Source organism: Sorghum bicolor, chromosome 4 (genome assembly GCF_000003195.3).
Source record: "Sorghum bicolor cultivar BTx623 chromosome 4, Sorghum_bicolor_NCBIv3, whole genome shotgun sequence".
Lineage (NCBI taxonomy): Eukaryota > Viridiplantae > Streptophyta > Magnoliopsida > Poales > Poaceae > Sorghum > Sorghum bicolor.
This window is the reverse complement of record NC_012873.2, coordinates 67804648-67941882: the sequence shown is the minus strand read 5'-3', so window position 1 is coordinate 67941882 and position 137235 is coordinate 67804648. Positions and strand designations below refer to the sequence as shown.

General features: G+C 44.0%; 19 protein-coding genes, 3 long non-coding RNA genes and 1 other non-coding gene across 41 annotated transcripts; 10 read left to right on the top strand and 13 right to left on the bottom strand.

Annotated features, from left to right (window-relative positions):
• Positions 3279-8906, top strand: LOC8059704 (acyl-CoA-binding domain-containing protein 4). Of its 4 annotated transcripts, none has more exons than XM_002454760.2 (14): positions 3280-3626; positions 4138-4215; positions 4293-4412; positions 4537-4615; positions 4862-4923; positions 5022-5161; positions 5254-5380; positions 5845-5959; positions 6050-6138; positions 6723-6806; positions 7007-7336; positions 7414-7473; positions 7584-7762; positions 8454-8906. In XM_002454760.2, coding segments are annotated over exons 1-14 (1572 nt in total). In that variant the 5' UTR covers positions 3280-3518; the 3' UTR covers positions 8455-8906. The 4 variants fall into 4 exon arrangements, with proteins under 4 accessions (XP_021315639.1, XP_002454805.1, XP_021315637.1 ...); XM_021459962.1 differs by having other exon boundaries at positions 3281-3626; positions 5251-5380; XM_021459964.1 differs by having other exon boundaries at positions 3279-3626; positions 7584-8892.
• Positions 8297-10413, bottom strand: LOC8059703 (4-coumarate--CoA ligase-like 3). The gene is made up of 3 exons (XM_002453022.2): positions 9274-10413; positions 9069-9120; positions 8297-8620 (listed from the first exon to the last, which is right to left on the bottom strand). The coding sequence occupies exons 1-3, from the start codon at positions 10332-10334 to the stop codon at positions 8498-8500; spliced, it is 1236 nt and encodes a 411-aa protein (XP_002453067.1). The 5' UTR covers positions 10335-10413; the 3' UTR covers positions 8297-8497.
• On the bottom strand, positions 10826-13446 carry LOC8055333 (probable pectinesterase/pectinesterase inhibitor 17). Its single transcript, XM_002453021.2, has 2 exons — positions 12947-13446; positions 10826-12235 (listed from the first exon to the last, which is right to left on the bottom strand). Exons 1-2 carry the CDS (start codon positions 13332-13334, stop codon positions 11481-11483), a joined length of 1143 nt encoding a protein of 380 aa, XP_002453066.1. The 5' UTR covers positions 13335-13446; the 3' UTR covers positions 10826-11480.
• LOC8059702 (pectinesterase QRT1) lies at positions 23537-25283 on the top strand. Its single transcript, XM_002454758.2, has 2 exons — positions 23537-24705; positions 24819-25283. Exons 1-2 carry the CDS (start codon positions 23615-23617, stop codon positions 24970-24972), a joined length of 1245 nt encoding a protein of 414 aa, XP_002454803.1. The 5' UTR covers positions 23537-23614; the 3' UTR covers positions 24973-25283.
• On the bottom strand, positions 28034-32629 carry LOC8055331 (NAC domain-containing protein 78). 3 transcript variants are annotated; one of them, XM_021459279.1, is made up of 6 exons: positions 31863-32628; positions 30061-30315; positions 29636-29912; positions 29241-29551; positions 28940-29060; positions 28049-28773 (listed from the first exon to the last, which is right to left on the bottom strand). In XM_021459279.1, exons 1-6 carry the CDS (start codon positions 32346-32348, stop codon positions 28349-28351), a joined length of 1875 nt encoding a protein of 624 aa, XP_021314954.1. In that variant the 5' UTR covers positions 32349-32628; the 3' UTR covers positions 28049-28348. The 3 variants fall into 3 exon arrangements, with proteins under 3 accessions (XP_021314953.1, XP_002453065.1, XP_021314954.1); XM_021459278.1 differs by having other exon boundaries at positions 28034-28761; positions 29241-29912; positions 31863-32629; XM_002453020.2 differs by having other exon boundaries at positions 28034-28773; positions 29241-29912; positions 31863-32627.
• On the top strand, positions 43621-45068 carry LOC110434863. The gene is made up of 2 exons (XM_021459628.1): positions 43621-43741; positions 44494-45068. The coding sequence occupies exons 1-2, from the start codon at positions 43621-43623 to the stop codon at positions 45066-45068; spliced, it is 696 nt and encodes a 231-aa protein (XP_021315303.1).
• LOC8059700 (protein BTR1) lies at positions 48733-54201 on the bottom strand. The gene is made up of 8 exons (XM_002453019.2): positions 53958-54201; positions 51547-51785; positions 51378-51478; positions 50897-51090; positions 50512-50633; positions 49674-49799; positions 49290-49351; positions 48733-49216 (listed from the first exon to the last, which is right to left on the bottom strand). The coding sequence occupies exons 1-8, from the start codon at positions 54055-54057 to the stop codon at positions 49129-49131; spliced, it is 1032 nt and encodes a 343-aa protein (XP_002453064.1). The 5' UTR covers positions 54058-54201; the 3' UTR covers positions 48733-49128.
• On the bottom strand, positions 56497-59581 carry LOC110434951 (ubiquitin carboxyl-terminal hydrolase 2-like). Of its 2 annotated transcripts, XM_021460031.1 has the most exons (7): positions 59405-59551; positions 59221-59236; positions 59068-59129; positions 58529-58575; positions 57808-57854; positions 57622-57724; positions 56497-57536 (listed from the first exon to the last, which is right to left on the bottom strand). In XM_021460031.1, exons 3-7 carry the CDS (start codon positions 59096-59098, stop codon positions 56778-56780), a joined length of 987 nt encoding a protein of 328 aa, XP_021315706.1. In that variant the 5' UTR covers positions 59099-59129; positions 59221-59236; positions 59405-59551; the 3' UTR covers positions 56497-56777. The 2 variants fall into 2 exon arrangements, with proteins under 2 accessions (XP_021315706.1, XP_021315705.1); XM_021460030.1 differs by lacking the exon at positions 59221-59236 and having other exon boundaries at positions 59405-59581.
• LOC8059699 (putative transporter arsB) lies at positions 61246-63847 on the bottom strand. Its single transcript, XM_002453018.2, has 2 exons — positions 62009-63847; positions 61246-61927 (listed from the first exon to the last, which is right to left on the bottom strand). The coding sequence occupies exons 1-2, from the start codon at positions 63222-63224 to the stop codon at positions 61659-61661; spliced, it is 1485 nt and encodes a 494-aa protein (XP_002453063.1). The 5' UTR covers positions 63225-63847; the 3' UTR covers positions 61246-61658.
• Positions 67415-68292, bottom strand: LOC110434449. The gene is made up of 3 exons (XR_002451953.1): positions 68130-68292; positions 67834-67983; positions 67415-67504 (listed from the first exon to the last, which is right to left on the bottom strand). It is a non-coding gene; the product is annotated as an uncharacterized LOC110434449 (long non-coding RNA).
• On the bottom strand, positions 71883-76087 carry LOC8059698 (sine oculis-binding protein homolog). Its single transcript, XM_002453017.2, has 4 exons — positions 75927-76087; positions 75616-75690; positions 75273-75483; positions 71883-73444 (listed from the first exon to the last, which is right to left on the bottom strand). Exons 3-4 carry the CDS (start codon positions 75381-75383, stop codon positions 72266-72268), a joined length of 1290 nt encoding a protein of 429 aa, XP_002453062.1. The 5' UTR covers positions 75384-75483; positions 75616-75690; positions 75927-76087; the 3' UTR covers positions 71883-72265.
• LOC8059697 (ATG8-interacting protein 1) lies at positions 81448-84549 on the bottom strand. Of its 3 annotated transcripts, none has more exons than XR_002452594.1 (4): positions 84388-84549; positions 82645-83465; positions 81993-82156; positions 81448-81908 (listed from the first exon to the last, which is right to left on the bottom strand). XR_002452594.1 is itself a non-coding variant. In XM_002453016.2 (3 exons), exons 2-3 carry the CDS (start codon positions 83458-83460, stop codon positions 81807-81809), a joined length of 918 nt encoding a protein of 305 aa, XP_002453061.1. In that variant the 5' UTR covers positions 83461-83465; positions 84388-84544; the 3' UTR covers positions 81448-81806. The 3 variants fall into 3 exon arrangements, 1 of the variants encoding a protein (XP_002453061.1); XR_002452595.1 differs by having other exon boundaries at positions 81993-82101; XM_002453016.2 differs by lacking the exon at positions 81993-82156 and having other exon boundaries at positions 84388-84544.
• Positions 85962-88960, bottom strand: LOC8059696 (probable mediator of RNA polymerase II transcription subunit 36b). Its single transcript, XM_002453015.2, has 7 exons — positions 88849-88960; positions 88461-88768; positions 87807-87902; positions 87627-87704; positions 87378-87554; positions 86445-86513; positions 85962-86342 (listed from the first exon to the last, which is right to left on the bottom strand). The coding sequence occupies exons 1-7, from the start codon at positions 88865-88867 to the stop codon at positions 86166-86168; spliced, it is 924 nt and encodes a 307-aa protein (XP_002453060.1). The 5' UTR covers positions 88868-88960; the 3' UTR covers positions 85962-86165.
• On the top strand, positions 89111-89194 carry TRNAL-CAA. Its single transcript has one exon. It is a non-coding gene; the product is annotated as a tRNA-Leu (tRNA).
• Positions 91537-94150, bottom strand: LOC8059695 (protein DETOXIFICATION 35). Its single transcript, XM_021460265.1, has 5 exons — positions 92858-94150; positions 92696-92752; positions 92223-92580; positions 92048-92134; positions 91537-91970 (listed from the first exon to the last, which is right to left on the bottom strand). The coding sequence occupies exons 1-5, from the start codon at positions 93940-93942 to the stop codon at positions 91881-91883; spliced, it is 1677 nt and encodes a 558-aa protein (XP_021315940.1). The 5' UTR covers positions 93943-94150; the 3' UTR covers positions 91537-91880.
• LOC110434998 lies at positions 95552-101563 on the top strand. Of its 6 annotated transcripts, none has more exons than XR_002452638.1 (5): positions 95552-95930; positions 96589-96669; positions 97202-97325; positions 98737-98812; positions 100296-101563. It is a non-coding gene; the product is annotated as an uncharacterized LOC110434998 (long non-coding RNA). The 6 variants fall into 6 exon arrangements; XR_002452637.1 differs by having other exon boundaries at positions 96520-96669; XR_002452636.1 differs by having other exon boundaries at positions 96175-96669.
• On the top strand, positions 103414-104416 carry LOC110434395. The gene is made up of 2 exons (XR_002451891.1): positions 103414-103599; positions 103997-104416. It is a non-coding gene; the product is annotated as an uncharacterized LOC110434395 (long non-coding RNA).
• LOC110435019 (protein DETOXIFICATION 35-like) lies at positions 105357-107783 on the top strand. The gene is made up of 3 exons (XM_021460286.1): positions 105357-106409; positions 106507-107008; positions 107102-107783. The coding sequence occupies exons 1-3, from the start codon at positions 105463-105465 to the stop codon at positions 107222-107224; spliced, it is 1572 nt and encodes a 523-aa protein (XP_021315961.1). The 5' UTR covers positions 105357-105462; the 3' UTR covers positions 107225-107783.
• On the bottom strand, positions 107859-108639 carry LOC8055329 (CASP-like protein 1U2). The gene is made up of 2 exons (XM_002453013.2): positions 108416-108639; positions 107859-108237 (listed from the first exon to the last, which is right to left on the bottom strand). Exons 1-2 carry the CDS (start codon positions 108637-108639, stop codon positions 107859-107861), a joined length of 603 nt encoding a protein of 200 aa, XP_002453058.2.
• LOC8055328 (probable E3 ubiquitin-protein ligase RHB1A) lies at positions 114858-118351 on the top strand. Of its 3 annotated transcripts, none has more exons than XM_021458251.1 (6): positions 114858-115076; positions 115937-116097; positions 116516-116690; positions 116761-116907; positions 117518-117627; positions 117784-118351. In XM_021458251.1, the coding sequence occupies exons 2-6, from the start codon at positions 116032-116034 to the stop codon at positions 117811-117813; spliced, it is 528 nt and encodes a 175-aa protein (XP_021313926.1). In that variant the 5' UTR covers positions 114858-115076; positions 115937-116031; the 3' UTR covers positions 117814-118351. The 3 variants fall into 3 exon arrangements, with proteins under 3 accessions (XP_021313926.1, XP_021313925.1, XP_002454800.1); XM_021458250.1 differs by having other exon boundaries at positions 114860-115076; positions 115957-116097; XM_002454755.2 differs by having other exon boundaries at positions 114873-115076; positions 115957-116097; positions 116773-116907.
• LOC8055327 (calmodulin-binding receptor-like cytoplasmic kinase 2) lies at positions 118827-121438 on the top strand. The gene is made up of 4 exons (XM_002454754.2): positions 118827-119883; positions 119968-120203; positions 120302-120470; positions 120557-121438. The coding sequence occupies exons 1-4, from the start codon at positions 119580-119582 to the stop codon at positions 121243-121245; spliced, it is 1398 nt and encodes a 465-aa protein (XP_002454799.1). The 5' UTR covers positions 118827-119579; the 3' UTR covers positions 121246-121438.
• On the top strand, positions 123545-124126 carry LOC8055326 (transcriptional regulator SUPERMAN). Its single transcript, XM_002454753.1, has one exon. It carries the CDS (start codon positions 123545-123547, stop codon positions 124124-124126), a length of 582 nt encoding a protein of 193 aa, XP_002454798.1.
• Positions 127196-131038, bottom strand: LOC8155512 (ethylene receptor 3). 4 transcript variants are annotated; one of them, XM_021459676.1, is made up of 5 exons: positions 130783-131034; positions 130521-130682; positions 130251-130386; positions 128306-130149; positions 127196-128195 (listed from the first exon to the last, which is right to left on the bottom strand). In XM_021459676.1, exons 4-5 carry the CDS (start codon positions 130109-130111, stop codon positions 127671-127673), a joined length of 2331 nt encoding a protein of 776 aa, XP_021315351.1. In that variant the 5' UTR covers positions 130112-130149; positions 130251-130386; positions 130521-130682; positions 130783-131034; the 3' UTR covers positions 127196-127670. The 4 variants fall into 4 exon arrangements, with proteins under 4 accessions (XP_021315351.1, XP_021315349.1, XP_021315350.1 ...); XM_021459674.1 differs by having other exon boundaries at positions 128306-130682; positions 130783-131038; XM_021459675.1 differs by having other exon boundaries at positions 128306-130682; positions 130863-131034.

The following is a 137235-nucleotide window of genomic DNA, read 5'->3' as shown; positions in this document are numbered from 1 at the left end:
GAGAGAGGTAATAAGTGTTTCATAGGTGTAGAGAGAATTTTATAGAAATAAAAAATTTTATACTATTTTTAAAATATAGATATATTGAAAACTAGATCATGAAACCTCCATTAAGGATGGCTTAATATTGAAGATTAAAGAGTCATGGTGCCTTTCCTACCTCTACCTCTTGTCCTTTTTTCCTCCATCTAGCTTCCTTTCCCCCGTGTCGACATACACGATGCACCTCTATCTAGCCACCACCACCACCACCACAAAAACTTTCTCAGCCCGTTCATCAACTTAAAAGAAATATGTGTGTACTTAGGACAGGAGGGGGCGGCCGGGGGGCATGCTGCCGCTGACCAGCATCAGGAAACACACGATGCTCAGCTCACATCTAGAACAGGAATATCCCATGAGCAGGTGTGGATATGCTTTCACTTGACATTAATTAACAAACACATCGGTAAGAGTTGCAACTAATATATGTTTCTTAGACAAATATAAATACCACGCACCATATCCCTGCATGACATGAACACACTGCGCCCACGGTCTGGTCTTAATAGTGCAAGCACACTACTAATGCTTAGTACTGACTGCGTATATAGAGGTGAAGGCAGAATGTACGTGATTCTTAATGCTCGCAGCATTTGACCTAATCACTAAGAAATGCAGGTGCACAGATTATTGAAACTTGGCTGCCAGGACACAAACATCGGAGTTGTAGGAGAGATTTAAGCCAAAACTAACCTTATCTATGACTATGATGTACAACGACGATTCTATGTCAGTGATGATGAAACGCCGTGCTATATAAGGTATTATAGCGACAGGGGCCTATAGTCTAGTGATTACAAGATCTATAGATATTATATCATCTTATTCTCATGGTTTACTGCTTCATCCGATTTGGCAAGAGGAGCCGGAGCTTTGAGAGGCCTCCAAATTATCCATGGTTTAGAACTAGTTATACTCTCTCCGTTCCAAAAAGAGTGTCGTTTTAGAATTTCAGACATCTTGTTTGATTATTCGTTTTATTCAATTTGTTTACATAAATATTATATATTTTGTTAAGACTTATTTTATCATTAGAGATACTTTACTAATGATTTTTTTATTTTATAATTTACAAAAAAATGAATAAAATGAACGGTTAAACATGATTTCTAAAAATAAAAATCGACACTCTTTTTAGGACGGAGGGAATACATATGCCATTTAGATTTTTCTAAGGTTTTTTAATAAAAGGCATAAAGTTTTATTAGCAGCACCAGCCTGCAAGTGAAGTACAATGGTCCCAAGTTACAGAGTGCAATGCCTCTCTAGTAGGGCAGGACGAATCATGGGAAACATATATTGGAGCATGAGATCTCCATTTGATTTTGTGATACAGTAGTAGATTTGAATGCCTGATGGCTAGCGAATGAGCTGTTGAGTCTTCTGTCGATTTTTTCCACCTTCTAATTCATTGATGTCACTGCATTGAGGAATTTTCGTGTGAGCGGCTTGATATCCCATTGGGGAGAATCAGAATGATTTGGTCCATTGTAAAGTGAGCCATTAGTTTGTTGTCTGTCAAGAAGAAGATGTCATGGAATTGCATCCTTGATGATATGATCCCTGCAAGAGAAAGAGTCGCGGCCTTAGCCATAAGGACTAAGTTGGCCATAGTTGTCGCCTTGATGTGGATCATAACTTTCTCCTAGAACCTAGGATGAAAACACTGATTCCACTTTTTCTCATTTGTTGGCCTTCGCGATCTGCTGTTAAACATTCATAACCTCAACAGTAATATCTCTAGTAAATATATTATCACTCTCTCTGTTCCGAATTGTAAGCTATATATTTAATTTCTTTTAAATAAATAGTTTTTACTATATCTCTGAATATACAATATGTATGTAAATACATAGTAAAAACTATACATCTTGAAAAAAAAGACAAAACAACTTACCATTTGAAACAAAGGAAGTATCTTAAACGATACGTTATGAGAGTATGTTTCTATAAATGAGTATTTCGTGTCAATATAAAATTGTTCATTACTCCCTCGGTTCCAGAAATAATACAATTCTAATACATTGTCATGTTTTAATATGTCAAATTTGATTAATTATATATATAAATATAAAGTTATGACATAAAACAAGTATCATTGGATTTGTCTTAGATACATTTTCATAATAACTTATTTAGTGTCAAAAATATAAATTTAGTCAAACTTTGTACAAAGGAACCAAAACTGCATTCAAAATTGTATTTTTTCCAGGATAGAGGTAGTATATCAATTATTAATAAAGTTAAAAGGAGCTTTAATTTAAGAAAAATCTGCACAGATTTGAGGGAGTAACCATATATAGGGGCATTCATACTATCTTTATTTTTGATGATTAATAAAAATCTTTTTCTTTCTCTCTTTATTGATTACTAGCAAACGTGTCTGTACATTATAATGGAACTAATACATCATTTCATATTATCATTGGAAGCAAGTTGTTCTTACGTAACTCATATAAGCATATGTCGTGAGTCGAATTAAGTATGAAACATGAAGAAACATAATACAATCCTCACTTTTCAAGAAGTTATTTTTTTTAAAAAAAATTGACCAAAGCTATATGAAAATTTACTAGCATTTGTAATACTAAATAAATTTTATTAGATTAGCTATAAAATGTATTTTTATAGTAAAGATATAAGCATTGTAAATGTGATCAAATTTATGAAAGTCTGACTCATCCTAAATATAGAATCGTATTTTTGTTTTGTAATGAAGGAAGTATATAGGTTCATATAGATTACCGAGTACAATGTATGTACCTGTAGTCAATCGTGTAATAGTTTTTTTTGCATGATTTGTTTGAGTCATCCCGAAGCTAGTGCCAACAAAAACGGTGAAGGTTAGTTTTTTTTAGAAGGTGCAGGTCAAGTTTGTGTACTAATAAATATGCCAATTACCATCAGAAGAAGATGTTCATCTCTTTGGACTCCGTTTGTTTGTTTGTTTGTTTGTTTGTTTTGTAAGCCGTATTTTTTTTCTATCAACCAACAATATATTTTTCTTATAAAAAAATCAATAAATAGTACTAACTTTTAACCATAACTTTTCAGATTAGCGAATATGTTTTGATTATAAGTGCCTATTTGGTACAACTTCGTAGGACGTCGAAGCTATCAATCAATCATGGGCTCCCTGCCGAACCTGGCGCCAGAGCCGAATACGTTTTCACAGGGTGGGTTTACGTGTCTGCCCTGACGAAGCGTAATGAAGTGTCTCGCCGTTCCGTTCCGTCGCCCCTACTGGCCAACGGAACGGACGTGACACGCACGCACGCACGCGCGCGGCGACTCCGAGCCCTCTTCCACTACCTCCCCTCACCTCAGATCCAAGTCCGTTTCTCCTAGCCCAGCCAAGGAATCAGTCTCAGTGAATCCCCGCACCCGGATCAGTCTCGCCCAGATTCATCCACCCATCCATCCATCCATCCATCCATCGATCCCAGGTGGGTTGGGGGTGGGGCGTCGGTGGGGGAATGGGAGAGGGGATCAACGGTGACGCCGGCCTCGCCGCGGCGCCGTACCACCAATGGGTGCTGCTGAGCCCCGCCGGGGGCTCGCCGCGCCCGCCCGCGCGCTATAAGGTACGGCACGAGCGGTTCCGGCCTCTCTGCTGCTGCTGCTTCTGTTGTTAAACCTACTACTGTATCATTCGATCGATTTCCTCGTCACCATTACCGTTGCTGTCTGTCGGCGATCTCGCTGTGATTCCGTGGCCAGCAGTACGAGGAACCTTCCTAGTGTACAGCCGTCATCATCATCACCTTCATATTCATTACTGGGTAGAAATTCGATCCGTGTGCAAACAGATGGCCCGCCTGCCGCAGAATGCAGCAGGAACCGCGCCCTAGCTCTGCCTTTTTGTGTCTGTCCCGTTTATGTCTAGCGGCTAGTTTTCGCCTAGCTCACGAGGGTCGAGGGACATTGACCCATCAAGCAGTGATTTCCATGCCATGTGTCTATACTGCGCTAGGACGGGACGGCAGGGTGAATGACGGAACGATTTAGATGTGCTGGCCATGGTGTGTTGTCCGTTGATTGAACCCTCTGCTTCGGTTACCGCCTTCACTCCTCAAGTGTGCTGATATGTGACAGCATGCTGCGCAAGTGGTCCAAGACAAGCTGTACGTGGTCGGAGGGAGTCGCAACGGCCGATCTCTATCAGATGTCCAGGTTTGCCACGCCACTAAATCTCGTCCTTCACGGTTTTCCATTACCTATATTTGAACAAACTTGGACACGTTTGGCAGGTTTTTGATTTTAGGACATCCACGTGGTCAGCGTTAAACCCTACTAGAGACTCAAACCAGCTGAATCATGAAAACAATGCCGCAGGTGGATCATTCCCAGCATTAGCAGGCCACAGTTTGGTAAGCATACAATCCTTCCTTTTTAATGGATTTTTTTCCTACTGTTTTGTAGCCCCATAGCCCCATTCACTCATTCGATCCAAACAGCTGTTATGATCTATGTTGTCCGTTGTTTTTTGCTCAGGTCAAGTGGAAAAACTATCTTGTGGTTGTAGCTGGAAACACGAGGTCATCATCATCATCATCATCAAATAAGGTTTCAGGTATTTCTTCATAAAACCATTACATTTTTTGTAACACACTAAACTTAGAGCAGAAAAATGTGAGATAATAGATTTCCTTTGACGCACATATAGTTCTCAGTACACAAGTAATTCAGTTGTTTGTGCTTCGTTGATGTACCCCTTTTCCCAAAACATCGCCTGTTGCTTGTTAATTTTATTGGAGTGATTTCAGTTCTACAAGAACCAAACTGATTGTAATTGATAGTGCTGAATTTCTGGATGCAGTTTGGCTTATTGATGTGCAAGCCAATAGCTGGTCTGCTGTTGATACTTATGGAAAAGTTCCAGTAAGAATCCTTTCTTTTGCACTTAAAAACAAACTGATTTGTAAGTGAACTTGGGACCTTGCTGAGTTCTATTGGTTTTTTTCTTTACTTTGCATTAGACAGCTCGAGGTGGCCAATCTGTATCCCTACTTGGTTCTCGATTACTAATGTTTGGTGGAGAGGATAACAAGAGAAGGCTACTGAATGATCTTCATATACTTGACTTGGAGACAATGATGTGGGAAGAAATCAAATCGGAGTAAGAATTATGTACAGCTTATACTGAAAATATCCTTGTGTAATTCCAAGCTCTTACTGAGATTATTGTTTTGCTTTCCTATTGTGAAGTAGGAAAGGTGGTCCGGCTCCTAGGTACGATCATTCAGCTGCTGTTTACACTGACCAGTATCTTCTGATCTTTGGTGGCTCTTCTCACTCTACATGCTTCAATGATCTTTACCTACTTGATTTGCAAACTGTAAGTACTGAATGCTGTTTACGAGTTAGGTTACACAAGTTCATTTGTGTTCTTATATACTTTGGAACTTCGAATAAGTTTACAAAAACAAGCATCTGTGGCAATTCATCTTTGAATCTTGTTCTTTGATTGCTTATGAGTTCTTTCAAATCATTTTACACATACTAGTAGTTTTTGGTTTTAGTAGGACTTCCAAATTCAAAAACTTTACGAAGTTAATATTAATTACAATCCATTGATATGGTAGGACTCCATTTCACTATGTCTAAAAGAAGCTGCTGTATGCCATAAGGTATTAAGGTGACATGCAGACATGCTAAGCAAATTACACCGTACTTTTACAAGATGGATCAAGTCTATGTTCTCTCTCTATGAAGTTTAACATTAAATTTGAAGACTCTAATGAACATAGGAATGAATAATATACTTTCAATACTCGCTTAAGTAATTTCTTGTGCTAACAGCTGGAGTGGTCTCAACCTGATGCCCAAGGAGCACATATAACTCCTAGAAGTGGTCATGCTGGTGCTATGATTGATGAAAACTGGTACATTGTTGGTGGTGGAGATAATGCAAATGGTAATGTACACAGGATGTGCAATTAGTGTTTATATTATTTTTGGTATAATTACTTATGATCTAGTATCTATGTAAATGCACATGTTGCAGGTTCCACTGATACAGTTGTAATGAATGCTTCCAAGTTTGTGTGGTCAGTGGTCACCAGCGTCTCAGCTAGAGATCCTCTAGCTTGTGAGGTAAGAAATATTTGGTGCAATTGTGTTTCCTAGTTCTGGAATTAGCTAAACTCACCTTAAAGTAAGGTAGTCTTGTAGCAGCATTCCATCTGCAATTTCATGTCTCAAGTTCATGGATGTAAAAATGAAATAGACTCACATTGACAACTTTTTCTTTTGCCTTCTGTACACTACTTATTTACTAAATATCATATTATCATGATTATTCACATCTAACTCTTGTTTTCCTTTTTTTTCCAACAATTGTCTAGATTTGGTAACAATACTTTTGTGGATAGATATTAGGGATGGCTTAATTCTTTACAATCAGGTTTAACTTTTACTCTTGCAAACACCATTACAAAATGCCATGCAATCTTTGTGGTACTTTCATTTGCAATTCTTTTTGTTTCAACATTAGCCTAAATAAATGACAGTGTGCTGTTTATTTTTGGGGGCAGCAATCAAATATGCCATTAAGAAACACATTCATGTTCCTTAGATCTTGGGCTTTGCAAAATGTGGTGATGTAAGACTAAATTGTGACTTACCAACACACTTTTAATACTATCTTTTGACTTCTGCTTGTTTGATACTTTATACAGGGTCTCACCCTTTGCTCAACCACAGTTGATGGTGAAAAGGTTCTAATTGCCTTTGGCGGTTACAATGGGAAATACAGCAACGAGGTGCTCAGTTTAAGCGAATGATATCTAGTCATACTATTTTTTTTAATGATTCATATGTTGAATGTCAGATATTAGACTCATTTTCCGGGATTGTCTTCGTATATGTTAGTGGCTTCAGTGCCTGTGTTTCTTTGAGTTATCTATTCTTGATGTTAAAAGACATGCTTAACTATCTGACAAAAATGAGCACTTTGCTGCAGATCTTTGTTTTGAAACCCAAGGCAAGAAATTTAGTTCAACCTCGTCTTCTTCAATCACCAGCCGCCGCCGCCGCCGCCGCTTCTGTGACAGCTGCCTATGCTGTAATTACTGGTACAGATGAGAAAACCAGAGATATTGTTGCTACAGATGATTTTGACATCAAGAGAGCTCAACCTGCAAGTAATTCCAAAAAGTTCGTTGCTGAAATTGATGTACTTAATGGAGAGAATGGTAAACTAGCATCCAGACTGGCAGAAGTTCGTGATGAAAACTCAAAACTGAAGGATAAACTAGACATGGCAAACTTGTCATATGGTGAATTAGCAAAGGTAAAGCTTTCTTTATGTTCTGCAATATGGAATTCTTGATTTTTTGTTGACAATCTCTGCCTTTTCCCCTTTCAAAGGAGCTTAAATCAGTACAAGATCAACTAGCAGCAGAGGGTTCAAGATGCCAGAAGCTTGAGGTGCTAAACTTAAACATACAATTGATTCGCTGATCCTGAAAATACCTATTTTCTGGTTTCCTTCTTATGCTTCTGATCACTTGTCTTTTTTCATGAATCTCTCAACTTAGTCGCAAATTGCTACTGCACGGAAGAGACTGGAATCTGCTGGTTCATTGGAGAATGAACTAGACGTACTGCATCAACAAATATCTCAGGTGGAGCAAACCATTGCAACTACTCAGAGACGAAAATCTGGGGGTGTTTGGAAGTGGGTGGCAGGTAGTGCAGAGGTCTCTGACGATGAATAGTAAGTCCTCTCTGCAGCATGCTTGGATGGAACAATATTTGATGTACTCAGGGGTTTCAGCTACAGCTGTAGCTTTATGGTTTCCATTCCACACGACCTTTTTGGTCAGAAACTTGTTCAAATAGAGTTCTAAGTTCTAACTCCTGAATTATCTAGTGCACACTTCATTAAGTGTTGTTGCTAAGTTGTAATCTGTTTCCAATTGTAAGTTGTTTTAGTTTTGTCCTAAGTTAAATATGTCTAATGTTGGCCAAGTTTATAGTATTAACATCTACAATATCAAAAAAAAAAAATGCAAGGCTGATGTGGACATTAAATCATAATTATCTTGGATTTTTCACATTTATTTTTACTTTACAGAAGACAATAATAGAAACCTTGCAGATGGAATAGCCTTTTTGACCAAAGATTTATGGCACACTCAATCATGTTTGCCGGGAACTTTAGGGGAGACGTATGTGATTTCCTATCTCTAGAACTCCATCTGAAGGTCTTCTGAATTTTAGATTATTATATGATCGAGCTTCGTAAATATGGGGCTAAACTCTGCATCTCTTTTCCCCATCCACATCATAAACTCATGGACTGCTTCCATACAATTTGATAGTAGAAATTATCAGCTTCTTCTGTATAACTCAACATTTGATACTAGATTTTGACTGATTGTAACTTTTGAATCATGCTTCATCAGGTTGACAAGCAGCTTCCGAACAGGAATTGAAAGCGGAGGATCTGCTACAGTTTTGAGGCAGCTTGTCTGTTCCCAGTCTCCGGGTGCTTCCTCAGGATCTTGCTCATGGTTGATCTTGAAAAGATGCCCCCTGAAATAATCTTGTTTATCTTCTTAGGTGGTGGCACCTGGTGCAAAAATTTTCCTAGGTAGTCTTAGACAATAATTCAACAGTAAGAGCATAGCATCATACAAGTATACCAAAGATTGAGATTGTATCACATTGGATTATTAGCCGGCTAGCACTTTGGTTTTGTCGTCTGATACCCCCTTTTCGGTAGGCGGTTATTACAAGAGTACTCATACTATAAATTATATAAGCAATGTAAGGTGTTCATTGGAATTGAAGAAATATAAGTACATTGTTTGTTTATACTGTACTCGGATGCTACTATATATAGACCGTTGTTGTCACTGTCCTTTTGCATTGCTCTTCCCGTCTGCACCAAAAGAGAGATTGTCCTGCTCGTGTTGTACACATTTCTATTCTATGTTCATTCATGGATTATATATATGGCTTGTTACATTTATCCAAAAAAAAAAATGTATATTCTTGTTTTGGAGAGAATATTTTACCAAGGAGGCGTCGTTTGTCGCGGACATTGGGTCTGCTGGCAGGCTGTTGTGTCTGAAGGAAAACCGGAATAATGTTTAGTACTTGAGCTAAGCTGATGACATATTCTCTATAATATATGTTTATGAAGTATTTGATTTGATGTCAAAACTCAGAGAGACAGTGATCACCTCAATAACAATAATAGTAAAAAAAAAAAATCCTTACTGTATCACCGCAGCGCCTGTAGGTGGCGTGATCACTTCAGGTGGCAGCGACAGCAGCTCCGTTTGGTTCTCCGGCGTGCCGGACAGCAGCTGCGTCAGCTGGACCCACGGCAGCCTCCGGCGGAACTCCTCCCGTGCCCCTGGCGTCAACGGTGTGGGCGCCACGATCACCCTCCTCAGCGAGGACAGCTGTCCATCGAGCGGCACGGGAGCGGCGAGAGCTGCCTCCGCCTCGTCAGGCGTCGCCACGAAGTCCGTGGCCGCGTGCGCGGCCACCGCCTCTCTCGCCGCCCTCGCATCGGACTGCGAAGCCGAAGACGGCGGAGGCAGGAGCACCGTGGTGACTCCCGCAGCGGGGAGCCCGAGGGCGAGCAGCGGCAGGCCGTGGGCGCTGTACATGGGAAGGGACGCCAGGCACACCCGGCGGCCGCCGTCCGCGACGAGGTCTATGGCAGCGACGAGGTCGGCGTGTGTCATGGCGACGGCGGCCGTGGTCGCGGACGGGTAGGCCAGGAACGCCACATCGGAGTCGTCGGACACGGCCACCATCTCAGCAGCAGGGTCCACAGGGTCACCGCCGTCGATGAGCTCCTCGGCAGAGAGCGCCGCGGGATCCTCCGGCGAGCGCGACGTGAGGAGCAGCGGCGGCAGGCCCATGGCGTTGGGGGAGAGCTTCGCGGCCACCTCGGGCGCGGCGACGACCATGACCGCGCCCGAGTCGCGTGCGGCGGCACCCACCTCGGCGGGCGTGGCGTCTGGGTCGGCGGCCGCCACGACGGCGCCGGCAGCGAGTACGCCGAGGAGTACCTGCGGGAGGAGGAGCGAGTTGTGCGAGAGGACCAGGACAACGTCGCCACGGCGGAGGCCGAGGCCGAGGCGTAGCGCGGAGGCGAGGGACAGCGCGGCCCGGCGGAGGGCGGAGAAAGAGAGGCTCGTGCCTGCGGTGGCGTCGACGAAGGCGGCAGCGTCGGCGGCCGCTGTGCCAGGGTGGGGCAGGCGGGACAGCACGAAGGCTGCCGCGTCGTCGCCGGCCACGGGGAGGAGGAGCTCTCGCTCTTCCATGCGCGCGCACGATGGCTGCTGCCGCGTCGTCGGCGCTAGCTGGTAGGGAATTCTAAATTTAAAGCAAGGAAGAAAGGGGCGTGGTGGTGGAAGTCCGCGCTTGTTTTTGTACGTCACGGACAGCGCGGCGACTATGCCAATGCAAGCCAAGCCACGATTCTATTCTATTCTATTGAGAACCCGGCTCCACAAGCTTTATTAATTACCCTGGAGCATCCGAAAAAAAAAATTAAATGCTTAAGTCTGTGGAGCAATCTTCCAGATTTTGTACCACGTACGTGTACGGGGACTGCTAGAGGCTAGCTGGTGAGATTATCTATCTGTCTATCTATCTAAGTAGTAGATCAGAGAAGGCTGCTGCATGCCACAAAATGAAAATGTTGTGAATACATACAGTACGTCGTCGTTGACAGCATGCAAACATATATATATATATATTACTAGTACAATACCAAACATACATGCCGCATATTACATTAAGCGCGCGCGCGCGCACGCACAAATGTACAACACTTTGGCGAAAAAAAGAGAGGAAAATATATGTACAACAATAATACAAATACCATGGTATATATATCTTTGTAGGCGTAGGTACGGATTCAATTATTTGTGATTACTAGCAGCGGCAAGGCAAGGCCCAACCCAAGGCAGGGTAAGGGCACGCGGGGCCGCAGGTGATGGTACAGAAGCAATTCAAGCTGACGACGTACGGATCAGATATCATCCTGCGGTGCGGGCGGGAGATGGACGCAGGAGAGAGAGAGAGAGGAAGCTAGTACAGTGAAGCAGGCAATGGATGGGATGGGTACGTGGATCGATGGATCTGTATAGCTAGGAGGAGTAGATGGTATGGCATATGTCAAACTGCTGCTCGCTCGCTCGTAGATGGATGGCATGGCAAGCAAATTAAAAGCCAATGACAATGGATGGAGAGAATGCATGCATGCAGCATGAGATCTCGAGAGGGACTCGATGTAGCCGGCGGGACAGCAGCAGCAGCAGTGCAGCGCGCCCACACACACACACACACGTACAGATGGAGACGACTTGACGGACGACCGCGCGCGCAGCTGGAGATGAGCGAGGCTGCCGCGCGCGAGAGACCCAGAGACCGATCGAGACTGATGCTTGCTGCGGATGGGCAGGCTAGACGACGATCCCGCGGGGGATCTCGTGGTCGTATGGGATCTGCTGGGGAATCCATTCCTTGCCCGCGACGAAGTTGTCGATGCAGTACTTTGTCACCTGGGCCGCGTCGTGGATGACCTGTACGCCAGTCCAGTTGACGCGTCTGGCCGTGTCCGCTCCAGCACCAGTGTTGTTAAATTCCAAATATTTGACACTCTCCGTCGTCTCCTTGATGACGTGGTTCTTGTCCCACGCCACCCATCCATCGGTGTGGACGATGGCGCCCAGCTCCGACTGCATGAAAACCACATGTGAAAAGTTCCGGTGTGGCCGGCCAAGGTAGGTTTCGACGCCAGTGAGGTTCTGGAACCCGATGGGTTCACCGCTGACTGGATCCCGAATCGGGTTCGGGTCCGCTTCCACCGTGCATCGGTGGAACACGAACCCCGAGTCTTGGTACGTCTTATTGTTGCAGCCTTGGGCAGTTATTACATTATGCTTGCCGCTGAGGGGCTCCCGCACCCGGATGCGGCAGCGCTGGAACACCGCTCTCGCGTTCCCAAACACGAAATCTACGGTACCGTAGATATCCGTGTCCAGGTATACCTGCGCGCCGTTTTCTGCGTACAGTGTATCCTCATACCCTTCAATGCTGCAACCATATACCACCGATCTATGGGAGTTGGACCTCAGCGCCACAGCTTGCTTTCCATCGGGCCCGGCGCTGTTGAGGATTGTAAGATTCTGGGCGACGAAGCCGTGCCCCAGAGCATCTGCATGCATGCAACAGTGCACGTAGCAGAGTATTAATATTAGTTAGTTAGTTAGTTAATAGTCGCTAATTATTACTATATATTGTTGTCCTTGTTATATATTGCATGGTACGTATATATATGGCATATGAGCAGCAGCAGCAGTAGCTAGCAGAGCGCGCAGCATGAGGCCCCGGACGCGTGTGTGTAGATTATCTCCTGCTACTGAGTAGATTATATACACTCACTGAATAGATTAATTGTATACATGATTTTAAATTTGGTGTTGTTTTATGGCTTATATATACTCTCACTGAATAGAAAACCATTGCCAGCACTATTGAAATACTAGTGTTTGGGGAATATTGTCAATTACATGTGGCAGTAGTTATCCACACTGTTTATCAACTACTGAGTAATATGTTTGTGGTTCGATCAGGTCACGTGTTTTTTTATGTATAACATGCACATAGCAACTTCTGTATTTAATTTCGTTCTTTACGTTGTTCTCATACAAAACAGCAGTACAGCACTGCTGCATCAACAATAATGCATGATCTCTTTCTCCTTGTTGCACGAAATGCGCGCAGCAATAATGAGGCCTCGGACGACTACCATATATATATATATACCGGCCGGAAGAGGACGAACTGCATATATATACGTACGGAATATATATATATATATATATATATATTCAACACAACATATCGAACAGGACAGAACACTTACTGACTGTGGCCGTCATGTACATCTCCGTCCCCGTCCTGTTGCTGAGATTGCCGGAGATGATAGTCTTGCCTCTGCCCTCGCCGAGCAGGACGACGTTCCGTCGGGTGATGTGCACCTGCTCCTTGTACTCGCCGGCTGTGATGAGGATGACAAGCCGCGGCACGTGCCCCTTCTTCGCTCCCGTCGTCACACGGAGCGCCGCAGCTTCGTCCTTGAGAGCCTCTCCGATGGTGCCGTGGCAGTGCGCGTCCGCAACACCCCGGCAATCACCCGGCCGTTTCCTTGCCACCACTGCGTGTGGAGCCGGCGGCCAGGTCTCAGCAGCAGAAACCACCGCCATGGCAACTAAGGCCAACGCCGCCAGCGACCATCTGCCGCCAGCAGCCATGCGTGCGCTAGCTAGCTAGCTAACCGACCAACCGATCGATCGAGGCGTGTGATCACTCAGCTCACTGTCACTACTAGCTAATCGATCTCGCCACTCAGCTCTCTCTCGCTTACTTGACCACTCAACAACAACCAGCACGCCCCGCCAGCAGCAGTGTCGATCGGATATATATATATATATATAGGGACTGGCCCGGGCCAGGGTCACACCGTACCTCTCCTCCTCTCCTTTCTATGACACCAACAATGCAATGAGCTTTTCTAGCTAATCCATCGATCTCGCCACTCCACTGCTTAATTATTGGTACACTAGATGCAATTTCGTTCAAGGCATGCATCATGCGACATAATTAAATCACTATTACAATAGTTATTATGTAAACGCTGATCGAAATTAAAAAGAATATACCTCGTGATTGACCAACGTACATACAAGATCGCGATTCGTACAATATAGATGGAGACCATCCTCTGATCCTCCCTGTCCCCTACTTCTAAAGCTACTGCTACGTACGTAGTACTACACACTACTAGCTAGCTAGTCGAGATCGATCGACATCCATGCATGCAGCATGTACTAGAGCACAAGACGATTATTCCTCCTTTAATTGTTATATGTACGTCTACATACCATGAAGCTATGTATAATATGGTAAAGCGTGTGCTGTAGTAGTGTGACCAGTGTGGGATCGGAGACCGATCGAAGCGGGTTTTTTTTTTATTTGGTCACGGTTAATCATGGCTTAACCAAGGCGGTTCTTACTCGGTTAATTTATTTACCGTGGCGGCCACTCGGCAACTGATCCGGTTGCGGCGGCGGTAGCGGATCTAGCCGTTGTGGGGGTGGATCGGGTCGCGGTGGTGGTGGACTGAGACGCGGCTATAGTAGATCGGATCGTGGTGGCGGCGGATCAAGGCGCGCGGGGCAGGGCCTTCTCCCCCGACTGCGGTGGCGAGCAGGGCAGAGCTTGCCACTACTACATATTTTTTACGGAGGCAGGAAAAAATCCTTTATCGAGGCAGTTTTTGTAACCATCTCGGATCAAAGGTCACGGTTAATCGTGGCCTTAACCGTCTCGGTTAATGAATTAAAAAAACAAAAAAAAAAACAGAGCCCACCGGCGTGCCCATTTCTGAGCCCACCGCCACCCCCTGCGCGCTCCCCGACGCTAGATATGGAGCCACTCCACCGCTCACATTGGATCCGCGCTCGGAGAAAAGGCTGGCCCACCAGCGAGCTTGCCGGATGTGCAACCCCCAAGGGCGGATCCACGAGCCCTTTGACTGGAGGGGCGCCGTCGTGGAAGGAGGTGGTGGAAGGCATGGTGGAGGAGGGCGCCATCGCGGAGGGGCGAGGCTAGGCCTCTGATCTGTCGGGCCACCGTGCTCGCGTGGCCGCGCTAGCAGGTGCGTGATCTATGTCATTCTAGCCTGTCGGGCACGCCCGCGTCGCTTTCAAGGAGCCACTGAAGCGTCAACTAGGGGGAAGGTGGAGAGGGCGCTGCGTCGGACCAGAGGAAGGAGCGGAGGGGGCGCTACCGGGCCAATGGGAGGAGGGGAGGGGGTGTTGCTGGTAGGGAAGGGGCGACAGGATTGGAGGGGAGAGGATTGGGAGGGGCAACGAGATAGGAGTGAGAGATGGGTTAGAGAAGGAAACCCTAGCTCCATATTTATATGATGACTGCTATCGGGTTGAGATGGGCTGCCTATTGGGCCACTATTTTAGGAGATGGGCTGCCTCGGTTAATGGATTTACCGAGACGGTTACGTTATAATGCCCGCTTTGGTTAATAGGTATTAACCGAGGCAGTTATATTACATTATTGTCTGTCTCAGATAATAGAAAATAACCGACTCGGTTAATCCGAGGTATTAATCGAGGTGGCAGTATGTAAATGCTGCCCGAATCGGAAGAAAAAACGAAAACATCTCGCAAAAGATTTTTTTTTTAGTTGCTGAACACACACCTTTTTATTTGTCTCGATTAAAAATATTACGGATCAAGATATGTATGTCTGTTTGGATGCTCGCGGCCCGGCCCGGCCCGGCCCGGCCCAGCCCGTATATACTTCCATCCCTCGATCGCTCAAACCGACCTCGCTCGCGCTGACACGACACAAAGCACATACATGCATTATTGGGTGTATATATTACTGTGCGCCAAAATTAAAAAGTAAAAAAAGCAGTACTAGTACGAGCTAGCTAGCTCGCTGGAGAAGCTATAGGCTAGCTATATATAGGCTAGGCCGGCCGGGGGTAGGTCACTAGGTCGGCACGGCATGCATGAGATGGATGAGCCAAACTAAGCAGGCAGCTAGCTAGCTAGCATATATCTTCCCTGTTTGCATCATGCATGTTCGTTCATGCATTATGCATGTATGATTGCGCCCTCGATCAGCTCGATCGATCGTCATCGGCCGGCCGGAGAGATTGTTGATGGATCGATCGCTCGGGCGATTTGATGCAAGACACGCAGGCAATCGATCTAAGGCCGGCAGAGATGCATGGGCGCTGCTGGCTGCTGACGTACGTACAGCCGGATCGGTTCGCATGCAACTTGAGAGTTCATATCAGTGACTTGTGGGCCAATAGTTCAACCAAGAGTCTCGAGTATATGCGGTTGTTTATTAAACAACTTGATCACGTCACTCCCTTTTTCTTCCTCCGTTAGATAAAACAATCATCAAACAAAAGAGATACTTGTTATTTGGTAACTTGGCGTGTCCACAACCAGAATATGCATGACAAATGCTTCTAGAACATTCTTTTAGTCGTGCCGACAGTGTGCATTTCATCAAGATTCTCATCATGCATGAATATTTGCATAGTTATTAGGCCAATAATTATTCATGACCAACCTCCACTCCATAGGTCGATCTAGAGATCATTGAATGCACAAACTTAATTAGCACCATATAATTCCTAATAAGTCATGGCATATTCTTATTCATTATATGGCTCCAAATATTAGAGCCACATATATATATAAAACAAAATTGCACAGGTCACTTCACGTCGGCAACCCATGTTACTTGGCGTAGGAAATATTATATACCAAAAATTTATCATACACCTTCGTCACCATCCAGACGCCAACCGGCGTTCCTCTTATATCGACTCACGCCACAGTGCGGACAACTCTCTAACTTCTCATACTGCAAGCCTCGATGAAGGATACAATGGTTAGGGCAGGCGTCAAACTTCCTAAGTTTCATTGCCACTGGTCGGATCAACTTCTCCGGCCGATAGGTATTGGCGAGAACCTTGTTATCATCTAGGTAGGTGTCAGCAATGACACTCATGGGGTCATTGAAGCTAGTGTCAGACCAGCTATGTCGAGCCTTCAACATCAACATCTATAGGTCAAAACGTAGCACCGTCCAATGCTTCGGACAACCCTTGTAGAGAGGGTCAATTGCAGCCTACTTTATCTCTCTGAAATTCTCCAGCCACCTTGAGTTACAAAACAGAACGTCATCTTTGTCAAGGCACTTAGCTATTTCCGCCATAAGCTCTGCACCCTCAGGGTCCTTCATAGCAGCATCCTCATCACCATCCCCACCACCATCATCGTTAGTAGCCATATCTTGGAGTAAGTCCTCCATCATGATAATGATATAATCACGAACATTGTCATCGCTGGCTCCTGGTGCGGCCGATGAGGAGACAGGTTATCGTCCTACATGCTCTGCGGTCGATGATGTCAAGTTGCCTCCGGATGCATCTACATCTTTTTCTTCATGATAAGTCCAAACCATGTAATCTTTAACAAAACCATACCTCATAAAGTGAAAGTGCACCTCACTGTCTTTGTGGGCTTTCATGTTCTTACAACAAGAACACAAACATATGGTTGTCGTCAGATCGAGACTCTAACGATGAGATTTTGCGGTTGGAACAAACTTCCTCACATGAACCAGGTACTGCGGTTCCATTCGCTTCATCCGGTACATCCATTCAGACCTATCCATATCTACAAACCTTATTGCCCAACAAAAAAAGTATTACAAACAAGATAGTAGATCTAGAGCTAAAAACCGCTATTTTCTCTCTCCTCCACTAGATCTAGAGAGCCTAAATGATGAAGAAGATAAAGGAATAAGGTTTAGAGACTGTGTTTCAACCTTCTGCGGTGTCTTCCTTGAACAAATCAAGAGCAAAACTTCTCCCCCTAGAATTTGCTCAATTTTTAGGGTTTTGGATCTCAAAACCCTAAAATTTTTATAGCCACAGGAACAATGGAGACAGACAATGCAAACTCGACTGCCTCCATTAATCACACATTAACGAAGGTGGTTACTATAATGAGATCGCCACCATTAATGCTTTAATGGACGTGGTCAGCCTAAGGCAACCACCTCTATTAATATGCATTAACGAAGGCGACCCCGTTAAATCGACCATCTCCATTAATTATTAATTGAGACGGCCGCCTGCAACGACAATAGACGCATGCATGCATTCCCTACTCGACCGATAATATACCAACGTCTTGTAACACGTCGGCGCATGAGCTTGCGAAGATAGGTATGGTGTGTGACACGGGTCAGTAGATATTATGGCTGGATGATATATATTCCATACATTGTAAATCTCATGGTAACTCGATCACGATTTATGCTGAGTTCTCAATTAAGGCCTTGTTTAGTTTCAAAAAATTTTGGGAAATCGATAATGTAGCACTTTTGTTTGTATTGGCAAATATTATCTAATCATGGACTAACTAGGGCTATACCTGGGCATGCAGCCCGAGCCCGTGAGCACGGCCCGAAGCCCGTCATTTTGGCCCGGCCCTAGCCCGGCCCGGCCCGAAGGTCATTGGGCTCGGGCTGGCACGGCACGTTGCTGCAGGCCGTGCTTGGGCTGCACTTCAGGCCCGCGGGCCGGCCCGGCCCGGCCCGCCAAATAACAACATTGTATAAAATAACTCATTTTGATATCTAAATCTATTTTCTACATGTCATATGTATTTGAATGTGTTCTTTATACTGATGAAGTGATGAATTGATGAATGTGTTTGAAATATGCTTTTAAATCTGTGTTTATTGATATGTTATTGTTCAACGGGCTATGGGCCGGCCCGGCCTGACGGGCCCGCCCGGTACGCAAAAAGGCCCGCGGGCCCGTGCCTGGGCCGGAGGTCAGGCCCGCAGGCCGGTAAGGCACGGCCCGCAGGGCACGACGGGCCCCCTCGGCCCGTTAGGCAACGTGCCGGGCCGGCCCGGTGTCGTGCCGGGCCGGGCCGGGCCGGCCCGTTGCCCAGGTATGACTAGGGCCAAAAAATTCATCTCGCAAATTACAGATAAACTGTTATTTTTTTATCTATATTTAATACTGCATGCATGTGCCGCGTGTAAGATTCGATGTGTAGAAAATCTGAAAAATTTGCAAAAAAAAAATTGAGAACTAAACAAGACCTAATGCAAGGCCCTGAGCCATTGTAAGTTTTAAAAAAAAAGATCGCTGACGGGATCGATAACCCTTGAACTCCAAGCTCCAGCTAGGGATCAGACGGGGAAAGTCACGTACGGTAACCCTGAACTCTCAGCACATATGCACATATGAGCAGCAACCAGATGGTGCGGACTCCAACTCCTAGCAAGACCAAGTTGACTAGTACAAGAATCAGAGATAATTTCAAAAGTTCATTGCTATATGTTTTGACAGGTCAGAATGGTAAATAAACAAATAGTGTCGAACGACTACTATGATTAGCTCGGGGGGCAGCTTTCATTGATCGGGGGCAATGTGTATCTATGGATGCACTATCGGTGTGCAAAGTTTCAAAGTTTTTGAAAACTCCTAATTATGATTAGCTCGGGGGCTGCTTTCATTGACCTTTGAAATATATTTGTGAAAGTGAAGGAGTGTCACAAAGGAACACGATTCCCAAAGGACATGCCCTTTGAAAATAAAACTAACTTTTTAATCCTATCTAATAACTTTTTACTTTCACCTCAAAATATAGTTTAATAAAAGTATAGTTTGACTAGATTTTATAAATATTTTATAGTAAAAAATAATGGTCAATTATCTTTTGAGACCCTGTCGTTGTTCAAAATGACGTCCTTTATGAAATCAGAGAGATTATCTATCTCATTATGTGCCAAACTAGTCGGAGTATCATATAATATAATACTAGGTGATTTTTCCGCCCACATCGCCGCATGAATGTTAAAGCGATTTCGATCGAGTTAGAGTTAGAAGAGAATAGGCCGTAAAACTAATCACACTAATAACTATGTATAAACTAAGTATGAATACAAACAAAATCCTTCAATTTTAATTATATTATATTATATTATATTATATTATATTATATTATATTATATTATATTATATTATATTATATTATATTATATTATATTATATTATATTATATTATATTATATTATATTATATTATATTATATTATATTATATTATATTATATTATATTATATTATATTATATTATATTATATTATATTATATTATATTATATTATATTATATTATATTATATTATATTATATTATATTATATTATATTATACCTGATGTAGAACGACGCCATGGGCTGGGGAGCAACTCCATGAATGAGGAGGGCCGCTGGGATCGGAGGGGCTCAGCCTCCTGCCTGTGCCCGGAGCCGGAGGAGAGAGAAAGAGACAATTTCAATTTCAAAATGAATGTGGAGAGAGGGAGGAGAAGGGCAGGAGGGGACTCGTGATTTGGTTTGGTGTGGGGTTGAACCGTTGGATGGACCTAGTCTGGTGGAATCAGGTAGGAACAATTTGGGCTAGAGCTTTCGTTAATTATTGGAAGCCCTATGCTCTTAATAACATAACTATATATATTGCGGTGTAGAATAATATTCTACACCTAGAGTGTAGAATATATATATATATATATATATATATATATATATATATATATATATATATATAACTACTCTGATCGAGCCACGGTGAGAAGAGAAGTCTTATTGGATCACAACGTATACGTCGCTACCCGTTAGGAGTATATAAGTATAGATCGCCATATTTAATTAATTATTAATTTATTTATTTTACGATCATCATCAACTGATCCGAAATTACCGGCTTGCACCACTTTATATTTTCCTCGGTCACCGAAAGGAATCTGGAATTTTGCGGAAGCTTTGCCTCGCAGGTTTCCCGTCTGCCACCACCGCCGCCGTTTACCTCGGGTGGCCGCGCTGTGCTGGAGCACCGGCGATCTGCTGCACATCTCAGCAAACGACCATGCGCATCTTGCAGCCGTGCTCGCCGCCGACATTCCAGTGCTCCTACCCGTCGCCGACGTGCTCGCGTGGTTCGCCTCCAGATCTGCACCTCGCCGCCATGTCGACAGGGTTGCTAGAGCTCACGCTGTCGCCGGCCATCGACCATGACGAAGGCGACGCGTTTGGCTCCCCATCCCCGCACAAGGACTCTGGGCTGCGGCCACTTCCTCTCCGACGACGCATTGGACTCCATCCAGAAGGCTGTGGATCCCGTGACATTTTTGTCCTTTCAGCAGGTGCTTGGCTCGACCCGTACGGCACCTCACGATACGACGCTCTAACCAGTGGGCACGGCAATCTCCGAGGGCGGTCTATACCTTGCCGCGGCGTCATTTCATCGGCAGCAGCATCAACTATACCCGGTCAAAATGGAGGATCCAGTTGATGCGACGTCTGGTGGCATCCACACAGTACACTCCTCTTGCCATCGGTGGCGCACACAGCATTCTCCTTGTCTTTCAACCATGTATGTAGATATACTCAGGAAATCATGTATGTAGATATACTTAGGAAAATACGCATGCAGTATATCCGCAACTCTGCATACGCCTCTTGCCACTATGTACCAGTTGATACTTCACAGATTAGAGTATCATTTCATACTACCTATGATTAAAATAATGGTTTTTCTAATGTTTAAGTATATACTTATACTATGTAAATCTTGACGTATGTATGCATACTTTATTTTAAAAATTATGTATAAATACTCTCTCAAAAGTATATACAAATACTTTATTTTTAAAAGTATGTATACATACTATATTCCAAAATATGTATGTATACCTATAATCTAATGTACCTTTTGTTTTCTCCGTGCGGCATTCAAATCAAATGTGCCATGCATCCAGCCGTGAATCTAGTTGGAAGTCAACGAAGCCGTCCAACGAAGGCGTCTTCCTATTGGATTTTTAACGTACCCGCTAAGTGGACGGAGTAGTTACTTGTATATATATATATATATATATATATATATATATATATATATATATATATTTGTGAAAGTGAAGGAGTGTCACAAAGGAACACAATTCCCAAAGGACATGCCCTTTGAAAATAAAACTAACTTTTTAATCCTATCTAATAACTTGTACTTTCACCTCAAAATATAGTTTAATAAAAGTATAGTTTGAATAGATTTTATAAATATTTTATAGTAAAAAATAATGGTCAATTATTCTTTTGAGGCCCTGTCGTTGTCCAAAATGACGTCCTTTATGAAATCAGAGAGATTATCTATCTCATTATGTGCCAAACTAGTCGGAGTATCATATAATATAATACTAGGTGATTTTCCCGCCCACATCGCCGCATGAATGTTAAAGCGATTTCGATCGAGTTAGAGTTAGAAGAGAATAGGCCGTAAAACTAATCACACTAATAACTATGTATGAACTTAAGTATGAATACAAACAAAATTCTTCAATTTTAATTATATTATATTATATTATATTATATTATATTATATTACATTACATTATATTATATTATATTATATTATATTATATTATATTATATTATATTATATTATATTATATTATATTATATTATATTATATTATATTATATTATATTATATTATATTATATTATATTATATTATATTATATTATATTATATTATATTATATTATATTATATTATATTATATTATATTATATTATATTATATTATATTATATTATATTATATTATATTATATTATATTATATTATATTATATTATATTATATTATATTATATTATATTATATTATATTATATTATATTATATTATTGAGAGTGTTAATTATTTTGTAGATTCAGTATGTTATGGGATTAATAATGAATTATATATCCTATTGTAAATCGAAACAAAATTTTATTTACTTCTCATATCTCTCTTCCTCTAACATCTAGAAATGGAAAGTGCTATGTATAATTAATACTTTTTATGTGCTTTGAAATATCATCGTCTACACTGATCGGTGTATATCTACCTATCAATCTATCTATTGGTCCCAAGTGACTGGGCATGAGATTTTTCGCGCGCCGGTGCCTAGTCACAAGGCATGAAAATTTTTTTGTGTGAAAGACATGCGCTTCATGGCTGCAAGGATCAAGCCCAGGACCTAACCACTCCACTCATATCACACTTTGTTGTATAACTCTTCGAGATCCGCAACTTTTAATTTAGTCATTTCTCCACTTGAGATTATTTGAAAAAAAAATCAAATTTCAAATGTGAGTAATTTGAACGTAGATTTTTCATGCATAGATGATTTTAAATGAAAAAGTAGTCAATAGCGACGAAGTTGCAGAGCTTTTCGAAATCTGCAACTTTTGTTTTATTCGTTCCTCCATCCGAGATTGTTTGAAGATTTCAAATTTCAAATAAGAGAAATTGAAACACATCTTTGCATGAATAAATGATTTATAAAGAAAAAGTTCGTCAAGTACAAAGTTTGCATAATTTCTGTTGTTGTTTTTTTATTATTTGAGATGATCGAGATCGTCTTTTGAAAGGTGGACAAGTACCGATCGCTGGCCTGAAGAAGGCAGATCCGACAAAACCTCAGGTGCCTGGTCGTCGCTTGGGACAAGGCGGCCGGGCTCAGTGCCCGGCCGCGGCCGGCCCAGGCAGCAGAGCATGCATGCATTGTCCGAAATTAGCTAGGTTATATATAGCCACTAATAATGCCTAACAGTAGTGATCGTACGTTGGATGATCTATTCCGATCCGTTGGCAATGCGACACAAGTGGCGGAACACTAGCTAGCTAATTAATAGCAATGCTCTTGATCGATCGATGGACCATCTATCGATGTCAGCCACACACACACACCACTCTCGCTCGATCCATTAACTATCTATCTAGCCTAGCTACTAGCTATATATATATATATATATATATATATACTATATAATTAAGGATGGAGCGCAGGAGGGACGAAGGTGAGGAGTGAAGAAACCAAAGCCAAATTAAGCCATAGAATATTGTTGATAGAGAATATATACATCATCATGGTGCAACTACTAGTATTACCATCGTCGTCCTTGATCCTCCTCCTGGTGCTGCTGATGATGGCGCCGTCGTCATCATGCGCGCAGGAGCAGGAGCAGGAGCAGCAGCAGCTGAAGCAGCAGATGCAGGAGCATCAGCAGCAGCATACCATGTTGCAGGGGTGGATAAAGGAGCAGGTTGCCAAAGATGCAGCAGCGGGGTGCACGTGCGGCAAGAAGGACGCTGCACTCTCCGCAGCCGAGGCTAACAGGGTGGTCCTCCACGTCGAACCCGCCGACGATAGTAGTACCTCAGATCCTGCTATCTACCTCAACAGCATCGGCGAGGCCATCGCCAAGATCCCCGACGGCAACACCAAACGGTACATCATCAGTATCCAGCCCGGCGCCGTGTACCGTGAGAAGTTGTTCCTGGGAAAGAACAAGCCGTTCGTCACCTTGGCCTCCACCAGTCCCGAGGCCCCTGCCATCATCGCCTGGAACGACACCGCCGCCACCCTCGGCAAGGACGGCAAGCCCCTGGGAGCTGAAGGAAGCAGCAGCGTGACCATCGAGTCGGACTTCTTCATTGCCAGCGGCATCTTGTTCAGGAACGACGCGCCGGAGCCGGAGCTGAAGAGGGATAATCAAGGGAAGATCGGCGAGGTGACTAGCGCAACCATGGCGCCAGCGCTGCGAGTGGCAGGATCCAAGGCCACCTTCTACAAATGCACCGTCGACGGCGGGCATGGCGCCCTGTATGACCATAAGGGACTGCACTACTATAAATCGTGCACAATCAACGGCACCTTCGACTTCATCTTCGGCAATGCAAGGTCCTTTTACGAGGACTGCAACATTGTCTCCAAATCCGCCACTGATTACCTCGGGGACCTGCCGGTGGCAAAGCCGCCCTTGACCTTGTCGCCTGCGGCGGCCGACGGCGGTTTCTCTTTCAAGACATGCACCATCACAGGGCAAAGTTTTATCTTCCTAGGAAGGGCGGGCTGGCCTGTCGTCTACTCCTACACCAACATAGGATACGACCTTTTTCCTCTAATCGTCTCTGGCTCTGACGATAGCCAAGCAGGGGCTAAATTTCAGTTCAACCGGTACCATTACTGACCTCAGATCATATACATATTATTGTGTTTATTATTTATTCAATACTTATATGCACTCCACTTATTATATATATTGTTTAATTTGTTGCGTGTGCATGTAGGGAGTTTGCCCCGTTCCTCTTTATATCATACAAGAACTACGGTGTTCCGAGTGGTGCGGTGGGGATAAACAAAACCGATGTCGCACCCTTTCTTGGAACCCAATTTGTCTCCGGAGACAATTGGATCCTGTCCATACCACCTGCAACAGAGTAGCAGCACGCGGCGGCGGCAAGGACTGACTAGGGATCGGATGGAGCACATATGTTTATATGCATGATATATATATGATGGCCACCATCATCATCCTATGACACAACCCGCGGAAGTTGTTGTTTGTTTTACTTCTTTTGTACGGCTTGCATTTCATCAGGCACCAACAAATAAGACTTTTTGCTCCGATCATCACCGATGTGATCGATTAATTAATAACCGGTCTCCTCAAACAATTATTTGATTCCTTAGAAACATTCCTTTTTTGTATTGTTTACCCAAAATAAGTATACCTAGTGTGTGTGATTACTTTTACAGCCTATTCCCTTCTAACTTAACTGAAATCACTTTTATGTTCCTGCGGCGATGCGACCGGAGAAATCACCTAGTATCGTATTATATGATACTCCGACAAGGTGGGCACAGGTTGTGATAGGCCTAGTTGGGTATAGACTTCGGTAATTAGATAGATATATCGTTGAACATAATGATGTTTAAAAACTATCTTCTTCTTTTTGAAAATTAAACGTGGGGGAGAGTTTCCCCACCTTTTCCATTTCGAATGCACCTACCCATTAACGGGGGTAGCAGTGGAGTACAAGTTACAAGTGCGGATGTAGTTACACCGGCCAAGAAGGTCGTTTCAAAGCACAGGCGGGAGTTGTTTGCGCCATACAATTAGATCGTTACAGACTTTAGCTAGGACAGAATGGTTACAGAATCGCTCGCTACGAAACACATGGCCGTTGCGGTCATCCCAAATCCTCCAAAAGATTGCTAGGTAGACGAAGGGCCACAATGAAGCATCGAGGTTGGTCGGCGTGTTTGCATACCAGCTTTCGTTATCTGAAAGGGCTTCTACATGAATCATGTGTATCCTTGACCAAACCGAACGGCTGCGCACACACCCGAAGAAGACATGATGCATGTCTTCTGCAGCCTGCGAGCATCTCTCACAACGTTCGCTGTCAACAACGTGCTTGGCGTGGAGGTTGGTCTTTGTGCTTAGCCGGTCTTTGAAGTATAGCCAGGCGAAGACTTTCACCTTGTTGGGCAGCCTTGTCCCCCAGATCCGCCTGCCATGTATGTCTGTAGAGTCCCCAGAATCATCGAGCGTGGTGTATGCATGTCTGGTCATGTATGGGCGCCCCGTTAGTTTGACTACTCGCACATCATCTCCTTCTCCAAGGTTGACATTCTGCAGTGAAGAAAGAAGGCTACGCAGCTGCTGTCTCGCAGCGTCAGTAAGTCGAAGGCACAAATGTAAATCAAAACCACTACTGAAGACATGCTGCACCGAAATATTAGGCACGGTGGTGTGGGTGAACAAGGCATGGTGGGAGGAGAAGAGGGGGGCATCGGGCAACCAGTGATCAAACCAGAAGGAGGTGGCTGCACCATTGTTAATTCTGACCAAAGTAATAGAGCGGTAGGTGTTGAGTTTGTCGTTGATAATTGTCCGAAGAAAGCTGGTGGCGCCATTGATCAGGGTATGGAAGGAGGCAGTGTGGTGAAGAATCCACTCTCTCCAGCTAATTGGTTTCCCAGAGAAAAGTTTGGCAAAGATATGTACAATTGTGTGTATTCGTGTGTATTCGAGAAGGGAAAAAAAGTTGATTCTAGTATTTGGTCATCTCCCTAGAGTCCAGACTAGGGAGCACGTCCATGATCACTTCATTATTCCCCCTTGGGGCACCACTCTTCCTCATATATATCTGACCTCTGTAATCGAGGTTGTAGCTATTGAAAACAAAATCTCATAAATACAGTATTGTGTTAAGCCTATATAGCTAGCCTATATGTATCTCTCTGCACAGATTCGGGTGACTGTCCCAACTCAAGCAGCCAGAAGATTAATCCCTAGATCAGGCTTCTCCAAATAAGTGTTTCGATGCACAAGAAGAAAGAAAAAACTTTTCCATGGAGACTCATTTCACATGCATTAGCAATACGTGGGCTTCAAGATAATCCCCCCACATTGACAATCACTACAAACTTTCAAGGTACTCCCATGCAAGCTTTGTGGTAAGAATGAGAAGGACCTTTTCTTTGATTCTGACTTCGCTAGTCTACAACATTCGTTGTCCTTTCTCTAACCTAAGGTTGTTTAGAACTGTTCTACTTCACATTTTTCAGCTCCGCTTCATGTTTTTTTTACCAAATGATTTCAGCTCCACGCACTCAGTTAGAGGGGGAAAAAATAGAGTTTTGTGAGCACTAAAGAGGTACTCTATAAACTCTAGTTTTTTGTGAAGCTACTCCATAATGGAGTTTGTGAAGCAGAGTTTGTAAAGCAGTCTCAAACACCCCCTAACTCTTGTTTGAATGAGCTATTAAAGTTCACACAAATTTGTGATATATTTACAAAGATTAAAGGGTAAATTTACGGTTGGACATGCTAAGTGATGGCTCTTTGCTGACGGACACCTATTTTCGAGCGATTTCTAAAAAACACTCCAATTATAGAAAAATTGGTTGGTGGACATCGTACCTAAGAAAATATTTTTATAAACTAGATATGAAATCATATAAGTGCTCCAAAATTATACCATAAAATCTTCTAGACTCTACATGATAAGAGCCACACAGTAAAATATTATTTTGCACTGAAATGACTATTTTGCCTCTCCTCATAAATAAACAAAGTTAACAATGGTTAATTTGTTTATATATTTTAGGACACTAAAAATCTTGGAAAAAAACATAGATTGCGTACAATACTAAATCATGACTATGCTAAAAATATCAGCTCCAAATAATAAAGTTTCATATATCAATTAAGCTTAACAAGAGTCCGCCAGCAACGAGCCATCACTTGGCATATCCAACAGCAAATTTTGCCAAGATTAAAAGTTCTAATAACAAAAATTGGACCATCATGAAGCGGTTGCCCTGAGATTTTTGTTTGATTTAGCAGTAATTGTCTTATAACTTACTCTGTAAACTACGTAGTTCACAATGTACTAAGATTATGATAATCTGATTATCTGAACCAGGGCATACACACGGCCTGACAGTAATAATCCTATTTTCAGTGTTCCCTTACCTGCAGACCAGGGTATTATTACACCAGAAAAAATAGCTTTTCTTCCACACGACAGAACATAAACATACTGCAGTTAAGTTTTGGTTACAATAATAAGGGCAGAGCCCCAAGTTCACAGTGCACTACTTTGCCTGATGAGGACATGGTCCCGGCATGGCCACCATCACCAGTTCAAAAGTTTATTGCTATATGTTTTGACAGGTCAGAATGGTAAATAAACAAATAGTGTCGAACGACTACTATCCCCTCATCACTGAGGGGATGACCCACGTATAAAATCAAAATAAACAGCCCTCAGAGTCAGACCGGACCAGAGGCGCCATCACCTTCAACTCACCTGCTGTAGATACACGACCCTACTTTGTAGCTCAACAGGAGAATCATGGCCGACATAAAGAAAAGGTAAAAGCCACTTCGCATCACCATGGGAACAGTGCTAATCCGAGTAGCATCCTCAAGACCAACAGGAAGCTTGGATGACACGTCGCTCTCCACGGCGAAAGACACAAGCAAACTCAAGTCTCCATTCTTCTGCAAGGGCCACCGATCGGAGCCACTGCTGAAAGTGAGGCCATCAAGTTGGATGATGCCAGCAGTAACACGAATTGAGCTTGAGCTGACAGCCGAGAGCATCCCAACAGATTTCCCTGTCGATGGCGGGAATTCTGAGGCCATTGCAGGTGGAGCTGGGATAGAGCCCAACATGCTGGCAAGGCGCTTTCCATAAGTTTTATCAGCAGTGTCATCTGTTGGCACACCTGCAGAGAAGGCAGTTACAAACTTACAGTCGAATTGTAGGTATGAATTTATTTGCAGACAAACTCAAGTCTAAGCACCACAACATTCAAAATGAAGCTCTACAATACAAGTATACAACGCTAAGTATTAGTACATAAAGAAATAAAAGGAATATAACTAATGTACCTGGAAATTCAGTATCTGCATACAGATCCTCATGGGAACCAGATGAGGATGCACCGTACTGAGCATTTGCTTCCGGAACCTCTGAGATCCCATCGAATGTAAACTTGTCTTTGTTATCACTCTGTAAATAAGTAAACAATGTGCGTGTATCACCAGAAAGACAAGAAAGAAGACATGCTTAGTGATCACAAATTAGCTCTTTAGCATACAGAACTAGCGGTCACCAATTATTTCTTTAGCCTATAATAGTCAGAGAACTAGGAAGGTATATATATATATATATAGCAGTTCCAAGGCACACCTTTTGGGCAAAGTTCAACGGCATGTCTGCAAGTTGATAATTCGAACCCTGAGCAGAGCCCAAAATGTCATACTTGAAATCATTCTCTGTGGCGTCAAAGTAAGCCATCACATCATCTCCATCAAAGAGTGATTCATTTCCAAGTGGCTCATTGAGGAGGTCATTCAGATATACGAAGTCATCATTTCCATCCACCAAGTTATAATCAGATGGAGCATCATAAAATACCATACTGTCATCCACTTGGCGAGGTGCTGGAAAGCCATCAGCTTGCTGCTGCCCAGAATATGCAACCCCATTGGTATCATTCCCTGTGTCAAAGAACTCATCAGCAAGAGGGCCATTGACATAGTTCTGATTACTATATGCTCTCAAAGGCCAGCTTGTGTGATCACCATCTGCTGGACCACTCCCATTCATAGTGTTATCCTGGCCTACATAGCCATTATCTTTCCTGGGGTATGCTGATAACAAGTCATCAACATTGATGCTATCATCAGTTGCATTCTGCCCTTCAAGTCTACCTATATTCTCCACACTAATATTCGACAAAGGTTCCTGCAAAACCTCTTCCAGAGAAATAGCACCATCAGCACAGCTTCCATCACTTGTCTCTTTAGAATCCTGACCTTGTTGAGGAGCCATCTCTGGTGGATTGAGCATTTCATGGACCTGAATTCAAGGGAAATGATAACAGAAGTTAATAACAACACGTTTAACTTGAGCTGCAAGGTGACACTCCAATTTGATTGCATGCCAGGAAATATGATATCATTTAGTTTCCATAGGGAGAGTATAATATGAGCAAATAAACATTTACCAAAGGCAGATGAGATGGTTCTACTCGAGCAGGTCTGTTTGTTTCACAATACGCATTCTCATCGTCCTCATTTGACTCCTCATCTACAGCACATGTGATTGCAGCCATTTGAGCAGATGCGCCACTGGTAGGACCATTCTCAATAGCATCATCATCCTCTTCCCATTCCTCTTCCATGTATGGTGCACCATACTGCGCACCGTTCTGTGGTCCAGATCCATGCTTCTGGAAGATTCTACACACCACATGCAGATCCTACAGGCTCAGCAGAAAACGAACATCAGGATTTAAGCAGAACATGGGGCAAGCCACAAAAGCACGTTCTCATAAGCAGCATACATAATATGAAAAGGAACACATAGCCAACTAGAAGCATTATTCTTAGTGCATTCCTTTTTTTCATCAAGACTTTTAGATCAAATCACACACAATTTCAGGAATTGAACTCTGGTATGGGAACTTGCAGCGACAAATAACTACTTACTCAGATCCCTTGGGACACAATTTCGTTTCATACTTTAACAGGGGGGAGAGAGAGAGAGACGAGACAAGATTTCTTGATCAAGAGCTAGTCTCATACACACATTCCAAGACCATGTGCAGTTGACATGTGGGCCTATCCATATTATGAGCTATTGCTAAAAGTTAACACCATTGGAGACGTTGTCTTAGAGACAGTAACTAGCTCATACTGTTGAGGGTGCCCTTGTACAAGTCCTGGCATGGCCCGGTCTAGCAACATTTATAAGAACCCGTTGCTTTAAATGAAAGAAGGCCTAGAAAGAATTATAGTAATCATGAAAGTTATTTGCATGAGCAATCTATTAACATGAATCATATGAAGTCAATCTATAGGTTTTTATAGAAATTGATGGTAATAAATGTTGAGAAATTTGAGTTAGGACAAACTCAGACAAACATGTATTTGGATTCAAAAGGTAGTCCAGTACACTGTCCTAACTTTGTTTGATAGAGCCATCCAATGACACAAAAACAAGGGCTATGCATACTGTTTTGTCGTATCATAATCATGCAGCATGATGAGAATACACAATGTGCTGTTGCATATTTTAGGTTACAGAACTTATTTATACAAAAGACAAAATCAATCATCTATCTAGTAGTAACCCCTTTTGGTTTGCATGCTGGCATGCAACAAATGACAATGTGAAGTGGCAAACTCGCCTTCCATGAATGACTAGGTCAGATTCACAAAAGGATAGTCGCACAACAACAGGGTTGCTAACGATATCATGTTGATGTAGAAGTAAATTAGCACCAGCACAGGAGGAAGAGAGTGATTGCACCTTTTCAGGTTGCAGCAATTTATTTATTTATTTATTTACAAAAGAATAGAAACATGTACCAAGCCAAGCCCTTTTTGGTTTTTGCATGGCATCCTACCATAAATAAATTGTGAGAATACAAAACCATAAGGAGAGCTGCTGCCCTTAAGCGGCTGAGGATCGATCTATTGTATTGCAGATGGCCAAAAGAAAAATACTGTGCTGATTGATCCGCGTGCAAATAGATTGGGCAGTCAGCCGAGCGTGTGAATTGGGGCAGAGAGCACATCATCATCCTCCAGAGGTGGGAGGTGGTGTGCTTGGGGATGGGATCATAAGTAGTACATACATACATACATACATACATACATACATACATACATACATACATACATACATACATACATACATACATACATACATACATACATACACACTCTAATTTAGATTAGATACAGGCTCTAATTGATATTGATTGAGGATGATGATTGATTTGTGAAGCAAGGAGAAAACAACCTGAGGCCCGTCTGCGTCGAGGAGGCGGTACTCGTGCATGACCCAGTTGGTCCTCTCGCCCTTAGGCGCCCTCCCGGCGTGGAAGACGAGCGTCTTCTTCATCCCAACGGGCTTGCCGCGGTGGTGCACCTCGCGGTCCTTGCCCGTGGTCTTCCAGTACCCCCTCGGCGTGGCGCGGTTGGTCCTGTTGCCGGGGCCGCCCCGGCCCCCGGCGCCGGCGCCGGCGACCTTGCGGTCGAGGCGGGCGAAGAAGTACCACTGGGCGTCGCGGCTGCGGATGCGGGAGAGGGAGGGCAGGTCCCAGGGCTCGAGGCGGTAGAGATCGACCTCGGCGATGGCGTCGACGCGGAGGCGGCGGCCGAGGACGCGGCGGCGGAGGTAGTAGGAGACGAGCTCCTCGTCGGTGGGGTGGAAGCGGAAGCCCGGGGCGAGGGGCACCTCGGCCGCCGCCGGCGGGGAGGAGGAGTCGAGCGGTGATAGGCTCATCGTAGTCTCTATCGATCGATCTGGTAGGGTAGGGTAAGGTTGGGCTGGGCTAGGATCTCGGGGAATTTCGCATAATTCCTCGGGCGGATTTGGGTTCGATCGGGGGTGAGGGTTGCTAGGGTTTGGGAGTGGGGAGGCGGCGAACACGATGAGGAGGTGGGGGGAGCCGGAGCCGTGGCCGTGCAAGTGGTTTCGGAATCGGAATTGGTTGGTATGCTCTTTGGGAAGGAGGAGGGAAGGAGCGGAACCGCGTGCGTGCGTGGACTACTCCACGAGGGCCTTTTGCTTTCCTGTGCATCTTCTAGAAGAATATATGAGTGTGTGTGTATATAGGGTGTGTGGCTTGATTTATTTTTTATACAAGTCTGGCTTGATTCATTTCCTATACAAGTCTGGTTAGTAAAATTAAACTAAGCTAGCTAAAGTTTGTCTCCTAGCAAACCAAGATCTGTTTGTTTGGTTGCATGCGTTGTTGAGCCTGGCTAAGTTGAATCATGTTTGGTTGATTGGGTTACTTTGTATATAATTACCTCTTCTTTAAGCTGGAGACTGAGACTTTTCCTCGAGTAGGTGATGGACATGCTCGTCCGCTCACCTTTGTGCACACCTTACTACTCTCCTCGGCCATCGAGCTCCTCCTCATGGTCGCGACGTCAGGGGAGCACATCATCGCGCTACCTCAGGAGCTCGATGCCATCGGCGTGCTCGGCGTCGTGTCGCCACTCCTCGCGGTGCTCACTAGGATGGACGCTGAGATTCGTCATTGAGAGGACTGTCACATCGCAATCCCCCCGTCAGGAGGTGCGTCTACGCGCGTCGAGGAAATAGGGCCGCACGATGTCAAAAAATAGGGTTGCGTGTCTCCTAGGAGCTCCGCCCACCATTGAGGAAGCATAGTCGTATGCCGCCTAGAATCTCCCCCACTGTTGAGAAAGCAGAGCCGCGCACCTCCTAGGAGCTCCCTGCCATCAAGGAAGCAGCGCTAGGAGGAAGGAAGAAGGCAGAGCAGACGTGGAGGTAAGCGGATGCGGCGAGCGGAGGAGCTGTGAGAGGACCGAGTGCGGGGGTGATGAGACGCCACGACATGCTCGCACGGAGCCGGCCAAAGCCTTGCTCTAGAAGAAACACCAACTAGGTGTTTTTACTTGGGCCTGGCTCTGGTTGTACGGCAGATCAGATGGAGCCTGGTTACAGGAACTGGCTAGACAACCAAACAGCTCAAATCTAACCCATCTAAGCAAAAAACTAGGTTTGGAGGCCAACCAAACACAACCATATATTACTTCGACCACACTCAAAAGTTTGGTACACCCATAAAAAATGTCGATATTTCTTAGTACAGAGATCTGCTAATAAATTATAATCTGTAGTTATTGCTATTGCATTTAAAATATAAATACACTATATGTTATCTTATAATCTAAAGCAAAGTGAGTATTATTATATACTCCATCCATCCACGAAAGAATTAACTCCTAGAGTTATTCTAAGTTAAATTTTTTAAACTTTAACCAAATTTTTTAAAAATAATGCTAAGATTTATCATAAAATATATTTGGCAAAAATTGCTATAGGACATCAAAAGTGACCTCTCTTTGCCAGTGGACATGCAAAATTTGGCGATTTATTGATGGACACTATGGTTCTTTACAAATTTACCGGTGGACACCGGACCGAATAAAAATATTTATTTCTGAATTTGGTGGAGAGAGAAGGATGATGAAATGTCATTAAGGTCTTGTTTAGTTCAAAAAAATTTGCAAAATTTTTCAGATTTCTCGTCACATCAAATCTTGTGACACATGCATAGAATATTAAATATAGATAAAAAAATAACTAATTACATAATTTAATTGTAATTTGTGAGACAAACTTTTTAAGATTAATTAGTCTATAATTATATAATATTTTATCAAATACAAACAAAAGTGCTACCGTAGTTATTTTGACAAATTTTTTAAATTAAACAAGGCCCGATACCCCTGTCTCTTTCTCTCTTTTTTTCTTCTTCTCTTTCTTCCCCACGTCGCCCATGCCTCAGCCGCTGCCACCACAAGCTGAGCCCCGGCGACCTTGCCTGCTCCTCTGCCCCGCCCTTGCCAATGGCTTTGCTGGTGCACGCAGGCGCGTGGCGGGGACGAGCGCGAGTGGTGTCACGCCGCAGCGGGTGGAGGACGACGTGTGGCCATGGCGGCGCGTGGACGTGCGGGCGGAGGTTAGGTGTGGGTGGCATGCATATTGGCGCAGCGGGTGGAGGGCGAGGATGGCAACGTGCTGGACGCCTGTTTTAAATAGCGGACTAAGGCCTTGTTTAGTTCACTCTTAAATTCAAAAAAATTTTAAAATTCTCTGTCACATCGAATCTTACGGCATATGCATAAAACATTAAGTATAGATGAAAACAAAAACTAAACACACAGTTTGACTGTAAATCACGAGACGAATCTTTTGACCCTAGTTAGTCTATGATTGGACAATATTTATCACAAACAAACGAAAGTGCTACAGTAGCCAAATCCAAAAAAATTTCACATCTAAACAAGGCCTAAGCCTTTTAGCGGCAGCCTCTCCAAAAAGCTAAGAAAGGCAATAGCACGCTAATAACGGGTTAAGTCATTTAGGCCTTGTTTAGTTTCCAAAAAATTTCAAGATTCTCTGTCACATCGAATCTTGTAGCGCATGCATGGAGTACTAAATTTAGACGAAAACAAAAACTAATTATACAGTTTGCCTGTAAATCGCGAGATGAATCTTTTGACCTTAATTAGTCTATGATTGGACAATATTTGTCACGAACAAACGAAAGTGCTATAGTACCCAAAAGGCAAAAATTTTGCCAACTAAACAAGGCCTTAGAGGCCGAGCAAAAAATATGTCAAATATTATGTAATTTTACACATAATAAAGATAAAAACATTATGAATACCAATAGAGATAGATAGGTCAAAGTCTTACTAACACATTACATCAAAGTTTGTAGTTTATACATGTTACATCATAATAACATATATCACATAGGGACATATCCCTGTTATTTGGGCCGATGGAAATGAAGCCCAAGGCTAAATAGCGACGCTAAATGAACCCAATTAACGAAATTAGCAAGCTATTAGCTACTAATAGCGGAAAAAATCATATAGCGTTAAAATCTTCATAGCTTAGCAGTCCTCTTCCAGAAACACTAAATAGCATTGTAGCGTCTGCTATAGCGCACTATTTAAAACAGGGGGCTAGACCACGACTTCACGCTAGACTAAGGTAGAAGAAAGGGGACAGGTACAAATTAGACATTTCACCACCCTTCTCTCTCCTCCAAGCCCGAAAATGAATATTTTATTTGGTCCGGGTCCACCAGTAAATTTATAAAGAACCAGAGTGTCCACCAGTAAATCGCCAAATTTTAAATGTCCGAGCATCTCCAATAGTTTAACATCTGGCTTTACCATCCTTAATTTTCTGACAAATAAGAAAAAAAACTTTCTTCAATAATTTAACATCTTTCATCCCCATCTTTCTCAATCTCGCAAAAATTCCTCCCGAGCGTGTATATATGCGCGGGGGCTAGGAGCACGCATCTGGAGTTTTCCAGACCATCTAGTAAGCAAAAAGAAAAGACAGGGTTCCAAGTGAGAAAAACGTAAGAAAGAAAGATTTTGTAGAAGAGTTTAAACGCATACATAAACAAATTGAGGGTTCCTGATACAAAACATAAGACCGGGTCGTAGGAAAAATACTGAGAAATAAAATTTAGGATAGAAATATAGAGAATTCTTGCAGATGACTTTTTTTTCTTCTCATATTTTAATTTAGGAGTTGACAAATACTGTATTTTGGGAAATAAAATGTGAGAATCTCTTAAAGATGCTCTAAAGAGGGGTCACTTTGGATATCCTATAGTAATTTTGCCAATATATTTTTATAGGATGTGTATTTTATATTGTAGATGTTATTATTTTTTTATAAAGTCGGTTAAATTTAAAAAGAATTGATTGGTACAAATTATAGGAATTGATTCTTTCACAGATGATAGAGTATATAATAACTTCTCTTGCCAGTCGTATGATATCTTGTCTCCACACGGAGGCAAAGCCAAAGTGAGTCATGCCCTCCCTTATCCAACTAATTCTGAACTAGATAAATAGTAATTTTAGCACTATTCATGGTGATAACTAATTCTGAATTTAAATGAAGTTCTCATGTTGCCAAAACTAAGGAATATGTTTAAGGTTGTTTGGTCATTCAAGGAGATTTTTACAATGGATAGAAACAACTCCCTCCATCACGACAAATATACAATTATAGCGTAGTATAAAGTAGAGTCAGTGCATACTATGTTTGACCAAGTTTAATTATAAATAAATATCATTGGATTCTTTATTTAATATATTTTATCAATAATGTATCTTTTTAATATCATAGATGTTGATGTTTTTTTAGATATCAAACTTTAGAGAGTTTGGCTAACAAGAAAACTAGAATTGCATATTATTTTCACGACGACTATAGTAGTTATTACAAGGTAAAGTAAAGCCCTCTTAGATTGCTTCCTAAAAATTATCAAATGTCTTCCTCTATTTTTTCAAACAAATGGCAACAACTCTCCTTTCGCTCAAGAAGAGGGTAGCACGCCAAAACTCTAATATAGACGTATAACATTTGTAGTTCGTTGTTCTAACATTGTCCCAATGCACCAAAGGTTTTTGCTTGTTGGCTGTTGCCTACAAATATGAAGCCAAGCAAAGATCTACGTAGATCCCAGCTGGATTTCGTGCCGGCTCTGACAGTATTTTTAGTCCGTGAAATTTTTTAGCTTTGGTTTTGACATACATACAAAATTGATTCTTTCAATTCTTTGGTGTAACGAAAACACTAACGTCTTGGCAGATAGTTGGAGAAATTTAGCATTTTCGTTTATATTTAGCAATTATTATCCAATTATAAACTAACTAGGCTTAAAAGATTTGTCTCGCAAATATAAACAAACTGTGCAATTAGTTAATTTTTTATCTATATTTAATGCTCCATGCATGCGTCCAAAGATTCGATGTGATGAGAAATCTTTAAAAAATTTTGAGAACTAAACAACGCCCCTGTTTGGTTCCAAGTGATTTTTTTTATCACCCATCACATCGAATGTTTGGACACATACATAAAGTACTTAATATATAATATTTGCAAAATTAAAATAACAGCTAGAGGATATTTGCGAGACGAATCTTTTAAACCTAATTAGTTCATAATTAAACACTAATTGTCAAATAAGTCAACAAAACACCCCTAACTTTCAGGTAAGTCACGATGTAACTTTCACACCTCCGTCCATCGTTCAACTTAGAAAATTTTGACTCTCCAAAATTCTTGGAATGACTTACAATTTGGGATGGAGGGAGTATATAATAGTCTCTTTACCCTGTATCTAGTTGTTATATAAGTGAGTGTTTGATTAGATTGATAAAATTTAGCAGACACTGTAGCATTTTTCATTTTATTTAACAATTAGTATCTAGTTTTGCAAATAGTATATATTCAGTATTTTATGTATGTGTCCAAACATTCAATATAATGGGTGATAAATAAAGGGACAATTGCATTACTGCCCTCACATTCAACTCATGTTTGCCCCTATTTTTTTAACTTTGCAGATTTACTCCTGTTTTTTCAATCTGAAGCTACCGTGCCCCTGTTTTCTAACTCCGTTAGCTGCTGGTAAATAATGGACCAATAAAAAATGTTTAGAAAAATAAAGGGGAAAAGACTATCCTGCCCATCCTCTATCCAAAACATACAGCCTCCTCAACTCTTGTTTCCTGTGACCCTGAGGAGGCTATGCTCTAGGGCCGGTGGCGCGGTGCTTGGAGCGCAGGGTCGATAGGCCAACGACGCGCCACTCTACGGTGAGCAAGCAGTGCGGCGTGGCTACAGCAGGCCAGTGACGTGGTGGACTCGGCGTGGCGGGTCGACGACACAGGGGTGGTGGCGATACCGGCTGAAAGGCCAAGTTTAGTTTTGGTAATTAATGACACCAAGTTGCTAATGCCTTATGTTTAAGTGATTTGAGTTAGGCATAGCAACACATGTGATGAAGGTGCATGGTGGCATGGAAAGATGGCCACATGATTACAAAGAGATGAAGCTTTATGTGGAGATCATGATGATAGACGAGGAGCAAAGTTATCAAGGCAAAGGTATAAACATAGGGTTTTACTTTTGTCGGTCTAAGATGAGTAGAGAAGTGATTGACCGGGTTTAGGATAGATAGCCGACTATCAAGAGGGGAAATCACGGTCATCTCTCGAATCAAGTGCTACTAGGTCCATATCTTGAGCATATGCATTAGGATCTAGTAAAGTGCTAACTTAACTCCTTTGGTGAAAATGTTTGTGAAAAGCTAACACACATGCACTTTAGTGGTGGACACTTGTTGGTGTTAGCACTTTTTCAAAGGAGGTGGAGTTCCTAGGGTTGAGAGGGGTGTGGGTTCCTCTCTCCCTCCCGCCGAGCTTGCGAGGCGGGATTCGGCGCTTTTGAGAAAAATAAGTGTATATTTTCTATTGCGTCGGTGGGAATTTTGGAGAAGTCGCGGGAGTGTTTTCTCTCTGAGAAACACTTACCGGACGCTGAGTGTGGAGGCACCGGACGCTGGCCTCAGCGTCCGGTGTGCTTGACCCTGCTAGGGTGGAGCACCGGACGCACTCTGAGAGCGTCCGGTGGTTAGCGTCTGGTGTGAGGGGTTTTTGCAACCCTCTCTGCGCACGAGTCCGGTGAGCACCGGACCGTCCGGTGCCCAGCGTCCGGTGAGGTCGCGAGTTTGACAAACTCTCTGCGCATGAGTCCGGTGTGCACCGGACGCGTCCGGTGTGGACCTGCAGAGCGTCCGGTGGTGCGCAGGTGACCGTTAGAATCTAACACGTGGCTTACCCCTGAGCACCGGACGCTGGGGGTCGAGCGTCCGGTGCTCACTTAGTAGCGTCCGGTGCTCCCGTTTTCAGCCCAGTGAAAATCAGCCAACGGCTAGTTTCTTTGAGGGGCTTATAAATAGTTGGTGGCTGGCTTTGGGAGGCTGACCCTTGCACTTTTGAATACTTGAGGCATACTTTGAGCTAGAGAACACTCCCTCCACTCATCTCCTTGCTTGATTGCTAATCCTAGTGAGATTGAGTGAGATTCAAGTGCATTGCTTTGAGAGTTGCATTTAGTGGCACTTGATTCTTGAGTTTGCTGCGGATTTCTTGTTACTCTTGGGTGTTTCCCGACGCCCTAGACGGCTTGGAGCAGCGGTGGTGTTGAGCTCGTGATTGTAGATTGTTTCGAGCCTCACCAAGTGATTTGTGAGGGGTTCTTGAGCCTTCCCCGCGGGAGATCGCAATTGGCTACTCTAGTGGATTGCTCGTGGCTTGGAGGATCCCCATCTTGTGAGTGGATGTGCGGCACCCGCTGAGGGTTTGGCTTTGGATTGCCAATTAGCTCGTGATCCATCAAGTGGGTGTATCGCCACAACGAGGAGTAGCTTGCCGAGAAGCAAGTGAACCTCGGTAAAAAATCTTGTGTCATCTCTTGCCGAGGTTTCTCTTGTGATTGTGTACGTGATTGATTGGATATATATCTTCTCTACAACGTCGGTATAACAATCACTCTCCTCTCTTTACATACTTGCTTACCTTGCTAGTTGTGTAGCTTGTTTAGCTTAGTTCTCTTGTTGTTGTGCTTTAGTGTTTAGCCTTGTACTAGTTTGTATAGGTGGCTTGCATAGCTTAGTTGAGCTAGTGCTAGAATTGCTTCGCCATTTGTTTTACTAACTCACTTGCTTAGTGAAGTTTGTAGAAATTTTAAATAGGCTATTCACCCCCCTCTAGCCATTTGGACCTTTCACCGGCAGGCCCGTGACACGACCGACTATCGGCGCGACGTCAAGCAGGTGCAGCGCGAGATGGTGCTCGGGATTAGGATGAGGTCCACGACCGCCTGCACCATCAGTGAAATTGGCGTGCTCCTCGCAACATGGCTGTGCATGGGCAATTTCGAGAAGTCTGGTCCGATCTCATCATCATCTATTTGCTTCTCTTTTTGGTCTCGAGAAGTCTGGTCCGATCTCATCTCATCTATTTGCTTCTCTTTTTGGTCTCGAGAAGTCTCTCATCTCTGATTCTCTCTTTTTGGTCGGATATATAGGGTATATAAATCAATCAAATTATATGTTGATTCTAGAAAAAACTTGCAAAGAATGAATCATCTCCTTTGTATTGCTTCTTCTTGGTAGTAGTAGTCCAGTTGAACCGCGGGGGTTGTTGTCATTACTAATTTAGTGTTGCATACTGATATTCCTGTCATTATGCTTGCAAAAATATATTACGTTTAGATATTTAAACATAATATATGATGTACTTTGTCTGAAATATATCTACAATAAATTTGTACATAAATTTTTTTATTGATTATTGGATCATTCATTCATGTCAAGGGTATTTATCTTTTTAGCCTTCACTTAACATCATTAAGTCCCCCTCACAGAATAGGGGAAGAGGAAGTTTCATGTTGCAAAAACAAGGGCAAATATGCAAAGTTAAAAAAAAACAGGGGCAAATGTGCAGTTAGAGTTGAAAACGAGAACAGTAATGCAATTGGCCCTAAAAAAACTTGGAACCAAATAGGCCTCCATATGTACACAGTAAAAAGCTTACATAGAAAAAACAAAACCTCTTATAATTTAGGACGATATGAGTACTTTCATAAGCGACAGCTAGATGCTACTCCTATCTCCATCTCAAAAAGGATACGTTCAATGCTAGAATAGTGTTGAGTCAAACATTCATAAATTTGACCCAAATTTGTATATAAAAATATTATTATATATAACAAATAAATATAAATAATTAAATTCACCATTAAATATATATTTTCATAGCACACCCATTTTAAAGTCGTAGATATTGATATTACCTTCTATAAACCTAGGCCTTATTTAGTTAAGAAGAGAGGTGAAAAATTTTAGGTACTGTGGCACTTTTGTTTTTATTTAACAATTATCATCTAACCATAGATTAACAGGCTCAAAAAATTCATCTTACAAATTATAAGTATACTGTGTAATTAGTTATTCTTTTTATCTATATTTAATATTTTATACATGTGCCATAAGATTTTAAAAAAGTTTTAATTTTTGGGATGAACTAAACAAGGCCCTAGTTTGAGAGCAGAACATCGTTCCTACAAAGGAGGGAGTATGGTACACAGAGAAAGAAGATACTTTGCTCTCAATCTCGGCAACCCTAGTACAGTAGGCAGTAGGCACCAGGCACAGGAGTGAATAGGAAAAGCTGAAAGCTTCCAACAATGCTCTTTCTGGTCACGTGAAAGAAAGCAACCATGGCAAGACACCAGTGGCTTTGAGCCACCCGAGTGCACACGCACCAGGGTAAAATCCAAATATTAATTAACAGGTACTAATTTTTACCTCTTGTGCACCACCGTGGGCCAAGCAAGTGCACCACCGTGAATCCATGATCCATTTGTTTTGCATTGGCAGGCCACAAGTAGGCCTTTACATGCAGCCGACCCAATTAGAAATATAGACTAATAAATGTTGAAGCTTGACGCATCGTTTCCTTCACGTAATCACCTTCGCGTGCCGGCGTGCCTTAACTCTTCGACGACAAATCAGGTTGTCTCGGCGCCTAGGGCGTATCGAGTTAGGGCTAGGTGGCGGCGACTAGGGTTTCCTTGTCATCTTCCACAACTCGCTCCCAGACCACCGGTGCTTGGACTGATCTGCGTCCCTGTCCCAGTGCAATCGGAGTCCACGTCAAATTCTCTCCGGTAGAGAGCCCAAAACCCTCGTGCCAACCAGTAAGTAGCCAATCCACCAGCCTAGAGAGAGTTCTGTCGCCTGTTCCCTTTGGCGCAGCGGGGAGCCAGGAGGGTCGGGTGTTTTGCGACGATGGAGTCAGTGCAAGGCATGATGGAGAGGATGAGGCTTTCGGAGAAGGAGAAGAAGGGAATTCGGGTTAGTGGTGGTGCATCAAGTGGAGGCGCGGCGGATCTGCAGGCCATCGGGAAGGTCCTCTCCGATCGTCCCGTGTTTGCGGAGGGCCTGGGTCTTGCCCTAGGGAAGGTATGGTGCCCGATACGGGGATAGACTGCAAGGACCTAGGATCGAACCATTTTCTCTTCACTTTTCACCAGGCTTCGGGGAAGAAGAAAGCCATCGAGGATGGGCCATGGATGTTCGGGAAAGACCTGATAGTGGTGGTGGATTTTGATGGGAAGAAGAGGCTGGAGGACATCAAGTTTGATCGTATCCCAATCTGGCTTAGGGCATCGGGTTTACCGCTCGGAATGATGAATCGGGAGACGGGCCAGGCCATTGGAGACGAAGTAGGGGTTTTTGTGGACATGGATCTTGATGAGGATGGGTCAGCGGTGGGACAATTTCTCCGCATCAAGATTAAACTGGACATCACTAAACCACTGATGAGAGGGTGTCGTTGATGACGGAGGAGGAAGACAAGCCTATGTGGTGTCCGATTGTATATGAGTTCCTCCCAGAATTTTGCTATGCGTGTGGCATCATTGGTCACACAGACAAAGGGTGTACAGTGACAACGTCAAGAGAAGGGAGTGGTCCAATTTAGCAAAAAGTTAAGGTACATCCCGGAGAAGAGAAGATGGGAAGAGGGAGCTCTAAAGGTGGGTGGAGGAGGGAGAAGAGGGGGCTCATGGCTGTCAGGTGCGAGCAGTGGGGAGGAGAAGGGAAGTGGTGGCTATAAGGGCAGGACCAAGGGGGCAACGAAGAGTGACTCATTGTCCTTCGAGGCTGTCAGAATGCTAATGAGGAAGAGGAGGTGCTCAGTCCGTTAAAAAAGTTCATACCGCCACATAGAAGGGAGGCCGTGAAAAAGCCGGTGGTGCAAAATCTACAAAAAGCCTTGGCTGCAGCGCCGCATGGGATTAGCAGGGAGCAGGAGGGGCATGCAGTAGGAGATCAAACCACCAACAGTAATATGGTGGTTGACTCGGCAGTAGGGGATGAGATACAGAAGAGCCTCGAAGAGGAGAACAAAAAGAACACTAGGAGGTTCAAACGGGTGCTTCGAGAGGGATCGAGTGGGAAGAAGGTGGAAGTGAACGAGACACTTATAGGGAAGAAGCGTAGTGCTGAGGAGGAGGATTTGGAGGAACCTAAGGGAGAGAAGAAGAGAAGGGAGGAGGATGTGGTCGAGAAGGAGAGTGCTACCTCTGATGATGCGGGACTGGCAGACCAGTCCTGCAACAAGCAATGAAGATAGTGGCGTGGAACTGCCGGGGCCTGGGCAACCGCCCGGCAGTTCAGGGACTTCTGGACCTCCAAAAGTCGGAGAAGGCGGACATCCTCTTCTTAAGTGAAACGAAGCTGGATGGTAAGCGAATGCAATGGTTTCGATGGACTTTGGGTCTGGTAAACATGGTGGTGAAAGACTGTGAAGGAAAAGGGGGGGGGAATTGCTGTGTTGTGGAGGAAGGGGGTTGATGTGACTCTGAGGAGCTACTCCAGATATCACATTGATATGGACATCTTGGAAGAGGAAGGAAAAGCATGGAGGTTCACTGGTGTCTATGGTGAACCCCATGCTGAGCACAAGGAGAGAACGTGGCAAACTCTTCGCTCTCTCATCTCAGTGCCAGCAGTGCCTTGGCTGATGGCGGGAGACTTCAATGAAGTCTTATTCTCTTTAGAAAAGGAAGGGGGCACCCAAAAGGCCAACGCAGTATGGATGCTTTTCGGGAGGTCCTTGAGGCGTGTGGCCTACAGGATCTGGGGTTTGAGGGGGATTGCTTTACATGGCGCAATAACCAATATACAGAGGCGGGTTTTATAAGAGAAAGATTAGACAGAGCTGTCTCAAACCCAGAGTGGAGAGGAATGTTCCTAGGGGCCCGAGTGGTGAATGGAGATCCAAAACATCCGGACCACCGGCCGGTGATCATATACACGCACTCGGAAGATGCCAACCTCCCAAATGGAGGGAGGGGGGTTTCAAATTTGAGGCGGCCTGGGTGGAGGAAGGGAGGTGTAGGGAGATAATAAAGGAGGTTTGGCGAGAAAACTGTAGTGGAGCAAAGGGGGGGAAGGTAGTTGATGGGCTGAAAGCAGTCTCTGCACGTCTGTCAGAGTGGAGCACCAACGTACTCGGCGATTTGGAGATTTCCAGGAAGAGACTGAAAAGAGAGTTGAAGCTGTGTAGACGTGGGGCGAGAAGTAAAGCTAATATAGAAAAGGAGGGAGTCTTGCAGTATAGATTGGAGAAGGTGGAAAATCAGATTGACACATACTGGAGACAAAGGGCACATGTGAAGTGGATGCAGTATGGGGATAGAAACACTGCTTACTTCCATGCGGCGTGCTCTGAAAGGAAAAGAAGCAACAGAATAGGGACTCTTAGAAAGGATGATGGGGGCTGGGTGGAGGAGGAAGGAGAGAAGAGGAGTTTTATTTCTAACTATTTTGCCACACTTTTCAGGTCATCAGGAAACCGTGATAATCAACGGTTATTAAATTGTGTGCATCGAAAGGTCACACCAGCTATGAACAATGATCTGACCAAACCCTACACGCGGGTTGAAGTTGTGGCAGCCCTGAAATCAATCGGGAACCTAAAGGCTCCTGGTCCAGACGGCATGCCGGCTCTCTTCTATAAAGAATACTGGGATGAGATTGGAGAAAAGGTAACTGGCGAGGTTTTGTAGGTGCTAAATGGGGGCCGTATGCCTGATGAGTGGAATGATACAACCATAGTGCTTATACCGAAGGTTCGGAGGCCCGAGAATATCAAGGACCTACGACCGATCAGTTTATGCAACGTGGTTTACAAGCTAATCTCTAAAACAGTGGCTAATAGGCTCAAAAGAATTCTACCAGACATAATTTCACCATCCCAGAGTGCTTTCGTCCCAGGTCGTCTGATTACTGATAATATCTTAATAGCTTATGAGATGACACACTTCCTGAAGAAGAGGAGAAAGGGGAAGGAAGGATTTGCAGCTATCAAACTCGATATGAGCAAAGCCTATGACAGAGTCGAATGGGGCTTTCTGGGTGATATACTGCGACTTCTCGGTTTCCAAAACTCGTGGGTCCAGTTGGTCATGGGCTGTATATCAACGGTCAGATACAGAATAAGAGTCAATGGAGTATTATCTGATGAAATTAGCCCAGAGAGAGGACTACGCCAAGGTGATCCCATGTCACCGTACCTCTTTCTCCTGTGTGCTGAGGGTTTTTCGGCCTTGTTGAATTGCGCGGAACAGGAGGGCAGGTTACACGGAATAAAAATCTGCAGGAACGCCCCTGCGGTATCCCACCTTCTGTTCACGGATGACTCTCTGATCTTGTGTAAAGCCAGCCGAGCAGAAGCGCAACAACTGAAGGAAATCCTGAGGGTGTATGAGGAGTGCTCGGGGCAAATGATCAATGTGGACAAATCAGCAGTTATGTTCAGCCCAAACACAGGCACGGAGGATAGACAGGGGGTTATGCAAAGCCTGAACATCAGATCGGAGACGATGAGTGAACGATACCTAGGGCTCCCTGTGTATATTGGGAGAGAGCGAACAAACATCTTTGCCTACCTGAAGGAGAGAGTGTGGCAGCGCATCCAAGGATGGAAGGAGAAAATGCTATCTAGAGCTGGAAAGGAAGTGCTCATTAAGGCAGTGGCTCAAGCAATCCCGGTCTTTGCGATGGGATGTTTTGATATAACAAAGGAGATGTGCTCCCAAATCAACTCCCTAATTGCAAGGTTCTGGTGGAACAAGCAGGATAAGGAGAAATGTATGCATTGGCTAAGCTGGGAAACACTTGTGAGTCCGAAAGCTGAGGGAGGGCTGGGTTTCAGGGATCTGCATTCTTTTAACATGGCCATGCTGGCTAAGCAAGGATGGAGGATTATACAAAACCCGACTTCCCTGTGTGCCAGGATTTTAAAAGCGAAGTACTTCCCAAACACACATCTATTGAAAGCGAAAGTGAAGGCGGGGTGTTCGTATACCTAGAGAAGTATCCTGCAAGGTGTAAAAACTCTGAAGAATGGTATTGTGTGGAGAGTGGGGAGTGGGGAGCAGATTAACATATGGGATGATCCATGGTTACTGCGGGATTTGTCCAGGCTTCCTCTCACTCCAAGGGGAAGAAACCTGGTCAGAACGGTGGACGATCTTATAGACCCGGTTACAAAACAATGGGACATCCCTCTTCTCCAACAGACTTTTTTGGAGGAGGATGTCCAGGCGATTCGAAGCATACCAATACATCAGGAGATGGAAGACGTCGTTGGCTGGCACTTCGATGCGAAAGGACAGTTCTCTGTCAAATCGGCGTACAAAGTCCAGAGGAACTGTAAGCTTAGGGAACAAAGATGCTTGACCAGGGCTGGTACTGGAAGCAGTGATGGAGGAGGGGATTTCTGGAACAGACTATGGAAACTGGAATGCCCACCAAAAGTGAAACACTTCCTGTGGAGGATGAGCCATAATACCCTACCTGTCAAAAGGATGTTGAGCCGAAGGGGGGTGAAGACTGACACATTGTGCAATATGTGCAACAGACTTGACAAGGATGGGGCGCACCTGTTCTTCAAATGCAAGGAAGCTAAAACTGCATGGCGTGAACTGAACCTGGAAAGGATCAGATGCGCTCTGACTGAGGCAGGGTCAGCGAGAGGAGTGATGGAAACAATCCTGAAGCTAAAAGGGAAAGAGCAACTAACGGTGATCTTGCTGTTGTGGATGTGGTGGGATGGGAGAAACAAGAGAAGGGAGAATGAAAGAAAACATACACCTGCAGAAGTGGCCTATATGGCAGCAGCGTATGCTAAAAATTACCTGTGCAAGGAAACAGAGGTGCTATTGCCGGATAACCGTCAGTCACCTTCGTGGGAGAAGCCTCCGGGTGGGTGGTGCAAACTGACTCTGATGGAGCTTTTCATAAGGAGAATAAAAGTGGCGGATGGGGCTATGTGATAAGAGATGACCAAGGCCAAGTGCTCAAAGCTGGTGCAGGATCTGAAGGTTTCCTGTTAAGTGCCCCCTCCATGCAGAAGCCCTGGGCTGTGCGGCTGGAATACAGGAAGCATCCCGTATGGGGATTCAAAGCTTATGCATTGAGACAGATGCTTCTCTTCTCAAAGAGGCCTTGGAATCTGATGGCTATCGTCTGTCTGAGATCGGTGGGATTGTAACAGAGATGAAGGTCCAGTTAGCTACAGACCTTAGCTCTAATTTTATTATCGTTTGTAATCGTGTCTGTAATAGGGTAGCCCATTCTCTGGCTGCTATCGGGTGTAAGTTCCCCAGTAGACAATATGTCACTTGGGAGGGTGTTCCTCACGAGCTTGAGGCTCTTGTGATCGGCGATTTGGCTGATGCAAATGAGTAATAAAGAGCACCTTGAATCAAAAAAAAACTCTTCGACGACGTGCCGCGGTTGTCGCTTCACCTGCCCAAAATTGCGACCATCGCGAGGGGAAAAAACGCCGCTCACGGCATCACTTTCGCCCACGGGATTGCCACGCCGGCGGCACCGCGGCAAGACTAACAGTGACGGAGCTCATCGCCAAGTCGCTCAGCTCAGCTCATCGCCATGTCAAGTAAGCTTCTGCATCTTTGAATCTAGATCAAATGAAATATATGTTTTTTCTCACTTAGATTCTTTGGGAAATGGGAATAATGTGCAATTGCAGGTAATTTTATGGACAAATGGTTGAAAAGGAAAGCACCAGATGATGCTAATACTTCTTGTGAACCTCATCGACACGAAACCAATGTTCAGGTTGTTTAGGCCCCGCCAATGTTCGTGTTTCAGCTCCAGAGGAAATCAACTGAGAGGACGAGATCCAATTTGATCCAGGCAAAAGAAAAGATATACGTGCTTATCATCCTAATCTTTGAGATTCAGTAAGAAGAAAGTATTTGCTAAATGGACCTTGTCAACCTCGCACTCTAATTCTACTGTGTATGTACGGTCACTGTGTAGTAGATATTTAACCTAACAAAGCTATGCCCGCTCCCGTGCAGCCAGGCTATACACGTCACCCGAATTCTTTTGATTGGTCCAGCTCGGCGCCACGTCACCTTCGCGTTCCCTCATTGGTCCACCTCAGCGAGACAAGCTCCAAATATAAGCAGCCGCCCCACTCGCGTCGGCCAAAAAAAAACCAGAAACTTCTTCCTTCTTCCGTCCTCCAACCGACGCCGCCACCAGGGGCGACCGCGACGGCGACTATGCTTATGAAGTGTGCACTCGGGTCCTTGATGCTCTAGCTTCGCCACTGCAAGACACTCCTTTCGAGTAACGCCAGCAGCACAGATCTGCATACATACACAAGACTCAAAAGAGTAGCAGGAAATCAACAGCTCTGCAAAACCAAACCAGTCCTCGGATCTCTATCAATATTCTTCTATCCTTGAGCAACGGAATCGAATTGTCAACCTACAAACAGACACAGGGCAGGCAGCACTAGCCACTAGCATAGAGCGGCGCCAGCCTTGTTATGGCATCAATGGGATATAACTCAGCCCTATTCCCAAATCAATTCAAACGCTGCACCTAATTATCTTCGGCTACCAGTTTATACTAACATAAAACCATTGGTCGGACGCAACACAACAAACAATAATAACTTGATTTTCTCTTCTCGAGCTTGCTAAGGGAAAAAAGAAAAGGAAAGCAGCTCCCACATCCTCCTAACTTGCATCAAACATGCTGCTCGGACTCGACAATGGCCCACGTCCTTCCTTCAAAAGGGGCGCATCACCTCTCTGAACTGGCTGACACCCTCTGCATGATCATGGACTCCGCGGTCCGGATAGCTTCTGATGTTCCAGTAATCGTCACCTTCCTGCACCAGTGGGTATGATTTAGCAAAACCACATTATTTACTTGTAGGGAAAAAAGGTACGGAAGAAAAATACCTGTCAGATGTCCCAGATATGAAGTCACCCCTATCTGATATCTTGATCCGAGCACCACTAGCCTGCATGGACAACAAATCGCAAAACATTATTTAGCTACTAATTTTAGTGAAAACATAGTGCATTCACACCAAGGGCCACAGCAGTTTATCATGGGTTGTTCAAAACCTTTGTACTATAGATGATCTTTTGTTCCTAAAAGTAACAATGACACAAGGTATTGTTTATACTTCTCTTAAGGGCAATCTACTTGACAAAAACAAGTTTTGAGAGGCAGAAGCAACTAGTTATACACATCACACAGGGAGAATGGGATCTAGCTTATGATTGTCTGACTGGCCACATTACTGCTATCATAAAACCAAATGCAATATGTACAGTTACCTGAATGATCTCTGTTATGTTCCTTCCAGCACGACCTACAACAGCACCAATGTGTTCATCAGCTATACCAATGGTCAAAGATTCTTGGGCTTCATTACTAGCAGGCGACCTCATAGGTGTACTGGGCTGCAAAGTGTCAACACCAAATAGTCAACTCAAATTTATCCAGCACTATAGATATGTACGCCAAAAATATGAAACAATTAAATTGTAACAATGGGTGAAGTTCTTTCATGTTTTCCACCAAAAGCCACACTTTCCATGACATGCACAACATCAACCAACAAAAACCTACATAATGTTCACAGAAAACATAATAGCATTTCAAACATCTCAGCATATGAGCAACATTTACCAAGTCACGCCATATAAGCATAGAAATGTCAAACTGCAAGAAAATTAGCATATGCTAATTAAATCAAACATCTACACCAGTTCATTAACATCATTCTAATGTTAGGTTGCACTCTGTAATAATCACAGCAATTCAGCAAAGATCAATGGTGCCCACGACAATGCTAGCACAATATTACCTTAAATTTATGAGACCTCCAACTTGTACTATCAAAGTTTGTCTCCATGAGATTTCTTTGAATTTGTTCAGAACAGAAAATATAACATGATTAAACTACAGAACAGTGTTTCCATTAGTAAACATGACATACATATCCAGCCCTCCAGGTTCGAGCCTACCTCTCTAATGCATAACAAAAGAAAACCTAGAATAGCTCGGTTTCAACAAAGATGGACCCAATGCATGCATATTGTAATGCACCTACAGAATAAATCCTACAGAATAGCATGACAACAAACAGAGCAACCCAGAGAAAACACTAACCTTGTTGTTTTGGTACCTTCCTCCGTACCCATTATTAGGTCCATAGTTCACAGCATTATTATATGGCACCTGTGGAATCATATAACCAACAGGAACACCAGGGTAGTTTGGGAAAGTAAGACCTGATTAAATTTAAAGAACAGAATCAATCGCGGAAAGTTGTGATTCAATATAGAATCGAAATGTCAGGCTTGACCATGACTGGCAAATGGTACTGCAAATACCACATGTCAATATGCAAGAAAGCTCATATATGTTTACAAGAAATGCATGTTGTCATAAAGTGTGAAATGCAGATGTGCGATACATAAAAGACAGATGCAAGGAAGAGGTCATAAGGAGACACATGTGGTAACATCAAGTAGTCATAGATGCCAGGATTTACCTGCATATGGAAATGGGGAACTCAAATTAGGTGGGTAGTGAACATCCTCAGATAACTTCTTCAGTATCAAATCTATCGCATTCATCTGATTATCAAAGGTTCCTGTGACTGTAACAAGCCTATCATGCAAACCAACATAGTTGTTATCCTGTGGAGAAATTTTGATTCCAGCATGTGATTCTTCAATAAATGACCTGAAGAGAAAAGAGAACACACAAACTTTCAACATGCAGAGTAATGTAAAAAAGAACAGCCATATAAAATGGGAATATAAATGAGTCAAAAGATATTTAAGACTGGAAAAAACAAATTTACCATCAAACAACTAGAAGATTATTTGCAAAGTAGGAACAGTGTGCTTCTTACTTAACTACTTAAGTATCATGGTTAATTTGTCAAATCATCATATATCACCGGCTTGTAAATAAAATTAACTACCACAATGGGAACAAAACCACTCGGTCTATGAAGATATACATACTTTATTGTTGCTCCACCTTTACCAATTATCCCACCACACGAGCTGTTAGGAACTACAAGTCTAACTTTAGGTCTAGCTTCAGCTTCATTGAATTCTTCACCCTGATAAAGTAACTGGAGAACATCAATCATCAATCATGGATCAGTCACTTGCAAATAAAATGCTTTACCTCAGCCAAAAGTTTCTCAAGAATCAACTCCATGGCCTTCATTACTTCATCAAACAGTCCAGAAACCATGATGATTCTGTCATTTGTACCAGGGAAAAACTCATGGCTGCGTGATAACTGAATACGAGCCCCAGACTGGGACTGAAAGTCATTAATAGTTGATCCACCCTTGCCAATGATACATCCTGCTGCTGTATTAGACACCAGAAACCTCAAATGTGTTGGTTTCTCCTTGTCATCTGAGAAGAAATAGCAATTGAAACTTCAGAAATATGTCGAATCTCAATAGTAAACCATTATGAGTTTAATCATTAAGTTTTCAAGTTAAAACAACAGCACGATTGATGCATATTGCAGTTGAAACTGGAAACCATGGCTTAAATAATTTCAGTTAAAAAAATCACAACTCCAGAAAACAGTAAGCAAGTAAATCCAAATTGCCCATACACAGAACAGACCCAACGTACACACTACGTGGAATAGGACATAGGATGGAGTCTTAAGCTGACAAAACTATTCCACCTAGTTGGTTGAGAAGTAGGCCACAAGCCTTATCCTACCTTCTGGCTTCTAGTGGGTTCATATAGGTTACCAACAGAACTGACTACGTGGACAAGTGTACAGGGCTGAGGTACCATTCAACAAGAAGACTATAAATGATCATAGAAACAACTTTTAGCACAAGTACTTGCACAGAGTCACAGATCCCAAGTAGCATGGTTTAAGCATCACCAATTAGCATATTTTCATCACAAACACAACCAGCTGAAAACTTTATTATCCCCACATTTTCAGGATAGCAGACATTGTAGGCTAGAATAGCTACAATATGAATTTGGCATACTTATTTCCATCCAATGACCTACACTTTTCATGATAGCAGGAGAAATTTGCTATTATCATAGTTCTGCTAGGCAGCGCCTAGGCGCGATTAGGTGCTGGGCGAGGGGTAACCGCCTCGCCTAGGGGGGTAGGCGGCATCTAGGCGCTGGGCAGCGCCGAGGCGGTCGCAGAGCTGGGCGAGCCACGAAATTTCACCCCTGCAGGCTGATGGCACGGCACGGAGGCGGACGACGCGGCCTTTCGCACGCGCGCGGATGGCTTCGGCCGTGGGAAATCACGCGAAATCCCCGCCGCCTCCTCCTTCCTCCTGCTCCACCGCCGGCTGCTACCCCGCCCCAAGGTCAGTCCCCTCCCCTGCTCATCTCCCCTCCGCTGCCAGCAGCTCCTCCTCCCCTGCTCCACTTCCTCTCCCCTCCCCTGTTCCTCCCAGCGCCTAGGGAAACGCCTAGAACGCCTAGGCGCGATTACTCCTGCCTAGGCGCTAGGCGGGGGGTCACCGCCTAGAATCCACCTAGCTGAACTTTGGCTATTATAGGATCCCAAACGTGTGGGTTTCGCTATAATAGGATTCCAAACATCTGCTTCGCTATAACGACTCTCGAAACATTAACAATTTGCTATTATAACATTATAGCCTTCAAATAGACAAACTGAACTCAAATCTCTTCAAATCATGGTTGAATCTTGCTAGCAGCAGCAAGCAGCCGGCAAGGCTGAGCCAGCCGGCCAGGCTACAGCCGGCTAGGCAGCAGCGCCGGCCAGGCAGCAGCCATGCAGCAGCAGCAGCCGCCCTAAGGGCAGTTCTGTGATTAAATGAAAATATTTGAATTTGAAGAGATTTGAGTTCAATTTGTCTATTTGAAGGCCATGATGTTATAATAGCAAAGTGTCAATGTTTCGAGAGTCGTTATAGCGAAGCAGATGTTTGGAATCCTATTACAGCGAAACCCACACGTTTTGGGATCCTATAATAGCAAATTTCTCAATTCAAACATGACCATATCTGTAACTGAAACTTCTCTTTAAACAGGAGGAGGAATAACTTACAACACTAAGCTTCGGGGGTACCATCATTATACTAACTATTATGCACTAAGTGTCACATTTATCACGGCATCCAGAAGTTAAATGTCCTAATAAGTTAAGCCTGCCATGCCCACATAATAGCCCGCATCATTATCAGCTTCCAGTACATGATGTGCAACGGCGTCAGCAATCCAACCGAGGAGGAGAAACATTATTACAGATTAAACCAGCTCTGAACCGACCGTCCTCCGCAGTGACGTTTATGATTAAGAGTGGAAGTGGAGATAACAAAGCAAAGCAAAGCGGTACTAGGGCAACCCCGTGAAGGTGATCCTATGGGAAACGCAGCTCAAATCATAGCGCACCGATGGCGACGCGACACTGGCGCCAACTGCTTACAGATCTCGGCATCGGGGAGGGAAGCGGAGGCCCAGATCTCACGGATCCAGGCACGCGAACTCAGGGGCCACGTTCATACAGACGCCGGGGAGAGCGAACCCGCGCGCGCGACGGGACGGAGAAGAGAGACGCGTGGCAGTTACCTCCTTCCTCGGAGGGAGGCTGCTGCTGCGGAGGGGAGCGGGGGGCACGCTTGGGGGCGGATTCCGGCGAGGAGGCGTATGGGGAGCCCGGGGCTTCCATCCTTCCTTCCTGCGTCGGGGCGGCGCGGGGGCGGGGGGCGGGGGCGGTGGCGGAGGCGGAGGAGGAGGCAGATGCGGGAAACTCTAGCTAGATCTCACTGGGCCTACGCCATGGATTCCAAGTGAAGTGCGGAAGGAGAGGGAGGGGGGCTGGTTGGGCTTTTTTGGACATATTATTATCCGCCCGCCCACCCATTTTCTGTTTTTTGGGCTTGCCGCGGCAGAGCTACTAGTAGGACTCCTTATTAGGGATTTTTCTTTTTTTTTAAAAAAAAGATACATATATTTCCACACAAAATAAAAAAAAGATGTATATTAAGGGCCTGTTTGGTTCACCCCACTAAAGTTTAGTGACTAAGTTTAGTCATTTTTAGTCACTAAAATACCAAACACACCCTCTAAAAGGGTCACTAAAGTTTAGTGCCTTTAGTAGACAAGGGGCTGCTAAAAGTGACTAAAGTGCAAAGATTACAGGGACACCCCTTATTAATTTCAACTCACTTGCATTAATTAAGGGTATTATGATCTTTGTTTAGTGCTTTAGTGGTCTTTAGTGAATAGAACCAAATAAGATGCTATTAAACTTTAGTGGGGTCACTAAACTTTAGTATGATCACTAAAGGAACCAAACAAGCCTTAAAATACGTACTTCCTCCCCATGGAAACTTTCACATTACTCCCTTGAAAATATGTATACTTCCACCAAACTTTTGTTTACTTATTATTCGTGACTTTCATATTTTTAGATTTGATCAAATACATATAAAGATACTAATAAAGTATGATGTATAGTTAGTATCATTAGTTAATAATGGAATCTCTTTTCATAGTAACTCGGTGATACTCCGCGCGTTGCTGCGAGGATTTTGTAAAAGGATGTATGTCAGATTTTGAAGCAACTGTAGAAATGAAAACATTTAAATATAGTATGGAAGTAAATAGAATTCATTCCCAAGGGAGATATCTTATTATTCATATTGTGTCAGTAGTAAGAAGGAACCGTAGAAATGATAACATTAAGTATATGTAAGTTTTTTTACTAATCTTTAGCTAACACGCACGTAGACAAAAATAACTTATTTGACTGAGTTGTAGCTAACATGCGTGGGAACAAACATAATGCGGTGTGAGACATGGGCAGAAGATAACTGATATAGACACATGAAAACAAAAGTAAAAGGCATGATATGGGAATCGATGAGCAAAAGTAAGAGGGAAAAAATACATACCAGTGGGACGTGGGAGAGAGCAATCAAGGTCAAATCATCGAGCACCTTTGGAGCAACAGAGGAGACGTTAGAGATACCAATGAAGTTCAGTCTCTGCAGAAATTCCCTTGTGGATAAATCATCGAGCACCTTGGGAGCAACAAAGGAGAAGTGTAATAACGAAATCAGAGCAACTTGTCGAGCATTTTTGCAATAACAAAATCAAGAAACCTTGGGGGAGATTAACCTTTGGAGGAAGAAGAAGAACAGTTGCCTGGGCAGACGATAATAGCAAAGATGGGAGCACAAGGAGGCAGTGGCTGCACTTTCTTGATACGGAGCTGAGTGCAGCGCCATAATGATATTGGATCGCTCGAGCTTCTTGAACACCGTCATGGATGGCAGCATCGATGCGCAGAGAAGAGGGGAATAGGCAGGGGGTGACGACCGTGGGGCGCAGATGCGTGGGTAATGGAGGAAGATAAGAGAGAGAGGTAGGTGCGACGGCCGCGACACAAAGGGAGAGGGAGGGCAGGCGCGGAGCACAGGGGAGGCAGGCGCGACAGGCCACAATGGGCATGCTACGCGGGGTCACGGTGGACAGGGTCGAGCGTGGTACGCGGGGGTGCGACAGACGGGGTCGGGGAGGAGCGATGAAAACGGACAAGATCGAGGTAGGAGAGACGATAACTAACCAAAGGTGACGTGGAGAGTGACGTGGCTGCACGAGAATGCAGGAAAAGGAATATGGTAGTGGGGATCTCCTATTTAGGCATAGAGGATAATAAACACACTAGAAGATGCAAATAGTGATAATAGTTTCTATAATTTGATCAAATTTAAAAATGATTTCTCAATGAACGAGATAAAATAATTCCTTGCAAAACAATATATGCAATTGTTTACAATGAAAGGAGTATATTAAAAAGGCGGTGTAGGTAATCGAAGATAGTATAAATTTCACGGTCTAGAATAGTTGTTTCTTTTAGGAGGCAAAACAATACCGTTGTGTTGCATTGTAGCCCCCATAGGGGGCAGTTTGGCAAGACTCCGCACCGCGCGCTCCAATGCCGGAGCGGAGCCCTTCTGCCAAAGCCCGAAATCACAGCAGCCTCTGCTTGCCGTACGAGAAAACAGCTCCTCACCCAACGGCTCCTCCTCACCGACCTGCATCATTTGGTGCAGCTCCGCTGCCGAAGCTAACATGAATCCCGTACTCAACTAGCAAGTGGTATCTCAAAAACATTACCAAAAACGATCCACAGCCTTCAACGCGTTTTATAATCCACTGGCACAATTAACCTGACACAAAATAAATAAACGACTAAAATTGACCACTTCAACAACGTACGTACTCAGCAAAAATGGCGTAGCTGCTGACACAACACAGCGTGCACAATGGTCAATAACCTTGGTAATAATTTCTCTAAGCTGCCAACTAGACAATGTGTTCGATAAGATAACGCGCTCACAGAGGACATCGCAAAAGCTACCAGTCTATGACATTTCACCATCATCTTGTGCTAGGGCTTGATGACTTTTGCTGTTTGGCTTTCTCGACCAGAGGTTTTAGTTGCTGCTTCTCTGCAAGCATCTTCAGCAAGTTGAAGAGGAAAGGGATGTAGTTATGCTTCCTCCGAATGTTCTCCGTCTTCCACTTCTTGAACTTCTCTTCTTCCATGACCATCTTCTCTCTGACGGTTTCGATTGCCGATATCACCTCTGTAAGCGAGTTGTTCAAGGATTCTGTGGCGGCAGTCTTGTTCATCTCCTGCAAAATCTGCTCCCTTCTCTTCTCCAGCTCCTCCAGCTCAGCACTGTACACCTCTTTCCTGTTCTTTATGATGGCCATAAGATTGAACCTGATCTCACTCTGTGAGTAGCGCTCAATCCTTTCTTGAATAACTGGCTGCACCATCCGTAGCCAATCAAGGTCATCAGCACCACCGCACTGCCCAAGATTTACAGGCCCTTCCTTCAGCCCATCCAGCTCATACAGGACACCTTCAAAAGGTAAATAGCTTATGAAATGGTAAACATCATCATCCTTAGTCGCGGCTCTCTGCTCATCAGAAATAAATGGCTCTGGCCTTGCAAAGCTGTTATGAGCTGTCCGGATGGATTCGCTGTTGCTGATAGCTAAGCCCTTCAGATCAGGTGTGAAAGCTCCTGTGAATTCCTTCAATTGAGATAATTCTGGACCGATGTCAATTTCAGGGCGATTCATGAGAACTGAGAGAATAGCTTGAGTAGCACATGCGTTAGTGATGACCTGAAAATAAGCAGATAGATTGGCCGTTATTGTTAAGCACAAAGTAGCAAACATGGTAAGCTAAAAGGGCCAGAATGGAACTAACTTGGTGTGCAAAGAAAAGGTTTGGATTAGGATCTCTGACAACAAGCCGTTCATCCTTCTCCCCAGGTATCCACTTGAAGAGAAAAATTAGCCCATATACTGGCCTATGAAAAGTGGAGAGGAAGAATATGTGTTCAGGGCATTCAGATAGCAGATATTGATGACATAAAAGAATAAAGATTCTCACCGCAGTTGACTAAGAGAATCCACATCAAGAGAATAAAGCTCTTCCACCTGTTCAAAGTACATCCCAAATATATAAATGTCTGAATTTTAAATTTTTTACATGGATAACTTGACAAAAAAGTGTTCATCACAGATTTCTAGAAGCACCTATTTTATACATATTATTATGGTAACTGAAGTACCAGCATTACCAAACTCAAGAATAAAAGCATGACCTCAAATATAGTTGGTAGCTGGCATGTTGTCATGTGACTAGAGGTCCCATACTGAACGAGTGCAAGTGAATAAGCAAGTTTAGAACAAAATCTCACTCAAGGCCTCTGATTTAAATCTGAGTTGACAGTTGCATAAAGGTTTTAAAAAAAGTAACTATTGACAGCAAATTATCAGCTATTCTTCTATAAACTAAAGTGCACATCTTCACAATCTTGTAGACATACAAGTTTACAATCAGCTACGCGACATATATTAATTATGCTTATCCTACAACAATATAATATGGCAGTAAGGCAGTTCCTAAATGAGAGTTCCATGTTGCTGTCAGTTTCACAGCATGAGGACAAAACAAATCTTCAGAAGAACTAGTGTACACTAGTGAATGAACAGGTCTGAGTGCATATTGCCATTGCAGATACAATAATAGTTCAAAGGATGAGAAAACAAACAGTTGATCGAAAACAAACAGTTTAGGCAAGGAATGCAACAGAGCCCTGGAAGCTAACCTGTACACCTTTCACTTGCATTTGCTGAATCAGCTCGGTGAACACACCTGCTCAAGTAAAACATAAGGAATGGTCTAAAACACCAATAAGAGCAACAAAGACAGAAGTACAAATGGAAGTAAGCATAACAAAATGCGTTTCAACTCATCAATGGTTTGCTGTTTCATGAAAGTAGGCAGAAAGTAATATGCCAAAGAACAGAGCTACCAATGGTCGGTAGATTATTCAAAAGTGTGATGACAGATGACATATGTTGTTTTCTCACGCTACTATTAGAACAGTGAAGAGCACATGCTGAATGACTTAAAAAGATGATGAATGGAGTCATCATGACTCTAAAGGAAAATTATCCCAATGAAGATATTTCAAGTATAACCGAACCAACTACACTTATGAGCAGAACACAGAAAATGATATGCGGAGCTGGACAAGCAGGGAGGGGGGATAAGGCAGCGCTACCATGCCATACACCTCCCATGAATCGGAAATTACAAGGAACAGTGCATGCAGTCATTTGATGAGACCATGCGAAAACTCACCAGGATCAGACTCAATAGTGCACCAGGACATCCTTGCAAAACCACTGAAGTATCCTGGTTCCCTGGCACAATCAATCATAGAAAAAAACATGGTAAATACACGAGCGCGGCACCAAACAGCTTATATAAGTTGGGGTGAACGCAGGGGCGGACCCAGTAAAGGACGTGGCTGTACAGATGTACACCGATAATTTTTGCAAAGCAGTCGAAGTTAGTAGGCTTAATACATGCATATACACTTTGTAGTTAGATCAGATCCGAATACAGATAGTAGGTTAGGGTTTGGGTGCTCACTTTCGCGCAGCACGAAGAGAAGGCCAAGGAGGCAGGCGCGTACCTGGTGGTGCTCGCCGACAGCAAAGAGGCCGAAGAAGACCTGGGAACCTGGCGAGTAGCGAGGCAGCGACGGCCGCCCAGTCGTCGTCGTCGCCGCCGTCGCCACGAGAGAGAAGTGGGGAGGAGGGAGAGTGCAGCGCGCACGCTGGGTAACGGAAGGAGAAGGGGGAGGGTTGCAGCGAATAGGCAGGTCCGGTCCGTGTAGGGCCATTTTACATGGGCCTGAGCCTCGACTTAGACCTTGTTTAGTCTCTGTAATTACAAACTATATAATTAGTTATTATTTCTATTTTTATTTAATGTTTTATACATGTGGCGTAAAATTTAATGTGACGGAGAATTTTGAAATTTTTTTGGTTTTACTAGAACTGAACTATCGATGGCTAAATGGGTATATATATGTTGTCTGATTTACCATTTTCATTTACAAAAACGACTTTTTACCCTCTTAACTTTTAAAATCATTCAGGTTTTCAATCTAGTTAGTTTTGTTGACGTGACACCACGTCAAAGAAGATTAATCGAACCAAGTTAAATTTAGAGAGATAAATCGGACTAGAAATATTTTTAAAAACAAATTTATAAGAAAAATAAAAATTGTTATAATTGCAATTAAAAATCCTAAACTTTGGTTTAATCTTGGAAAATATGAAACAAGTTTCTAATTTTTCCACCTAAAAACATGCTCCATCTTATAGTACTTAGCTTGAAATTATTTGAATCTTGATATACTCAATTTTGTATTTATTTGCTAGTAGAAGCTCTTGTTATCTATTATGATTAGTCGACATTGATTGCATCTTTCTTTGGCGGAGTGGGAGCACTCGACGAGGCCTATGTAGAAGCGTCAGTGAGCATTGTTAGGACCATAGTGGGGTGCTGATCCCATGCCTGAATAATTTTTCAAAGAGGGTGGGAGCTATAGTATTTCACTTAAGAATAGAGGAATCCCTCAAAGATGGAGGAGCCCATGTACAGTAGCACGTAGTAGTTACCAAGCTCACCAGAGGTAGCTGACTCTTAATTATAATCTGCACACCATCCAAAATTCCTCTAAACAAACTTAACAACAGCTGGACCATTCGACCATAGCTTGAATACACATACATAATCATCATCATTAGATAAGCCTTGTTTAGTTCGCAAAATTTTTTGGCTTTAGCTACTGTAGCACTTTTGTCTATATTTGATAATTATTATCTAATTATGGACTAACTAGGCTCAAAAGATTTATCTCGCAAATTGTAGGCAAACTGTGCAATTAGTTTTAATTCTTGTCTATATTTAATACTCGTCCAAAGATTCGATGTGACGGGAAATCTTGAAAATTTTTGGAAACTAACCAGGTCTGAGGCATTGTTTAGTTTTCAACTCAAAAAATTTTCACCCATCACATCGAATGTTTGGACGCATGCATGAAGTATTAAATATAGATAAAAAAATAAACTAATTACATAGTTTAATTAGAAATCACGAGATGAACTTTTAAGCCTAGTTAGTCCATAATTAGCCTTAAGTGCTATAGTAACCTACATGTGCTAATGATAGATTAATTAGACTTAATAAATTCGTCTCGCAGTTTCCAGTCGAGTTATGTAATTAGTTTTTTTATTAGCATCTAAACACCTCTCCCAACATCCTATGAAACCAGCCAAAAAATTGTCACTCAACTAAACAAGGCGAGGAAGAAGAATAACTCCATCGGATTTGGCTTTAATTAACCCGTTTCCTATCTGTAACATTATTCGATTTCAATATACTTGACTGGCTTATTACACGTAGAAATATATAGAATGCTAAACGTGGTATATAACCCTTTTTTCCCCCTTATATATGATGATGTGCTAATAATACATACTTGCAGGTCCAGAATGTACAGCTTTCTTCAGTAGTACGTACTTACTAGCAGAGTGTGTATGTACAGTACATCCCAAATTAAAATGCCTCCTGCTCCGAGCCGAGCAAGCACCGTGCATGCTGATCTCTATCTGTATGGTGCTACGCTTCCCAAACGAATCTTGCTTGCAGAAATTCAATACAAACAACAACAACTACTACTAGAACAAAACGACCTGTCTGACTGTGACGATCGATCGATGCTGAGAAAGAATCCAGATGCATTCTTCTTCCCCAGGCCCAGACCGAGACCGAGACCATGCATCTTGGATCCCTTGACACTAATGTCCATGATCTGCTGCTGCTGCTGCTGCTGGCGCCTGGCGTGGGCGGCGGCCATGCATCCATCAGCATCACCATCAGTAGGTTCTGATGAGCAGCAGGCCGATGCCGGTGACGACGAGCGTCGCCGGGAAGCCGAACTGGAGGTGGGTGAAGAAGGAGAGCGTGTAGCCGTAGTGCTGTGACCGGCGCGCCTGCTCGCACACGATCAGGTTGGCGGCGGAGCCCAGCAGGGAGAGGTTGCCGGCCACCGTGCTCGTCCAGGCCAGGATGAGCCAGGCGTTGGTCTCCGCGGCGGGGGAGATGGCCGCCGCCGACGCCGCCACGCGCGCGCCCAGAAGCAGGACTAAATCATTCAGAATCCCTGGATCAGGATGAGAATCCCTGGATAAAATCAGAATTAATTAGGATTGCATATTTGACTGACCCGTCGGCACGTTGGACGCGACGTTGGACAGCAGCAGGATGACGGCGGCGAGCACGGCCGTCCCCGCGGGCGTGTCGATCCGCGCGTACGGCTCCATCATCTCCCAGAACGCGCTTGGGATGCCCGTCTTGTTGAAGCCGTCCACGGTGATGAACATCCCGCAGAAGAAGAGCAGCAGCGGGTACGACACCTTCTCCAGGCAGGGGCGGGCGTCCTTGAAGTCGAGCACGATGAGCGCCAGCGCGGCGGTGATGGCGCTCCACGACATGTTGAGACCCAGCAGCAGCGCCACCAGCATGCCCAGAGTGATGGCGTACACGCACGTCTTCCACACCTTGCTGTTCCAGTCGTCAAAGTGGCCGTCGACGTCTTCTTGTACGACCAAGGGAATGGGATTGACACGCACGTCCTTGGCCGGCGGTTTGACGGGGTCCTGATGCACCGGCACCGTCTCCCCCTGCTGCCTGGAGCCTCTTCGGAGGAGGTGCGACATGGTGGCTGGCGAGAACCGGTGCGACGTTACGTCCTCCTCCTCCACAACCTCGGTAGGCACGGCGACGACCTCCTCCGCTCCCGCGGGCTTGCAGCCACCGTCAAGCTGGTTCCAGTAGATCGCCAGCAGGACGGCCGCGTTGACGACGGATCCCACGAGCGTGGCCGGGAGGATGCCCCAGACGAAGCGGCCGAACGAGATGCCGCTCTGCACGGCGATCACCAGGTTCTGCGGGTTGCCGATGGGCGTGGCGGCGGAGCCGATGTTGGCGCTGGACGCGAGCGCCAGCAGGAATGGCCGCGGCGGCAGGTTGTTCTGGCGCGCGATCTTGAGGATGAACTCGGTGAGCACGACGCAGCAGGTGTCGTTGGTGAAGAGCGCCGAGGACAGCGCGGAGACGGCGCAGGTGCGCAGCAGCAGGTCGCGACCGCCCTGGCTCCGCCACGACAGCAGGCGGCCCAGGTGACGGAACATGTCGGCGCGCTCCAGGTACACGCTCACCACCATGGTGCCGAACAGCAGGCCCAGGATGGGCAGGTCCACGGCCGCGTAGGCCTCGTCGGCGCTCATCACGCCCAGCAGCACCATCAGCATGGCGCCCAGCAGGGACCCAGCCGTGCGGCCGATGGGAAGGAACGGCACCGCCGGGAACACCGCAAGCACCCAGAAGACGGCGAACGCAGACGACCCCAGAGCAACCTTCAGCAAGGGCTCCATGGCCATCAATCGATCGAAAAGGGGATCTAGCTAGCACTAGCTAGCACTAGCCACCAACCAACCACCAAGAAAGAAGAAATGAAAGAAGAAATCTAAGATCTGACTGACAACCCAACCGAGGAACTTGCTTTGCGATCGATCGATCGGCAGCTTGCGGGCGGCACAGCTCCTCTCACACACATCAAGGCAGGATTCGGAAGGCAGCAGGCAGGAACCATCCAAATCCAAGAGAGGAATTCGAATTCAACAACGGGGGATATATACCTCGATTATCTTATCTGTCTCAATCCAAGAGTTGCTGCCTACAAGAAACAACGGGGGAAGGAAGAAGAAGAAGAAGAAGAAGAAGAAGAAGAAGAAGAAGAAGAAGAAGCGAGCAGATTGGGAAGAAGCTGCTCCAGATGGGAGAGGAGAGTGTTCTTGCTTAGCTTGGACAGACGTCACGAGCTCGGCGACAGACAGACAGACAGACAGGCAGGCAGGAACATGAACATCCAGGTAGGATGGGATTGGAAACGGAACAACACATGGATGTTCCAAGGAGGCAGCGCACACTTGGCAAGCTCCACATGGCCCTCTCGCTCGCCTCCCCTGGATATTTTCCTTCTCTCTTTCTCTCTGCAATGATTGATGAGGGGAATGAATGCAGCATTGGGATTTTTTTTTTAAAAAAAAAACAATTTGCAACAAGCTGAGGTTGACAGACAAGGCCGACTTGGAACTTACTCCTATCTGCGACCGAGTGAGTGTTGTTTTGACAGGATTTTAGAGATCCATCCAAGTATGTGATCTGTGATGTGGTGAAGGGCCGGGCGAGGTAAACTACGCTCTTAATTATTACCTCAAGACTTACTTGTCGTCGGAAGGTTCGGTTCCACATGCGGTGAAGCATGTCATTTTCCTATGCGCTATATTATTGACAAACAAAAACAATCAATAATCCACGCATGTGATGCTCTCTTGAAAGAAACAGGCATGGGCATATTTAGTGTGCTTAATTGATCCGTAGAGGTTTTTATATATATAACTTATCTTTTGGGTTTGTCGACTTAATAATTTCTCTCGAGATCTAAGCACATTTTATTTCAGCTGTACTTTTTATGCTAAACAGCATTGTTTTTCTCTAACAATAAATCAGTCAACAGTAATTTCAGCTTAACTTTTCAGACCAGCGAACAGGTGAATGTTCAAGTCCTCCTCACAAATTCTCTCTTGCATTCGGACCAATAATCTCGCTCGTCCCCTCGTTCCCCGACATCTCACCTCGCCGGCGAGCCACCAAACGATTCAAGATGTCCATTCAGAAACTCCCTTGAACTATCAACAAATTAAATCCAGTGTAAGATCAGATCAATGCAACTTGAACTCAACTTCAACCTAGGACGCTGCCTCCACTTGACTTAATTAACGTCAAGTCACCCGAGAGGTAGAGCAACCAAGAGCCAATGTGCATCCACTTTATTGTGTACACTCATGAGTACGCACCAGATTTCATGCCACCTCCTCCATCGAGGTCGTATTCTCTTCTCTACAACAAAACCTAGGCCTCGATCATGTGTACCAGCCGTAGGATAGGATGCACGGAATGGGATGAAAATTTGAGGCTGGCCATCGGCTAGGGCTAGCCTAAAAAATAGATCGACGAGAGGTGAAAAGAGTCTAGTCATGTTTGTAGTTTCACCCAATAAAAAAATTACTTCCTCCATCCTGAAATAGAGTGCATTATGACTTCTACAAATTTGTATTAAAATATAATGCATTTTATATGATGACTATGTTTCGATTTGATAAGGTTTGTTAAAAAGAAAATTATGATTTAAGAAGAAACTCTATAATTGGAATAATCTATGAGTACATGCGTTCTTTGAGTGTTTTCTTAAGTTAGCTTGAAATTTTTAGAACGCATTGTATTACAAGATAGAGGGAGTACTTACTTATGTGCTTGGGCGTGAGGGTTTAGGGGGGGGAGACTTCTGGCTGAATGCCCTGCCCGCTGTCCCTCTATTGCAGCCACCAATTTGTGATGCCTTGCCACAACCATCGTTTGAGGTGTTGTCGTCAAGTCCCTTGTCTCCTAATGGTTTAGGGCCTATGTTTAGATCTTTTTTTTTTAAGATTTGGACACTGTAGCACTTTCGCTTGTATTTGGTAAATATTGTCCGACCATAGCCTAACTAGGCTCAAAAGATTCGGTTTGTGAATTACAGGCAAATTGTGCAATTATTTTTTTAACTATATTTAATGCTTCATGCATGTGCCGTAAGATTCGATGTGACGGGAAATCTTGTGGCTTTTAGAATTTTGAAGGCATCTAAACAAGGCCTTAGTTAAAAAATCTTAGTTCTTTGCTTGGCGTTGGTGATATTTGTGGATGTTATATCCCTCCTTGGAGGCATCACATTGAGAACTCTCTCTCCCCTAAAATCTTCTCTTGTTCTCTATGATGTGCTTAGTAGTCTTGTGTCTGCGGGTGCTTCGGTGGTAAAGTGGGTTGTGGTGATTGTCTTGAAGTTGCTTTCATGCCGTGAGTGTGTTCATTTCTTGTTTGATTTGTTTTGTTGTACTCTACTGTTTCTCTATTAATATATGCCCAATGTTATTTGTGCTTGTGGATTTTTGGAAAAAAAGGACAAAGGACGAGATTGAAATGAAAATTTAGTTCCCATAAAAAACCAAAAACTTTTCAAGATTCCCTGTCACATCTGATTTTACGGCACATGCATTGAGCATTAAATATAGCTGAAAAGAAAACTAATTGCACAGTGTAAATCGTGAGACGAATTTTTTAAGCCTAATTATTCTATAATTGGACAATGTTTATCAAATAAAAATGAAAGTGCTACAGTAGCGAAATTCAGAAAAATCTCGCAACTAAGACCCTGTTTAGTCCCCATCTAAAATTTTTTCATCTATCCCATCGAATCTTTGGACACATGCATGGAACATTAAATGTACATAAAAAAAATAAACTAATTACACAGTGTCACACCCATATTTTAAGAACAAAATAGGATGTATAAAAGACTCATATGTGCCCCAGAAACAGTCGCACACATAAGTAGACAAATCTCAAATATACCATTGCAGTGTTTATTACATAACGGAACATAGTAAATCACATAGTCTCATACAAAGATAATAGCATAAAGTAAACAACGCTCTCGACGGAAGCTCCACACAGGGACACTGTTGACTGGTTGATCCAAACCTAGTACTCATAACGGTAATCCTTATTCCAGTCATCTTCATTATCATATCCTGAGGTGTTGGGAAATCGCAAGAGTGAGCACATATCGTACTCAACAAGTATAACCAGGGGTTCATGAGGCTCAAATAGCTGACACTGGTTTGACTGCATTTAGCTTTTAATAGTGGATAGCATATTCATAATTAAGTAGCAAATGTCAAGGTAACATAAATAATCCATTAATCACATGATCAAGTGTAAGCATAATTAATTCTTAGCATAAACGATAATCAAATGGACATAACAACTTAATAAGCTCATCGTCGGCGCAGCAAGAACCCCCAAGGCCGCTCATAACCGTGAGCACGGCTAGTATACCAGTTTTACACTCTGCAGAGGTTGTACATCTTTACCCATGAGTCATGATTTACCCTTTCGTCCGAGGTGATCAGCCTCTTAACCCACTTCCAAGGAAGGTCGGCAGGGATCACTATGAAGCCTTTCAAAAGTTCGTCTAACATGTTAGGGCCGCAAGGTTTCCTTTGCGCGCAGATATAGAGCCCCCCTTCCGATGGCACAATGACTCGCAGCCTATACACATACAGACAGAGGCCACACTATACCCAAAACGGTTCAGCCCCTCCGCCCTTTCGGGTAACCTCTAACAAGCTAGAAAAGGGCTTCATACTGAGCTAAAGCCAGAGCCATTATGGCTCTCATAGTTGCACTGTTGTCCCGGTGATCACTTACAGACAAGATCTCATATAGTTATTTGTCATCTTTTAACGTTCATTGCATAGCTATTAATCATCTTACAAGATCATGGATTATATCGAGCACTAGCACATCTACACCAAATGCATATCAAGTAGGTAACAAGGAATCCAGGTAACAATCATCTATGATTTTGCTAAGGTCGACAAGTTGATAGCATGCATATGAAATATATGTAGTTATAAGTGAATAGATAACAAGGATGATCCCAAGTTATACTTGCCTTGATCCATATGCTCTTGCTGATCTTGCTGGTCTTACTGGTTGTCCAAGGCTCTGATCTTGATCACTGAAGCACTCTGATTCACCAAGGATTGCTCATCGTCTAATCTCGATCATCGATCACACAAACAATCGAAGAAAACATACACGGAGCAAACAAGGCTACAATTAGAACAGTACACCAAACATGTAAAAATAATATAAAAAGTTTATAAATGATCTGGTGTGAAAACACTAAGTTGATTTTAATTATAAAACTAGTTGCATCTACATTAAGAAATATAATATTTTATTTAATAAATACGTGACATGTGAAACATTATTATTAACATGAATTTTTCATGGTTATAAATCTAACGCAACTTGAACTACTCGAATCGGACAGGGGATTAAACGAGAAGTGGCTAAACTGTAAATAACTGCATCTTCTACCTTTGCTGTAAAGTTCTTCCCGAACATGGCCTTGCAGCCATGGAGCAGCTGCTGCTACATCGTGTAGGAGGGAAGAGGCTCGTGTAACAAAATTCACCAAATCTCCACCCATGCACAGGAACACACGATCTGCAACTTGAAGCCCTCGATCTATGTGCAAAACCGTAAAAAAGAAATCCAAATTCCTTACGGATGAAAAAGTAATGCAGCAGGCGGCAGTGATTCTTTGCCCCGCCTGGCAATCTGGCATGTGCTGCTGGGAACGGCGTGTTCATTGGTTTTCAGGACAAACGCACCAATTTCAACTCGATACAAGTGGCCTTCGATTTGGATGATGCGGAACTCCGTCTCGAACTCCAGACCTGGCAGACGTCGAGTCGCCAATTGATGGCACCAACAGAAATTTATAAGCGACAGATTGATCTTGGATGGCGGCGCGTAGAGGATAAAACCCTAATATTATTTTCAATCTCGTGTTTGGCTCTTTAAGATTTACAAGAATTATTTTATATGGACAGTGAGCATTAAAAAGAGATATTTTATTATTTTTGAAATTAAAATAATTCCAGTAAAGTCTAAATTTGATTTTTAAGTCCCGAAAAGTACTCCGAAGGCTTTCAAAATTTGAGGAAAATTCTTAGAGGCACTTTAGAACGTGAGGAGCCCAACTAAAGTATTTTGAGCTCATGTAGAGACATCTAAAAATTAGATTATGCTCACAAAAAAAAAGGTCGGAAAAATTCACGAGAAGTTTATAGAGATTGCTTGATGGACGAGAAATTGAAAGGAAAGACTTAGGATTGAATGAAAAGATTCTAAGAGACTCTGAATGAAATCTTGAGCTGAGAGACAAGGAATTTGATGGTAGAAAAAGATAAATGTGTGCCGAAGAAGAAAGACCGACCTACTAAACGCATTTTTAAATTCTTTTCTCACTATCAACACACAACGGGAAACAAGCAACATTGCATCAAATCTTATGCACCAGCATGTATACATAACAATGTTGCTAAACCCTATGATAAATTTTAATTTGATGAAAAAAATTATTTTCCTATGTTTTCATGAGCGCAAAAATACATAATTAAATTATTTTAGCCCTATTTCAAAAGATGCGAATTTTAAGATGATTAATAGCTATTCAATGAACGTTAAAAGATGACAAATAACTATATGAGATCTTGTCTGTAAGTGATCACCGGGACAACAGTGCAACCATGAGGGCTATAATGGCTCTGGCTTTAGCTCAGTATGAAGCCCTTTTCTAGCTTGTTAGAGGTTACCCGAAAGGGCGGAGGGGCTGAACCGTTTTGGGTATAGTGTGGCCTCTGTCTGTATGTGTATAGGCTGCGAGTCATTGTGCCATCGGAAGGGGGGCTCTATATCTGCGCGCAAAGGAAACCTTGCGGCCCTAACATGTTAGACGAACTTTTGAAAGGCTTCATAGTGATCCCTGCCGACCTTCCTTGGAAGTGGGTTAAGAGGCTGATCACCTCGGACGAAAGGGTAAATCATGACTCATGGGTAAAGATGTACAACCTCTGCAGAGTGTAAAACTGGTATACTAGCCGTGCTCACGGTTATGAGCGGCCTTGGGGGTTCTTGCTGCGCCGACGATGAGCTTATTAAGTTGTTATGTCCATTTGATTATCGTTTATGCTAAGAATTAATTATGCTTACACTTGATCATGTGATTAATGGATTATTTATGTTACCTTGACATTTGCTACTTAATTATGAATATGCTATCCACTATTAAAAGCTAAATGCAGTCAAACCAGTGTCAGCTATTTGAGCCTCATGAACCCCTGGTTATACTTGTTGAGTACGATATGTGCTCACTCTTGCGATTTCCCAACACCTCAGGATATGACAATGAAGATGACTGGAATAAGGATTACCGTTATGAGTACTAGGTTTGGAGTCAACCAGTCAACGGTGTCCCTGTGTGGAGCTTCCGTCGAGAGCGTTGTTTACTTTATGCTATTATCTTTGTATGAGACTATGTGATTTACTATGTTTCGTTATGTAATAAACACTGTAACGGTACATTTGAGATTTGTCTACTTATGTGTGCGACTCTTTTTGGGCCACATATGAGTCTTTTATACATCCTATTTTGTTCTTAAAATATGGGTGTGACACACAGTTTGGTTGAAAATCACGAGACGAATCTTTTAAGCCTAGTTACTCCATGATTAGCCTTAAGTGCTACAGTAACCCACATGTACTAATGATAGATTAATTATACTTAATAGATTTGTCTTGCAGTTTCTGTAATTTGTTTTTTTATTAGTTTCTAAAAACCCCTCCCGACATATCTAATGTGACACCCAAAAAATTTTCATTTCTAATCTAAACAGGGCCTAAACAAGGCCAAACTTTTATAGAGAACTGAAGCGGTTACTTTGATAACTGAGGGACCAAATTGGGCTTCACGTGGAGTGTTTTTTCTTTAGAACATGATATGTAAACGGTACCAAAATCAAAGACGACGCGGTTAATAAATTGAGCTGTAGCTAATGTATATACGGTATCTGAAATGTATACTTTGACCTGGTAGAGACGATCGTACACCATACACACTAGAGGGATGATGTCGTGCTCGTATCACTAATAATTGGAGAGAAGACTGTATGGATGTACGTATCTATAGGCCGGTGTGTGTGTGACAACCTGACATGGGATAGGAAGTTGATCGCTGGTGCCCGGTGAGCCACTCGATCGTCAGTTTGGCTGCACTTGCACGCATCATGCACGCTCAGTTCAATGACCAATCCAGCTGAGCTGCTAATTGACATCCATCGGCACGGCACACAATGATTGATCCACGACAACAAAGAAGAAGAAACAACGTCTAACCAGGCCGGTCGCCGGGCCTGGCGACGGAGAGGTGTGATGCACGCACCGGCGGTGAGGCGACGGCGGCTGATGGGAAGAAGAGGCCGGCCAGTAGCTTAAATTATTAATTGATTAGGAAATGGGAGGGGACGGGGTTGGTGACGGATCCGTCCTAGGCTCCAACCTGTCTAGCTAGCTCATCATTATCCACACTCCAAATCCTATCTCATGTCCCCCCTAATTACGCCCAGCTTTTTTATTTTTAATTTGATTGACCAATTTCGTGATTTCTTCAGTATTCTTCGTGTATTACGTACAATCAGGAGCCTGGTGTGTGAAAACAAAATTATATGTCTCGATAGCCATAGCTGTTGAGGAACTGTACGTATATTGTTACGCCAGCCTAATCTTTTATCTTGTAGAGGTTTGGCACTTGGCGGGCAAGTTCATTAGCTGCACATTTCTTTCTTGGTTATTGCTAAAGCTGGTAGCGTATATCATTAGGGTTTCGGAATGAATGAATTGTATGTACTACGTATGAACTAGACAAGATGGGTGCGTGTCATCTCGTCGACGGTAATCAAAACTGATGGCCAATCCCGCCATGATATTTTTGCAGCAAAAGCAATTATTGCCCGTCAGGCCTGGCCAAAATACGTACTCAAACTCTCCCCTGTCATCTTGAGATTTTTTATATAGAACCACCTTCAGCTCTGTCCACCGTGGGTGGGGACCCTGTAATCTCTGGTACGGATGCAAAATCCCCACCATTCTTCTCACTTCACCTTTGATTCGCAAATCGTAATAGAAAATGAACAGATACTGTTCGGCTACCTTATTTTGATACTAATTTATTGTAAAAGAAAAACAATGTTTCGTGACTAAAAATGCTGATTTGTTATAAGAAAAAAAAAACATTTTTTTATAGCTGAAAAGTAGCGCTGGCAGATGAATAGTACTCCATCCAGTTCAAATTATAAGACGCTTTTACTTTTGCTTTTCTAAATGCATTGATTTTACTATATATCTAGACATAATTGCATATTTAGATGCATATAGCAGAACTTATGTATCTACAAATAATAAAATGTCTTATAATGTAGAATAGATTTTGAAAGGAGGGAGCACCAACAAATTTGATTTGCTACCAACGGTGCAGCAGGGCAGATTACGGGCGCGGAGGGTAACGATCACAGACATCTGGCAACTTATCAAAGGAAAGAGTTGTACCCTTTTAACTTAAAACCACTTTATTATGTACATACACAACACAGCACCGGTATCAGGACGACAAGTCAGTACATACACAGGATACAAGAGACACACAGACAGTTCCGACCGACCCTAAACCAAAGAGTTTGCGGTTTGTTACATCCAAACACCCCCCAGAATAAACCTTTAGTATCCCATGACGATATTAGACGGACATCCGATTACTTATACTATCTAAATTTAGAATTACCACTAACTGCATGTTTAGCACAAGTTGGCATCCCCCCCACAGTCATACCTGCTGAATCGAGCACTCAAGCAGAAGTAAAAGAAGCTAATTGATTCATCCTGTAAAAGATTATTATGGTCAGTGCAAAGGTTAGCTCACCCCAGGCTGAGCCACCGGGTGGAAGGACCAGTTCTTTTTTGGCTCAGATGTCATCCCAGCAACTTTCTCATTCGCCCACCAGTCAGATCCCACGCTTGGCTCCACATTAGCAACGTCGACGTTGTTGAAGTTGAAGTCTTTGGCCAGGCGCAGGGATAGGGACCGCCTTGCTTTCTCAGGCAAGTCATGGTATGTTTCGTCAACGTATAGCCCTGCCCTTGCCTCATTAGATTCTCTGTGGTGATCACCATTGCTGGTAGGCGCAAGGTGGAAAGATGCCGTGCTGGAATCCCCAGAAATTGCAGTCTTCTTCTCTAGGCAGCGTGCGACATCTTCGACAGTCAGCTCAAACGATACCCGATGATCCATAGCATGCTCATTGGGTTGAAGTCGGGCAGAGAAGTCAACAACTGGTACAGCTGCTGTGATGTGGCCATCCAAGAGGGACCCACCATTGCGCATATGGCGAGGTATCAACTTCTGTGTTGCAACGCCCTCACCATCCAATATCTTAGGTGGCTCACGAACTGGGAACGAGTGTAAAGCGCTGCGTGAGGAAGCCAGCATCTCAGGGTCAGGGAATGGGGAGGAAGTGCCAGAACAACCCGAGCTTGGAGATATCAGGCGACCAATTGGGCTGTCTGGGTAGTTTGGATATGACTGAAGATCACCAGTTTCACCATTCTTGCTGTTGTTGATCGAGGTCAGAAGCTTTGCGTATGGAACCTCCGGAGAGGAAGGGGTCGTCAGATGAACAGACTCCGGAGGAGGAGTGAAAGGGGCAGTTGATGGTTCAGTTGTGAAGGCCGAGAACACTGGAGGTGAAACTAGTTGTGTCTCATGTGCATATGGCCCAATAGCAAAGATGGATGGCGTCCCCGCGGGGGATTGGGAATTTGGTGAGAGGGGCGAAAAAGGTGGAGCTCCAACCCTTGGTGATTGTACGATTGATGTGGGTTCTGATTGAAGGAAAGAAGCAGGAGAGGATGGAGGTGCCACAAAGGGGAACACAGGAGGCGGTGGGTGGTTCGGAATTTCTGCTACAGGTGCATCTGTCCTTTGAGGTGCAGGTTCTGGGACAAGTGCAGCATGGTTGACACGCATCCGCCGGCCATTCTTCTGGGATCCAAAGCAGAAGTACGCACTCAACCGATCAGCCCATTTCCTTCTCTGCAAACAAAAAGGAGCAGTTAACACAGAAAGAAGCATAACTTGGTGATGATATGAAATCAAGAATCAGAATGAGATGACTCTGCACTGCATATGAATGAGAGAATAAAAGATCTATGTGTAATGTAATCATCAATCAGATTGCAGCACGACTTGTCCAATCAGACAAAATATCTCAGCGAATCAATCAAATGTCTGTGTGCTATTTTGCTGCACCCAACATTAAAAGAAAAGGCAAATGAAATCACCACAGCTAAAAAGAACACACCAGAGTTATTTGCAGTGGATGAAGAAAGAACACAGGCTAAAATTATAAGATAAACTCTAATGTTTACAATGTATAATCCACAAAATGATAGCCAGTTCTGCAAGGTACCGTTCAAGAACTCTGGAGAGCAACAATCATGGGTTTGAATCACATGCCCTAAAAAACAATCAAGCTGAAAGAGGGCGGGCGGGTAAACAATAGTACCTAAAGTTGGGATTTAAAAATAGAAACAAACAGCTGGTGGCATATCGCCAGCAAAGAAAGCATCTTCTTGTCCCATGTAGTCCAATGAATAAATCAATTTGACCATTTCAACTACCCCCCTTTCTTTTCTGAGGCAATCTCTTGCTATTAACAATGCCTTTTTCATGCCATACTCTCAGTGCCTGGACTGTACAAACCATTGGTTTCCAAAGGCGACAAGGTGTACTAGACCCTCAAAGCAAGCTGGGTATGCTCGGATGCCTTTGAAACAGAAGAGGTACAAATAAGGCAATGTGTACATGTCAAATGTACTACACATCCTATAAAGTTTCTTGATGAAAAAACAGAGCATGTGTCGAAGTTCCACAAAAAATGTAATGCTTTCTAGTTCCTATAAAGTTTCTTGATGAAAAAACAGAGCATGCACTTCCAAAATAGTATAGCAAAAGAAAATTAACAAACCTAACTAGGCGAAGGGTATAGCCCACATTTTTTTTCCTTCATGGATACTAAAAGCGGATATACAAATGAATAGACCAACATCAACATTCTACAGCTGCATCTATACCACCAAAGATAAGAAAAACTTTCTGGTTCTAGCAAGAATCATCAGGTCCACAGCCTGGAAAATACAGCCAAACCCATAAATCACAGCAACCCAGTTGCAAGTGCAGGATCTACCAACTGAGCAATATCCCCAACCCCCCAGAGCAAAGTGGAGAATGCAAGAACAAAACAGATGCTTTCTTCTATTCTTTTCACTTGCCAAGTTCTGTAAACATTCATTTCCCTTTGTAACACCAAAAACCTATGGAAAATATATTTATGGAGAAAAAAAAGACTAACCACTCAATCAGTGACATAAGCATGTAGTTTCGAACACTGACACAGTCCCAAAATTACAACTTTCCACTAATTACTGTTGCACTCTATGTATAAAACTAAAATAAACTAAAGTGCAATACCATTGAATGGAAAATCCATGCATCTAAGTCTTCTATCTACACTCTAAATACCTGACAAACTTATTGATAACCAAAACCTAGAAAGCCTGACTACACGACAACATACTTCCGTTACTAACTCCAATAATAACATCAAATACCTACCGAAGTACATGCAAGAAACGCTCCATGACACGAGACGTAATTTTTGTTGCCATGCATATAACAACAAGCAGCCACTGATGATTAAGCATAACCGTTACACCGCAAACTCGGCACGTACAAAGCTGATTCAGCTACGCAATCATTAAAGGAAGCTACACACAAGCCATCCAACTAAAAGCCATGCAGGACATCACTAGCTTCTAACGTCAATAAAAAAAATGTGGTGATAAGGTATGTAAGCACGAACCGGTTCTGCAGGAGGCTGTGTGCGGCTCTCCGCGGTGACGATGGCAACAGCAGCAGCGTTCACTGTATCGACGCTGTTGTGCACAGGCCTCATCTCGCCCCCGCTCTGCATGATTGCAGCGGCAAGGAGCAAGCACGGTTCTTCCCAGTCCAGGGACTGAACCAGACCTACGAGATCCAAGCTCTTACACTTGAAGAAACATGATCCAGCCCTGGAGTCCGATCACCACCGTCCACAAAACCAAAGAGATTGAATCAGCCAGCAAGGTTGGGAACTCGTGCTTTAGTCAAAGGAAAGGCACCGGGAAAATGGATTACAGACGCAACCCCCCGAAATTCCATACCTTGGGTGTCAAGTCGTAAGGTCCGTGCTGAACTGAGATCGATCCGCTTTGCACTGCGCGCCGGAGACGAGGAACCTAATCGAGCCATGGAGGAACGGAGTTAGCAGAATTCCGATCGGTAGGGTCCCCGCGCACAGGGGAGAACCCGGTGAAGAACAGCACCCGATAATTTTTGCAAATCGATCGAAGCTAGTAGGCAAAATTCATGCATATACACTCGTAGTTGGATCAGATCCGAATATAAATAGTCGGTTAGGGTTTGCGTGGTCGGTTTCGCACAGCAGGAAGGGAAGGCCAAGGGGTGGGCGTACCTGGTGGTGCTCGTCGCCGACGAAGGGGCCGAAGAAGACCTTGGCGCCTGGCGCGTAGGGCGGCAGCGACGGCCGCCCAGTCGTCGCCGTCGCCACGAGAGAGAACAGGGTAGGGAGAGAGTGCAGCGCGCACGCTGGGGTGATGGAATGGAAAAAGGGAGAGGAAAAAAAAAACAAAACAAAAAAAAAGAGGCAGCCTACAGGACTATAGACAGATCCGGGCCGGGCAGACCATTTGGGCCCTGAGTGTGGAGCAGACTTCATTGAGCTCAAATAAATAAATAAATAAATAATAATAATAATAATAATAGTAATAATAATAATAATAACAACAACAATAATAACAACAAAAACAAAATTGTATGTATTTGAAGTGTGGAGCCGACTTTATTGAGTATTTATCTTAATGCATGTGCTAGTTTAGACCATTTTCTATGATCATGGATAGTTCTATTCTAGCTGTAATGGTATATATCGTCGATAGGTTATGCTACTCAAATAGTTCTATTCTAGCTATTAGGGTATATGTCATGAATAGGCTATGCTACTTAAATGGTTTGTTTCTGTGTGTTTGTCCTTTACGTGTTCAACGATGTAGTGATAATTGTCCCTTTTTTGGTTAATTTAGGCTAGCCCTTAAATTAGAGGTACATTTGGAGAAAGTTTCTTATTTGCCATTAGAAGTTAAATCGGTGTCATTTTGCTATTGAATCCCTTCTCTTTCTTATCTGCTACTACCTCCTAACTACCATCACTGCTTGTTTGGTTTGAGACCATAAAGCATAAGATGTCATTTTTTTCATAACACCCAAAGCACCCTTGTCTATTCAGTATAATTTCATCACCGTCGGTTTAACCAAATTCGGGCTCCTGACTCTTCCTTACAAGGAATGGAGAGCATTTTCTGAGTGGCAAATAGAATACCACTCTTAACTCTTGATGACAAATAAGGAATGGTCTCCTAGTTTTGCTCTTCCTCTATTAGTACTCATTTGTGGAGGATAAATACTGTCCACCTTGTCTCCCCTTGAAAGAAAAATCGGTTCAAATCGTGCAGGCCTGGCCTGACCCCTTGAGCTTAGCAGCATTCTGTTTGGGTCTGTATATACGTACTCCCTTCATCTCAATTTATAAATCATTTCAAGAATCTTTAGTAAAGCATCTTAAGTTTGACTACTATTATAAAAAAAAATAAAAATATTTATAACATTAAATAGATATTACTATGAAAATATAACTAATGAAAACTTAATGATACTTAGTTGATATCATAAATGTTATTATGTTATCATATAAATTTGATCAAACTTAAGATGTTGTGACTCTTGTAATTTGCGATGGAGTGAGTAGTTGGTTCGGTTGCTTGTTGCCATCAGCATCGCCCGCCGCTGATGCTGAGAAATGAGAATGAGCTGAACCTGCCTGTCAGCCTGTGTGTGTGAAGGAGATGACCCCGCACCAACACCACCAGTCCACCACAAGTCCACAACCACCCACATGCCCACATGCATAACCTCGGCAGTTAAGGCCTTGTTTAGTTCGATTTTTTTTTGAGTTTGGTTACTGTAGTATTACTTTCATTTGCATTTGACAATTATTGTCTATCTATAAATTAACTAGTCTCAAAAAATCTGTCTCACAGATTACAAACAAACTATATAATTAGTTATTTTTTTATCTATATCTAATGTTCTATGGATATGTCCAAAGATTTAATGTGATAAGAAATCTTGAAAAAAAATTTAAACTAAACAAAGCCTAATCGAACTACTATGAAATACTACGGGATATGAGCTCTCCAACTACTAGTAGCTAGTTTAATGAAGCAGCACGGCCTTGCCTGCTTTTTTTCTCTCTCTAATCTGTCTTATTTGTTATGATGAGTAGCTGGCCTCTGCTAATTGGAGGATCATAACCACCGTGCCACTAGCAGATTAATAAGCACAAAGAAAAACAAAACACGACTGTTGATTGTATTGGGATGGAGATGTTTAGTCCTGTCTGTTAATACAACCATGTAGGGGATGGAGATCCTTTTCTTGGGCTTAAGAGCCTTGTTTTTTTTTCCTTTTTTTTGCTACGCTTTAGGAGCTAGTCTTCATATTATATCGTTTCTAATTACTGGGAATAGCGATTTTGATAAAAAAATATTTTTAATTTTTTTTATTTGGTTATCGGAGTCATCATCTATTTTGGATTCACTACTACAATATTTGTTTACCGAGGCGGGCAAAATCTCTTAACCCAGGCGGTTTTTGCAACCGCCTCGGATAAAAGGTCACGGTTAATATGGCCTTTTCCGAGGCGGTTTGTTGCCCGCCTCGGTAAATCAAACAAAAATAACAAAAAAAAAGAAAAACCCCGTGGATAAGCCCACTAAGCCCATCCATGGGCCCGGCAAACCCATCCACGCGACCCCACCACTGCCGCTGGATCCACGCCCGCGCCGCTGTCGTTCCTCCATTCGTCGAGGCCGGATCTAGCGTTCTTGCCGGTGAGCTTGGCAGATCCACCAGCCTTGAGGCTGGATCCGCTAGATCCGTGAGCCCTGAGGGTGGATCCGCCAGATTTGCGGTGCTAGGGTGAGGGAGGAGTAGTGACGCCGCTGTTGGGGTGGGGATGGTCGAAGGCGGTGGAGATCCGCCATATCCGCTTGGTCGTCGTCGTCGAAGGCGGTGGAGATGGTCAGGCCCCGCGCAGCTTGAGTCCACCGGAGGGGTGCTGCTCGCCTAGGCCAGGAGATTCGTGAGCCTTGAGGTGGTGCTGCTCGCCCAAGGCCAGGAGGGGTGCTGCTCATCCACGCCAGAGGAGTGCCTCCTCCTCGTGAGAGAGAGGGAGGGATGAGGTGGCCACGAAGGGTAAGAGGAAGGGAGAGAGGTGGACGGGAAGGGAAGAAGGGAGGGAGAAAAGAGGTGGGCGTCGGTGGGAGAAGAAGAGGTTGCGAGAGGGAGAGAGGCGCCGCACAGGCTGAGGGAGCTGAGGGAGTGTGGATGAGGTGAGTTAGGGTTTAGGTGTTGTATATATAGTCTGATATGGTGGTGGGCTTCAATTGGGCTTTGGCTGAGCCTGATTAACCGAGGCGGTTATGGATAAAATGCGCACCTCAGTTAATGATTAACCGAGGCGGTTACGTTAGAATGATCGCCTCGGTTAATATATATTAACCAAGGCAGGTATTTAAAGGGTGCCCGCCTCAGTTAATATATTTTGCTAGACAGTTATTGTAACCGCCTCGGTTAATAGAAAATGACCACCTCGGTTAATGCCTGGCATTAACCGAGGCGGTTAGAATTCCTGCCCGCCTCGGAGGGTGTTTTCAAAAGGTCACGGTAAATCTTTTTTCAAAAGAGTTATATTTTTAAAATTTTTTATTTGGTTATCCAAGTCATCTTCTATTTTGGATTTCTTGTTAGCCAAAGATAAAAGAAACGACAATGACTCTCTATGGTGCACACAAGAATACAAGATATATAGAAAAGAATATTAGAGAGTGAAAAGATATAAATAGTGATCTTTACATAAATAACTCTTTCTAATCCAAATGATGATTTAGCGAGTGAGCTTACTCTTGGAGATGTTTAAATTTATACATATTATATATTTATCTATATCTATACCTTAATAATAAAGAGGTAAAACTTTACACTCTTTTTTCATCCATCCATTTGTTTGGTCCGTTTTTTTTAACTACCGAACAATAAAGAGTTTTTTCTATTCAGACTTTTATATATATATATATATATATATATATATATATATATATATATATATATATATATATATATATATATATATATATAACTCATGCTCACACGAGTTAAAATGGATCTTGTCCGGCGTGAGATAGAGTTCGATTCCAAAACATATTAGATTCGTGCTCATATGGTGCAACAACTCACGTTTAAAGATGATACGGAGTCCAATTTAAATATATACACTGTCTTAAGGTAATATATGGATAGCTAGAAATCCTAAACTAAATAAATATCTCTAATTCCTAAATTTGAAATAGGAATTCTAATCAAATATAAAAGGAATATAATATAATTTATACCTCTCTATTTTATACATATACCAAATACCAAAAAAACTGCTGATAAGCCAAAAAGACTTGATATTATGCCTCTCTTCGTTTGGTTGATAAGTTATGACAGAAAATACTGTTGACTGATTTGTTGTGAGAGAAAAACACTGCTGAATATTCCGCTGATAAGCTCAAGCGAACAATAATCTTGCCACATTTGTTTCGTACGACACAATCATCAACGTTCATCCGTATGCAGCCTGATTACAACATTTGCTCCGGATCTCTTTTATTCTCGACTTAAATATACGCACACACATATAGTCTCCGCGTCTAGGTGCTCGCCCGCGAGCATGCTACCAGCCAGCCGAGCCGCGCGGATTGCGTCCGCGAGCGACTACTCTGTTCTTGCGTCCTAAAATCGCAAAAAACCATAATCTCTTTACAATTTTTTTGGGTCTGATCTATCCTATTTTGATCCAACCACAAAGCCCACTTGCTCAACCCCGACCCGATTGGCAGCTCGCCCGCTCGCCTCTCCCAACACTAGGGCCCTGTTTGGTTCCACCAACTAAATTTTAGCTAGCTAAAATTATTTTAGCTACTCTTGGGTGATTAATGGAACTAAACTATTTTAGCTCTTTTTAGTCAATGTGTTTGGAACTTTAGCTACTAAAGTGACTAAAGTTTAGCTAGCTAAAATTTAGTTGGTGGAACCAAACAGAGCCTAGATATCATCATGCTTTCGATCGTGGCTATTTATTGCACGCATCCTTCAATACAAATTGAAGCAAATGACGCGATCATTGCATGAATGTCTAAGCCACAAGTAGTTCAGATACCTACGTAACTCCGTTACAACGCACCGACAAATTTACTAATAAATAAATAAATAGAGGCCTCCTCTGCTGACCCGTCGTTCAAAAATACAATCATGTAGGGTATGGTTGTATCATATATTTCCATAGGCACATAGTACATCTGATGATCAACATCTTTGCTTATTCACAAGCTATCTAGAAATAAGCTGACGCAGGCCGAGATGACCTTTTGTGCGAGCCAAGGGCCACAAGTCCACAAGCCAACAACGCCGATATATATAATATAAGGCCTTGTTTACTTCAAAAAATTTTGCAAAATATGAATAGTAGCACTTTCGTTTGTATTTGACAAATATTATTCATTTATGGACTAACTAGGCTCAAAAGATTCTCTCGTCAATTCCGACCAAACTGTGCAATTAGTTTTTATTTTTCATCTATATTTAATACTCCATGCATACGTCTAAAGATTCGATGTGACGGAGAATCTGAAAAATTTTGTAAAATTTTTAGGGAACTAAACAAGGCCTAAAATTAAATTAGTGAGAACAGTCATATGCTATGCTACCCCAGCTATCACCACCTCATAAGCCACAATAAAAGATCGTCAGGTCAACTCTACAGCAGAAAATATACAAGGGGCTACAATCGGCTACCTTCACAGTAGCAGCAAACATAAAGGTGAAATAAAATTCACTCATACCATGCCCCCATCATATATTCATATCATATATGCATGCATGAGCGAACCGGACAGTTATACGGTGGGTACAGTAGTTGATAGCAACAACGAAACCAGCAGAGGTTCCATGAGATGACCAAAAGAAAAGCAATCACACTAAACTCATATATTTACATACCCAAAAGGACTTTTGGAATTTACATAGCCACCAAACATACTTGCGTTTGCATAAACATCCTCAATCCTTGGACCATTGCTCCAGTTTTGCCCTATGGATTGTCTTCATTTTGAGCCGATTCTCAAGCGATACATTATGGATTCAGGATGCTGATGGGATCACAGACTGATGACATTCAGCTTGCACGGGCATGCCCATGGATACCCTGACTTGGGTGGCTGCCAGCAACAAGAATGTCCTTGATACGGTTTAATGGACCAACAGCATCACTGATTTTCTGAAACACAAACAAGAGTCTGCATTCATTAGCATTTGCAGGCACCATATATAATTGAAAAAAAAAAGTAAAACAAATAGCTACCATGGCACAAAACACTAGCATGCCAGTAAACAGATACTCGAGCTTGCTAGTAAACAGATAAGGCAGGACTTCAGAGTTCAGACAATCCACACATTCCAAAATTCTGGAGCTGCAGCATGCAAGATGCCCATTTGTAGTGAAATTCTCATTGCTGGCAAGTGCAACTTAACAAGAAACAATATCAGAAAATAGAGAAAACAAACCAACAAGCTGGTTTGACGCAGTTGTACGATGGCAGAACAACAGTACCAAGTACCAACAGAAGTCCAACCCCACACCACAGCAAACTATTAGAATGGTTATATAACCCATGGGCATCAAATTCAACTGGACATACTCCACAGCTACTTAGTCCTTGCCAGAAATTTAACATCTAGACTCATAGTAGGCCTATTTTGCAAACAGATATCGAAATGTAGGTTGATAATTAATTAATTATATGCTCATATCAAGTACGTTGCGAGAACTTGGTTATAAGTTCAGTAACTATGATAGACATAATCAGACAAGGATCAACATAATGCTATGGTGACAACTTTCCTTTGTAATGTATTTTCCAAACAGTTTCACTAGGACTAGGGTGCTCCTATGACATGATTGACTCGCTTCCTATTTCTTGTTGCTAGAAATAAAAGGTGAGCTTTGCAATTACCTCCTTGTTGCTAGAAGGCGGTACTTTGACCAGCTGAAACTGCAGCTTGCCCTTATGCCAGCGCCGCCCAAAATATGCCAGGCCCACCAAGGCAGCAGCGGTCGCGACAATAGGCCAGAAATTATTACTTTCCTTTGCATTCTTGTACAGGGACAAAAGCTGCTGCTTCCACCATGCTTCACGTGGGCCTGAACCAGCAGGTTCGCTCTGCTCATCAGATGGAACAACCTTTGATGAACCGGTTATGGGGCTCAAGTTATGCAGAGTAGGCTCCTCAGTTTTCTTATCATTCCTACTCTCTGTAGCTGACCAACTTAACTCATTTTCAGCCTCAATTGAGCTGTAAATAGGCGACGAGAACCCAACCGGTTCTTCCCCGACCAAACTCATGCCTTTCAATGCCTTGCCATCATCAAACGCCATATCACCCAAGGAAACATCCTTCCCTTTGTCGAAGGATGGAATGCTGGGGACGTCATCCTCCAGCTTATGCTTGCAGGTTTCTTGGTATTTCTCACCATCCCCCTCATTGGAAACTGCATCTGGGCTGCTAAGCTCCTTGGGAGGTTCTTTGCTGTCAGCGCCTACAAGGAGGCTTTCAACTTCACTCTGAGACACCGAGAAGTGGCCAGACATGAGTAGCCCAGCGGCTAAATCGTCCCCTTTTGCGCCATATTTCTTAGCTTCGGATTCCTCGGAAGGTTCAGGTCTCCTCGGAGCAGGCGCGGCCGCGTATGCTGATGCAGTCAGTTGCACGACTTCCCAATCAGTCCCGCGTGGAGAGGTCTGCTCAGTACCGCTCTGGCCAGGCTCCATCTTCCCTGCGATTATTAAAGCGGTGAAGCAAACTACATAAGGTTAGAATGAATGCATAAAATTAATTTAGGTCAGAGAATGGAACATGCACAGCCTCAGCAGTAGAGTACAGCACAGCACAGACATCAGCGAAATCATTGTTTGATGGGGGCAGGCTTTTACTTGAGAATTAGAACTCCAATTTAGGCAGGTGATTTGTCACGACTCACAAGTGGTTAAACAATCCCAGGAAACTGCAGAGTTAAATAGTGATAACAATAGAAAGGAAACTACAAGACAAATGGAGTCCAGTACTCCAGTCAATTGTCCGACAAATAAAAATAATGGCGGTGCCAGTGCAGTTGGTTGAGGCATCATCATGTTGCATGTACCAACGAAGGCAAGGGAAAAGAAACGCTCTGGACTGTCACTAGAACCGGCAGTACTGTACTACTGAGTGCCAAATCGTGGTTCGAGCAAAAGGCCGAATGATATGGCACACCACTTATGCTTGTTTGTGTGTCCATCAAGCACAGAGCAACTGCGGTAGGGTTAGCATAAATATTATTTTTTTTCACACTCACTTGCAGCCGACGAATAAGCCCGACATTAGTACTAATATTAGTAATTAAGAGATGGAAAATGAAACTGGCACTCTGGCAGAAGCCCGACTTAAATTTGAGTATGTAAAATCGCAAGACCACGTCCGTGGAACTGTATGTATATACTAGTAATATTTAGACAAAAGTAAATAAATAAATAAATCAAAACAAGTCGGGTGCGGCTTCAACCAATCTAACAAGGCCGGGTCAACCCATGGCAAACCCCGACCCCGACGAGGAGGGGGAGGGGATCGACACCACCCCACACCACAACCGATCTCACAGTTGATTGGGGAAGAGAAGGGAAGGGGCGGGAGGCGGGGGATCGGAGCGGAGGCGCGCGTACCAGCGAGGAGGGAGGGGACGGGGGCGGTTGCTTGCTCTCCTCTCCTCTCCTCTCCTCTCAGGTGGAGTCGCGGAGGTCGGCAAGAGACGGAGGTGGGGTGGGGAAAGCAATCCAAATCCAAATGACATTGTGGGCGTTGCGTGCGGAGACGTTTTCTTTCCACCCCACCCCACCCCACCCCACCCGGACGGAACGGCATCTCCTTTACCTTGGGCTGGGTTGGGCCCATAGATTTTCAGGCCCAACAGTACCAGCACCCGCTGGCGGGCAGTTTTTGCTTTTGCAAAACCATTTCTTTTTCTAGACAGGTCTTGATATTTTTTTCCCTATATAAAAGCTGTTTCTTTTAGTTTTCCTTCGAAGGCACAATTTCCTAATTGAAGCTTCTCCTATGTGCTCTCTCTCTCTCACACACACAGTACTATTTTTTTTTCCGAGAAGCTGTTTTACTAAACTTTTTTAAAAACAAATTTAGGTTCATCTCATTGGTAAAGTTGCTTTATTATGGAACTAAAGGGAAAAAAAAAACAGTTCACCAGTGAAGCTAAGTTGTAAACATCGCAAACTCCAATGGGCGACTACCAACATAGTGCGTTCCCCCCCGGGTCAGTTACCCCATGGCCCATGAACATTACGTTCCTTCCTCCTTGGCCATCCTTGCCAAAGATGAGCTCGTATGTGTTAGGTTCTCGGGAGCTGAGGGGCTTAGGTTTTTCAGGGTTTCAGTGTGTTTGGTTGAGGTGTTAAAGTTTAACATATATGTTGGTATTTTCGTTTTATTTTAGTTTGTAATTAGTATATATTTATTATTTGATATGTGTCCAAACATTTGATGTCATGGGAGTTAAATTTTAACTCACCGAACCAAACGGGGCAAAGAACTTTCATAGCTCCCGACTTCCCGAGCGATCGGTTTATATTACTCCCGACTTCCCGAGCGATCGGTTCTTTGAAGCAGGCTACCTTTGTGGCCATGAAGAATGGAGAAGGAACATTTGTTATGTTTTGTCGATCTTTTACATACCGAAGCAATCGCGTCCTACAAGAGCGTTTGAACATTTAACCAAGGTGCCACATTGCTATGTAGCTGTCCTCGACGGAACTTATGTGTTATTATCTCTATCCACGAATAAATACACATCTCGCTTTTCGAAAAGTCAAAATTTTTTAATTTTAACTAAAAATATATCAAATAATATCAATATTTACATCTACAAATAAATAAATATATTATAAAAATATATTTCATGCTCAATCTGATGATATATATTACATATGATAAATATTAATAAATTTTTATATATATTTAATTAAACTTAAAAATATTTAACTCCTCAGAGAACGAGATATACACTTATGACGGAGGAAGTGCATAGACTCTGGCTCAAATGTAACTACCGTCGTATAAACTGTAACCTTAAATATGGCAACTTCCCTAGAGTGCAGCTTAATACAAGCAACGAGTGCCTCTCTCTGATTTAATGGAGCATTAAATCTGGCAACTTCCCCTACTCCTCGAGAGCAGGATGAGTATGTCGAATCCGTTATGCCCAGAACGGAAGATAACTCAGTCCGTGACTTCAAGAAACAAGAGCAACAAATCAAAGCTGATGGCTCAAACGTTTTTCATCAACAAAAAAACTGCCGTTAAACCAGCAACACTGCAGCAGGTACCGTACACATAGTAGATGCTATATAGAACCCTAATACTTCAAAGTTTCTTGTCACCCCAATACAACATATAGCATTCTTTGGTAGGGACAGGCACCGATTCAGATCTAAGAGGTAGCCTTCTGCTTCTTGGGCATCCTGTAACCACCCACAACACAGGCATGGTCACGCTCGTAGGGCTCCAAGGTAACCTGCTCAGCAGGCTTGAACTGATCTGCCTTGAGCTTCTCCACTTCAGCAGCAAACACGGCCTCCGCGGGCAGGGTGGAGTCAATACAGTTCGCCTGAGCAAAATATTTTGTTCTTGTTTAGATCAATGCAGACCATGATTATCTATATAAGACAGATGATACAGAATTAAAATGACAAATAACAACTCCTGATACCTTGATTGAAATGACAAAGTGGCCTCCATTCTTCAAAAAGTATGAAGCATTAAGGGCTAAGATCCTAGCCTGCAGGATAACACAATCACACAATGTTTAAAAGCTGTAAACCACGTGTTACAATTTCCCTCACATTGAGAAATTTCTAGTGTGTATGAATACAAAACTAAGAACTCCTACGTATCTCATGGATCCCCAGATTCAGTCAAACTGCACACTGAACAGCACCAGACAAGGCACAGTTGCATGGCCAAATTAAGGTGGTGCTGACAATGTTACTGTTCTATCTCAAAAACAAACTGACACTAAATAGTGTTATAAACCCATCTAGCAACAAACTGTTCTAAATTCCAATGGTCCAAATGGGGCAAAGGCGGTTGACTCCTAACTATCAGATTATCAGTTACAAATTGTATAAATTGACAAAATCAAAGTCGGCACCAGATGACATCGAACAGAAAATGATACCTATGATCAATAACAAATGTGTGCACAAATTATGATCAATAACAATGTGTGCACAAATAACTACAAGTAATGTGTTATTATAGCATAGAATTCTGAAAGTCCATAAAAAAACAAGGCTGGATCGCCAAATGCAACATAATAAAGAAAGCAAACAGAAGAAACAGAAATGCAAAAGGAGCACTGGGTGCAAGAAACATCAAGAATCATTAAAGCAAAACAAGAAAATAGAAAAGGAAGCAAAAACAATAAAGATAAAGTTTGGCATTGAGCACAACAGGCATCAGAAACTCGAATCTGCATCATCCAATTGATGTCCTGAAGGGGAATCCGAGTATGCTCATCATTTGCTAAGCCCAATATTGGCCAAATCAAAATCAAGAGAACAGAAAGGCTTAGAACAAGGGTAAGCTTTGAGTGACAGTCCAGTCATTTAGACACCAGGCTGCAAGGAAGTGATAGGAATACCTGGTCTGGCTGTGCAACATCAGAGAAGATAACATCAACCATGCCAACCAGCATCCGGTACCTTGCCGGGTGCCTGGCATCCTCAATAATGGGGATAACATTGGTCCTCTTCTTTGCCATGTTGACAAGGTCTCTTCCACTCCTGTGAGAGAACTCAACAGCATAGACCAGTCCATCCTGCAACAGCAACCAAATTCTTAAGACAACAGACTAAACAATGTCAAGAATCAGTTGTGATAGAGAGCTCACCGGTCCTACGATATCAGACACGTGAGAAACAGTTGTGCCAGAAGCAGCACCAAGATATAGGACACGAGTACCAGGAGCCTAAACGTATTAACAAATCGTCAGATATAACATCGATGCATACTCTATTTGAAAGAAAGCAAATAGAACTTCTGCACATTCAAGATACGCAAATCAACTTACAATCCAGATGTTGTCAACACCACCAAGCACAGCAGCAGCCAACTTGGAACGGAAGGGGTTCCAAACCCTGTATTCAACCTTTGTTCCATCCTCATTCTACAATGCCCAAACAATCAAACAGTAGAAACAAATCAGTCCTACAACCAGAATCCGAAATCCCAATGGATGAGTTCAAGAAACTACGGTATAATTCAGACCTGTTCTTTATCGTACACTAGAAATGGAAAGAGAAACTAAATGATCTACATATAATTGGGCATAAGGGCATCAGAAACTCGAATTTGCATCATCCATTTAGATGTCCTGAAGGGGAATCCGAGTAAGATCATCATTTACAGCACCTAAGCCCAGAATGTTGTCACAGGATAACTGAGCTTAAATGAAGTGTCCAACAATTAGTTATAACCAAATTGTTGTGGACGGAAACTCAACAGACAAGTTTCAGCTTCTAAATAAGGCTACATAATGTACTTGGATGAACAAATAACACAAATAACACGAAAACAGAAGAGTAACAATATCAAGACCTTGATATTCAAAACGCAACAAGCGACTGTCTAAAACAGGTCATCTCATTCGTAGTGCACACGAGCTATATCTATCTAATAATAAAAGGAGAAAATACAAAGGGGACTTGAATAAGCAGTCGCGAACCTGAACAGAGACACGCTTCTCTGCGTAGACAGACTCTCCCGGGACCATGTTCTTGGTGCAGAGCGCATCCTCCTTGGACTTGGAGATGAAGACACCGGCGTGCTTGTGCGGCACAACGACGGCCTTGCTCCCTCCCTTCATGCCACCACCACGGCCGCCCCGGCCACCGCCACCGCGGCCACCCCTCGGCGTCCTTCCACCTCTCCCGCCCCTGCCTCCGCCACCGCCTCTACCACCACCAAACCCCCGGCCACCGCCGCCCCCACGACCGCCGCCATCGAACCTGCCTCCCCTCCCGCCGCGTCCGCCTACAGGATTTAACGGAGGAACAAGTCTTAGTCCGACTGCGGCAATGCACGGAAACAAGGATGGGGTTATGGTTAGTTACCTCTAGCCGGTGGCCTCATGGTGCTGAGCCGACGAAGAGCTTGTAGCCGCCGCCGCCGACGCCGCCGGAAACCGAGGGTTTAGGGTTTTGCTGGGATTAGGGTTGGCTGGGGAGATGAGCGGGGAGGATTTTATAGAAGAGAAGTAGGGTTTGTGTCTGATCAGGACCGTTGAAACGGTAGATTCTGAATGAACGGCTAGATGGCGCAGCGTGGAAATACAGATACGTTAATAAAATTGTGGATAAGAAATAAAATATGTAGGTCAGGATGGCCGAGTGGTCTAAGGCGTCAGACTCAAGTTCTGATCCTCTAACGAGGGCGTGGGTTCAAATCCCACTTCTGACAATTATTTTTATTTTTTTATCTTTTTCCTCGCTACTTCTCCTGTTTTTTTTTCTTTCCTACTTCTCTTACTTAGTATACTCTTTTTAAACCCTTTTAAATTTCTCTCTCTTTTTCCCTTTTTAATTTCTCTCTTCTTTTTCTCCCTAATTCTCCTATCCCCCTTTTCTACTCCTCTTACTTAATACTCTTTTTTCTCCCCTTTCCTATTATTTCTCTCTTTTTTTTCTCCTACTCCTACTATTTTTTCTCTTTCCTACTTCTCTTACTTAGGGGGTGTTTAGTTTAGTCCATCATTTTGCATAATAAATCTTTCATGCTGAATTTTGGCCTCATGAAGCAAAAAAAAAACTCAAAGAGCCTCAAGACACCCTAATAACACTAATACATTCTATATTTTGGATGTAACTAAATATAACTCTAAATTTTTTGGTATTTTGCATTTCATTATTCTAAAGTAGTTGGTATTTTGTATTTTTTATTGCATGGAGAACTAAACACATCCTTAATGTACTTTTTTTTAACCCCTTTCTCTTTTTTCCCTTTTTCATTCCTCTCTTCTCTTCCTCCCTAGTTCTCTTTTCCCCCTTTTCTACTTCTCTTACTTAATACTCTTTTTTCTCCCCTTTCCTATTATTTCTCTCTTTTTTTTCTCCTACTCCTACTATTTTTTCTCTTTCCTACTTCTCTTACTTAGGGGGTGTTTAGTTTAGTCCATCATTTTGCATAATAAATCTTTCATGCTGAATTTTGGCCTCATGAAGCAAAAAAAACTCAAAGAGCCTCAAGACACCCTAATGACACTAATACATTCTATATTTTGGATGTAACTAAATATAACTCTAAATTTTTTGGTATTTTGCATTTCATTATTCTAAAGTAGTTGGTATTTTGTATTTTTTATTGCATGGAGAACTAAACACATCCTTAATGTACTTTTTTTAACCCCTTTCTCTTTTTTCCCTTTTTCATTCCTCTCTTCTCTTCCTCCCTAGTTCTCTTTTCCCCCTTTTCTACTTCTCTTACTTAATACTCTTTTTTCTCCCCTTTCCTATGTCTCTCACATGATCTTTTTTTCACCCCTTTCCGACCTCTCTTAAATGATTTTTTCTTCATTAGATGTTTCTACTTCTCTTACATGATTTTTAAACATATTTGAGAAGAACTTTCTCCTCTCCCCCCCCCCCTCCCCTATTCTACCTCTCTCACAGTACATTTTTTATCTATTTGATTACCAGTGTGCTGCTCCTCTTCTCTGGTTCTTCTTGTGAGTCAGGTCATCACTCGACAAAAGAAAATAAGGGCCTTGGTTCAAGTTGTTAAACTTTAACTTTCGTATCGAATGTTTGGACGTATGCATAGAGTACTAAATATAGACTATTTATGAAACTAAAAACACAGCTAGAGAGTAATTTGCGAGATGAATCTTTTGAGCCTAATTAGTCCATGATTAGATACTAATTGCTAAATAAAACAAAAAATGCTACAATATCTGTTAAACTTTAACAACCTCAACCAAACACTCTCTAAAAGAATGTCATGAACTCATTGCACATTACTATAAGGCACGTCTGATGTTGACCTTTGCCAATTCTTTGTTCCTGCACGACGACGACGCTTGTGTTCTCACTACGAAGCTTGTCAAAGTCTTATATAGTTATATTATAGTGAAAAAGGCCTTACATTTCCATTTAAATCGTCGTGGAAAAAATCTAGCAAATAAAATCAAGAACAATCACACGGACTCACTCGTAACGATTTTAGTTAGTCCCACTGTCCATAACTTTGTTTTTTTTAGCTTGTTGGTAGCTCTGGTTGCTATTCCACTATTATTTATCACTGTCAAACCCTTTTTTTAGTGCCATGTGTCACCAGTTTCTGTATCAATGTCAAGAAAGTACCGCTGCATAGATCATTTCTTTTTGTTCGTCATGCAAAAGATAGCATCAGACCAATGCAACGTCGTCTGGGTGACCGGTGTGTGCGGTTTTCTTTTTGAAATATAAAGGTGGGGAACCCCTCCCCCCGTTCATGATTTAAAAAAAATGCAACGTCGCCTTACATGTTGCTGCTACCCATTCTTCTCGATTTGATTCGTGGGTTTTCTTTCTCATGTCCCTAATAGCTATTGTTTTTTATCCATCAGTGTCATTGTCAGTCAGGCTAATCACCCAGACAGAGCAACGAAGTGGAGGACGTGCATTTCCCACGAGAAGATAGTGCATTTCCCACGAGAACTTGAATGAATAAGGTTCACTAGTTTTGCAAAAAAGACAAAAACGGATGAATGTCAAAATTTCCCGCTTTACTATCAAGGTCTCTAGGTAGTCTTTAAAGTAATGCTGTAGCTGACAATAATCAATTAGGTGTTGTATAAGATAAATAGATAAATAAAAAAGTGTGTGTATTTCATAACTGACTTTGACGCTAATAAGTTCTCTAGTGACGAGTATAGCTACGCTACGGTAATCCTATTGCCTGAAATTCCCCTGCTAGCAAGCAAGAGAAGCAATCCAGTCGTCCGTTTCATTCTGAATTGTTTCCCTTACTCGAGAGCAGCGGCCCTGCAAACCACTACTCCAGTCTAGCAATCCTAACCGATACGATGGGGGACGGGGAGGAATTTACAATGCAATGCAATGGAATGCAAGCAGCCGCGATGTCATTTGCCGGATCGATCTTCAATTCGTCAGATAACCGCGTCGTCGTCTTGAGAGCTACCAAGCTTTTCATGGTGGGCGCCCCCCCATATTCTGACTCTCTCCAACGCCAGCGACGCCTGAAACACAAATAAGCATATATCCTTCTCCTTGATTCAGAAACACTAGTCAGATTGGTTGTCAGCTAGTACTATACCTCTGCTTTCCAGTCGGTCGTCCAGACTATGTAGCTGAGGATGGCTGTCTGCAACGCTGTCCCGCAAAGCATGCCCGCCCAGATGCCCTGCAACAATACAGATACAAATACAAATCTGAAGATGCATGCAGGCAGAATTGCATGGCCATGCATGGCTCAGTACTAGTACTAGTACCTTGACCCCGAATCTGAAGAGGTAGCCCAAGATGAAGCCGAGCGGGAGGCCGAAGGCGTAGTAGCAGCCGAGGTTGATGTAGGCGACGACGGCCTGCCATCCGCCGCCCACGGCGACGCCCGAGATGACGGGCTGGACGCTGTTGAGCACCATGGTGACGGCCAGCAGGTAGCCGATGCTGGACACGGCCTTCTGCAGGTGCCTGTCGCCGGTGAAGATGGCAGGGAACTGCTCCCGCGTCGCCAGCACGAGCACCATGGCCAGCAGCCCCAAGGCCAGCGACTGCGCCAGCACCACCATCACCGCGTACATGCTCGCACGGGGACGCCCGGACCCGAGCTCGTTGGACACGCGCACGCTGCACCATCATATCTTGTGTCAACTCAGTTTCGTTCGTTCGTTCGTTCGTTCTTTCGTTCTTTCTTTCTTTCTTTCTGAAATAGAATGGAATTGAATGGAATTTAACTGTGTACCTGATGGCCGCGCTGAGCCCGATGAACAGCATCCCTTCCCACCCGTTGATGTTCATGCTGCTCGACTCCATGCATGAGATGGAAATTATAAGCTAAGCTAGGGATCGATCGGATCGATTAAATTAACACAAGGTGGATGTGCGACCACCGCACCGCACCAACCAGATGGCTATGGAGTCGACGGCGATCTCGGCGTCGTCGAGGTGTCCTGTGAGCACGACGAGCAACATCATGTACCACATCTCGAGGCAGAGCATGACGGCGGATGCAAGCGAGAGCTTGACGAAGGCCCAGAGGTCGGTGAAGGCGGCCCTGGACAGCCCCGTCCACCCGTCCGGGCACCATCCCACGACGTAGGCCACCTGCGCGAGAGAGGTGAGCCACGACGAGGTGTCGTAGGCGAGCGCCGCCCCGGCGACGCCCCACCCGAGCACGGACACCAACAGCGCGAGGAGCGCGACGTGGGCGAGCAGCGCGGCGAGCCCGATCCACGCCATCACGCCCACCTTGCTCTGCGCCTGCAGGAACTTCTGCGCCGGGAAGTTGACGGCGAGCGCGAACATCTGCGGGATGATGCCGCGCGTGAACGTCCCCGCCGCGCCGGCGATGCCTTCGTCCTGCCCCAGCAGCCGCAGCACCGGCGCCGCGTACACGTACAGCGGCGTCAGCAGCGCAGCCGAGGCGGCGAGCACGATCCACGACCGCTGCATGTACACGCCCAGCATCGCCACCTGCCCCGCGCCGTAGGCCTGCCCGCACAGGGTCTCCAGCGCGCTGCCCATCCCGAGGAGGAAGCCGAAGGAGAAGTTGGAGACGACGGACAGGCCGATGGCCACCGCCGACAGCTCGCGGTTGCCGATGTGGCCCGCGAAGATCTGCGTCGTCGAGTTGGTGCCGTACATGCACATGATGTTGAAGGCGATGGGCGCCGCGATCGACCACAGCCGCCGCGACTCCTTCACGAACACCGCCCACGCGGCGCGCGGCGAATGCACCGCCGGCGCGTCGCGTGTCGAGCCGATGGCGGCGACCAGCGCGCCGGCCTCCTCCTCGTCGTCGTCGTCGTCGTCGTCGTCGCACACCGCTACCACCATGTCGGCGGGGGAAATGCCGCCAGGATGGCGCGGGCTGCGCCTGGCGTGGGGGCTCCTGGTGTGGGCGACTCCCGAGCGCGCCACCACGGCCGCCGGCGCGTCCCGTGCGTTGGTGGCGCCGCCGGCCTCGTCCTCGCACGCCGCTACCACCATGTCGGCGGCGGCCGGGTCTGTGGTGCTGGGGGCAATGCCACGGGCTGCTGCTGGTGTGGAGCCAGGGGCGCCGCGCCGGTGGGCGGTGGTGCTGCTGCCACGCCCGCTCGCTCCCGTTTGCCTTTCTTGGCGTCTTTGCTTTTCTTAGATACACACTAGCTAGCTAATGCATGCGTATGCGTGCGTCAATCTGAATGAATATATATACGTATGTAGAAGTATGGTTTAGATTAGATTGGATTGGATTGTTGTCTTCATCGATCGATCCATCCATCTCTCAGTTCGTTCGATTACAGTTACAGCGCCCGTCGTCGTCTTGGCAACCGCGTAATCGCAGCAAAAGAGGGATTTTTTAATCATTTCTTTTTTCAATCACAGATCCAAGAGATGCATGGTTCGTTGCCTGATTTTTTTTTTGCCTTCGCTGTTATGCTGCATGCGTACTATATACACTTTGAAAAACACAAGACGTGTTACATACATTTTGAACCGAATTTGCATGCATTCGTAAACGCCGACTTTTTTTAGTCTGAACAGGATGAGCATGGATGATATTCGCGTGCCATGATGTATCATCAACACCTTCTTTTGGAGGTGTTTGGTACGGCTCCTCGTAAAGGGCACGTTTGGTACGCCTCCACATAAAGGGCACCTCTAGAGGAGGCAAAACTATTTTGGAGAATTGATAATTTGTGGCTTCACCAAAAACGGCTTCAGCTTCTCTATTTTTTACTCAAAAACAGTTTCTATACAGAAACGTTTGGTAGAGCTCATTTAGAGGAGCCACAGCCGAAGAGGAGTCTTGCCAAACAAACCCTTTATCAAAACATTTTTTTTTCCAAAAAGAATCAGGTAGGAGATTTGAAAGAGAAGAATCAACTCAGTCCACGACAAAATCGGTCTGCACGCATCATAGCTCTCTTGGCAACCTAGCCGTCTCATCGAGTGTATCACTTGCATCCTCCAATATCCATTACAAGGCCACCTTATACCAGAATAGTCACCTAGAACCATCCGTCACCATAAACACGCAAGTCACTTTTTTTTAGATCAAAGGTATTTACCCAGCATTATTAGAAAGCGTAACGAACACCCAGATCTAAAATGGGGTTACCAGTGTACAAGTACCGCGCATACCTGAAAAAGAAAAACAATAGCTCGACCTACTCACAAAAAACCTCTAAACCCCCAAAAGGCTACCAAGTAGCACTTCATTACAAGATCATGATAACAAAATGTAAAGCCAGAACTAAGCATTGGCACTTCGGCAACGTGCTTCCGCAAACCAACTTGTTCAATGCCAGACTCCTTGCTAACTCCGTGATCACCATTGGCATGGGGCCCACCAAATAGTCACCCTTTGAGTACCAACTACAAACCGTGCCCTCAAGTAGACGTACGTTTCATAATAGAGGTACCCGTGTGAAAACTAGTTCACCTCTTTAATTGGGAACGCCGGGCGGAACAACCAGCTGGGCCACGTCGCCCGCCCTAAATCTCTTGGACCGTTCGATTTCGTGATCAACGCTCCACAATCGCTCTCTAGCTATCTACAGTGCCGAGTAAAAAAAATCTCCCTCCCCTCTTTCTCCCCGACTCTTCCCCTCCCCTCCCCTCCCGACCTCTCCAGAAGCGAACAGAGCAGCTCTCCTCTTCCTCCCCGTCTCTTCCCTTTCCCTCCCTCTCTCTTCCTCCCGACCTCTCCAGAGACAGACAGGGCGGCGCCGCCGAGGGCCCATGGCCTCTCCGTGCGCCGCCTCTCTCCCTCTCCTGATGTGGCGCGGCACCGGCAGGCCCCCAAGGTGGCGCGACAGCGAGGCAGCGCGTCGTCAGTGCAAGCAGCCGCCACCAGGAGATAATAGGCCCAGTGTGGCCGCAAATCATGAGTTCCGGTGGTAGCACGACCGGCACAGAGCAGAAGCGCTGACTAGAGGTTGTCATGATCTTCTTCGTTCACCATAGGGTTTGCCATTGTCCTGATGCTGAGGGTTCGTCACTCCTCCATCTCAAATTTCACTTATTTGCTGTCCGCATTTGATTTATTTTTTTAAGTCATGACAGCTACTATATGAGCTAAGCCTAATACAATCAATGGGGGACACAAATTCTTTTTTAACTAGCACTAGATCTACAAAAATACCGAATATATCTCTAGATAGGTCCTCAATTTCTCGTGCTCTGTAATTTTGCTATTACACTTTCAGTGTTAACCATACTTATTTCCTATGCCAGAATCCTTGGAGGTGTGGATAACAATACCTGTAATGTTCTGTATCTGCGTATTGAAAAAAAAAATTGCAGGTTATGTTCAGCATTTTATTAAGAGGAAAAAGGAATACTGTCCTACTCCCATGTCTCAGTTTAAATTATTTATCAGCGAAAGTAATGGTTTAAACTTTTTTAAAATTACCGGTGTTCTGATGGTGTTTGACTGATTTTATAACTTTTCCACATCAGGTCAAATGGTACCTTTAGTAGAATACTATATTAATGAAAAATTTGATTGCAGTATATACATTTTCATGCCATATTGCCATACATCAATGAACTTTTTTCTTTTATGAATTATCATTGAAGGTAAAGAGTTATTGCATGCCATTCTTCATGGAGTATGTTGTTTCTGCCAAATAATTTGATCGTTCACAGCCTCCTGGACTGAAGGAGAAACAAACATGCTGCACAGAGAAGGGAGGATGCCAACGAGAGCCCATTTCATGGATAGATGGGGTACTGCATCTTTTTTTTCCTCCTTTGCATGGGTCTGTTAATAAAACAGTTGTCAAATTATTAGTATAGGTAGATTCTCTTTTGAAGTTTCGATCAAAGAACTGAGATTTTGTATTGTGGTTTTTTTTTTCAGTTTTTAGCCATGCATATCTTTTTTGGATTTCAGGAACCTGCTCATGCGGCAAATCCTTTTTCTCTGCTCAATGATGTCTGATAGATATGAACAGAATTGGATATATTTTACATATATCTAAATGCATCAATTTATTTGCCTTCTCAATATATGGTGTATATATATCTAAGTTAGATGATTCTTGTATGGATATATGAAAAAAAAATCTACCAAGATATTTCTGATATGTGTGTCCATTGTTAGCTAGCCAACATTTCCTATACATTCATTTGTATTCATGCTCTGTATTAGTCTGGGCAAAGGACATAACTCTGGACAATGGTGACAAAAGTTAGAACTGCAAGTCTATAACTGAATTTGAAAATTTGGTCTCCTTTAAATGATAGATATATTTTGCAGGTTCAAGTAGGCCGTTCTCCGCAATACAAGATTGAGCGCAAGTTGGGAAGGTGGTTTTGGGCAAGTATACGCTGCCAGAAGGATTACAGGGGGAACATAGCACACTGGACCTGATGCTTATGAGGTTTCTATATAGTTTATCCTGGAAATTACTTTAAAAAGATATCCTGTTCTATAAAAGTTATACTAATACATGGCTTACTGACCACGAGTTGCTTTAAAATTTGAGCACCGAAATAGAGGGCTGCGATTATGGCCCTCCACATGGGTGGTAAGTTTATAGGTAATTACATCATATTGGCTGAAAGTGTAGATTACACTCTTACAGAAGAAATTTAGGAATCGTAGCTATACAAAATATACTTTGAAACATGGCGATACGAATCTTCGTTATAGATTAGTGTTTGGTTTAGTAACTCTTGACTTACATAGTTACATTGAATGGCTAAAGTACATTGATGGCTCCATTCATTACTATTGAACTCTGTCATTTCTTTGTTGTTTTGTTTGTTTGGCAGCATTACGTTAAATATGAAAGCCCATAAAATTTTCCCAAACCATAAAATGATTGTAGCTACCATCGAATTTTTTTGTTTTTCATTGATCTAATGACAAATGAAAATTGTGGAATCATCTTATTTTGGTAAGTACATTATCCTTGGCTTGCCCTCTACATTTCCTTTTTTTGGATATTGCTATGAGAAGACTACAACGTCGCCATGGACAAGTTATTTAGATTCATCACAAACTTTATGATACTTTGTTATAATCTTTATCAAGGTTAATCTCTCAGTGACCTGTGTTATGTTGCATCTGTGTTTTAGTTATCATGCACCATCAGAAAATGGTTTAGCGATTGGTTTGAAATTCTTATCATGTTCCTATTTCAGTGATTGCACTATCCTTTCTCTCTTCTCTATATTTTTGTTCTATGTATTGCCAGCAATAATCTCCACATGTCAGAATTAGCTTCCTTATTAGCGATCTTCATGTTGCTTCCTTATTACCACGTGCCCTTTCTACTTTGCTCCTTCCCCTTCGCCTGTCCAGTCATGCCCCATGCAGAAATGCACACACATATTGCCTTAACTATTATCTTTTTCTAGATTTGACCAACAAGCCTCTGTTCTGAATCCTTTATTAAGTATTGAAAGGCCCGCATAGAATTTTACTCCGCCAAACAGATTTGCTATAGCAACTCCCTCAGATGACACAAGGCAAATTCAACAGTACAAGCCACCTCTGCACTAAGGCCACTTGGAAATTCAATATGTATTATTGACCTTTTCCTGTCCTGTGAATAACCATACACTTTAGCATACTGCGCTGGAGAATTGCATGATTTGTTTTGGCTTGTTGCAGAGCTACCTTCTATATATGTGTTACACTATATATGGTTGCCTATATGTACAGATGCAGCATCCTATGAATGTTTTTTCTTTATATCGTTATCCTCTCCTTCAACCAAACCTGCGTTGTCTAACTATATACTAACAGGTTAACAACTGCCTCTCACAACTAATTGTGTGTTCCAGGCCTGCTGCCCATGTTGAAGGAGGCCATATACACGAAGGATCATAGGCCATGCTTCCTGATGACACATGTTTAAAGGTATGTTCTTGACCACGCGTAGGCTTTGCGATGAAATAAAAATAAAAAAAAGACAGCTTCACATGATGCCCTTAAATATACAGTGTTTTTCTCTCATAATAAATCAGTCAACAGTAATTTGAGTCTTAACTTTTCAAACTAGCGAACAGGCTAGCGTGAGGGAAGTTACAACCTCCTATGGTCCTTGGTTAAATAGTAAGATTTGTACCAAGTGCCTAGACTTATCCAAACTGTATATTTCCAGTGATCATTGTACCTTATGTAAATCATCGACAACTTAAACATATGAATCATCCATGAGTGAACCTAACTATGTTCCTTTGTACTGCAATTCAATTGATTAGTGTGGGTATAAAATTTTAGGTCTGTTGTTCTTTCCTTATGATGATTGATTGATTTCTTTATGCTTGTGTTAGTCTTCACTGAGATCTGGGCTATTCAGCACTAGAGAAAAAACTTGATTATGGATGTGACCATTATATTACTGTCGATACACGCTATTCTCATTTTTATTGGCCATACATACATCTTATTAATCTATATATGATAACTAACCATTGATGTTGTTTAGTGGTCTGTCCTTGTATTACTTAATTGGTCATGCTTGAATTATAAATTATAATATAAGCTCCATGTTAAAGATGGTTGTTTCATCTAATAAATTAGTATAATTTGTCTTTTTATTATGATCACTATATTTTGAGTCTTCTAATAAATTAGTATAACATCTGCTTGAGACTTTTCTTCCTATGAGAATTAAATCAGCTATCATTTAAATTTAGCTACATGTTATTTGCTTTAAATTGTAATACACATTGCCCGATAAATTATGCAAGGAAAAAACACTGCCACTAACAATGTCATCATTTTGTATGGATAGTTACATGACTGCGGTTCTATAATTATTAAGATAATGGATTTCTATGGGCTGTGGCAGTGTGCATACGAAGAAATCCTCAGGGCAAGCTGGTTGTAGACACGATGATGATCAGTTGTGTCGTCTACTCCCTGACTGCAACACACATGTGCATTTATAGTTCAATTTCCATGGCTGCTCTACCACAGTTGCTCATCATACTCCCTTGACTGCAACGTATAGGTGCATTACTGCATTCACAGTTCAATTTCTATGGCCGCTCTATCACAGTTGCTCATCATGCCCTGTTGCAGCGTTAGTGTAGCGTCCATTTTGTTGCTGCTGCTTATCCTTCCATTGCCACAAAGGCAATACAATCTTTAATTTCACATTACTACTATCCCTTCAGTCCTTGGCTTATTGGAGAAAGGAGAGGGTCTGGGATAGTCTGTTCTGTTTTTTTTGGGTGACTTCTCTGTTTGTTTCTGCAGTATTTTTTATATTTTTCCTATGCCATCAACTTGGAGACCAATTGGATGATTTCTTTTATCCTTTACTTGATTATATGTTCTCTTATATCGTGACACAAGATGAATCATATTTACTCCTTCCTTTTTCCATGCCCAGAGGTTCTTCTACTCAATCTAATATCTCTTGGAGTCCTGCTCCATGAAAGGTACGAATCTAATTCAGGATAATTGTGCTCCATGCCTTCATTCCTCCTAACACTTCTTTTATATATAATAATGTTGCAGTGAAGCTTGCTTCTTTTAGAAAACAATGGTAAAATTTAATGCTTTATTACTAATAAGTTATGAAGTTGATTAGTTGATTGATCAGTGTGTGTATCATTCACTTATATATGATACTATCTACTTACACTTATTAGTTCATTGAAAATATAAAAAACCTGTTCATTTCCAGTTTTCCAACTCCTAATGGTTACATCCAGATACGATTCAGTTCTTTTTTTTTCAAACTGAATAATTAATACAGGTACAAGCTAAAATTACAAATCTTACCAATGTTTCAGCATGAGCACTATTTCTTAGCTTGCCTTCCAAAAAAATGAGCTGGTCAATTTAAGGTTGTGTACCAAGAAAAAAGAGCTGGTCAATTTAAGGTTGTGTATTGCCTGCGAGTGTTTGTTCTAATTCTTTGGCTAAGAACGTTGATTTCAGTGTACTGTGTTCCTTAAGATTGCCGGTCTGAATTATTTTTTCTTGGTAGCAAAGACCTTGTTACTTTCTGTGTTAATCACTAGATTTATACATGAGTGCCAACATTAACTATACATGAGTGCCAAAATTAACCTTTTGTTCTGCAGAGCATCTTGTTCCCTTGCATAGGGTGATAAAAAAGTTATATTCGCCTGGCTATCTGAAGCCTCTAATATAACTAACTCCCGACAAAAAAGGGTGACCTGTTTAAATATTTCAAAAACAATGTATATTATGTTGTTATCTCCAGTACACTTAGAAACTACTACTATTGTTTTGTGTCATGTGATTAACTATGTGCCTCTCTATTTGAACAGTTCTTAACTCCACACCAGGAACCAAACTTTTGGCTCTATATACTTGGCTACAACTTTTATCTAATTTCCAGTCTATGAACTAAACATATATTACGTATGTGTAACAGTCATATTCTCTCGATCTTCTATTGCAGTCCGGTCATTACCATAAATTAAGTTGATAGACACCGGTTCTACGAAGAAGATATTTGAAGATCTGATTATTTTTTTCATTATTTTTTATGTCAACTTTTCCTTATTTATTGAACCTTTTATAGACACACAACTACCGGTATAAAAACGCGTAAAATGTAATATACATGTTCTAGATATATATATCTACCTCTTTGAGCTCCTATTATTACCAACATGTTTTTTCTATCTTCAAAGTCTTTCGTGTGAACATGGATGGGAGTCTGATTGCAGCATGAACCTTGGCTGATCCTACCGTCTCTACCTCAGCTTAACAAAATCTATAGTCCACAACCTCCATGCCTTATGTAAAGTTTAAGCCTACCACTATCAGATACTTTTGTGCACCACATCTCACAGTAACTAGCCTCTCTCTGCATTCTACTAATGTTGTGTAATATCGCTGCCTAGCACTCTGCGGTGCTTTCATATTACCACTAGAACTACATATGTAATAGCCTAATATGTATGACTGTCACGTGGACTGCTCTATATAGCTACTTTGATGTCTATGATGCTCGCTGTATACAAGCCTGATTTTAGATCCAGCCATGAACAAAATACACATGTATCACCAAATATATAGTGCAAATACACATATCCATAATCGTACCCTTTACATCTTCTCCAAACAATGATGATGAGCATCCCTTCTGATCGCGCGCAAGGGCGCGCGTTGCCACTAGTAAAACTTATAATCATGCTTTAGGACTCAATATGGCTCAAAGACTTAGGATTATAGTGCTTCGGGCAACGTGCCCTATGTTTACTTCGGTGGCGCTTGATCACGCCCCTAAGCACGAATTAGGGGCTACAAACAGGAGTAAGAGATATAGAGAAAGGTTCTAAAAAACAAGATAGAGAGAGAGAGTAAGCCAAGAGACCGACGTTTCTTGCGTAGTCTAAAAGAAGTCCCTGCTACCACTTTTATTATCGAGAAGTAAGGTTGCACAGTGAGAGACAAAAGATAGAGACATATATAGTCTTCAATGCTCCTTTTGTGCAGGGCATGCTCTCCCATGATACATAGGACAATAGGTGGCGTGGAAGTACTGCTTGATGTAGAGCTAAGCACTATTCCACCTCATTGAGTGAGGATAGCGAGCGAGCGAGTGGGTATTTGGTTCTTTTGCCCGGATTTTTAGAAGACCGTACAAGCAAGATTTTGCGCGCTCCCGTAGGAGAGCCAAATTGGCTTGCCCGGCTCAGCGAGCTCATTGTCGCTCGTGCCGAAGTACAGTAAGGCGAGGCGAGATCCATGTAGCCCCTAACTCTATGATTTCATACATGTAAAATGTTGATCTAGTTGTTGAGCAAAAAATCCTATGATACAACCTGAAGCATGGCCATGAGCCCTGTTGCACACATGGGCAATAGCATGGACGATAGCACGCGCCCAGTCTTGCCAATAGTGGTGATATTGTAATTCGCCCGCATGCACTACTCTACTGTTGGCTCGTCCTTACATACATGATTGTACACTCATCCTTATAAATGCATATATGTACGCACACCATACTCTTTGAGGATATATGAAGCTGGAACGACAAAAAAAAATCAAGATTGATAAGGTCACAATAATCATCTTGTTGTCAAATAAAGGGCATGTCTACCACTAAAATAGTAGCACAGTTAAATAAATTCCTAGAACCTATCTTAGAAAATGTAAGCACTAATGTCAAGGTGAGAACTTCAATAGGAGGACACGTTTATTAGGCGCTATCCCTCCGAGATTTGGAACGAGTCAAGATGTCTTAATTTCGATCAAGTTTTTAAATAAAATCAACAATTGCATATCCGGATATGTTAATTAATATATTTTATATCGATACGGTTAATAAATGTATGTCTTCCCTTGCCTCGCACCTCCCTATGGTCTAAAACTTAGTCAACTAAGAGCAACCTCCAACAGTTTGCTATCCCTCCTTCCCATTCTTGATTTTGTGGCAAATTAACAAAAAAACACTCTCCAATAGTTACCCATCCCTCCTCCCCATCTTTAGCAACTTGGAAAAATTGCTTGGTCAGCGCGCATATATGCGCGTCGTGACTCCACGCGCATCGTGAGTCGGAAGCATGCCGCCACTGGGTTCCCCCGCGCGCGAAGTCTTCTCCCTCGACCGCGAAGTTCTTCAGGCGACAACGTTCCACACACGAAGGCCTGAGCATCAGCAGTAACATCCCAGGCCTGGGAACCATGCCGCCGGCTGCTGTAGGGTTAAGGTATGGATTAATCCAATATCGTTTCCACTGCTATGGTTCACATATAGGGTTTGGGTTGCGGCATGGTGGTTCAGATTTGGTTCGTTCCATGCTGATGGCCGAGTAGATCGTAGATCATATAGGGTTCAGGTGATGGCCAAGTAGATCGTTTAGAAGGTATACGAGTTCAGGTGATGGCCGCGACTGGATCGTAGCAGATAGGTTTCAGGTGATGGCCGACGGGAAGCTATCCCTTTTTTGCTGCTGCTGTAGTAGTAGATGATAGTGTATACATGTGTTCAACTCATGTGTAATCCTTCTTTTATTTTTAAAAATTTGCTATTGCTGTAAGAAGTACTATATGATACTGTACCCAAGGATTATTTGCTTTTGTAGTAATTCTTGTTAATTTTTGTAGATTCATTGAAATGGAACCAAGCTATGCCTGCAGAACTGGCGATGGAGTTTCTGAGAAGGACCGGCTCCTGGAGACCTGCTGCTCCCGGTGGCTGGCTTTGATGTACTGATCACCGCCTTGGAGGACACGGTGGCGAGCGTGACGAGGAATTGGTACGTCACGGCGGCGGCGCTTTGGCGTGAGAACACGCGCGGAAAGGAACGCTACCGCCTGCTCTCGTGGCAAAAAAAAAAAAAAAAAGTAGTGGGCCTAACTTTAGATTTTGCCAAGACAATTATAGCAAACTCTTGGAGATTGATCTTTTTTTTTCCCTTTGCTATAACATTTGGGGAGTTACCAAACTATAAGATTTAGGAAACAAAATATCCCAAACTGTTGTTGGAGTTGCTCCAAATTAAAGGTTAAACTTTGAAAGGTTGAGCCCAACTGTGCGATCTATTAATGAAATAATGAATTTATTAGGGGCTCCTTGCCCCTCCTGTTCTTTTAAAAAAATGAAACAATGAATTTTTGTGAGGTTAGTTAAATTAACTTTAGGTCATAAGTTTAAAGCCTTAATGTAATTTAATATTGAATGGCTAAAGTTTAGGCCTTGCTTAAATGTGATTTTTTTTAAAATTTCACTATTGTAGCATTTTCGTTTGTTTATGACAAATATTGTCCAATCATGGACTAACTAGGATTAAAAAATTCGTCTCGCGATTTACAGATAAATTGTACAATTAGTTTTTGATTTCGTCTATATTTAATGCTGTATGTATGTGATGTGACACAAGAATTGATGTGATAAAAAATCTTGAAAACTTTTTGATTTGTAGGAACTAAACAGGGCCTTATATCATTAAATCCAAAAGGTCCCCTGGACGCTGTGAAAAATCAGGGAACGTGAAAGGGATCTAGTGGAATATATTGTGTATGCATGTGCATGCACGCTCGTGCGTGCGCGCCGATGTGTGTACCACTCCACACCATCAGGCAGGCCACCAACTTGTGTTTTGTACATGCATGAGCCATGCTGCGTGCTGCAACGTCATGGCTGCCGGTGCCGCCACCGCTACGGCGCCGGCGGCAGGTCCTGTTCCTGATTTTTCTTGTTCCGTTCCGTGTGGTCATGTATACCTTGGACCCACCAGTCAGCGTCATTCCCCACCCCCACGCCGGGCGCCGGCCATGTGCGCTGCGTTGCATGCATCTGCTCGATGCAACGGTCATCGGAACTCGCGCCCTCCTGCCCACTCCTCCTTGCTTGGACTACTCCACTCCACTACAGTCTACAGTCTACAGCTAGCTAGCATATATATATATATATATATATATATATATATATATATATATATATATACCCCGGCCGGGTGCCTCAACCTCAACCAGCAGAATCCATCCATCCATCTAGCAGTAGCAGCTGCCCGCCGGCGGCGAGCTGCATGCTGCTAGATCCATCATCTAATATATAGACGGCCGGTGAGATGACAATACTACTAATGGAACAGCAGGCGGCGGCGCCGCTGCTGGTGAAGAGGCGGCGGAGCGGCAGCAGCGCGGCGGTGGCCACCTGCAGCTGCAGCAGATTAATAACATACGCGGCGGCGGCGGAGGCTTGGGAGGTTTTCCTCGTCGAGGCGGAGCGGCTGTGGGTGATGGCGGCGCCCATCACCTTCAACATCCTGTGCCTCTACGGCATCAACTCCGCCACGCAGCTCTTCGCGGGCCGCCTGGGCAACCTGGAGCTGTCGGCGGCCGCCGTGGGCCTCTCCGTCGTCTCCACCTTCTCCTTCGGCTTCCTCCTCGGGATGGCCAGCGCGCTGGAGACGCTGTGCGGGCAGGCCTACGGCGCGGGGCACCTCCACCTGCTAGGCGTCTACGCGCAGCGCTCCGTCGTCATCCTCGCCGCGTCCGCGCTCCTCCTCTCGCCGCTCTACCTCCTGGCGGCGCCCATCCTGCGCGCGCTGGGGCAGGACGAGGCGGTTGCCGCGGCGGCGGGGGACTTCACGCTGCGCACGCTCCCGCAGCTCCTGTCGCTGCCGCTGGCGTTCCCGACGCAGAAGCTCCTGCAGGCGCAGGGCGAGGTCGGGGCGCTGGCGTGGATCGGCGCCGCCGCGCTGGCCGCGCACGTCGCCATGCTGGCGCTCTTCGTCCCCGTCCTCGGGTGGGGACTCCGCGGGGCCGCCGCCGCCTACGACGTCACGTCGTGGGTCGTCGCGCTGGCGCAGGTGGCCTACGTGACGCGGCGATGCAGGGGAAGAGGGTGGGACGGCCTCTCGTGGGACGCGCTCCGGGGGCTCTGGCCGTTCGCCAGGCTCTCCCTCGCCTCCGCCGTCATGCTCTGCCTCGAGGTCTGGTACATGACGGTGCTCGTCGTCCTCACCGGCCGACTCGACGACGCCGAGATCGCCGTGGGATCCGTGTCCATATGGTACGGAATAATGCGGTGGCGGTGCTCTTTATCGCATCAATTCGATCGTCGTTCTCTGATGGATCCATTCCATGCATTCTGGATTCCTGCACTGCAGCTTGAACGTCAACGGCTGGGAGGCGATGCTCTTCATCGGTCTGAACGCGGCGATCAGCGTGCGCGTGTCCAACGAGCTGGGGTCCGGCCGGGCTCGCGCCGCCAAGCACGCGGTGGCGGCGGTGGTGGCGCAGTCGCTGGCCATGGGGCTGGTGGCCATGGCGCTGGTGCTGGCGTACCGCAACAGCTTCGCGGTGCTCTTCACGGGCGACCGGGACATGCAGGCGGCCGTGGGGAAAGTGGCGCACCTGCTGGCGGCCACCATGGTGCTCAACAGCGTGCAGCCGGTGATCTCCGGGGTGGCCATCGGCGGCGGCTGGCAGGCGCTGGTGGCCTACATCAACCTCGGCTGCTACTACGCCCTGGGTTTGCCGCTCGGCTTCTGCCTGGGCTACCTCCTCCGGTTGGGCGCTCCGGGGATCTGGGCCGGCATGCTCTGCGGGACTGCGCTGCAGACGGCTATCCTGCTGCTCCTCATCTGGAGGACCGACTGGGAAGCCGAGGTGACCAAGCCGCCGATCGAGGCTTCTTCAATTCACTCACGATCACCAGCTTACTACTGAGCTCAACTCCTCAACTGATGAACATGCATGCAGGCTGCGCTGGCCAAGGAACGGATCAGCGCGTGGAGTGGGGAATGCCGCCATGTCGATGTCGTCAAGCAGCAGCAGGGGGATACCGGCAGCGACAGCGACCTCAAGGCTAATTTGCGAGTGTGACATGCATGCCATGCCACATGTACGAGCAGAGAGAGCAGGGAGGGACTTGCATTATTGGGCGTCCCGTACGTACGTGCTGGCACTGGCACGGCCTGCTCCTCTCTCTGCATGCTTCGTGTGTGACCTCCACACCACACACGAGGAAACGTCGGCACAGGCATGGCCGGCTATGGCACATCTGCACACGTCTTTCTACTCTACTGTACTGTGCGTTTTGGGATTTGACAATCGGGTTTGGATCTAGCATTCTAGCTAGCAGTGCTCAGTCCATGGATCTGTGTCTTGTGCAAGGTTAGGCCCCCAAACAGTTTGTAACTGTTCGATCAGCACGTTAGCTGATACATGCATGTGATTCACATAGCAAAAACAAATTCATGAATGCAATATATATATAGCAAAAAAGATCATATCACCAAAAAGAAAGAAAATATTTTTCTATTTCCGATTGCAACGGTCAGATTATTGTAATTTTTTTTCGCAAAGGTTGATCACACTAAAGAATCGTGGACGATGATTGTAGTAACATGCATGTCAACGAAAAGAGCAAGATGAAACTAAAATCGATCTAAAATAATAAGTTACATCGATCGGCAACGAGCTGAGATTACTGGTAGCGACGACATATATGCTCCTCCTACATATGTGGCCAGACGGAGAAGGGCAGCGGGACGTCCTTGGCGATGGAGGCGAGGCCGGCGGCGAGGCTGGCGGCCAAGGAGATGATCTTGGACCTGTGCACCTGCTCGCACAAGTGTCCGGCGCCGGCGCAGGCGCTGATCTGCGGGCCGTAGGCCATCGCCGCCGCGAACACCTCGCCGGTGGCCGAGTAGAGCAGCACCTGCACAGCGACGTCGGCGGCAACCAGGACGACCCGGGGATTAATCATGGCCGGCGTCGGCGCATCCTCCTCGTCGTCGTCTGCGTCGCTGCCCTGCTTGTCGCCGGCGGCGACCTGTAGGTAGATCGCGGCCACCTCCAGGATCGTCGCTGCGATGTTGGACCCTACAAGGTATCTGCATGCAATGCAGTGGCCAGTGGGTGCAGAGCGAAAAAAAATGAACAAACAAAAATTTATATTACTCGATCAATGAATATATATATATATATATATATATATATATATATATATATATATATATATATATATATAATAATGCATGGAAATGGAATGGGTATATATATATATCTTACACGAAGGGCTGGTAGTCCTTGAAGGTGACGACGGTGGCGGCGCCGTCGTCGTGGAGGCCGCCGTAGATGGTGCACTCGCTGGCGGCGGCCATGACGACCGACGAGGTGAGCGCCAGCGCCAGCGTGGACAGGCGGAACAGGAGGGTCACCACCTTGGAACCATTTGGCGGCGGCGGCGGCGGGGGGTCTTCCATGTCCATCACATGGCAGTCGGAACCGTACATGACGACGAGATGAGGCTGAGCAAATCAAGATGAATCAAGAGCGAGGTTCAAGGACGATCCGTGAGTTTTTATTTTGTGCTGATGATAAAAATCAGAATGATCGAGGTTTATGGGGATCATGCCGCAGCGCTAATAATTGGAAAGTAACAAGCTAAGGACATAAGTATATAGTAAGTATGATATGGTTATATATATACTACTACTCCCCTGATGTGCATGGGCGTGCTTTTGTACGGATATGGATGGATCCATTTACATATTTAGAACAGAAAATCGAGTTCAACTTAATTCCCTGAGACAGCATGCAGGAAAACATGGGCATGCTTTTGTAGATTAATAATCTTCATCTCTTCTCTTCTGTTGTTTTCTCTGCTGGTATATTTTCTCTTTTAGGCTTAGATCGACACAGAGGTGGATCTTGGTACACTAACATTTTATCCTCCCAACCAGTTTCACGATATTAGGGATAAAAGAAATGATAAGACGACAAGGGGTCATAGCAACCGTGATAAGCCCTAGTATAGGGTCTGTTAGGCACAGCTTCATCGACAACTTCACGAGCTGTGTTGTAAACTACATGCTTTGGGGGTGAAGTTCTTTTTTTTATGCTCTCACATAGGAATAGAGAGAGATGAAGCTAAAAAAAGAGTAACATTTCACAGTTCTCACCCGCATTTCCCTCTTTCAGCCAGGGCCTTGTTTAGTTCCCAAAAAATTTTACAAAATTTTTCAGATTCTCCATCACATCGAATCTTTAGACGCATGCATGGAGTATTAAATATAAACAAAAATAAAAACTAATTGCATAGTTTGGTCGAAATTGACGAGACGAATCTTTTGACCCTAGTTAGTTTATGATTGGATAATATTTATCAAATACAAACGAAAGTATCACTATTCATATTTTACAAAAAAATTTGGAAGTAAACAAGGCCCTTAGTGAATTTATTTTGCCTTCTCAAAACAGCTAGGCTTCACTGAGAAAGCTATAGGAAAGGTGCCTGCCATATGAATTACTGAGAAACGGGGCCATAATATGGATAGTCCTCGTGATCATATATAAGCTCGTGACAAAAATCTATGTTGGGGATCATTTCCATCCATCCATATGGCAGACACCTTTCCTATAGCATGTGCATTGTACTCCTTCTATCCACAAAAGAATATAAATTACGGAACCCATGCCGGTTAAGTTTGACCAAATTTTTAGTAAATATTATTAGTATTTATGTCTCCAAATAAATTTACTATGAGAAAATATATTCTATCACTAATTTAATGATATTAATTTTGTATTGTCAATATTAATACGTTTTATATAATTTTGGTCAAAGTATGAATTGTTTGACTTCTCAAAAAAATGAGAATTATAATCTTTTCTGGACAGAGGGAGAGGGAGTGTATCCCCTTTGATCAACAGATATCTTTGTATTGAGAGAGCAATTTTGTAGGCTTGCAAGTTTGGCAGAGTGCCTAGACTCCTGAATGTGAAGCTGTACCCTAACTTAATAACTTTATTGTCAAAGAAGAAGAAGAAGCTATACTCTACACTCTAGTGCTTAAATTATTGTTGTAGTTAGTTAAATAATCCCTGTCCCTGTATGTAACCCTCGTGCTCAGGGATTTAGCTACCACCATCGTTGACTGTCTGAGTTTGTTCCGTTGCATTATTGGGGGGCTTGAGGGTATATATAGGGTAAATTTTTCCTACTCCCTAGGAGTAGTTTACTCCCGGCTGTATATATGTAGGTGTGTATTCTCTCGTCCACATGGGTATAGCGGGTTACCTCAACGGACCCGTTAACTGCATGGGCAAAAACTAAATCAACGCTATTTGCATGTCGAGATGGCCGCCACCGCACCCATCAACAAAAACGCACGGATGGAGGTTCTGCCACTCGTCTTGCCATCCCGTCGGCGGCGGCTCCCCGTGCCGGCGAGCACTCTCCTCTCCAGAGGCGGCAGCGCCCCTCGACTCGCTTTGGAGCCCATGGCCATGGCACGACAAGCCCCGCGCGTGGAGCCCCTAGTCCACCCGCGGCGTGGCGCCCCCGTCTGCTCTGCCCCTTCCCCCGCGCGTGGAGACCCTGGCGATGGTGTGGCGACCCCGGATCTGAGACTCATCCTTGCGAGTCTAGATGAACGGCGGGAGCAGGCGGATAAATGGCAAGAAACGTGCTGGTAAGAGAGTTTTCTAAGAATACATAATCTAGATTAGTCGTTATTAGTAAGATTGTTGATCCTGGGGAGCTGACGACGTCAATTCGTGATCTCGCCATCTCGGTGAAGTAAATCAGGGGAGGGCAACCCACTTTCGGTTCATCACCACTTCGCCATATGCACCCGACAGGTAAAAAAAAATGCGATTTGATACACATCAAAATTGACAGAGTATATATACATTAATTACTCAAATAAATTTTAGTTATTTCCTTTCGTATGGCCAGGAACAAATTCTGGTTCGTGAGGTGCTCACCTTATATTTTTCTAATCAAAAGAACAGTACGTCGATCGTCAAGGAGAAGATCTGCAGCAGTTGGTTAAGCTACTAATTCTTTCTTTTATTTTAGATAGATGAGTGTCATTTTAGTGTATCACCAAATACTCTTTTTTTTTTTTTTAGATTAGAGTATCACCTTATGTACATACTAATGAAATGTTACATGTGAAAATAATTTTCTGACGGATGTATCTTTCAATCGTGTTACTGCTTGAATCAGCTCCTACAAGATGAAAGTCATGCATGGTTCACTTGATAAGTATTTATATACTTCTCTGCCACGTGTAATTTCTTTCAGCGTACATACATACATCTACATACATCAAGGTCCGAAAATTAGTATGTACACGTACTCCTTTCCGAAATAGTATGAACACATACTCTCTACACAAAAAATCAAAAAAGTATGTAAATATATATAGTACTCCTTTGTAAAAATAAAGTATATACATGTACTCCTTTTTAAATTAGTATGTACACCTACTCTCCACTTATTTAAATATAAAAAAGTATGTAAACATACTCTTTTGTAAAAATAAAGTATATCCACGTACTCATTTTTAAAATAGTATATATGCACACCTACTCTCTACTCGAAATATCAAAATAGTGTGTAGACATACTTGTTCGTAAAAAATAAATTGTATACATATATGCCTTCTTAAAATAGTATATACACATACTCTACTCAAATTGAACTCAGAATGGTATGTATATACTTCCTTGTCTACGTACACTCTGTCACTATAGTTCAATAATACTCGGAACTTGTACTGGCACATACATATATTCAAGAACATGCGAAGTTTTAGGAATTGGCACGTTCAAACTTGCGAACAACACTGGTATGGCTAACCGAGAATCAAGGCACCGTTGCCGTTTAATATATATTAAATAATTCGTAACTAAAACAATCCATAATTTAAATCCTTAATGGATTCCTCCCTATCCAATAACCCGTTCAGCCTCATCGGATCTAGAGGCCGCTAGTACTAGATGAGATGGGAGTATATATATATATAAAGTGTGTAATTAAGCGCGCTTGTGTTTTTATATATATATATATATATATATATATATATATATATATATATATATATCCCAGTGTATATGCCAAGTCGCTATATAACACACTCAAATGACTATACTACTGCTATATATTCCTATATAAGATCAACAAGTTACTGGTGCCGAGTCTTGTCCAAAAATATGAAGAATGTAAAAGATAGTTGCTCGTGTTAAGGTGTGCTTTCTATATATTATTATACAGAATATAATTTTCATTGGACCTCCGTCACCGTTACGCATCCTCTAGCTAGTTGCCTAGTTGCGTCCAGTTCTACTAGCTACTGCTCCCTCTGTCTCTTTTTAATTGTCGCTTTCGCTTCTCAAAAAACAACTACCGGCAATTATATATTAAAAAATATTAATATTATAATACATAATTAGTATCGTTAGAAAGATCTTTGAATCTAATTTTTTAACAAATTTTTTAGAGATACAAATGTTACATGTATTTTCTACAATCGAATCAAATTTGTGGCGCACACACCAAACAACAACAGTTAAAAAGGATAGAGAAGTACATCCAAGTCCATGACAAGATGGATGGTCCACGCACGCATCCCGGCCCCCACCTTCAAATTAAACCAGGTTAACCTAATTGCCACCGTCCAAAGAAAAAACGAACAGACGGACTCCGACAACGACTGGGCCTTGTTTAGTTCACCCAAAAAGCAAAAAGTTTTTAAAATTCTCTGTTACATCGAATCTTGCGACACATGCATGAAGCATTAAATATAGACGAAAGCAAAAACTATTACACAGTTTAGCTGAAAATTGTGAGATAAATCTTTTGATCCTAGTTAGTTCATAATTGGATAATATTTGTCACAAACAAACGAAAGTGCTACAGTACCGAAATCCAAAATCTTTTCGGAACTAAACAAGGGCTGGGTGTACGTGTTTGGATCAGTCCACTGCTCCAACATATCTATCCCCAAATGTCTTCTATGTCATTTTCTTATACAGTTTGTTCGTTTCTTATTACTGTCACATGTCTATAAATTATATTCATCAAATCACAATATTATGAAAATTAGATATTGTTTTCATACGGAGAAGTTAACGCTCTGAAATTTTGAGTGCTTTTTAATCGACAATGAGCAACAAGTGGAGAGTGAAAGCCAATGGCAATAATAAGGTTGTCATAGTCTCATAGACAAGATAGTTATAATTAACGTCAGGGTGAGATTACACTAAGGGAAGAGGAGAGAGAGGAAATATATATGCACACAACATCAAATACCATTCTTCTTCTGATTTCAGGAGTTGCTACAACTTACAAAGGCGTGCCACTTATATTGTGATGCCGGGTATAAACCCTTGTTGGGTCACTTCTTAAGTTCTTATTAACCTTCAACCGGTTATGCATATGCAGAAATACTTTTGAAGTTCTTAGAGGAGGATTAATCGAGAGAGAAACAATCACAAGTAACTGGAAGAGGCTTAAATTAATTTTGCTTTTTTTATATTTTTCTTATAAAACAAAATCTAAAATGATATTGTCCTAAACGAGTATGGGACCACTAGCACGAGAATATCACTAGCATGCCTCTAGCTAGTAGATGTGGGAGTGTGGGATGACTGATGGACTAACTTTAGAGTGGATGTATAATAAGGAAGAAAATAATATTACACCAATATATATTTTTCGTTCAAAACGTGATCTTGAAGAAACAGTCATGAAAAGTTCTAAAATCCGGTACCGTTTCCGCAATTCGCGATAAAATCTCAAAAACAACCCTAATAAATATATAAATAGCACTAATTCGTATTTCCACTTTAATCCCCATTGTCTACCATCTTTTTCCTTTTTTTTGCAGCCAGGTAGGCAGGCAGCACGGTTTGTCTACCTCCCCTCTATGCAGCCCTACAATGATTTGGCAACCTGTGAAGTCAATGCCACATCCACGTCAGCGTCACACCGGCCAACGATCCCAACCAACTTGTGAAGGGGGAGCACAAAAAGTTTTCGAGGACCCGAGGTTGACAGCCGCGTCAGACTCCTCCGTCCAATCAGCTGGGCCCACTGTCAGCGAACGGACTCCCTCCACGTGTCCTGCCCCCGTGGCATCTCAATCCTTCCCTTTCCGTTCTCATGCTGTCTCCAATAGGAGACGTATTTGGGAACCCAAACCCTAAAATGAGTCTCCAACACAATACCTATAGCCTCCAACAGAATACCCATACAGAAGACCCAGAAAAGGCATAACCCAAATTTAGGTATCCTCTCTCCTTGAGACCTATTTGCGCAGAGAGTGTTATCTTTTAGGTCTTGTTGTTGGAGAAGACTAAAAATAGGTATGGAACTTTTTACCTGTAGCGCTACCCAAAGGACAAATGAGTATTGTATTTTGAGTAACAATTGTTGGAGATAGTGAGAGAAAAATATAAAATACTAGTAGTACCTATTCCTTTTTTCCCCGAAAAAGGAAAAAAAAGGGAGGGCCAAAGTTCAAGTACACAGAGGAATCCCATTCCCTCCACCGGAAGAACACCACTGACATGTGGGGTCCGCTAGCAGTTAGGCCCACAGCCTCGCGAGGAGGAGGTAGCTGCAGTTCGGGTGGGAAAAAAGGCATCTTCTTCAGCCATCGTCCATCTCCCTCCACTGAGGCGGAGACGGGGTCCATTCTTGCAGAAAACCCCCTCCGGATCGCTGGAATCACGGAGCAGGAGTCCTCTCTCTCTCTCTCCAGAGGGAGCAGGAGGAGGAACCGAGAGAGAGAGAGAGAGAGAGAGAGAGAGAGAGAGAGGCGGAAGAGCAGAGCAAGCACCAAGCAGCAGAGCGCGACGCGACAGGGGGCAGGGAGCCCAGGAGGCCTCGCGAGTCCCGAGGCGATCGTCGGAGTCCCCCAGCCGCAATTCGTCCCCGGTACTGACTAATCTCCCGCTCCCGCTTCGATCCCGTGCTGCTGCGGGCTGCTTGCTCAGCGCTTTAATCTCGTGGTGGACTGTTCCGGCTGCTAGTTCGAGCACTCTCTTGCTTCGCTTCGCTTCGCTCCCTGCCGCGCTGCGTAAAGCCTTCGCCTTGCACCGGCGCGATTGTCTCCGACGCGATTGCATCTGGTTTCTCTTCTGGGTTCTGCCTGCGTAGATAGATATATATTTTGCGTTGGCGACTAGGCGCAGATATTTCTGTGTCCAATTACGAGGTGCTTCTGGCGCTGGTGGTGAGGAAAGTCATTAGGGGCTGGCCGCCTGATTACTGACCTTACGAAAAAGAAAGTTTCTCGTGTTAAATCTGCTAGGACGCTTGATTTTTATTCTTGTAGTAGGATGTCTCCAATCATTGAACTCTCAAGTCTGAACGGGCTAAAAATCTCATGACAGTAATGATGCCAATTGTGCCATCGTATATACAGTATCTAGGAGCCATTGCGCTGTTCTATGTAGTGTAACCCAACAAATCTGGGTTGTCTACAGCGACTTGGATGTTTGTTCGCTAGAAATTTGCTGAATTTTCACTGGATGTAGTTCAATGCCCATGGGTTCGGTGAAAAGTTCCTGCCTTGTATTGTATCACATCACGGGGCCTAATAGTGTCCCCACTGATTATTCTACTCGTATAAACAGATACTATCACTGGACTGGATAGAAGTCGACTAGGCCACAGTTTAATCCGTGATATTAAGAATCATTTCCATGACAGCACTACTTAGATATTGTTGCATGTTAAGCTCTCTCTGCACCATTTTATATTTATCACATGAGTTCCAATCCTTCTTGCATCAGCAAAAGGTTTCTCTTTGCAGGGATATGAACAACACAACTTTGGGTTTTAACGAAGCTAGAGGATAGTTTGGGGTAAGCATTTCATTCAGGACACAATGGGTGCATGCTGCTGCTGTTCATCAAGGGCGTCTGAGTCAGATAGAGCACCAGTGCATATCTATGTATGTATAATAACCTGCTTTTTCTTACTTTTCATGTCAAAAGATTCCCTCAATTTTCAGCAAGTATTTTTGTCACCCTTACCCTTAACTGCAACGATAACCTGATTTCTACCATGTCTCACAAGTCACAATGCTAGAAGTTGAGCAGCTGTATCTGTATAGAAGTTTTGATGCAACAGAAGGAATTATTTTACTTGTAATGTGAATCTCCCTGTTGTTCTTATCAGTCCTTGGTAATCAGAAATACAAACCATGCCAATAATATCACAGTTGCTTTAATATACCTTATGTGATGGTCACATCCATATGCAAAAAAGGGAGAAAGAAAAGAACATGACTGAAGCTGACTCAGCACTAGCTTTGTGTTTGCATCTAATCTTTTGTACTGCAAAATTAACTTTCCTTTTGCATTACTCAGCATCGACAAAATCCTGAGGAATATGAACCCTTGTCTTCAGCTGTTAGTGGACCATCTCCAACTCCTGCTGTAGTTGCAGTTGACACAAATCTTGATACATCCTCTCTTGACACTTACCGAGCACCACCTGCACCTTTGCCTTATGATGTTTGCTTCGCAGTTGCACAAAATCCTGGTAAAGAAAATATTTGACTAGCTGTGAGCATGATTGATGATAATTAACCTCTAATGATTACTGATTTCAGATTCATGTGCAGATTTGGAGAAGTCAGACATTAAAATGAAAACTGACGGGCAGCAGCCCCCAAAAGTGGATGAATTTGAGTCATGCGAAAAAGTTGCCCCTGAGGATAAGGCTGATGAGGAGGATGTTTGTCCAATCTGTCTTGAAGGTTGTTTCTTATGATCATCGGAACAGCAACTTTTTTATGTTGACATGCCAGGATTAGAGCTGAAATACCGTATGGCTGAATAGTGTCTTTACCCGGTCACTTTTTAACTTGTGAAGCTTGATTCACATGTACTCATTACTTTTACTATAGTCTTGCATTCTTCTTGTTACTAGGCTTAAGATTTTTGGAATGCTAGTGGTCCTTTCAGTTGAAATATAACTATATAAGTAAATTACTATTCTTCCTCACCTGTGCATATGCATTCAGTTCGATGAGACATGAAGTGAATTTTATTTCTGAACTAGGTAGTTAAATAACTGCTGCTACTGTGAATTGTGTGAATTGTCTTTGATAGATGTAATATGTATTTCCATCATTTCTTAATGTATTTGCATTCTCTGCATGTATGATATGCTCTAGCAGTTCAGTAGTTGGTAGATGCATATATATTGAAACCCAATGCAAATGGTTTGGTACCTGTTGAAATTCTTTCTGCATTTTGTTGCCTGTTGTGAATGGTGATTTGGGCTGATGCATCAGCCAATGAAGCCAATCTGAACTTTCCAAACCAGAAGATTTCGTTTATAAGCTCTGTCTGCCCTTCCACCAGAATATGATGAAGAAAATCCCCGTTCGGTGACCAGATGCGAGCATCATTTCCATCTCTGCTGCATACTTGAATGGATGGAGAGGAGCGAGACATGCCCAGTTTGTGACCAGGTTAGCACAACAATTTAATTCAGTCAAAATACACTGCTACGGCAGTACATGGATGATAGGGTTTCAGTTGAAACATGCTGCCACAGCACAGTGGGGGTTATTTGCTTTTTTTTTTCCTTTCCTTCTAAAAGCTGGATATGTAACTGTCTCTTGCAGGTAACTCTGATAGATGAGATGTACGCATAACATTGTTGACCGTGGTGGATCCATTCTTGGTGGCCCTGCAGCGGCAGTGCCCGTCGAGTTGGCTTGACGCTAGTATTCTTTTGGTGGTGGGAAGTACAAGCAGGAACTACTCTGCTCTTTGATTTTGTTCAATTCTGTCTGATCTGGTGGAGATGCTAGTAAGTAGGTTGAGTTTTGGTAAAAAATAATTTATAGAAGAAAAAAAATGACATGAAAATGTGCTAGAGTCGTCTGTGGTAAAGGTTCAAACCCCGAGATTTGCTCCCTGGTTTCCTCTTGCTTGGTTTGTTCTGAATTTGCGTTGTGCGTGTGTTGTTCGTTTTTGGATCCGGTTTCTCAGAGTCAGTGTGTGTGGAACTGTGGATTATCGATCATGCGCTGGGTAAGTGACAGGGAGATGCTGATTCTAGCATAAGGAAGGTTCATCTGTACAGTACAGTTAGTCCGAAATGGTGACAGGTACAAAGCAGGTTCTAGGCTTGTAGCATATGTATGGTTCCTTTGAGCAATCCAAGCTGCTCGAGCTTCTTGTATGGTACATGCATGATGCATCCTCCATTCGTTTAAATGGAATTTCTTGGCTTGTCCTTTGCTTGTAAAGCGACGCATGACAGATACAGCTCCATTCCTGTCCGGGCCTGGGATGTTATGCTTGAAAGGCACTACATGTTTTTTTTTTAAAATTATTATTACCATTATTTCGAACGAATCTGTAGGAGCACTACTATATATACTAGTAGGACCATATAAGGCCTTGTTTAGTTCCGAAAAATTTCGGATTTCGCTACTGTAGCACTTTCGTTTTTATTTGACAAATATTGTCCAATCGTGAACTAACTATGATCAAAAGATTTGTCTCGGGATTTACAAACAAACTGTGTAATTAGTTTTTATTTTCGTTTATATTTAATACTTCATGCATGTACCGTAAGATTCGATGTGATGGGAAATCTTGAAAACTTTTTGGATTTCGGATGAACTAAACAAGGCCTAAGAAAGAGATATGAGAAAAGCATGCAAGTGGTTTCTGTTCATCTTATTCTACTTCCTTCCTGTAGGTTGTGGCAGTATATAAAATTTATGTAATAGCATAAAATATATGGCTTGGCATAGTTTGGTCCGCTGGAGGATGTGTTTGATCTTCCAAAAGGCCTTAAGCCGGTGTCGCTTTGGTTGACCAGACCAGATCCAGATGGCAGATAGAACAGGTCGGGCTACCAAGAACAGCCACGACTGCCTATTATTGTACGCATTACATGGATGCTAATAACATGACGCAGACGCCAGACGCGGTGTGTGTGTCTGTGTGCTTTGCTTCCAAAGCGAGATGGAATTGTTCCAAGAAAACGACTTCGCCATGGTTGGTAGGGTGAGGTTGAGCAGAGCAGACCAAAGCCATGGACACGCCATGACGCCACGCAAATTGCAGTGGCAGGTCGCTTGCGCTTCTTTTCGGAATAAATTGCAGAGCAGAGTCCGCGAGGAAGAAGGGGTCGCCACCGCAGAGCTCCCTCCCTCGCGGTCTCGCTCTCGCCTACTGGGACAGCTCGTTTCGTTTGCCAGGTCCGGCCGCTCGTCCCGCCGCTGCCACGCGGCCCCCGCCCCGCCCCGCCCCGCCGCAGCTCCGGCCTTGACCTTGGACACGGTCGCGCGCCACGACCAAGGTTTTGTCGCCGATTATATTAGCTGCGGACTGCGGTGGGGGCGGCAGAGCTCGGCGCGACACGCGACCGCGTCTGCCGACCAACCACTGCGGGCCGCGGAGCATGGCCGGGCGCGACCGACGCGGGACCTTGGCCCCGTCGTCGTCGTCGTCGGGGTCGGGGTCGGGGAGGCGGAAGCCGGAGCACGAGCGGTGGCCGCGGAGCCCGGCGTGGTCGCGCCCGCTGTCCGACAGCGGCGAAGGCCGTGGCCGCAGAAGCGGCTCCTCCTCCTCCTCCTCCTCCTCCTTGAGGTCCCTGTTCCGCTCCATCGGGGTGTGGTTCAGCTCGCTCTCCACCGCGTCGGCGTCGTCGTCCATAAAGCGGAGGAGCAGGGACGCCGTGCCGGCGGGTGATAAGAAGCCGCCTTGTAAGTCAACTCTCGCCCTTCAATCAATTACGTGCTGCTGCTGCTGATGATGATGATGTTGATGGTCGTGTTCCATGGCGGCAGTGCCGGGGTACGCCGGGACGAAGACCTCTGCGCGCGGGCTGTACAGCGGCGGTGGGCACGGCAGCGGCAGGGAGCAACGGCCGTCGTTCCAGAGCTCCGTCTTCTCCATCGAGGAGATCCTCAGCGCCACCAACAACTTCTCGCCGGCGCTCAAGATCGGGCAGGGCGGCTTCGGCGCCGTCTACAAGGGCGTCCTCCCCGACGGCACCGTCGTCGCCGTCAAGCGCGCCAAGCTGGTCAGTCAATCCACCGAAGCTTCCTGCTGACTTCTTCAATCGACGGATGAAAAACGATAGATTTAATTAAATTCTATTCCGGGGATGAATGATGGCAGCGGATGCAGAACCCTCACGTGGACGTGGAGTTCCGGAGCGAGATCAAGATCATGGCGCGCATCGAGCACCAGAGCCTTGTGCGCTTCTACGGCTACATGGAGTGCGGCGAGGAGCGCATCGTCGTCGTCGAGTACGTCCCCAACGGCACCCTCCGGGAGCACCTCGACAGTAAGCTAGCTAGCTCCTACCACCTGCCATTGCTGCTCTGCTCTGCTCTCCAAGCTCACCTCGCAAGCACAATGCAATGCAAGCAGGGTGCCACGGGCGGTTCCTGGACTTCGGGACGCGTCTCGACGTCGCCATCGACGTCGCGCACGCCGTCACGTACCTGCACATGTACTCCGACCACCCCATCATCCACCGCGACATCAAGTCCTCCAACATCCTCCTCACCGACTCGCTGCGCGCCAAGGTGGCCGATTTCGGCTTCGCGCGCCTCGGCGCCGGCCTGGGCGCCGGCGCCGCCGGGGAGGCGACGCACGTGACCACCCAGGTGAAGGGCACGGCGGGGTACCTGGACCCGGAGTACCTCAAGACGTGCCAGCTCACGGACCGCAGCGACGTCTACTCCTTCGGCGTGCTCCTGGTGGAGCTCGCCTCGGCGCGCCGCCCCATCGAGACCAAGCGCGAGATGAAGGAGCGCCTCACCGCGCGCTGGGCCATGGGAAGGTTCATCGGCGGCGCCTCCGCCGACGTGCTGGACCCGCACCTCGCCCGCACGCCCGCGGCCGAACGCGCGCTGGAGATGGTGCTCGAGCTCGCGTTCCGGTGCATGGGACCCGTCCGACAGGACAGGCCCGCCATGAGCGACTGCTGCAGGGCGCTCTGGGCCATCAGGAAGACGTACCGGGACATGCTCGCCGCCGACGCCACGCCGCACTTCTCCGACCGGGCAACCACCGCCAGCAGCGCCGACAGCAGCGGCGACCTCTGGAGGATCTGATCGTTCCAATCCTGCTACTAACTCATTTGCTTTGACTGACACTTAAGTTTGATGTAAATATATACGTACCTACACTGGAACATTTTTTTTTTTGCCACATTTTACCTTCTCGACGATTGTGTTCATCTGATGCTAAGCGTTGGATTCCATATGATTGTCACTGCTGTCAATCTTAGAACAGTTCTTGTGTGCTTGGACGCTCTGCTCTTCAGGCATCAGTTCAGAAAATGCACACATAACATGTTTGGTACAGTATGGTACACAATGCTTTTCAGCCTGGCTTATCAGCCAAACAAACAGATTGAGCAACAATTTGCATTCAACACCTGTACCTCAAAATTTGCATTCAACAATAGTAGAACAGATGCAGATGATGAACATCCAAGCACCTTGGCCTTGTTTAGTTCACCCCGAAATTCAAAAAGTTTTCAATATTCCCTGTCACATCGAATCTTGCGGCACATGCATGAAGCATTAAATATACACAAAAACAAAAACTAATCACACAGTTTGACTGTAAATCACGAGATGAATCTTTTGAGTCTAGTTAGTCCATAATTAGATAATATTTGTCAAATAAAAACGAAAGTGCTACAGTACCAAAATCCGAAATAATTTCGGAACTAAACAAGGCCCTTGCAGAGTTGCAGAATTTTTCCCAACTGGCGCCTCTGAGAAAAGAATAGCATGGCTTTAGCATCCCCAGCAGCATAGCAGGAAACTGAAACTGTTCTGTCCTCTCGGTATCTCTCTCTATCTCTTCAAATCAAGCCTCAGAGAACCACTAGAATTTCTATCTGGCTCATCGTTCCAACATTTGTGAATGCCAAAAGTAATCTTCGATCAGGACGCAGATGGAAACAGCCGATTTTTTTTTTCTCGAGCAGGTTTTAGCCCCCCCCCCCCCCCCCCCCCCCTTTTTTGAAACGGCAGAAATAAATAGACAAATTTTGCCCTAGCACACTAGAATATATAATGCGTAATTGGCCAATTCGTGGTTTTTTTTATAAAACGTGTAATTGGCTAGATCACATCGTTAGACTGAGAATTTATCCAAAAACGGAGGGCTAGAGGCCGGGGCCAAAGGTGGCCGGCGGCAGTGGCTTCCATATATAGCACCCACAGCGTTCATCTACCAAGTATTTACTTGACCTTGGGCGAGTCAATGATGTTGCACGAGGTGGCAGAGCAAATGCATCCTCGATACCACCGTCGGTGGTACAAGTCTATCGTTACGACAGTGAAAGTAGCGACAGTGATAAAATCAATCTGTAGTTGTGGTATGCTAAAGTTTGCTTTCTTCTTATCTTAAAATTCCACATCAATAATTGTTATTGCAAATAGGATGAGTGCCAGTATATATAATGGGCATGCCACCAGCCCACAACTGAGCTATAAACGGGTCGGGCTGTAGCAGGCCTGTATTAAGAGTGGGCCGTATGCATGGGCAGACAAGTCAAGCCATAAGGCGAAGCACTTTTCTCCGAGGCCTTGTTTACTTAAATTTTTTTTTGCAAAATAAGAATAGTACCACTTTTGTTTGTATTTGATAAATATTGTCCAATTATGGACTAACTAGGCTCAAAAGATTCGTCTCGTCAATTCCGACCAAACTGTGCAATTAGTTTTTATTTTCATCTATATTTAATACTTCATGCATACGTCTAAAGATTCGATGTGACGAGAAATCTGAAAAATTTTACAAAATATTTAGGGAACTAAACAACGCCCAAGCCATAAAATCCAAGCGCAATCTTACCAAAGAGCTGGTTTCAGAACAAGTCCAGCTGCAGGCCAAGCCGAACAACTTGATTTCACTATAATATAAACAAGTCCATTTTTTTTCTTTGCAAAATAAAAAAAAAACCTTGAATTCACTGCAAAAGAAAAAAAAATGAACAACAACAGTTTAGGGCTTGAGGCCGGCAGAACGACGAGAAGAAGCATTTAACAAGAGTAACACACACATCAATGTACACTAAGCTCCCCATTATCATACTCACCGTCTTGCGTTTCTTTGTCGTGTTTGACCATATCATATCATATGCGCTAAGCTATTTGCATCGCATTCGCATCTGATGACCAGAGAACCAGATAGACTAGATCCTCGGCCGGCCGGCCCCAATTAGCAGCAACAAGTAGCTTCGTTCTGCTTGCTCATGTCGTCGTCTCCACGTACGACGGCAGAGCGAGCGAGGTAGCAGCCTCAGAGATTATTACCAAGCCTAGCTAGCTAAACCCTATACCTTGCTCTCCGGACTCTACTCTGACAACTGATCATCACAAATTAATAAAGCACATGGAGTTGGGGCCAGAGAGGAAGGACGACGAGGGTGCAGGTGCACGGGCGTCGCCATCGGCGTCGTCCCCGAGCTGCGAGGCCGACGACAACAAGGATCTGCCGAAGCAGCAGCAGCGCGCCATCGGCGGCGGTGGCGGCGATGACGACGAGGGAACAAGGCAGCCGTACAAGTGCACCTTCTGCAGGAGGGGGTTCCCGACGGCGCAGGCGCTCGGCGGCCACATGAACGTCCACCGTCGGCACAGGGGCAGACCAGCAGCAGTGTCCGCCGGCGCCGCCAGTGTCTACGACTACGACCAGCAGCCATGCTCGACGATGACGACGTCGACGACGCCCGTTCTGGCGTTCGCCCAACAGGCTACGACGACGACTCGGCCGGCGGCCGGCGCGTTGCACGCCCAACGGAAGCCGCACGAGCTGCTGCCTCTGTTCGGCCGCGGTGACTGCTGTTCTGCCGGCCGTGGCAGTGGCGCGGCCGCCGGAGATGTACGAGAAGATGGCTACTTCGCCATCGCCGAGGAAGGGGATGGAGGGGAGGAGCTGGACTTGGAGCTCAGGCTTGGAAGTGCAGGATCATGACCTCACGAGATCGAGTATTCAGCTCCATGTGCTTTCAGTGTATGTATATATATATATATGTGCGCGTGGTTCTCTTATATTACAGCCATTTCTTTCTCGCTAATTAAGCTATATATCTAACTTCCTCTCGGTGCTTAGTGATTACTTGGAGTGATTTTTGATCCATCAGTTAAGGGATTAATAATTATAGAAAGAACCACAGACGATTTCTTGGCAGGATTTGTGAATGCATGCTTTAAAATGAGCAATTTGCATTGATCCATAGGAAATTTTTATTAGTTTTGCTAATACATGCATTCACGATACGTATCAATACTGAAGATTAATTAGTCGGCGCTTCTGAACTAATAAGCTCTTTCCTGCTAATTCTTCAGGCCGTTGTTTGTTTGGATTTATTTCTCATGTTTCATGACCGCAGAAATAAATGATATTCTTGTGTTTCAGTGAAAAATGATCGACCTGCATATCTGAAATTTTCTGCTAGTTTTCATGACTAACTGGAATACATTAGGGAATACACAAGTTCCTGAAAATTAGCGATAGTTATATTCTAAAACCTTTTTTTTCATAAAGGAAGTTCTTTTATTAACTTTTCAAGATATCACATTGAGATGATACCGAGTTTTAAAAAAGAACTTGACATAAAGCACAAAACCATGCACATTCTATTTATTATTGATACAAAGGCTAGATCTCCACCCATACACCCTAAGAAAAAATAAGTTTAAAACAACTATTTTCATTGTTTTTCTTCCTGTAAATTAAAGGGAAAGCAAATTAAAGGCTCATTTTCAGTGCTCAATGTTCATAAGCATGTTCTTGCTACTTATGCATTAACTGATCGATGACAAGCATGTATTATGAGGGGATTGTTTATGAAATCTACTAGCAGTATGGTGTCACACATTTTTAATCTAGGATAGTTTAGAGTATTTAAACTGACTCTGAACAATCTGGTTCAGAGATTCAGAGCATAGAGGAACTGCTTCATCTATAAGAATTTTATTCACAATTCATATATTATATGTATTATTTTTTATAATTTAGCCATGAAGCAGACAATATACCCCCCATGCATCCAGTTAATTATGATGATCCATCTGAAGCTGCAATTCTGATCACAAATATAGTGTCACAGTAGCCAAGATTTCTTTTCCCCGATGATGAGTTGATGACATGTTCGATCTTTTAACCAACTGATCAAATATTGTCCCTGACAAAAAGTTCTACATCACCTCAAACCATTCAAATTCAGGAAGGGACAGACATCCACATATACTATATATATGACATGAGCTCATCAGTAGTTCAGCCAAGATTTATATCATATCCTTACATGCTGACAAACGTCCGATTTCAGAGGATCTGGGGACCTTTTTTGGCCATTCAAGTGGATTTATAAAATAGCAGAGTTTGTATGTTAGTTTCAAACATTCAAAGATGTTGTACTAGTTCTCTGGAAAAGGTTGTTGAACCTACTGATTTGTCCTTGTAGTTGAAAAGTTGTTGTTTGTTTGTGGCCAGAGTGATGAAGAATATATTTCGTTCCTAAGAGTACAATGTACGTATAGATTTATTTAGCTTGCAGCCGGCTTCAGTGACATAGTACAATGGTACTATGAGCTGCGCTTCAGATTTATCAGACTAAAAATTGTAGATTTTTTATATTACCAACAAGCTAAGTATCTGCCGTTTCTAATAATTATATTAGTTGTGGACTAAATGGATTATTATGCCACTTGAGCTTCCTAACTGAATGTATGGCCTGTACTGTAGTCTTATTTGCACAGGAATTTCACAGGAATAGGTTCAATTTTACAAAAAAAAAAGTTCTGTTTCATAAAAAAAACCCTGTAGGAACAAGAAAAAAAAAGTCTGGTTGCAAACAAGTCCTGTGTATATAGGCCTTGTTTAGTTCACCCTGAAAACCAAAAAGTTTTCAAGATTTTCTGTCACATCGAATCTTATGGCACATGCATGAAACATTAAATATAAATAAAAACAAAAACTAATTACACAGTTTAGCTGTAAATCACGAGACGAATCTTTTGATCTTAGTTAGTCCATAATTAAATAATATTTGTCATAAACAAACGAAAGTGCTACGGTAAACAAGAACATAGTAGCAAAAGGTATATATGAATTCAGGAACAGCGCACCAACAGATGCTTCTGCACCTTCTTCTTGTGAAAAACAGATCATCTTCAGGTGAGTGGTGGGTCCCATGTGCCCGATTTAAGTGCATCGTGTCTGGACTGACCAGATAGTCAACCTTCCCCTCAGGCAACGGGATTATGGGCTGGGTTGGTGACGCATGCATCCCGTCTCTGTATCTATCGTAATTAATCTCCATGTGATGTGAATCGCGAGGTGAGGTCTACCTGAAAGCTCAAGCAATTGGATTATGGATGGGAAGGAAGATACTCCGTCGTGCATCAATGTCATGTGATGGATTGCGAGGTGTGCATGAATATCATCGATCGGATAACGCGGCCCTCGTGCTTACTGTACCTGCTAAATCCGTCATCGTCACCACCTCGATCCATTCCATGCCCACTTCTCAATCTCAACTCGAGATCCATTCACGTCTCCTCTGCTCACTGCTCGCGTCTCATCTCATGCTCATGCTGATGCTACACCTCTCAAGTCAACGATGAGTTTGCGCTACAGAAGTAGAATTTTATAGAATTGTAAAATTAAAGGGTTGTCCATCCTTAATTAAATCCTACAAAATTCTTACGAAATGGTTTCGTTCATAGGAAGTTTCGAGAAAATCTGACATGAGGTTTAACATCTTAGAAACTTTCCTCTGTGTACATTTTTCTCTTCTAATTTATGTGTTTCTCCTATGTTATATCCAAATGCTCCCTAGAAACTTTCCTATGCATCCAAATGATCTATAGAAACTTTCCTACATTTCCAATCCCGCCCCCCCCCCCCCCCCCCCCCCCCCGGGGGAAAAATCCAACCTTGTGTTTTTCTATTTCCGTGTTTTTAGATATTCTACGATTCCATAGAAACCCTTGTTCCGCCAGCAGGTTACCAGCAGCAATGGCTGGAGATCAGTAATAATCTGCTCATAAGGGCAGTGAATGGGTCATTCTTCCATTCCTAAAAGGTGGTGATAAATACAATTGTGGAACTCCCTACATTAGATCCTTACAACCAGGTTAGCTAACTTACAAAACTTCAGCCTTATTGCCACTACTGGCCATTACATATACCACCACCCAGGTTTCTATGAAGGACTAAGTATCAGACTCTCCTTCATTCTCAGGCCACCGCAATTCCCATCTGAATAGACTCACCAAGGCACATCGGCATTTGCCATTTCACTACCATTTGCCATATTCCAGCAATTGTGCTGCAAGACACCAGAAACCCTCGACAGCCTATGTATTCCGAGAGCCTGTAAATTTTTTCTTCTGCTATGCTAGACAGTGGGGTCGTATTCATCGTCAGTCAGGGTGGCGCCATGTTTGGCTACTTCAGAGTTCAGAGCTCTTGGCAGGCAGCAAAGGAACCCACCAATAATTTGTAAGTATCATGTGTTCTGAAGAATCCGCGTGAGCTCTTCTTTCACTTCCTGCAGAACAAGCGGCTTCTTCAGGACGCCGTTGATCCCCGACTGTGCGCACTTCTCCCACACGTTCTGCTCCGATGTCATGGCCATCACCAGGGGCCAGTGCGAGCTCCTGTACTGCCTGATCCTCGAGGCAGCATCCAGGGGATTAATCGTTGACATCTCCAGGTTAACCATGACGAGCTGGGACGAGGTAGAGGAAGGGCCGACGGAGTTCATGAATCCTGAGCCTGAGGGGAGCGAGGAAACGGTACAGCCTAGCCTCTCCAGGAGCTTCCGAGCCACGACTAGGTTGATTTCATCGTCGTCGATGAGCAGAACCTTCAGCCCGGCTATTTGGTTAGTTGGTGATGGGTATTGCAGATCAAATGACCCTCCGAGGCTGGAGCTCGCCAATGATGGTTGAAGCTGGAATCTCAGGACCAGGGTCATGCTCTCAGGGAGTCCTTGGCCGTCGAGAATTGCCCAGATGTTCCCTTGCATCATCTGTTGAGAGAGAGCATCACAAGGCAAAATATTAGCGACTGAACACAAATGTCTCTAAGCATTCCTGCCTGCACAAAATGCAAAGGGCATGCATAAAGGTTTTAACATACCTGCACAAGCTTCCTGCACATGCTGAAGCTGAGCCTGAGATCAAACCCCTCGGTCCTTGGCCTCCGCAAGAACTGTGCAAGCGAGCTTGGCGAGTCAGCATTCTGCTGCCTCTTCACCCCAATCACAAACTTGACCGATGAGTGCCCACCGGAGTAGCTTGGCCTCCACGGATTCCACCTCTGGTCCTCCATCGCCTCATCATCAGCACGAACCCGGAACGTGACATTTCCCACATCGATTCGACCAATCAGATTGCCAACCATGTGCAACAAGACATGGAAAATCCTCCGCTCGTCGCCAATGACAAGGTCCGGCAGCACATTCTCGACATGCACCGCGAATCCAAACCCCCTGAAGTCACAGAGACACCGTGCAACGCAGGCGGCATCCCTGATCATGGAGTGCAGGTGGAATGGCCTCGTCTCCAACGGAAAGCGCTCCTGGTTGGCGGCGGACATCTCCATGACATCGTTGATGAGCGTTGAGACGACGGTTGCGGTCCGTGCCATAGTATCGACGACGAGCTTCTGCTCAGACGTCAGGCCCTCCTCCTGCACCACGGACACCAGTCCCTGGATGGAGTGGATGGGCCTCCGCATTCCCTGGCTCATGACGCGCTGGAATGCGTCCCTGGCCTCGTTCGCCATGAGCGCGTCCCGCCTCGCCTGCAGCAGCTCGCGGTTCTGCTCGGCCAGCCTGTCGCGCATCGCCTGTGACTCCTCGAGCAGCGAGGCGTGCGAGAGCGCGACAGCCACCTGATCGGCAACCACCTCGACAATCTCCAGCTCGTGCGGCGCCCAGTTCCTGTCACTGGGCGGCACCAGAACCAGAACGGCGTAGCTCGTCTTGATCACCTCGGGCGTTCCACCCTTGAAGTCGGCGACCTTGAGCATCGGCATCCGAATCGCGGCCACGGTGCCGGTCCCCTCCTTGCCACCCCCGCTGGCGGACCCAAGGACCGAGTCCGGCGGCAGCAGCTTGACCCCGTCGGTGGCCTTGACCTCGAGGACGTCCGCGTCGTCTGCGGCGACGACGGCCTCGCCATCATCGTCGCTGTCCCGGCGGAGCTCGTGGGTGAGGCACATTCCGGACTTGTCCTCGGAGGGCATCCAGACGGCGCAGTTGTTGAGCGCGAGCACCCTGGAGAGCTCGATGAGCGTGGTGTAGAGCACGGTGTGGCGATCGAGCGAGCGGCGGATCTCCTGGGTGAGCATGCGGACGTGCCAGCTGGCCTCCTCCTGGCGCTTCATGAGCACCACCTCGCGGTCGAGCTCGCGGGCCTTGATCCAGAGCAGGCTCTCGCGGACCTTGACGCGCAGCAGCTGCGGGATGAGCGTGAGCAGCGTGATGGCGGTGAGGAAGGAGACGAGCGCGGTGAGGAACTTGGCGGCGGTGAGGAGCAGCACGACCATGAACGGGTGGGGCTCGTAGGTGAAGGCCGCCAGCAGGTGGGTGAGGCCGCAGAGCACGATGAAGGCGCCGAACTGGACCAGCACCCACCGGAACGGGAGCAGGTGGCGGAGCCCCGCGACGAAGTAGAGGATCTCGAGCGGGATGGAGAAGTAGGCCGCCGCGATGAGCAGGTCGCTCACCTTCTGCCACTTGAAGATGTTGTCCAGGCTCCAGAACCCGCCGGCGCCTCCTCCGCCGTCGCAGCCGCAATGCGTGTACCCCATCTCGCCGGCGGCGAGGGCGGGGGCGGGGGCGGGGGCGAAAGCGGCGAGCGCCCAGAGGAGGAGCCAGCGCATCCGCATGGCGATGGGGGATGAATGTCTGGATGAGCATCCGGATCTCGGGCAAAGCATCGTCCGGTGGGTCCAGTTCAGCTGCGCCGCCGCCGCTGCTGATGTAAACAAGGACGACCAAATTGGCAAGTTGCCGAGGAGAAACGAGAAAAAGATTGCAACTTTCGCATACAGTAGTCTAGCATTTGGGGGAGCGTACCATGTGGTCAGCGCTGCCGATTTATAATGACGCTGGCGGCATTGCGGCAGCGTCGAAGGGGAAGGAAAGCGATCCGGCAGAGGAGCTCCTCCGGGCCGGCCAAGAAAAAGACGACGGCTTGGGGACCTCTCCCGCACTGCAGCAGAGCAAAGCAAAGAAAGGAGAAGGATCAGATACCAAATCGACGAGAGTTTGGATTCCCATTCCGTGGAAAGATGGATGGAAACCATGCATTTCTGAATCCTCCCTCCTCTGATTGAACGAACTTGCCTGGAAAAGTTGAGAACTCTGTTTGCCGTGCGTCCCTCTGCAGCAATCAGAAACGGATGGAATTGTTGCCTACTGGAAGCTGTATCAGCAGCAGTAACTGAATGAATCGGCGCTTGTTGTTGCGACGCCCGGGAGCAGGGGAGGGATGGTTGCGACCCAGATCTGCAGGCGGCCGATCGAGGAGAAGAATCAGGTGGAAACAGATGGATGGATGGATGGATGGATTGGTGGAGCGATCCAATCCAATCGAGCAGCAACCAACCTGGGGATGGGGATGGATGGAGCAGGACACGGAGGTAGGGAGATGCTTGAGAGGGCGAGAGGAGGCATTGGGGACCTGACCTGACTGATGACTGGACGAGTGAAGAGAGGCTCCTCCTCCGTCTCCTCCCCGCTGTCAGTGAGGAAAGATCACCTGGTCACGGGGGGGGGTGTTGCTTTGCTTCTGCTGCCCACCCTTCTTTCCCTTGCCACTTTTCCCTTTTTCCTTTCCTTTGCGTCTCCTCCTTTGGTCTTCGGGATGGGAGGATGGAACAGCTGCGGCCAAAATATCTTCCTGCTTGTCTCTACGGCACACGCGCACCACTAATCATAGCGGCTAAACCGTGTTTACACATCTCCTCAAAAAAAAAAATTGCTAGCTTTAGTTTCTTGTAATTTATGCAGGCATAATCTACACATTTTTGTCTTCTCGAGAATAACAAAAAAAACTGTTAGACAAAACCACAAACTCGATAAAATTTGAGCTGTGTTGACACAAAGACAATTAACGTCAACAATTTACAAGCATGTTTGTAGTAAGACAAGGATAAAAAAATAAAAATATTATGATATAAAGACAAATAATAACAAATCATAAAAGTAACAATTTACTTATACTAGGGCCTTGTTTAGTTCCCACAAAATTTTGCAAAATTTTTCAGATTCTCCGTCAAATCGAATCTTTAGACGCATGCATGAAGTATTAAATATAGACAAAAATAAAAACTAATTGCACAGTTTGGTCGAAATTGACGAGACGAATCTTTTGACTCTAGTTAGTCCATGATTGAATAATATTTATCAAATACAAACGAAAGTGTCACTATTCATATTTTGCAAAAAAATTTGGAAGTAAACAAGGCCTAGTCAATTGTGAAAGAGTGTTGAAAATACAGGAGAAGTGAAAAATATAGAGCTTGTTCGCTTGGCAGAAAAATCATAGCCGAAAACACTGTTTATTAATTTATTATAAGAGAAAAAACAATAGATAAATTTAAACAAACAAGCTCTATATATAAAGTAAAAAATGAAAAAAAACAAACATTTATATATATCCGCCCGAGACGTTTGTTCTCCGCATTGTGCCTCACTGCCCACCACCCTCCACCTCGTCGACCGCCACCCTGAATCAATCCCTTGGCCACCTTCATAAGGAATTAGATCCATCTCTAACTAAAAATTATTTACCATGTTTTAAGGTTTGGCAACTTGCTAAAAGATTTTATAAGTGAAAAAATGACTATCTCTAATAGTTTGCTATTTGGACTTGCCAAATTTTTTTAAAAAAGCCCACACCCTAACTACCCATACATCTCCAATAGGCAGCCGCTGCAGGTCATGTCTTGCCGGTCCCGCGTGGACATCACCATGGAGCTCATCGGCGGCCTCCTGTTCGGCTAGGAGGAGAGCCCCAGGGTACTCGGCGTCGTGCGGCCGGCAGGGCAGGCCCTTGCCGATGACTGGGACTGCCTCAAGTCCATGGTGCGTGCGTACGAGCGCGGTGCGCGCGTACGAGTGCCGCTACGGGCCGCTCGCGCAGTACGGGATGAAGCACATGCAGTCCTTGGCCAACATCTGCAACGCCAACGTCGAGGGAGGACGCCATGGCCAAGGTGGCGTCCTAGGCTTGCGCCGCCGTCGCCCCTTCCGACTGACCGGCCCACCCACCGTCGTCTTATCTTTGTTCCGCGGCCCCTGCCGCCCTGCTGCTGCTGCCGCCTGTACGACAAGGAGGATCCTCCGGAGCCGCCGCGGGAGGCCACGGCGTAGACGGCCGCGTCCTCCGGGAAGTTGAGCACGACGTTGACACCGCGCATGGAGTAGGCGGAGCGGTCGTACGCCCAGATGCGCACGCCGTGGCGGCTCGAGTCGCGGCGCAGGAGGAGATGCGCGAAGGAGTACGCGCGTGTAGAAATACGTGCGGCGACACCTGGTTTTGGCAACCGGAGATTTTTGATAAACATATTTAGCAAACTGTTGAAGAGAGATTTTTCTATTGATTTGTCAAAATTTGTGGGATGACAAGTGATTTACCAAACATGATCAAGACAAGCTAGACTTTGCTAGCATAAATAAACCAGACAAAAGTCTCTTATATTCACTGGAACCAAACGTGAACCAAATAGATCCATAGAGGAGAGAAGAGAGGATTCCGTTTGCCACGCTGCAAATGGAAAATGTCTCAGGCGGCAATGGCGATGCCAATACTCTGAACCTGCAATTAGCAGCAGGCAGGCAGGGGCATCAAATTTGCCGTCCAAACCCCGAAAGCAAGCAAAGCGACTACAAGTGTGAGGCTGAGGCAGGGGGAGGAGAACCTGGACATGGACATGATGCATGCATTGCATCCAGTCCGGCCCGGTCCACCGTACCTGTCCTTTTCTCATCCTTCTACTTCTTGGGGGTTCCCCGTTGGATCTTCTGCGACCAAGGGGAAACGTAATAGTACTCCGTAAATGCTGCGCGTAGTAGGTACGTCCATGTGTCGAAGCTGTATGTACACAATAGTACCGTATAAAGCTAGTACTTCTCCCCCGCCCAGGAACGTCTGACCAAGTTTCTAGTACGGTGTTTAGATACTTTTGAAATGATAAAATTTTTGCTACAAAACTTTAGGCCATTCAAACTTTATATCTTGGTATTTAGACCTTGGCCCTGTTTGTTTGGATCCATGGGTTAGAGTTAGATTTAGTTATTTAGAGCTTAAATAGCCCTAAAGTATCCAAACATGAGGGTTATATTAGGGTTATTTGCATCTAACCAACCCAAAACAACTATCCCCAAAGAGGTGCGTATTTGGACTATTTGGAGATATTTGAGGTGGGACCCACAGAGAAAAGACATTGGCCTCTCATCCTGTCCGCACGGGATCTTATTCCCCACTCGCCTCCTAGCCCGCCGGCTCCGCACGGCATCCGCTCCTTCTAGCCCACTGTAATTTTTTTTGCTTCATTCATAACTTGTATGTTTGAATGAGACATCTCATTTGTATAAATAAAATAAAATTTATCGTGTGATGGATACTTGATTTCTAAAGATGATTTGTTTTTGACATTTATGAGTGGGAGGTGGCCACACAACAGTGGGCTACACCAAATCTAACTGCAAAGGAGCCAAATGATTAGGAAATTATATTTATTGTTAATTTAACCATTGCATCCAAACACCTCTTCGGCTAAAGTTAGTTGAGGGTTAGTCATAAGCTACAAAATAACTCTAACCTCTAACTTGGTTAGAGTATCCAAACAGGGCCCTTATGTAGTTTACTCTAAAATCTAAAAACTTTTTAAAATTCTCCAATCACATCAAATCTTATGGCGCATGGAGCACTAAATATAGACGAAAATAAAAACTAATTACATAATTTATCTATAATTTACGAGAGGAATCTTTTAAGCCTACTTAACCCATAATTAGACAATAATTATCAAATACAAACGAAAATACTACACTGTCAGAATCCAAAAACTTTAGATCTATGGTAAAAATTTAGTCATGGAGACACATCACATGCTCCCATGACGTTTTTTTACCTAGTAAGGACCTCTAGAGTCGTAAATGCTGAAAATTTAGCAGCTCAGGTTTTGCTCTTTTTTGCATATGCTGTTTAAATCCATTTTGCCAAAAGATAAGGTAAAATAATAAAAGTTTTGGCAAAAAGGGGAGAAATAAATAGGCCCTAGGCCTTGTTTAGTTCCAAAATTTTTGGTAATTGACTCTGCAATACTTTCGTTTGTATTTAACAAATATTATCCAATTATGGACTAACGAAGCTCAAAAGATTCATCTCACAAATTACAAGCAAACTGTATAATTAGTTATTTTTTAATCTATATTTAATGCTTCATGCATGTGCCGCAATATTCAATGTGACGGGGAATCTGAAAAATTTTACAAAATTTTTTGGGAAGTAAACAAGGCCCTAGATGATATTGATATTTATAGCTCCAAATCAACTTATTATGAAAATACATTTCATAACTAATATAGTAATTTTTATTTAATATCATAAAAACTAATATATTTTATCTATAATTCGTTAGACTTAAGATACTAAAACGTGATATTATGCTAGAATTAATGCTTTCTTGGACGAAGGTAGTTGTTGTCTCTCTCTCTTTTTTTTTTCCTTATCCAGGTTTGTTGAATCCACTTACATTAACAGTTAGCAGCTGAAATTAGTACATGGATATCAAACAGACTTGATAATAGAATTTTTAACTAGTATTGGCAAAAAAAGTTCCTAACCATTAGTACATAGCTCTGAATTAAGTCATTTTGGTATTTTTAGACAGTTAGATTTTGTTGTATACGAATATATGCACGCTTTGTCTAGGTACATAAATAAATGATTTTAAATTTGAAATGAAGACATTAGCTTATTAGTTGGTGGAGGCGCTAATACTTTATATGCACCTCCAACTAACTATCGACCATCTATTAGCTGGCATATCCAAATGTTTTCTATTAATAACTAGCCGGGTGATAATACTCTATTTGTTCTAAACTGTAAATTATCCGGATAGGACGACTTACAATGTACTCCTTTTAAAGAATTAATTCCTAAAATCTGTGTCAATCATTTTTTTAAGTTAGATTAACTTTATCAAAAAGAGTAACAACATCTATGACATAAAATACGTATCATATGAAAATATATTCTATAATAAATCTAACAATACTAACTTGATACCATATATTTTAGTATTTTTTTAAAAAAAATGGTCAAAGTTAAAAAAATTGATTTAGAACCACTATTAAAATTTGATTTTTTTAGGCGGAGTGGGTAGAATGGAGGAACGAGCCTTTCTTATACTCCCTCCGTCCCCAAATACTGCTATTTCTAGCAGATTTCAGACAGATTAGTGTGACAAACAAAAGACCATTCTACCCTTAATTAATTTAGGTTCCACCATTTAATCATGCACGTTAAGCCATGATTCTCTAGTTCCAACGAGCTGCATTTAATGTCAACTGAATAGACTCAACCAATTACCATGCGCCAAAGTACTACTCCCTAGAAGAAATTAAATGAGTTGGTGAACCACGCAAGTTCTGAGGATAATTAAATGAGCTGGTGGACTGAGTATGCTAGTAGAAATAGCAGTATTTGTAGACAAATTTTTTTTTCTAGAAATAACAGTATTTAGGGACGGAGTGAGTATCTATATGCATACCCGTATCTATATTTATTTGTATATTAGCGCTTGTGGAACCTGACATATTAATTGCCACAATGCTACTTATTAATTGCTAATAAACCGTGACTAGCACGTACGACAGTCCACAGTACGTATTCCACTCCCATCCACTTGGCAAGATTCATGAACGTACGTACGTGCTAGCCCCACCTCCACGCGTGTATATATATACGGCTACCGAAATGTACGGTAACGTTCCACGCGCCCTGGTCGTCGTTGTTATCCATATATGGTTCCATATCGTTGTCGTAGCCGTGTAGGACGATCACGCGCGCAAAAGAAGCAATTTCTTGGCACTTTTATCCTCGCTAAAAAGTTTTGACAACTAAAATTATCCATTTTTATAAAGTTATTGAAATGTGGAAACACCGTGACCAATAGTAAAGTGCAGTCTCATCGGTATTGACGATCGATGACAACACTTGTATCGTTGCTAGACCGATCTCAGTGGAGATTTAACTCTTATATATGGGTTTAAAACGGTGCAGACAAATTTTTATCTCGGTGAATCTTATTTTATCCTATAAAATTGTTATCATATCATTGTTCATCAATATTATATCACATCAACTTATTTGATATTCATAAAATTCATAAAAAACTTCCACTAAGACAGGTATTCGAAGAATATAAGGTACTATTAACCTCTATATACATGTCTTAAGCAGTAATATACTTTCTATATCTTAAAATTTTAATTTTCATAGCATTCAAATTTTATCCTGAAGTAACTATGAATGTGTTTGGTTACCTGCTTAAGGATCTAGCTAGGCTTGTGGAATGCAACCTGAGCCTGTTTGGTTGGCTGGATGGCCTGCTAGCCATGCTCCAGCAAGCCCAAAATCAGAGGATTTGGGGGGCTTGCTGGAAACAGCCGATTCGGCCGTTCTCGGCAAGCCTGGCTTGGCCAGCCTCCACAGTCGTATCCGGTCACCTCCTTCTCCCTTGCCTCGAGCCTGTGCTGCTCTCCTCCTCCTCCACGCGCTGCTCCCCCACACGCTGCTCCCCGACGCGCTCACCTCCTCCTCCCCCATGCGTTGCTCCCCCGCGCGCGGAGCCCGTGTTGCTGCCGTCGCCGCCCATGGCTGAGGGCACCGCAACGGTGCTGCTGGATCCGACCGATGCGAACAACACGAATCTGCGGCCTCCGACGAATCCGCTGCTGGATCCGGCCACTCCCCAACGTCGTGGAGAGAGCGCGCCGCTCCCCCACGCCGCAGGCAGGGCTCCTCCTTCTCCACATCCGGCGGGTG

Bases quoted from the DNA above. Each gene is read 5' to 3' on its own strand.
- LOC8059704 (XM_021459962.1), top strand. From the start codon at position 3,519: ATGGGAGAGGGGATCAACGGTGACGCCGGCCTCGCCGCGGCGCCGTAC. The intron at 4,616-4,861 runs GTATTTCTTCAT...TTCTGGATGCAG, and splicing joins ATCATCAAATAAGGTTTCAG to TTTGGCTTATTGATGTGCAA. The intron at 5,960-6,049 runs GTAATGTACACA...CACATGTTGCAG, and splicing joins TGGTGGAGATAATGCAAATG to GTTCCACTGATACAGTTGTA.
- LOC8059703 (XM_002453022.2), bottom strand. From the start codon at position 10,334: ATGGAAGAGCGAGAGCTCCTCCTCCCCGTGGCCGGCGACGACGCGGCA. The intron at 9,121-9,273 runs GTAAGGATTTTT...GTTTTCCTTCAG, and splicing joins ACAGGCGCTGCGGTGATACA to ACACAACAGCCTGCCAGCAG. The intron at 8,621-9,068 runs GTAAAATATTCT...TTTTTGCACCAG, and splicing joins CGACAAACGACGCCTCCTTG to GTGCCACCACCTAAGAAGAT.
- LOC8055333 (XM_002453021.2), bottom strand. From the start codon at position 13,334: ATGGCTGCTGGCGGCAGATGGTCGCTGGCGGCGTTGGCCTTAGTTGCC. The intron at 12,236-12,946 runs GTAAGTGTTCTG...GCATGCATGCAG, and splicing joins GTACATGACGGCCACAGTCA to ATGCTCTGGGGCACGGCTTC.
- LOC8059702 (XM_002454758.2), top strand. From the start codon at position 23,615: ATGGTGCAACTACTAGTATTACCATCGTCGTCCTTGATCCTCCTCCTG. The intron at 24,706-24,818 runs GTACCATTACTG...GTGTGCATGTAG, and splicing joins GCTAAATTTCAGTTCAACCG to GGAGTTTGCCCCGTTCCTCT.
- LOC8055331 (XM_002453020.2), bottom strand. From the start codon at position 32,348: ATGAGCCTATCACCGCTCGACTCCTCCTCCCCGCCGGCGGCGGCCGAG. The intron at 29,913-30,060 runs GTAAATGTTTAT...CCTTGAATTCAG, and splicing joins AACCATCTCATCTGCCTTTG to GTCCATGAAATGCTCAATCC. The intron at 29,061-29,240 runs GTGTGCCTTGGA...ACTTATTTACAG, and splicing joins CGTTGAACTTTGCCCAAAAG to AGTGATAACAAAGACAAGTT.
- LOC110434863 (XM_021459628.1), top strand. From the start codon at position 43,621: ATGAAGATAGTGGCGTGGAACTGCCGGGGCCTGGGCAACCGCCCGGCA. The intron at 43,742-44,493 runs GTAAGCGAATGC...CACGTCTGTCAG, and splicing joins AAGTGAAACGAAGCTGGATG to AGTGGAGCACCAACGTACTC.
- LOC8059700 (XM_002453019.2), bottom strand. From the start codon at position 54,057: ATGGAAGCCCCGGGCTCCCCATACGCCTCCTCGCCGGAATCCGCCCCC. The intron at 51,786-53,957 runs GTAACTGCCACG...ATTTCTTCTCAG, and splicing joins GCCTCCCTCCGAGGAAGGAG to ATGACAAGGAGAAACCAACA. The intron at 49,352-49,673 runs GTAACTGTACAT...TTGTCCATGCAG, and splicing joins ACATAACAGAGATCATTCAG to GCTAGTGGTGCTCGGATCAA.
- LOC110434951 (XM_021460030.1), bottom strand. From the start codon at position 59,098: ATGTCCTGGTGCACTATTGAGTCTGATCCTG. The intron at 58,576-59,067 runs GTGAGTTTTCGC...TTACTTGAGCAG, and splicing joins CACTATTGAGTCTGATCCTG to GTGTGTTCACCGAGCTGATT. The intron at 57,725-57,807 runs GTGAGAATCTTT...CACTTTTCATAG, and splicing joins GATTCTCTTAGTCAACTGCG to GCCAGTATATGGGCTAATTT.
- LOC8059699 (XM_002453018.2), bottom strand. From the start codon at position 63,224: ATGGCCATGGAGCCCTTGCTGAAGGTTGCTCTGGGGTCGTCTGCGTTC. The intron at 61,928-62,008 runs GTCAGTCAAATA...TGAATGATTTAG, and splicing joins CGCGTCCAACGTGCCGACGG to TCCTGCTTCTGGGCGCGCGC.
- LOC8059698 (XM_002453017.2), bottom strand. From the start codon at position 75,383: ATGCAGAGCGGGGGCGAGATGAGGCCTGTGCACAACAGCGTCGATACA. The intron at 73,445-75,272 runs GTTCGTGCTTAC...TTTTGTTTGCAG, and splicing joins CACAGCCTCCTGCAGAACCG to AGAAGGAAATGGGCTGATCG.
- LOC8059697 (XM_002453016.2), bottom strand. From the start codon at position 83,460: ATGGAGCCTGGCCAGAGCGGTACTGAGCAGACCTCTCCACGCGGGACT. The intron at 81,909-82,644 runs GTAATTGCAAAG...TTTGTGTTTCAG, and splicing joins CGCCTTCTAGCAACAAGGAG to AAAATCAGTGATGCTGTTGG.
- LOC8059696 (XM_002453015.2), bottom strand. The intron at 87,903-88,460 runs GTTCGCGACTGC...TGGGCATTGTAG, and splicing joins AGAAGCGTGTCTCTGTTCAG to AATGAGGATGGAACAAAGGT. The intron at 86,343-86,444 runs GTATCAGGAGTT...TATTTTGCTCAG, and splicing joins ACTTTGTCATTTCAATCAAG to GCGAACTGTATTGACTCCAC.
- LOC8059695 (XM_021460265.1), bottom strand. From the start codon at position 93,942: ATGGTGGTAGCGGCGTGCGAGGACGAGGCCGGCGGCGCCACCAACGCA. The intron at 92,753-92,857 runs GTTGGTGCGGTG...GGAGTCGAGCAG, and splicing joins GTCGACTCCATAGCCATCTG to CATGAACATCAACGGGTGGG. The intron at 91,971-92,047 runs GTATAGTACTAG...TTTGTGTTTCAG, and splicing joins CGACCGACTGGAAAGCAGAG to GCGTCGCTGGCGTTGGAGAG.
- LOC110435019 (XM_021460286.1), top strand. From the start codon at position 105,463: ATGACAATACTACTAATGGAACAGCAGGCGGCGGCGCCGCTGCTGGTG. The intron at 106,410-106,506 runs GTACGGAATAAT...CCTGCACTGCAG, and splicing joins GTGGGATCCGTGTCCATATG to CTTGAACGTCAACGGCTGGG. The intron at 107,009-107,101 runs GTGACCAAGCCG...ACATGCATGCAG, and splicing joins GGACCGACTGGGAAGCCGAG to GCTGCGCTGGCCAAGGAACG.
- LOC8055329 (XM_002453013.2), bottom strand. From the start codon at position 108,639: ATGTACGGTTCCGACTGCCATGTGATGGACATGGAAGACCCCCCGCCG. The intron at 108,238-108,415 runs GTAAGATATATA...CATTGCATGCAG, and splicing joins AAGGACTACCAGCCCTTCGT to ATACCTTGTAGGGTCCAACA.
- LOC8055328 (XM_021458251.1), top strand. From the start codon at position 116,032: ATGGGTGCATGCTGCTGCTGTTCATCAAGGGCGTCTGAGTCAGATAGA. The intron at 116,691-116,760 runs GTAAAGAAAATA...TACTGATTTCAG, and splicing joins CGCAGTTGCACAAAATCCTG to ATTCATGTGCAGATTTGGAG. The intron at 116,908-117,517 runs GTTGTTTCTTAT...CCCTTCCACCAG, and splicing joins TTGTCCAATCTGTCTTGAAG to AATATGATGAAGAAAATCCC.
- LOC8055327 (XM_002454754.2), top strand. From the start codon at position 119,580: ATGGCCGGGCGCGACCGACGCGGGACCTTGGCCCCGTCGTCGTCGTCG. The intron at 119,884-119,967 runs GTAAGTCAACTC...CCATGGCGGCAG, and splicing joins GGGTGATAAGAAGCCGCCTT to TGCCGGGGTACGCCGGGACG. The intron at 120,204-120,301 runs GTCAGTCAATCC...GAATGATGGCAG, and splicing joins CCGTCAAGCGCGCCAAGCTG to CGGATGCAGAACCCTCACGT.
- LOC8055326 (XM_002454753.1), top strand. From the start codon at position 123,545: ATGGAGTTGGGGCCAGAGAGGAAGGACGACGAGGGTGCAGGTGCACGG.
- LOC8155512 (XM_021459674.1), bottom strand. From the start codon at position 130,850: ATGCCTCCTCTCGCCCTCTCAAGCATCTCCCTACCTCCGTGTCCTGCT. The intron at 130,683-130,782 runs GTTGGTTGCTGC...GGCCGCCTGCAG, and splicing joins CCATCCATCCCCATCCCCAG to ATCTGGGTCGCAACCATCCC. The intron at 128,196-128,305 runs GTATGTTAAAAC...CTCTCTCAACAG, and splicing joins TGTGCAGGAAGCTTGTGCAG to ATGATGCAAGGGAACATCTG.